This window comes from Bombina bombina, chromosome 4 (assembly GCF_027579735.1).
Source record: "Bombina bombina isolate aBomBom1 chromosome 4, aBomBom1.pri, whole genome shotgun sequence".
NCBI classification, from domain to species: Eukaryota; Metazoa; Chordata; class Amphibia; order Anura; family Bombinatoridae; genus Bombina; species Bombina bombina.
Window position 1 is genome coordinate 859,464,444 of NC_069502.1, and position 144,179 is coordinate 859,608,622.

At 40.2% G+C, this 144,179-nt stretch overlaps 1 protein-coding gene across 3 annotated transcripts; it reads right to left on the reverse strand.

The window, feature by feature from the left end:
- Positions 1–45,486: 45,486 nt before the first annotated feature.
- On the reverse strand, positions 45,487–113,414 carry LOC128657318 (gastrula zinc finger protein XlCGF7.1-like). 3 transcript variants are annotated; one of them, XM_053711617.1, is made up of 6 exons: positions 113,361–113,411; positions 93,555–93,669; positions 92,650–92,801; positions 84,191–84,295; positions 83,950–84,020; positions 45,487–46,426 (listed from the first exon to the last, which is right to left on the reverse strand). In XM_053711617.1, the coding sequence occupies exons 3-6, from the start codon at positions 92,708–92,710 to the stop codon at positions 46,325–46,327; spliced, it is 339 nt and encodes a 112-aa protein (XP_053567592.1). In that variant the 5' UTR covers positions 92,711–92,801; positions 93,555–93,669; positions 113,361–113,411; the 3' UTR covers positions 45,487–46,324. The 3 variants fall into 3 exon arrangements, with proteins under 3 accessions (XP_053567592.1, XP_053567590.1, XP_053567591.1); XM_053711615.1 differs by having other exon boundaries at positions 83,907–84,020; XM_053711616.1 differs by lacking the exon at positions 93,555–93,669 and having other exon boundaries at positions 83,907–84,020; positions 113,361–113,414.
- Between the last annotated feature and the right edge of the window lie 30,765 nt (positions 113,415–144,179).

The following is a 144,179-nucleotide window of genomic DNA, read 5'->3' on the forward strand; positions in this document are numbered from 1 at the left end:
TAGGAATTGTCTTTTAAATAGCAGCACTGCATGTTTCCAGTTCCAGTACACCACACACCTGAGTAATTATTTGCATGGGCTGCCACTTTCTAATGCCAAAGTTCTTTATTATCTTCAATAACACAATATTCTCAAATGTAAATACCAAGCAATATTGGTATGGAATAAAACATTTAATTTTACAATTAAAAATGTATGGAATAAAACATAAGTAAAATATGTGACTCCTGATAAGTGAAAAGCAATAGTGTTTATATAGCATGTGAAGCAAGTACAAATAGGGTGACTATCCCTATTGGAATACATGTGGAAACTTAATTGAATGAAAGATCCCTAGTTAAAAAGCAACTGTTAACCCCAAAGGGTTAAAGAGATTGGCTACTATCTAACCTGTTGTCACAAAGCTTCACCAATTATTTAAAAAAAAACAAAAAAAAACCACTGGATATCCCCATACATAGCTTCTAAGTTCTAAGCAACCACAAAAAAAAAAAATATTTTAAAATCTAAATGCATATCTCTCAGAGCAAACACGCTATTTATTTCACTATAACCTCAGGAGACAGCACCAAAACGCCTAACATTATCAACAAAATATTATCTCTACATAACCCATTCCCAATTGCTCCCATATTTCAAAATAATTCTTCTGTATATGAGTGTCAGTGACACAGGCGGCAGCTCTGGGGGCAGCACAGTGAGACAGGACAGAAAGAGGACCGGTTGGGAGCCGGAGTAACTCATTATAATTTCTCTGTCAACTCATGTGCAGGATGCTGTTGTGCTAATGCTGCCAGTGCCTGAGTGCAGATGAGGATATGGACAGTGGTTGGGAGCATACACACACACATATGCTGCACCAGATGAGGATATGGACAGTGGTTGGAGCATACACACACGCTGCACCAGATGAGGATATGGACAGTGGTTGGGAGCATACACACACACATATGCTGCACCAGATGAGGATATGGACAGTGGTTGGGAGCATACACACACACATATGCTGCACCAGATGAGGATATGGACAGTGGTTGGAGCATACACACACGCTGCACCAGATGAGGATATGGACAGTGGTTGGGAGCATACACACACGCTGCACCAGATGAGGATATGGACAGTGGTTGGGAGCATACACACACACATATGCTGCACCAGATGAGGATATGGACAGTGGTTGGGAGCATACACACATAAACTGCGCCAGATGAGGATATGGACAGTGGTTGGGAGCATACACACACACATATGCTGCACCAGATGAGGATATGGACAGTGGTTGGGAGCATACACACATAAACTGCGCCAGATGAGGATATGGACAGTGGTTGGGAGCATAAACACACGCTGCACCAGATGAGGATATGGACAGTGGTTGGGAGCATACACACATATGCTGCACCATATGAGGATATGGACAGTGGTTGGGAGCATACACACACACATATGCTGCACCATATGAGGATATGGACAGTGGTTGGGAGCATACACACATAAACTGCGCCAGATGAGGATATGGACAGTGGTTAGGAGCATACACACACACACACATGCTGCACCAGATGAGGATATGGACAGTGGTTGGGAGCATACACACATATGCTGCACCAAATGAGGATATGAACAGTGGTTGGGAGCATACACACATATGCTGCTAAAAAAAAACTTCAAAAAAGTCTAATTGGCAAACAGGATTTTTCAAAACTTAAACATATAGTTAGTTTGCCTAATTTGCCTGCATGAAGTTTTGAAAAATCCTGTTTGTCAATTAGACTTCTGCATCATGTTAAATTAGTGCTGGACACTGGACAGATAATTAGAATTTTTTTAAAATTAAAATATAATATATCAGGACAGGGTTCAGTGAGTCAGGAAATAAAATAAACTTGCAGCCAGCCCTGTGCAGTGTGAGTGCACTTAACACTTTTAGTTTTAAAATTAAATTAAAATGGCCGCCCAGGCCAGCCCTGCCCTGACTACGTCTACTCCTGTACATCTAATTTTATTCAACATTTTCTTAATCTATCTTAGTATAAAAACCCCACAGAAAAATGATTCTCAAGTTAGCAGCCTTGCTTTAAACAGAAAGAATTGTTGAGAATCTCAACAATTTATTCTGTTTAAAGCAAGGCTGCTTAGCCTAAGCCTGCCCAAGAAGAGCAGCACCAAATAAATAGCATAGATAATAGCCCCCACCACTGACTCCACCGCCCGCGGCCCGCCCACCCTACTGTGCCCGGCGGCACACACAACACAACTACTCCGGTCTGAGTCTCTCCGAGTCCCCACAGGCCCCAGTGTGGACCGGTCCCAACTCACTCCCACCCACTCCTCACCTGACTGAGCTCCTCCATCCACATCTGCTGCCTGCTGCACACTAGTCTGACTAATGGCAGGCAGCAGCAGATGTGCTCCGCCTCCGGTGCCGTTCCGCCTCCGGTGCCATTCCGCCTCCTCCTCAGTGACACAGCACTGAATAATTGGAGAATAGAAATTATAGGCATTAGACTCCAATCATTCTGATGCTGCTGTGTCACCTGGCATGCCCCATGTCTGTCTCGTGGCCGGGCCATAGTGCTTCCCCCCTCAAAAAATAATTATTGCGCCCAAAAAAAGGCAGCAAAAAAAAAAAGATGGCAAAAAAAAAAATACAATAAAAAAAAATTACATTTAAATTTTTTTTTTTTTTCATCCTGCTTATATTTTCCCGTCTCTAGTTCTTCTTCCAAGAGTGATCTCCAAAATCATCATGGAGCAATCGTTTGTGCTGCTGGTGGCTCCAGCATGGCCTCACAGGTTTTGGTATGCGGATCTTGTCCGGATGTCCAGTTGTCAACCTAGGCCATTTCCATTAAGGCCAGACCTTCTATCTCAAGGTCCGTTTTTCCATCAGGGTCTTAAATCATTAAATTTGAAGGTTTGGAAATTGAACGCTTAGTGCTTAGTCATAGAGGTTTTTCTGACTCTGTGATTAATACTATGTTACAAGCTCGTAAATCTGTTTCTAGAAAGATTTATTATCGAGTTTGGAAGACTCACATTTCATGGTGTTCTTCTAATAAATTCTCTTGGCATTCTTTTAGAATTCCTAGAATTTTAGTTTCTCCAGGATGGTTTGGATAAAGGTTTGTCTGTAAGTTCCTTTGAAAGGACAAATCTCTGCTCTTTCGGTTTTATTCTACAGAAAAATTGCTAAGCTTCCTGATATTCGCTGTTTTGTACAGGCTTTGGTTCGTATCAAACCTGTCATTAAATCAATCTCTCCTCCTTGGAGTCTTAATTTGGTTTTGAAGGCTTCACAGGCTCCTCCATTTGAGTCTATGCATTCTTTGGACATTAAACTACTTTCTTGGAAAGTTTTGTTTCTTTTGGCCATCTCTTCTGCTAGAAGAGTTTCTGAATTATCTGCTCTCTCTTGTGAATCTCCTTTTCTGATTTTTCATCAGGATTAGGCAGTTTTGCGGACTTAATTTAAATTCTTACCTAGGGTTGTGAATTCTAACAACATTAATAGAGAAATTGTTGTCCCTTCTTTGTGTCCTAATCCTAAGAATTCTTGAGAGAGATCTTTACATTCTTTGGATGTGATGAGAGCTCTGAAATATTATGTTGAAGCTACTAAAGTTTTCAAGAATTTGGCTTCTGCCGTTTCTTTGGCTTCATGGTTAAAGCTTTTGATTCATCAAGCTTATTTGGAGTTGGGTCAAGCCTCGTCTCAGAGAATTACAGCTCATTGTACTAGATCAGTCTCCACTTCCTGGGCTTTTAAGAATGAAGCTTCAGTTGATCAAATTTGCAAATCTGTAACTTGGTCTTCTTTGCATACATTTACTAAATTCTATCATTTTGATGTATTTGCTTCTTCGGAAGCAGTTTTCGGTAGAAAAGTTCTTCAGGCAGCTGTTTCAGTTTGATTCTTCTGCTTCTGATTTAAGTTTTTTCTTTTCATTTATGAGACTAAACTTATGTTTTGGGTTGTGGATTATTTTTTTTCAGTGGAAAATGGCTGTTTTTATTTTTATCCCTCCCTCTCTAGTGACTCTTGCGTGGAGTTCCACTTCTTGGGTATTGCTATCCCATACGTCACTAGCTCATGGACTCTTGCCAATTACATGAAAGAAAACATAATTTATGTAAGAACTTACTTGATAAATTAATTTCTTTCATATTGGCAAGAGTCCATGAGGCCCACCCTTTTTTATGGTGTTTATGATTTTTTTGTATAAAGCACAATTATTTCCAAATTCCTTTGTTGATGCTTTTTACTCCTTTCTTATCACCCCACAACTTGGCTATTCGTTAAACTGAATTGTGGGTATGGTGAGGGGTGTAATTATAGGCATTTTGAGGTTTGGGATACTGTGCCCCTCCTGGTAGGATTGTATATCCCATACGTCACTAGCTTATGGACTCTTGCCAATATGAAAGAAATGAATTTATCAGGTTCTTACATAAATTATGTTTTTTTATTAACAAATGAACTTATATTCTTTAGTAATCCAAATGTATTATGTAATATCTCTTTTGTTCTCTTTTATCCCTATATGTTTGACAGCATCTTCTAGTGAAAGGAGTTCATCCCTTTCACTCAAAAGATATAGACCAATTCTTGGGAGAAATACTCTTGGCACTCTTATGCGTCTTTGTTGATTCACATCTACTTGATTCACATCCCAGGACTTGTTGATTCACATCCCAGGACATACTTGAAAACGAGAGAAATCTCAATGTATCCTTCCTGGTAAAATATTTTATAAATAAAATACTTGTGCAGCCGGTTGCTGGTTTATTAATCTCCTCCTTCTGTTTCGAAAAAGTGAGGGACTGTGTTCCTTTCTTTCATTCCTGTATAATGGAAGGGTTAGGAGGGAGGCGGTCATTCTGCCGAGGAACAAGGAACAGTAGAAGAAATATCAGGGTGAAAAGGTGCCAGAAGAATATAAGGATGCCCCACATAAAATTATGGGTGAGGAGCTGTGGACTCTTTCCATCAGAAGAAAAGGAAATTATCAGGTAAGCATAATTTATGTTTTTCTTCTTAATGGAAAGAGTCCACAGCTGCTTTCATTACTTTTGGGAAACAATACCCATGCTATAGAGGACACTGAATGCCAAGACAGGAGGGTACAATAGGCGGCCCATACTGAGAGCACCAGGCCTGAACCTCTACCCAAATAAAAAATCCCGCTTCGTCTGAAGCTGAGAAAAAATTTCAAAGGAAAAGCCCCAGAGACACTGACTCGCAGCCAGTCCAGACCCAAACTAGAGACCGCAAAAAGGATTCGACTGAGCGAACAGTCCTCCAAGAGACACCGTCGCCCCAAAGACGGTCCCTGCCCACTCACCCCTCAAAAATTAAGGGTAAAGCAGCCAAAATCCCCAAGGGGAACAAGACAAAGGAGGACTGAGGAAACCAAAAGGCCCCTTAATACAAAAACAGCACCTCCAAGAGTGGGCCTAGCACATAGAGACCCAAATGAACCCAAAACAGGGAATGAGGCCACGCCTATACCAGGCAAAACCCGGGATAAAACCAGGCACGGAGACCAAAAGACGTCTCCCCAACATCCTGCAAGCAAGGAACACAACTAAAGAGGCAAAATCCTCCCAGCACCTGCCCTAGAATATCCAAGTATTCTACCGTGAATGAGCGTGTAACAGACCCAGGCAAAACCCCAAGTTCGAGAACACAGAGTCCCTAACAGGATGACACAGAGGAAGCTTGAAAGGAAGAAGAAAAAGTAGTCATAAAAAAAACAGACCGCACAAAACAGCCCCCGACAGAGGGCACGCTCCAGGTAACCTAAGCCACCGGACCTACTCACAGGTCCCTAAAAAGGGGAACACAAAGCCTCCAACGATGCCCCCAAGAAGGAGAGAATACCCTTACAACCCAAAGGAAGAGGAAACCGTCTCCTGTCAAAGGAGCTCACACATCCCAAAGGATACTGTGACCCATAAACCGCTCGGGCATCCTGACCTGCAGACCCAGCAAGGCCACCAATATAAGGGAACAAAAATCCCGAAAACTGGTACAGGACGAGCGGAAAGATGGCAGAGCCATCTCCCCAGAGTACAAGTACAACCCTACTCTGAAACCAGACAAGGCCATAGACCTAAGGATCTATCAAACAAGTCCCACAGTCTGACATGGAACCAACAAGGTTCCAGGTGGAACCAAGTCCACCTTCCACTTCCCGAACAGGAAAAGCCCCAAGTAAGGACTTCGTCTCCCTAAGAAGAGAATATCCCCTAAAGAAAAGGGAAGAGGCCGGAAGGGCAATAACCGTCTTCAAGGCCCGAAGCCACCGGCTAAACGGGAAGAAAAAATCTCCCACAAATGTCCTAGAGAGGACCCCCTCACAAGTAGCTCGCCCAACAGAGGCACAGCCAACCCATTCGCCTGCAGAGCAGAGAATCCACGGGTACACTTGCAAACTAACAGGGGAATGCAACCCTAAGGCGCACCAGAAACTGGAATCCAGCGCCAGCAGCTGGGTAGAAACCCACATTCTTGAGGCGCAAGCCACCCAGCTAACCCCAGATGACATGGGTGACTCTTTGGCAAGGAGTAATAAATACTCAGATAAACTGGGCCAACCCTGACCCGGCCCATTAGATGGAGCAAGGACATAGTTCCAGTTCCCACCATCGTGGAACATCCCGACCAGCCCTGAGATCCAAAACAACCCAAAACTGGGACAGAAGCGAAGCTCCAGAAAGAGAAAGACTCAGGAGAAAAACAGGTCCAAGTACCTAATAGTTCAGGTAACTATACCCAGGAACTAAACACCCCGACTGGCCAAAAAACCAGACAAAGGGTATAGAGCATATCCAGAAAATCTGGACACCGAAGAGAACTCGAAAGCCACGACAAAAAAGAAAGGAACTACCCCTAGATAAAGTCCAAATCTCCAAGGAGCAGGGCTAGAAGTCAAATGAAGGGACTTCACAAGGCCTCAGGACAACAGAAGGGATACTTCAAGTTCCCAAAACCCTACTAGCAGGGCTAGTCTCCCCATCACCTCTACAGGCAGAGGACACAGGGGAGAGAAAGGTGCTAAACCTTTCCAGCTCTGGGAAACCCTGAGCTAAGCAAGTCCCTACAGGGATCAACCAACGTCCGGAACACAGATCCCCAAAAGGAGATCTAACCACCCAGAGACAATGGAAGAAGACCCAAAGGTCTCAGAACTCAGACAGACCCTACGCGGCCCAGAGTAAGAGTCATATATATATACACTATAAACGGCTTACACGCACCTTTTAAGGTGCCAAATCTGCAACAGGTTTCACATAGAAAACCTACCACATGTTGTACAGCTATCCTACAAGCTGTTGGATCAAGCCGCAATAGGATCATCCAGAAGCCTAAAACTGAAGGCCAAACCACTCAACCAATGGTAACGGGGTGCTACGCCTGCATGCCCTTCCCCACATAGAGGAGGAAACCCTAGGTCCTGATGAAATCAGATGTCAGAGTGACGCAGCGGAACCCTCCCCTGCCTGGTCATCTATGACTGAAGACTATAAGGAATGAAACAATCCTTTCCCGCCTCGCGAACCCACAGGTCCTCTCGAATGCTTAGTTGAACATAAAAAAACAATGATAACTTGAGCACTCAGCGCTACTACCGAACCAGTGCAACAGAAACAGCGCCACGTGTCTGAACAGCCACAAAAGCGAACGAACCCGACAGGACCAGCCTATACTCAGGGTCCTAACCGGCAAGCTGCATAAATTCTCCCACATAGGGGAAAAACAGAAAACAGACATTATTAAACATAGGAATAACGTGTCCAAACAACTTCCGGAGAAGTAACAAAGAGTATCGATCCCAGATGGTTCCCAAAGGAAACAAACACAAATAAAAGACATCCCATCGGATACAAAATAAAATATAAAGCAACCCGAAGGTTAACGCCCAAAAGACACAGGCCTACCCGCAGGACCAGCCAAAACAAAAAAAAAACTGGGAAAGATCTCAAACAAATGACAAACAGGAGATAACCCCCCATGTCTAATGAGGTGCACCATTCGAATTATCAGACTGAAATTCCCCATATCTGTTAACGATAGGGTGATTCAATAACTCAAAAAGATGTCTAAGCAACACGCTAAGGCGTACAATCCTGTAACGAAAGAGCACAACACTCCAGAACAGTTACACCCACGGGGAACTGTAGAGGCCCATCCCAAGGCGCACAAGCACAATCTCAAATAAATGTCTGGACATTTGCAGATGGACCATCGCTAACATTATCTGGAATCGAAAATGTGCTGCAACCCCCCATGGAGGAACAATAAACCGGTTTACCCGCATGTGTAGAAGTATGAATTGGTAGGGAACTCGCCTCCTGGAGGACAAGGCCCCTAGAGGCGGATGGCTCAGCAGGCCCCTGATTTCCCTAGCCCGATGAACCAGGCGTTCGGAACAAAACTGGTCAACATGTGTCAACGAGGCCAATTCGGAGTCATCACCGGACACAGAATCTGAAATCAAAATAGTCTCGGTATCAGAATCCTCTGTAATAGAATCTGAAATTAGCACAATCTCAGCATCAGAATCCTCCATAACTGGATAGAGGAAATATCAATATGGACTAAAGTATTAAAACAAAAACGGCACCTGATACCCACAATGGCTGGGGCACTCACCACCTCCTATGACCAGACCCCTGCGGACTAGAATATTCCCTTCACCACACTGTCAGGAATGCGGAAATGGGGAACGGAAGGTAACCATGCCTGAACACAAGGTGAACCGTACAGTCCAAAAAAGTGCGCCCAACCAAAAGGCTGCGTCACTTCCAAAAGCCTCAAAGTTCCAACCACGAGCCCATAAACATCACACATAAGCAGTTTGAATCACATAACAAACATGATTATAAACCCCCCTCAGGAGATATTAACCCTCGATTCTAAGATACTAACGGAGACTCACTGAGTCATATAGTTAGACCCACAAGGTGTTGTAGCCTCTTTGGGAAAAAAGCATTCACATTACAGTACATTGACGATAAAGTAAAATGAAACGATCTTACCGGAATCTACGCCGTGGAAAAGGAACACAGCCTTTCAAGTGTGACGAATAGTGGCATCGCCTCAGCCATGGACTTGAGAGAAGAAAGCAGGCAGCGGAGCAAAGTTCGACAACGCCGATTGCTTGAGGGGCTGTTAATATGAGTCGGGATGGTTTCGCAGAGAGACTCTCCCTGCATCTCCGGACTCTAACTTTCATCCAAGCCCTCACTGAGAGACTGACAGGAAAACTTAAAACTCCAGTTGCATGCCGAAGAGTACTTCCCTCCATAAGAGACAAAAAAACAAAATTCTGACACTTCTCTGCCAACCTCCTGGGATGAAAGTCAAAGAATGACTGAGGGATGAGGGGAGTGGGAGGAGTATTTAAGCCTTTGGCTGGGGTGTCTTTGCCTCCTCCTGGTGGCCAGGTTCTTAATTCCCAAAAGTAATGATTACAGCTGTGGGCTCTTTCCATTTAAAAAGAAAAATACATAATTTTACAGCACAGCATATTCATCAGTGTATAGATACTCATATCACTATACAGTGCAGCACAGTCACTATGTGTGTATAGATATTACATCATTATACAGCACAGCATATTCATCAGTGTATAGATACTCATATCACTATACAGTGCAGCACATTCACTGTTTGTGTATAGCTATTACATCATTATACAGCACATTCATCAGTGTATTGATACTCATATCACTATACAATGCAGCACATTCACTATGTGTGTATAGATATTACATCATTATACAGTACAGCATATTCAGCAGTGTATAGATACTCATATCACTATACAGTGCAGCACAGTCACTATGTGTGTATAGATATTACATCATTATACAGCACAGCATATTCATCAGTGTACAGATACTCATATCACTATACAGTGCAGCACAGTCACTATGTGTGTATAGATATTACATAATTATACAGCACAGCATATTCATCAGTGTATAGATACTCATATCACTATACAGTGCAGCACAATCACTGTTTTTGTATAGATATTACACCATTATGCAGCACAGCATATTCATCAGTGTATATATCTAGCGTAACTCACAATTGCGCTCAACTTGTAATATGTGCGCAAACATTTACGCCTCACTTGTAATCTAGCCCTAAATCTTTTTTTGAAAATTAATTGTTGCAGTCCTTATAATTATAATGTCATCAATGCATCGGAAGTATGCCTGGGGTCTTACGTTGAAGGTGAATAAAAAAATATTTTCAAGGTTTGCCATGAATAGGTTAGTATACTGGGGAGTCATTATTGTTCCCATAGCTGTCCCCATCTTTTGGAGGTACATATCATCCCCAAATGTAAAATAGTTATGTGTGAGTATACATTTTTAAGTTGTGTGATACACTCGGCAGATTGGTCATTTTGATGCAAACATTCCTGGCATGCTGCTAGGCCATCTTGATGAGGGATATTTGTATATAGTGCTTCAACATCCATTGTTGCCAAGATGGTACCTTCTGGTAGTGCACCTATGTTAGCCAGCTTATTTGGCAGGTCTGTGGTGTCTTGAATGAAACTGGATGTTTTTTACCAGAGGTTTCAGAATATTTTCTACCCAGCCAGAGATGTTTTCCGTGTGTCAATTTAAGATATTATAGGTCTTCATGGGGTCCCCTGTTTATGTATTTTTAGGAGCATGTAGAATGTAGCAATATTGGTGATATGTGGTATCAGAGTCTGGATGTGTGTGAAAATATGGGGTAGTTTTTTGTTATCTGGTGTATATATTCTCTGTGGCCCTCTCTGCATCGGCCATCGATGGTGTCAATTGTTGGTGGGTCAGAGCAGCAGCAGGGGGGTGGCTGGGCGGCCCATCGATGTTTAGTTCCGGATCCTGTCCTTCACAAGTGTAAGCGAGGTGTCGGCAGCGCACGGGGGGCGGTTGGGCTTTACGTGCGTGCGCCACATTTACATTAATAACACAAAATGTATGGGAAGGATGCTGAGGGAGGGGGAATTAATGTTGGGCAAGGAATCTGGGAGGGGGAGGGAGGTAGGGTATTGATGGGGGGCAGCTACACTACAGACATTTTTTTATTTTAAATAAAAAATTTTTTTGGCAAACAGGGTACTGACAGACAGTACCCAAGATGGCGTCAAATAGGTAGAGGAGGGAGGGTTAGAGAGCTGTATATGGGGGGGGGGGGGGTCAGGTTGGGGGCTAAGGTGGAATCCAACACTGCAGAATCAATATTTAAAAAAAAAAAAAAATGCTTTCTTGAGGGGCTGTTAATATGAGTCGGGATGGTTTCGCAGAGAGACTCTCCCTGCATCTCCGGACTCTAACTTTCATCCAAGCCCTCACTGAGAGACTGACAGGAAAACTTAAAACTCCAGTTGCATGCCGAAGAGTACTTCCCTCCATAAGAGACAAAAAAACAAAATTCTGACACTTCTCTGCCAACCTCCTGGGATGAAAGTCAAAGAATGACTGAGGGATGAGGGGAGTGGGAGGAGTATTTAAGCCTTTGGCTGGGGTGTCTTTGCCTCCTCCTGGTGGCCAGGTTCTTAATTCCCAAAAGTAATGATTACAGCTGTGGGCTCTTTCCATTTAAAAAGAAAAATACATAATTTTACAGCACAGCATATTCATCAGTGTATTGATACTCATATCACTATACAGTGCAGCACATTCACTATGTGTGTATAGATATTACATCATTATACAGTACAGCATATTCAGCAGTGTATAGATACTCATATCACTATACAGTGCAGCACAGTCACTATGTGTGTATAGATATTACATCATTATACAGCACAGCATATTCATCAGTGTACAGATACTCATATCACTATACAGTGCAGCACAGTCACTATGTGTGTATAGATATTACATAATTATACAGCACAGCATATTCATCAGTGTATAGATACTCATATCACTATACAGTGCAGCACAATCACTGTTTTTGTATAGATATTACACCATTATGCAGCACAGCATATTCATCAGTGTATATATCTAGCGTAACTCACAATTGCGCTCAACTTGTAATATGTGCGCAAACATTTACGCCTCACTTGTAATCTAGCCCTAAATCTTTTTTTGAAAATTAATTGTTGCAGTCCTTATAATTATAATGTCATCAATGTATCGGAAGTATGCCTGGGGTCTTACGTTGAAGGTGAATAAAAAAATATTTTCAAGGTTTGCCATGAATAGGTTAGTATACTGGGGAGTCATTATTGTTCCCATAGCTGTCCCCATCTTTTGGAGGTACATATCATCCCCAAATGTAAAATAGTTATGTGTGAGTATACATTTTTAAGTTGTGTGATACACTCTGCAGATTGGTCATTTTGATGCAAACATTCCTGGCATGCTGCTAGGCCATCTTGATGAGGGATATTTGTATATAGTGCTTCAACATCCATTGTTGCCAAGATGGTACCTTCTGGTAGTGCACCTATGTTAGCCAGCTTATTTGGCAGGTCTGTGGTGTCTTGAATGAAACTGGATGTTTTTTACCAGAGGTTTCAGAATATTTTCTACCCAGCCAGAGATGTTTTCCGTGTGTCAATTTAAGATATTATAGGTCTTCATGGGGTCCCCTGTTTATGTATTTTTAGGAGCATGTAGAATGTAGCAATATTGGTGATATGTGGTATCAGAGTCTGGATGTGTGTGAAAATATGGGGTAGTTTTTTGTTATCTGGTGTATATATTCTCTGTGGCCCTCTGCATCGGCCATCGATGGTGTCAATTGTTGGTGGGTCAGAGCAGCAGCAGGGGGGTGGCTGGGCGGCCCATCGATGTTTAGTTCCGGATCCTGTCCTTCACAAGTGTAAGCGAGGTGTCGGCAGCGCACGGGGGGCGGTTGGGCTTTACGTGCGTGCGCCACATTTACATTAATAACACAAAATGTATGGGAAGGATGCTGAGGGAGGGGGAATTAATGTTGGGCAAGGAATCTGGGAGGGGGAGGGAGGTAGGGTATTGATGGGGGGCAGCTACACTACAGACATTTTTTTATTTTAAATAAAAAAATTTTTTGGCAAACAGGGTACTGACAGACAGTACCCAAGATGGCGTCAAATAGGTAGAGGAGGGAGGGTTAGAGAGCTGTATATGGGGGGGGGGGGGTCAGGTTGGGGGCTAAGGTGGAATCCAACACTGCAGAATCAATATTTAAAAAAAAAAAAAAAATGCTTTCTATTTTAGTACTGGCAGACATTCTGCTTACATGGTCAATGCGATTGCGCTCTTGCGATTACATTTACTTTTAACTTGTAATCTTATGGTTATTTTACGCGTACCTGAGAAGGCGCATTTTTGCCCCAAAAGCATGCGCTCAATTTGTAATCTAGCCCTATATGTTACAATCTCAATGTGTTTAATACTCCTTTCACCCCTTAGCTGCTGAACCATTTCACACTCCTGTGCTGAGCTAAATTTGAGATTTTAGGTGCTTATCACATTTAAGCACTACTGGAAATAATTTGTCTTAAATAACCCACCCAAACTATCTAGTGTTTTTTAAGTAGATCCAGACGATATCAATATTTCTCTTGTTAAGTGTGTTCAGTCCACGGGTCATCCATTACTTATGGGATATATTCTCCTTCCCAACAGGAAGTTGCAAGAGGATCACCCAAGCAGAGCTGCTATATAGCTCCTCCCCTCACATGTCATATCCAGTCATTCTCTTGCAACCCTCAACAAAGAAGGAGGTCGCGAGAGGAGCTGGAGTTTTTACTTAACTATTCTTCAATCATTCCTTTCAAAGGGCAGACCTTATTCGGGCCTGGCTTGAAGGAAATTATTGCTGACATTACGGGAGGTAAGGGCCACGCCCTTCCTCAGGACAGGGCCAAACCAAAGGCCAAACAGTCTAATTTTCGTGCCTTTCGTAACTTCAAGGCAGGAGCAGCATCAACTTCCTCCGCTCCAAAACAGGAAGGAACTACTGCTCGTTACAGACAGGGTTGGAAAGGCAACCAGTCATGGAACAAGGGCAAGCAGGCCAGAAAGCCTACTTCCGCCCCTAAGACAGCATGAAGACAGGGCCCCCTATCCGGAGACGGATTTAGTGGGGGGCAGACTTTCTCTCTTCGCCCAGGCTTGGGCAAGAGATGTGCAGGATCCCTGGACGTTGAAGATTATATCTCAGGGATACCTTCTGGATTTCAAAACCTCTCCTCCACAAGGGAGGTTCCATCTTTCGAGGTTATCAACAAACCTAGTAAAGAGAGAGGCATTTCTACAATGTGTACAAGACCTCTTAATCATGGGAGTGATCCACTCAGTTCCGCGATCGGAACAGGGACAAGGATTTTACTCAAATCTATTTGTGGTTCCCAAAAAAGAGGGAACCTTCAGACCAATCTTGGACTTAAAGATCTTAAACAAATTCCTAAGGGTACCATCGTTCAAGATGGAAACCATTCGAACCATCCTACCCATGATCCAAGAGGGTCAATATATGACCACAGTGGACTTAAAGGATGCTTACCTTCACATACCGATTCACAAAGATCATTATCGGTACCTAAGGTTTGCCTTTCTAGACAGGCATTACCAGTTTGTGGCTCTTCCCTTCGGGTTAGCCACGGCCCGAGAATTTTTACGAAGGTTCTGGGCTCACTTCTGGCGGTACTAAGACCACGAGGCATAGCGGTGGCTCCGTACCTAGACGACATTCTGATACAAGCGTCAAGTTTTCAGAATGCAAAGTCTCATACAGAGATAGTTCTTGCATTTCTGAGGTCGCATGGGTGGAAAGTGAACGTGGAAAAGAGTTCTCTGTTACCACTCACAAGGGTTCCTTTTCTAGGGACTCTTATAGATTCTGTAGAGATGAAGATTTACCTGACGGAGTCCAGGTTATCAAAGATTCTCAATGCTTGCCGTGTCCTTCATTCCATTCCAAGCCCATCAGTAGCTCAGTGCATGGAGGTAATCGGCTTAATGGTCGCGGCAATGGACATAGTGCCATTTGCGCGCCTGCATTTCAGACCGCTGCAACTATGCATGCTCAGTCAATGGAACGGGTATTACTCAGATCTGTCCCCTTTGCTAAATCTGGACCAAGAGACCAGAGATTCTCTTCTCTGGTGGTTGTCACCGGTTCATCTGTCCAAAGGAATGACCTTTCGCAGACCAGATTGGACGATTGTAACAACGGATGCCAGCCTTCTAGGCTGGGGAGCAGTCTGGAATTCCCTGAAGGCTCAGGGTTTGTGGACTCAGGAGGAGAAACTCCTTCCAATAAACATTCTAGAATTAAGAGCAATATTCAATGCTCTTCTAGCTTGGCCTCAGTTAGCAAGACTGAGGTTCATCAGATTTCAGTCGGACAATATCACGACTGTGGCTTACATCAATCATCAAGGGGGAACCAGGAGTTCCCTAGCGATGTTGGAAGTCTTGAAGATAATTCGCTGGGCAGAGTCTCACTCTTGCCACCTGTCAGCGATTTACATCCCAGGCGTAGAGAACTGGGAGGCAGATTTCCTAAGTCGCCAGACTTTTCATCCGGGAGAGTGGGAACTTCACCCGGAGGTATTTGCTCAACTGATTCGTCGTTGGGGCAAACCGGATCTGGATCTCATGGCATCTCGCCAGAACGCGAAGCTTCCTTGTTACGGATCCAGGTCCACGGACCCGGGAGTGGTGCTGGTAGATGCATTAGCAGCCCCTTGGGTTTTCAACATAGCTTATGTGTTTCCACCATTTCCGTTGCTACCTCGACTGATTGCCAGGATCAAACAGGAGAGGGCATCGGTAATTCTGATAGCGCCTGCGTGGCCACGCAGGACCTGGTATGCAGACCTAGTGGACATGTCGTCCTGTCCACCATGGTCTCTTCCTCTGAGGCAGGACCTTCTAATTCAGGGTCCTTTCAACCATCCAAACCTAATTTCTCTGAGGCTGACTGCCTGGAAATTGAACGCTTGATTCTATCTAAGCGGGGGTTTTCGGATTCGGTTATTGATACTGTAATGTCCCTTTAAGACATTCCACTTCCATCACTTACCCTCTATAAATAGCCACTTCCTGTATAGATCCTTGCTTGATTATTTTGTATTTTTCCTCCTTCGTTTTGGAAACTCAGTCTCAACTGATCAAGTCTGATTAAAAACTATATCTTAGATCTCTCTCCTCCTAAGGAGAGACAGGACGCAATACCTTCTTCAACAAGAACTTTTTCATAACTTTTAACATTTGTCTTACTTTTTCCTCAGTGTAAGGTGTTAACAGCTCTCTCAGTCTGTCTCCGGATCAATTATACCGGACTTCAATCATTCCGCCTCCTCTTCTCAGAACCCTCAGGATTCATCTACAGCTTCGGACATACTATCATCGCTGTGATAAGTCACACAACTCATACTGTACTTCACAGGTATTCACCTCAATAACGTATTCGCTGCACTCTTTCCTTCCTTACTATAGAACCGTGAGCAAGCCTGTTCACAAACAGGAAGAAGGTTTCAGATTCTTCCGCCATCACAGCGTCTCACGCTGCATCGCTCCAAGAACAGGAGAACTAAAGGTATTGCTACTTACTAACAAACTATTGCTTAATTGTTCTTACAAATCGAAAGTGTATCCATATTTGCTACTTTATCTGCAATTCCTCTGATATATAACTAAGAACTCTCTCACTGAATCTAGTTATAAAGACGCTCATTTACAGTAGCAGTCACATTTATATACTGCTTTTCTGTTGTGTATTTCCACTCAATTGTAACAGCCAAAGTCAGCTTGACTAAGTTTTCATTGATTTAGTCTGTGAGTCGCTTTTGATAAAATCGCTAGCTCTTATAAAGCCTTTAATAAGAGAAATATTATTAGGTATTAAGAGCTAGCTACAAAACCATATATATATATTCATAGTTAACAGAAACATAACATAATAATCAAGCCTTAAAAAGAAATGGATGCTCAGGCCATTAAAACAGAGTTTGAAACTCTGAATCAAAAAATTGATTACCTTGCAAGGGCACTCACAGACGTACAAGCAGAGAACACTGCACTAAAGAATATTTACAAAGAGATCATAACCCCTAGAAATTCAGATCCCCCTGAACCACACATTAACCCACCTCCAGTATTCTCAGGGAAAAGGTCGGATTTTAGAGGTTTTAAAAATGCTTGCCTCCTCCTTTTCTCTATGAAACCTCGCACCTATCACACAGAGAAGATAAAAGTGTGTACAGTCATATCCTACTTAACCGGTGAACCCAGGGCCTGGGCAAACTGATTTTTTGAAACTGAAGATGAAACCCTAGACTCACTTGATTCATTTTTTTCCTCCATGGCCTCACTATATGAGGATGCCAATACACAGATAAATGCAGAAACCAAACTTCGAGCTTTGAGACAAGGGAAACGTCCTGTAGAGGATTATGTCACGGAATATCAGATGTGGGCCACAGACACCTTGTGGAATGACATCACGTTGCGGAACCAATTCAGACTCGGCCTTAATGACAATTTGAAGGATGAGATATCCAGGGTAGAGATGCCTGACACCTTAAACGGACTCATCAAGCTGGCTACCACCTTAGATCGCAGACTGAGAGAACGCCGCACTGAGAGACTATGCACGGACGTGACTCAAAGGAGACCCATAGCAACTTACATTGACAGAAATAACCCTGTCTCTGTGCCCATGGAGATCGGTGTTATCAAGGCTCCACTCACACCTGAAGAGAAAGCTAGAAGGCGCATCTCGAATCTATGTCTTTACTGCGCTAGTAAGGATCACTCTGTAACAACATGTCCTATATTGCAACGTACAAAGAAGGGTAAGCCATCACACCTTTACTCTGTTTCCCTACAGAAAGATAATCATGCACTCACTATGGTTTTATCCTTGCAGTGGGATTCTCATCAGGTCAAGACTGAAGCCTTAATTGACTCTGGTGCTTATGGATGCTTCATAGATGCTTCTTTTGTTTCACAAAATAAAATACCTACTATCACAAAGAAAAATCCTCTCTTTCTTAAGATAATAGATGGTTCTTTTATCCAAAATGGACCATTAACCCATCATACCGTACCTTTACTGATACACACAACAGATGGACATGTAGAATATCAAAGTTTCGACATAATACCAACATCAATCCATACTGTCATCCTAGGGTTACCTTGGTTAGTAAAACATAACCCTAGTATTAATTGGGAAAATTTTAAGATTACCTTCACTTCACTATTTTGCAAAAACACTTGTTTTCCACAACAAAACATTTGCACACTACAAACAGCCATACCACCTGAATACCAGGACTTATCCGATGTCTTTGATATTAAAGAAGCTGACACATTACCACCCCATAGGACTTTCGACTGTCCCATAGATTTAATTCCAGGTTCAGTACCTCCATTTGGTAAAATATATCCATTGTCCCAACAAGAATTACAGTATCTTAGGGATTATTTAGACGACAGTCTCAGAAAGGGTTTTATAGTACCTTCTGTATCACCTGCTGCAGCAGGCATTTTCTTCGTGAAAAATAAAGATCACACACTGAGGCCCATTATTGATTATAGGGCTCTGAATGCAGTTACCATCAAGAATCGTTACCCACTTCCACTCATCCCCGAACTTTTGGAACGCCTGAATGGTGCTACTATTTTCACCAAACTCGATCTAAAGGGGGCGTATAATTTGATTAGGATTAAAGAAGGGGATGAGTGGAAGACTGCTTTCAGAACCCGATACGGGCTTTTTGAATATAGGGTCATGCCTTTTGGGCTCTGCAATGCCCCGGCAACTTTTCAGAGTTTCATAAATGAAATATTCAAAGACCTTGTTGACATCTGCGTCATAATATACTTAGACGATATTCTAATTTACTCTAGAACCACTGCAGAACACATAAAACATGTCAGATGGGTCCTTATGAGGTTGCGTGAACATAAACTGTTCGCGAAACTAGAGAAATGCTTATTCCATGTAAACAGAATTAAATTTCTTGGATATATAGTCACTCCTGATAGGATTGAAATGGACCCCGAAAAAGTATCTGCGATAAAAGATTGGCCCCAACCTAAAACAGTGAGATCTTTACAAAGGTTTCTTGGGTTCACAAATTTTTACCGCAGATTTATTCGTAATTTCTCTACCATAGTAAAACCTTTGACCAAATTAACTACAACAAAAACTAGGTACAGCTGGACCAACGAAGCTGAGACCTCTTTCCAGTTATTAAAAGAAAAATTCTTAACAGCACCCATTCTATCTATTCCAGATCACACTTGTGAATTTATATTAGAGACAGATGCTTCAGACACTGGTCTCGGGGCAATTCTCTCCCAAAGGAATCCTATAGATGGGATACAACATCCAGTTGCTTATTACTCTAGGATGTTACAACCAGCTGAGTTAAACTATACGATAGGGGATAAAGAGTTATTGGCCATTAAGACCGCCTTAGAAGTTTGGAGACATATTTTAGAAGGAACAGACAAACCTTTTATAATATACACAGATCATAAGAATCTTCAATATTTACGTCAAAGTAAAACTCTCTCCTCAAGACAGGTAAGGTGGTCCCTATTTTTAGATAGGTTTAACTTTTTGATAACCTACAGGCCAGGACATTTAAACACAAAGGCTGATGCTCTCTCACGTTTACATGAGCAGAATCAGAAGTCCGAAAACACCTTGACTCTTATACCACCTCACAAAGTCGTAGGAAAGCTTACACCACTCGAAAACGACATCATCCAGGCACTCCAGACTGACGTTATACCTAATATACCATCCTTGAGAAAGGATCACACTGGTCTTTACTACTACTATGACAAGTTATACATTCCCCAACAACTTAGAACTTACATATTACAACAGTTCCATGATACCCCACTTTCTGGTCACCAAGGTATAGTTAAAACGAAAGAAGCAATCAATAGATACTTCTGGTGGCCCAAGATAGCTGACTCCATCCAGCAATACATCGTATCCTGTACAGTATGTGCTAGAAACAAAACAGAAAGATTGAAACCTATTGGTCTCCTCACTCCTTTGCCAGTCCCGGATATTCCTTGGAGTGTTATATCTATGGACTTTATTGTCGACCTACCATATTCTCAAAACCATAACACCATCATGGTAGTAGTTGACCATCTCACACGATTGGCACATTTCGTACCTTTAACTTCTTTGCCATCTGCAACTGAGACTGCTGATGCTTTCATAAAAAACATTGTGCGTCTTCATGGTATACCTCAAATCGTCATTACGGATCGTGGATCCCAATTCACCTCTCATTTCTGGAGGGCCTTATGTTCGGCTTTACGTATAAAGTCTAGACTAACCACAGCATATCATCCCCAAGCTAATGGACTCACTGAAAGAGTTAATGGGATATTGGAGCAGTATCTACGTTGCTACACCACTCATTTACAAGACGACTGGTTCTCTTTACTTCCGTTAGCCGAATTCTCATACAATAATTCAGTCTCTGCTTCAACCAAGTTAAGTCCTTTCTTTGCCACCTACGGATACCATCCTCAAACTGTCCAGATCTCTCGAGTACATTCTAACTCTCCAGCAGCTACTTCATACCTCACTAATCTCAAGGAGTCCCTTGTTTTCCTAAAGGAACATTTGAAATCTGCTAAGCTTTCGCAAAAACATTACTATGACCTAAGACATAGGGACAGTCCGAATTATAAACTGGGCGATTTAGTATGGTTATCCACTAAATACCTCAGATTATCAGTTCCTTCTCGGAAACTGGCTAATCAGTTCATTGGACCTTTTCCGATAAAAAGGATACTCAATCCGACTTCTGTTACACTGGATCTCCCGAGAAAATACAGGATACATCCCACATTCCATGTGGCACTCTTAAAACCTTATGTCCAAGACACTTTCAGGGATCGGCCAAGAAAACCACCTCCACCTATTCAATTGAAGGACCACGTTGAATATGAGTTGGATTCTATACTCGACTCTCGGACTTTCCGTGGTCACCTTGAGTACCTAGTTCGTTGGAAGGGCTATGGTCCTGAAGAGGATTCATGGGTGCCCAAGTCGCATATCCATGCCGATCATCTGTTGGATACGTTTCATGCCAGATACCCTACTAAACCTGCATCCTCGGAGCGGATGCCTTGAAGGGGGGGATCTGTAATGTCCCTTTAAGACATTCCACTTCCATCACTTACCCTCTATAAATAGCCACTTCCTGTATAGATCCTTGCTTGATTATTTTGTATTTTTCCTCCTTCGTTTTGGAAACTCAGTCTCAACTGATCAAGTCTGATTAAAAACTATATCTTAGATCTCTCTCCTCCTAAGGAGAGACAGGACGCAATACCTTCTTCAACAAGAACTTTTTCATAACTTTTAACATTTGTCTTACTTTTTCCTCAGTGTAAGGTGTTAACAGCTCTCTCAGTCTGTCTCCGGATCAATTATACCGGACTTCAATCATTCCGCCTCCTCTTCTCAGAACCCTCAGGATTCATCTACAGCTTCGGACATACTATCATCGCTGTGATAAGTCACACAACTCATACTGTACTTCACAGGTATTCACCTCAATAACGTATTCGCTGCACTCTTTCCTTCCTTACTATAGAACCATGAGCAAGCCTGTTCACAAACAGGAAGAAGGTTTCAGATTCTTCCGCCATCACAGCGTCTCACGCTGCATCGCTCCAAGAACAGGAGAACTAAAGGTATTGCTACTTACTAACAAACTATTGCTTAATTGTTCTTACAAATCGAAAGTGTATCCATATTTGCTACTTTATCTGCAATTCCTCTGATATATAACTAAGAACTCTCTCACTGAATCTAGTTATAAAGACGCTCATTTACAGTAGCAGTCACATTTATATACTGCTTTTCTGTTGTGCATTTCCACTCAATTGTAACAGCCAAAGTCAGCTTGACTAAGTTTTCATTGATTTAGTCTGTGAGTCGCTTTTGATAAAATCGCTAGCTCTTATAAAGCCTTTAATAAGAGAAATATTATTAGGTATTAAGAGCTAGCTACAAAACCATATATATATATTCATAGTTAACAGAAACATAACAGATACATTAATACAGGCTCGGAAACCTGTGACCAGAAAAATTTACCATAAGATATGGCGTAAATATTTATATTGGTGCGAATCCAAGAGTTACTCATGGAGTAAGGTTAGGATTCCTAGGATATTGGCTTTTCTACAAGAGGGTTTAGAAAAAGGTTTATCCGCTAGTTCGCTAAAGGGACAGATTTCAGCTCTGTCTATTCTTTTACACAAACGTCTGGCAGAGAATCCAGACGTCCAGGCCTTTTGTCAGGCTTTGGCTAGAATTAAGCCTGTGTTTAAAGCTGTTGCTCCTCCGTGGAGCTTAAACTTGATTCTTAAAGTTCTTCAGGGTGTTCCGTTTGAACCCCTTCATTCCATTGATATTAAGCTTTTATCTTGGAAAGTTTTGTTTTTGATGGCTATTTCCTCGGCTCGAAGAGTCTCTGAGTTATCTGCCTTACATTGTGATTCTCCTTATCTGATCTTTCATTCAGACAAGGTAGTACTGTGTACTAAACCTGGGTTTTTAACTAAGGTTGTTTCTAACAGGAATATCAATCAAGGGATTGTTGTTCCATCATTATGTCCTAATCCTTCTTCAAAGAAGGAACGTCTTTTGCATAATCTAGACGTGGTCCGTGCTCTGAAGTTTTACTTACAGGCAACTAAAGATTTTCGACAAACTTCTTCTCTGTTTGTCGTTTACTCTGGACAGAGGAGAGGTCAAAAGGCTTCGGCTACCTCTCTCTCTTTTTGGCTTCGTAGCATAATACGTTTAGCCTATGAGACTGCTGGACAGCAGCCTCCTGAAAGAATTACAGCTCATTCCACTAGAGCTGTGGCTTCCACCAGGGCTTTTAAGAATGAGGCCTCTGTTGAACAGATTTGCAAGGCTGCAACTTGGTCTTCACTTCATACTTTTTCCAAATTTTACAAATTTGACACTTTCGCTTCTTCGGAGGCTGGTTTTGGGAGAAAGGTTCTACAGGCAGTGGTTCCTTCTGTTTAAAGTTCCTGCCTTGTCCCTCCCATCATCCGTGTACTTAGCTTTGGTATGGGAATCCCATAAGTAATGGATGACCCGTGGACTGAACACACTTAACAAGAGAAAACATAATTTATGCTTACCTGATAAATTTATTTCTCTTGTAGTGTGTTCAGTCCACGGCCCGCCCTGTCTTTTTAAGGCAGGTTCTAAATTTTAAAATTATAACTCCAGTCACCACTGCACCTTATAGTTTCTCCTTTCTCGTCTTGTTTCGGTCGAATGACTGGATATGACATGTGAGGGGAGGAGCTATATAGCAGCTCTGCTTGGGTGATCCTCTTGCAACTTCCTGTTGGGAAGGAGAATATATCCCATAAGTAATGGATGACCCGTGGACTGAACACACTACAAGAGAAATAAATTTATCAGGTAAGCATAAATTATGTTTTTATAATAATAAATCTAAAACAAAAATGTGTGAAACGTATGCATATTTTTATTACAAGTGTAGTAAACAAGGTTGTAAACAAAACCGTACAATATTTCTATAGTCCAAACTTTTCTGAATCTATAATTGTATTAGGTAACCTTTCCTACATAAACAGAAACAGAGAATAAATTCAGTGTTTTTATATAGAAATTAGCAATTGCGAATCAAAAGTAAAAAATAAATATATATATCCAATTCCAAAAAAGTTGTGACAGTATGGAAAATGCAAAAAAAACAAACAAAAATAATAATTAAAAAATTCAGTTAACCCTTTACTACATTGAAAACACTTTATTAACACATTATTTGATGTTTTACTTTGTGAATTTATTGTATTTTTGAAAATATATACTAATTTCAAATCTGATGACTGCAACACACTCCAAAAAAGTTGTGACAGTCGACTGTTTAGCAAGCGGAATTTTCGCCCATTCATCCAACAGTACGGTGACTTTGTTGCCTTATTTTGTCCTGCTGGAAAATGCAGGGACGTCTCTGGAAAAGACGACGTCTGGATGGCAGTATATGTTGCTCCAAAATGAATACATATCTTTCTGCACTAATGGTGCCCTTACAGATGTGCAAGTTACCCATGCCATGACAGATGTTGGTTTTTGGACCGGATACTGATAACAGCTTGGATGGTCCTTTTCCTCTTTGGCCTGGAGAACATGACGGCCTTTTTTTTCCAAAAACTATTTGAAATGTTGACTCGTTGGACCACAAAACAGTATTCCACCGTGCTACTGTCCATCTCAGATGAGACTGAGTCCAGAGAAGTCGGCTGCGCTTCTGGACAGTGTTGATGTATGGCTTCTGCTTTGCATAGTAAAGCCTAACTTACATCTGTGGACGCAGCAGCGAATGGTGTTGACTTTACCAAAGTATTCCTGAGCCCATGTGAGGATATCTATTACAGACTCATGACGGTTTTTGAGACACTGACATCTGAGGGATCGGAGATCACGCGCATTCAGAAGTGGTTTTCAGCTTTGTCCTTTACACACCTAGAATTGACCGGATTCCTTAAATCTTTTAATTATAAGCTGCACAGTAGAAGGTGAAATGCCCAAAATCCTACCTATTTGTCTTTGGGGAATGTTGGATTATTCGCCAACGCATCTGTTAGCAGATTGGCGAGCCTGACCCATCCTTGCTCTTGAAGGACTAGACCTTTTTTGGAGGCTCCTTATATACTATGATTACACGATTGCCTCACCTGTTTCACATCACCTACTTATTTTAACTTGTCACATCACTATTAGTCCTAAATTGCCCCTGTCCCAACTTTTTTGGAACGCGTTGCAGTCATCAGATTTGAAATTATTGTATATTTTAAAAAATACATTAAATTCACATTGTAAAACATCAAATAATGTGTTAATATTGTGTTTTCAATATAAAAATAAACACAGTGTATACAAAGGATATATAAGTGGCTTTAGTTCGTGGTAAATAATAAAAAGTCCCAAGGGCTTGATTGGAGTTAGATTCAGGTGTGGAAGAGAGAAACACAATAATGAAGACTACTTTGATTTGAACCCAGCAATCACAAAGGCATATACTCACACTTTTGAGAGCTATATCTCAGCTCTTAGATTATATACTTGTAGGTGTCAAACCCCACGACTTCAAAGAGGGAGATAAATGAATCCTCAATGTTTCCAGAGTAAAAGTATGCTTACCTGATAAATTTCTTTTTTTCTTGACACGATGAGTCCACAGATCATCTAATTACTATAGAGAATATCACTCCTGCCCAGCAGGAGGCGGCAAAGAGCACCACAGCAAAGCTGCTAAATATCACCTCCCTTCCCACTAACCCCAGTCATTCGACGAAGTAAAGGAGAGAAAGGAAGCAACAAGGTGCAGAGGTGTCTGAAGTATATAACATACCAACAACCTGTCTTAAGAACAGGGCGGGCCGTAAATAGAATTTTAATGTACGAACCACGTCTAGATTGTGCAGAAGCCGTTCCTTCTGAGAAGAAGGATTAGAACACAAGGAAGGAACAACAATCTCCCAATTAATGTTCCAGTCTGAAACTACTTTAGGGAGAAACCCTAATTTAGTACCTAAAACCACCTTATCTGAATAAAAATTAAGGTAAGCAGACTCATACTGTAATGCCGAGAGCTCTGAAACTCTACGAGCAGATGAAATAGCAACAAGAAACCAAACTTTCCAAGATAATAACTTAATATCTAAGGAATGCATCGGCTCAAACAGAGCCCCTTGAAGAACTTTAAGAACTAAATTAAGACTCCAAGGAGGAGTAACTGGTTTGAATACAGGCCTGATCCTGACCAAAACCTGACAAAACGATTGTACGTCTGGGAAGTCCGCCAGACGTCTATGTAACAAAATAGACAAGGCAGATATTTGACCCTTTAAGGAACTTGCTGATAATCCCTTCTCCAAACCTTCTTGTAGAAAGGACTGAATTCTAGGAATCCGAACTCTACTCCAAGAGTAGCCCTTGGATTCACACCAGTATAGATATTTACACCATATCTTATGGTAAATCTGTCTAGTTACAGGTTTACGAGCCTGAATCATGGTCTCAATGACCAATTCTGAAAATCCACGCTTGGATAAAATTAAAGGGACAGTCTAGTATAAATTAAACTTTCATTATTCAAATAGGACTTTTAATTTTAATCAACTTTCCAATTTACTTTTATCATCAAATTTTCTTTTTTCTCTTGGTATTCTTAGTTTAAACTAAAAAGTTTTCCTCCAGTTGGATGCTGATAGAGAGCTGCTTCCTTGTTCAGCCAGCTGGATTGCTGTTAAAACCCAGCCTGTGTCTACTGGCACAACTGAGTTCCTCCATTTATTGTGAGTACCTAGTGTTCACATACGATTGGTATACTAAAATCTCCATTGATCTGCACCATTGGCGCCTCTTTCTTGTTGCTTTTTCTTATTAGTTTAAACTAAACATAGGTAGACTCATATGCTAATTTTTAAGCCTTTGAGGGCTGCCTCTTATCACAGGCTTTTTAAATCTCTTTTCAACACAAAGAGACAGAAAGTACACGTGGGCCATATAGATAACACTGTGTTCAGGCACAGAGGGTTATTTAAGATCTAGCACAAAACAATGCTAAATTTAAGACAATAGATAATAAACAGTCACAGTCATGTGATCAGGGGGCTGGAAGGAGGTTCCTAGATACAAGATAATCACAGAGGTAAAAAGTATATTAATAGAACTGTGTTGGTTTTGCAAAACTGGGGAATGGGTAATAAAGGGATTATCTATATTTTAAAACAATAACAGTTCTATGGTAGACTGTCCCTTTAAGCGTTCAATCTCCAAGCAGTCAGCTTCAGAGAAACTAGATTTGGATGAAAGAAGGGTCCTTGACCTAGAAGTTCCTTCCTCAAAGGAAGTCTCCAAGGTGGAAGAGATGACATGTCCACCAGGTCTGCATACCAAATCCTGCGAGGCCACGCCTGTGCAATGAGGATCACCGACGCCCTCTCCTGCTTGATTCGAGCAATGACTCGAGGTAGAAGAGCAAACGGAGGAAATAGGTATGCGAGACTGAAATTCCAAGGTACTGCCAGAGCGTCTATCAGTACAGCTGAAATTCTAAGGTACCGCCAGAGTGTCTATCAGTACAGCCTGAGGGTCCCTTGACCGCGACCCATACCTCGGAAGCTTGGCATTCTGCCAAGATGCCATGAGATCCAATTCCGACTGACCCCATTTGAGAATCAGGCTGGAAAACACTTCCGGATGGAGTTCCCACTCCCCCGGGTAAAAGGTCTGCCTGCTTAGGAAGTCCACCTCCCAGATGTCCACTCCTGGAATGTGGATCGCCGACAGACAGCAATTGTGGATCTCCGCTCACTGAATGATCTTGGCTACCTCTGTCATGGCCAAGGAACTCTGAGTTCCTCCCTGACGGTTGATGTAAGCCACTGAGGTTATATTGTCCGACTGGAACCTGATGAACCAGGCCGAAGCTAACTAAGGCCAGGCCAGGAGAGAATTGAAGATTGCTCTCAATTCCAAAATGTTTATGGGTAGAACAGACTCAGACCGAGTCCATGTTCCTTGAGCCTTTAGAGAGCCCCAGACTGCTCCCCATCGCAGAAGTCTGGCATCTGTTGTCACAATCACCCAGGAAGGTCTGCGAAAGCAGGTTCCCTGGGAGAAGAAATAAAATAAAAACATATTTTAAAAATGATGAACTGCAAAAACGTAACGGTTTTATTTTTGAACTGAAAAAACATAATTGCTTTATTTTTTACTACAAAATAAAGATTCAACACACTTCAAATCGCTTCTACACCTCAGCTATAATCTTTTACTAACACCTAACTTTACCACTTCATTGCTCTAATGTAGGTAAAGAGAATAACTGGGGTTAGAGGGAAGGGAGGTGTTATTTAACAGCTTTGCTGTGGTGCTCTTTGCCGCCTCCTGCTGGGCAGGAGTGATATTCCCAATTAGATGATCCGTGGACTCATCGTGTCATTAGAAAGAAAACAATTTATTAAAAACAAAAGACTTTAAACATAATAGGTATCAGTCTTATAATAGAGCATATTTTAACCGTTCATATAATGCCACTGAATATAAACCTGTGATGCAATCATATGTATTGTCCAATAGTTTTGGACTTTATTTGAACAATACATATGATTGTATCACAGGTCTATATTCAGTGGCATCTGATCTCATATACGCTGCAAGCCGTTTGGCTCATTATATGAACGGTTAAGATATGCTCTGTTATAAGACTGATACCTATTATGTTTAAAGTCCTTTGTTTTTAATAAATTGTATTTTACTCTGGAAACATTGAGCATTCATTTATCTCCCTCTTTGAAGCCGTGGGATTTAACACCTACCAGCGCATAATCTAAGAGCTGAGATATAGCTCTCAAAAGTGTGAGTATATGCCTTTGTGATTGCTGGGTTCAGATCAAAGCAGTCTTCACTATTGTGTTTCTCTCTTCCACATGAACACCAGGGGCGCGATCCGATATATGGCGTAGTTTGCGGCGCAAGCGAGGGAACCCGCGTCGCCTGCAGTTTCAGCTCGCATCTCGAGCTATCCAATATACGGCGCCGTCAGATGCTAACGTGCCGTAAGTCGGATAAACCAGCGATGTCCAGAAATCTGCGCAAGTACAAATTTCTGGCGTCGCCAGTGACTTGCGCCACGTTAGAAACTGCCGGCGCCTACAAAACCTGAATAAAGTCTAAATCACCCGCACTGTCTAACACGCCTCCTAAACATAGCCCGACACGTCTAACCCTCTATCCGCTATCCCCCCTCACTATCCTAACAATAAAAAATGTATTAACCCCTACACCGCCGCTCCCGGAGCCCGCCGCTATCTAATAAAGTTATTAACCCCTAAACCGCCGCCAGCTATATCAAATCTATAACCCCCTAAAGTGAGCCCCTAACACCGCTGCCATCTACCTTACCTACCCCCTAAAGTGAGCCCCTACCCCGCCGCTATCTATTTTAAAATTATTAACCCCTAATCTAATCCCCCTACCCCGCCGCCATCTATATTAAATTATTTAACCCCTAAAATACTAAACTATCCCTACCACTAAACCTAAGTCTAACCCTACAAATAGCCCTGAAAAGGGCTTTTTGCGTGGCATTGCCCCAAAGTAACAGCTCTTTTGCCAGCCCTTAAAAGGGCTTTTTGCGGGGCATACCCCAAAGAATTCAGCTCTTTTGCCAGCCCTTAAAAGGGCTTTTGGCGGGGCTTTGTCACAAAGTAAACTGCTCTTTTGCCTACAATCTACATCCCCCTACACCGCGGCCACCTATAATAAATGTATTAACCCCTAATCTAATCCCCCTACACCGCCGCCACCTATATTAAACACATTAACCCCTAATCTACATCCCCCTACACCGCGGCCACCTATAATAAATGTATTAACCCCTAATCTAATCCCCCTACACCGCCGCCAGCTATATTAACTATATTAACCCTAATTATATTAGGGTTAATATAGTTATTATATTATATATATTAACCCTAATTATATTAGGGTTAATATAGTTAATATCGTTATTATATTATATATATATATATATATATATATATATATATTAAGTATAATAACCCTATCTAACTCTAACATCCTAACTAAACTCTTATTAAAATAAATCTAATATTAATATTATTCATTAAAATATTCCTATTTAAATCTAAATACTTACCTATAAAATAAACCCTAAGATAGCTACAATATAATTAATAATTACATTGTAGCTATGTTAGGGTTTATATTTATTTTACAGGTAAATTGTTAATTATTTTAACTAGGTATAATAGCTATTAAATAGTTATTAACTATTTAATAGCTACCTAGTTAAAATAATTACCCAATTACCTGTAAAAACAGAATTTATGTTTACCTGATAAATTACTTTCTCCAACGGTGTGTCCGGTCCACGGCGTCATCCTTACTTGTGGGATATTCTCCTCCCCAACAGGAAATGGCAAAGAGCCCAGCAAAGCTGGTCACATGATCCCTCCTAGGCTCCGCCTACCCCAGTCATTCGACCGACGTTAAGGAGGAATATTTGCATAGGAGAAACCATATGGTACCGTGGTGACTGTAGTTAAAGAAAATAAATTATCAGACCTGATTAAAAAAAACCAGGGCGGGCCGTGGACCGGACACACCGTTGGAGAAAGTAATTTATCAGGTAAACATAAATTCTGTTTTCTCCAACATAGGTGTGTCCGGTCCACGGCGTCATCCTTACTTGTGGGAACCAATACCAAAGCTTTAGGACACGGATGAAGGGAGGGAGCAAATCAGGTCACCTAAATGGAAGGCACCACGGCTTGCAAAACCTTTCTCCCAAAAATAGCCTCAGAAGAAGCAAAAGTATCAAACTTGTAAAATTTGGTAAAAGTGTGCAGTGAAGACCAAGTCGCTGCCCTACATATCTGATCAACAGAAGCCTCGTTCTTGAAGGCCCATGTGGAAGCCACAGCCCTAGTGGAATGAGCTGTGATTCTTTCGGGAGGCTGCCGTCCGGCAGTCTCGTAAGCCAATCTGATGATGCTTTTAATCCAAAAAGAGAGAGAGGTAGAAGTTGCTTTTTGACCTCTCCTTTTACCAGAATAAACAACAAACAAGGAAGATGTTTGTCTAAAATCCTTTGTAGCATCTAAATAGAATTTTAGAGCGCGAACAACATCCAAATTGTGCAACAAACGTTCCTTCTTTGAAACTGGTTTCGGACACAGAGAAGGTACGATAATCTCCTGGATAATGTTTTTGTTAGAAACAACTTTTGGAAGAAAACCAGGTTTAGTACGTAAAACCACCTTATCTGCATGGAACACCAGATAAGGAGGAGAACACTGCAGAGCAGATAATTCTGAAACTCTTCTAGCAGAAGAGATTGCAACTAAAAACAAAACTTTCCAAGATAATAACTTAATATCAACGGAATGTAAGGGTTCAAACGGAACCCCCTGAAGAACTGAAAGAACTAAATTGAGACTCCAAGGAGGAGTCAAAGGTTTGTAAACAGGCTTAATTCTAACCAGAGCCTGAACAAAGGCTTGAACATCTGGCACAGCTGCCAGCTTTTTGTGAAGTAACACAGACAAGGCAGAAATCTGTCCCTTCAGGGAACTTGCAGATAATCCTTTTTCCAATCCTTCTTGAAGGAAGGATAGAATCTTAGGAATCTTAACCTTGTCCCAAGGGAATCCTTTAGATTCACACCAACAGATATATTTTTTCCAAATTTTGTGGTAAATCTTTCTAGTTACAGGCTTTCTGGCCTGAACAAGAGTATCGATAACAGAATCTGAGAACCCTCGCTTCGATAAGATCAAGCGTTCAATCTCCAAGCAGTCAGCTGGAGTGAAACCAGGTTCGGATGTTCGAACGGACCCTGAACAAGAAGGTCTCGTCTCAAAGGTAGCTTCCAAGGTGGAGCCGATGACATATTCACCAGATCTGCATACCAAGTCCTGCGTGGCCACGCAGGAGCTATCAAGATCACCGACGCCCTCTCCTGATTGATCCTGGCTACCAGCCTGGGGATGAGAGGGAACGGCGGGAACACATAAGCTAGTTTGAAGGTCCAAGGTGCTACTAGTGCATCCACTAGAGCCGCCTTGGGATCCCTGGATCTGGACCCGTAGCAAGGAACTTTGAAGTTCTGACGAGAGGCCATCAGATCCATGTCTGGAATGCCCCACAGCTGAGTGACTTGGGCAAAGATTTCCGGATGGAGTTCCCACTCCCCCGGATGCAATGTCTGACGACTCAGAAAATCCGCTTCCCAATTTTCCACTCCTGGGATGTGGATAGCGGACAGGTGGCAGGAGTGAGACTCCGCCCATAGAATGATTTTGGTCACTTCTTCCATCGCTAGGGAACTCCTTGTTCCCCCCTGATGGTTGATGTACGCAACAGTTGTCATGTTGTCTGATTGAAACCGTATGAACTTGGCCCTCGCTAGCTGAGGCCAAGCCTTGAGAGCATTGAATATCGCTCTCAGTTCCAGAATATTTATCGGTAGAAGAGATTCTTCCCGAGACCAAAGACCCTGAGCTTTCAGGGATCCCCAGACCGCGCCCCAGCCCATCAGACTGGCGTCGGTCGTGACAATGACCCACTCTGGTCTGCGGAATGTCATCCCTCGTGACAGGTTGTCCAGGGACAGCCACCAACGGAGTGAGTCTCTGGTCCTCTGATTCACTTGTATCTTCGGAGACAAGTCTGTATAATCCCCATTCCACTGACTGAGCATGCACAGTTGTAATGGTCTTAGATGAATGCGCGCAAAAGGAACTATGTCCATAGCCGCTACCATCAACCCGATCACTTCCATGCACTGAGCTATGGAAGGAAGAGGAACAGAATGAAGTATCCGACAAGAGTCTAGAAGTTTTGTTTTTCTGGCCTCTGTCAGAAATATCCTCATTTCTAAGGAGTCTATTATTGTTCCCAAGAAGGGAACCCTTGTTGACGGAGATAGAGAACTCTTTTCCACGTTCACTTTCCATCCGTGAGATCTGAGAAAGGCCAGGACGATGTCCGTGTGAGCCTTTGCTTGAGGAAGGGACGACGCTTGAATCAGAATGTCGTCCAAGTAAGGTACTACAGCAATGCCCCTTGGTCTTAGCACAGCTAGAAGGGACCCTAGTACCTTTGTGAAAATCCTTGGAGCAGTGGCTAATCCGAAAGGAAGCGCCACGAACTGGTAATGCTTGTCCAGGAATGCGAACCTTAGGAACCGATGATGTTCCTTGTGGATAGGAATATGTAGATACGCATCCTTTAAATCCACCGTGGTCATGAATTGACCTTCCTGGATGGAAGGAAGAATAGTTCGAATGGTTTCCATCTTGAACGATGGAACCTTGAGAAACTTGTTTAAGATCTTGAGATCTAAGATTGGTCTGAACGTTCCCTCTTTTTTGGGAACTATGAACAGATTGGAGTAGAACCCCATCCCTTGTTCTCTTAATGGAACAGGATGAATCACTCCCATTTTTAACAGGTCTTCTACACAATGTAAGAATGCCTGTCTTTTTATGTGGTCTGAAGACAACTGAGACCTGTGGAACCTCCCCCTTGGGGGAAGTCCCTTGAATTCCAGAAGATAACCTTGGGAGACTATTTCTAGCGCCCAAGGATCCAGAACATCTCTTGCCCAAGCCTGAGCGAAGAGAGAGAGTCTGCCCCCCACCAGATCCGGTCCCGGATCGGGGGCCAACATTTCATGCAGTCTTGGTAGCAGTGGCAGGTTTCTTGGACTGCTTTCCCTTGTTCCAGCCTTGCATTGGTCTCCAAGCTGGCTTGGCTTGAGAAGTATTACCCTCTTGCTTAGAGGACGTAGCACCTCGGGCTGGTCCGTTTCTACGAAAGGGACGAAAATTAGGTTTATTTTTTGCCTTGAAAGGCCGATCCTGAGGAAGGGCGTGGCCCTTACCCCCAGTGATATCAGAGATAATCTCTTTCAAGTCAGGGCCAAACAGCGTTTTCCCCTTGAAAGGAATGTTAAGTAGCTTGTTCTTGGAAGACGCATCAGCCGACCAAGATTTCAACCAAAGCGCTCTGCGCGCCACAATAGCAAACCCAGAATTCTTAGCCGCTAACCTAGCCAATTGCAAAGTGGCGTCTAGGGTGAAAGAATTAGCCAATTTGAGAGCATTGATTCTGTCCATAATCTCCTCATAAGGAGGAGAATCACTATCGACCGCCTTTATCAGCTCATCGAACCAGAAACATGCGGCTGTAGCGACAGGGACAATGCATGCAATTGGTTGTAGAAGGTAACCCTGCTGAACAAACATCTTTTTAAGCAAACCTTCTAATTTTTTATCCATAGGATCTTTGAAAGCACAACTATCCTCTATGGGTATAGTGGTGCGTTTGTTTAAAGTGGAAACCGCTCCCTCGACCTTGGGGACTGTCTGCCATAAGTCCTTTCTGGGGTCGACCAAAGGAAACAATTTTTTAAATATGGGGGGAGGGACGAAAGGAATACCGGGCCTTTCCCATTCTTTATTAACAATGTCCGCCACCCGCTTGGGTATAGGAAAAGCTTCTGGGAGCCCCGGCACCTCTAGGAACTTGTCCATTTTACATAGCTTCTCTGGGATGACCAACTTGTCACAATCATCCAGAGTGGATAATACCTCCTTGAGCAGAATGCGGAGATGTTCCAACTTAAATTTAAATGCAATCACATCAAGTTCAGCCTGTTGAGAAATGTTCCCTGAATCAGTAATTTCTCCCTCAGACAAAACCTCCCTGGCCCCATCAGACTGGGTTAGGGGCCCTTCAGAGATATTAGTATCAGCGTTGCCATGCTCTTCAGTATCTAAAACAGAGCAGCCTCGCTTACGCTGACAAGTGTTCATTCTGGCTAAAATGTTTTTGACAGAATTATCCATTACAGCCGTTAATTGTTGCATAGTAAGGAGTATTGGCGCGCTAGATGTACTAGGGGCCTCCTGAGTGGGCAAGACTCGTGTAGACGAAGGAGGGAATGATGCAGTACCATGCTTACTCCCCTCACTTGAGGAATCATCTTGGGCATCATTGTCATTATCACATAAATCACATTTATTTAAATGAATAGGAATTCTGGCTTCCCCACATTCAGAACACAGTCTATCTGGTAGTTCAGACATGTTAAACAGGCATAAACTTGATAACAAAGTACAAAAACGTTTAAAAATAAAACCGTTACTGTCACTTTAAATTTTAAACTGAACACACTTTATTACTGCAATTGCGAAAAAACATGAAGGAATTGTACAAAATTCACCAAATTTTCACCACAGTGTCTTAAAGCCTTAAAAGTATTGCACACCAAATTTGGAAGCTTTAACCCTTAAAATAACGGAACCAGAGCCGTTTTAAACTTTAACCCCTTTACAGTCCCTGGTATCTGCTTTGCTGAGACCCAACCAAGCCCAAAGGGGAATACGATACCAAATGATGCCTTCAGAAAGTCTTTTCTAAGTATCAGAGCTCCTCACACATGCGACTGCATGCCATGCCTCTCAAAAACAAGTGCGCCACACCGGCGCGAAAATGAGGCTCTGCTTATGCTTTGGGAAAGTCCCTAAGTAATAAGGTGTCTAATACAGTGCCTGCCGATATTCTTATATCAAAATACCCAGATAAAATGATTCCTCAAGGCTAAATATGTGTTAATAATGAATCGATTTAGCCCAGAAAAGTCTACAGTCTTAATAAGCCCTTGTGAAGCCCTTATTTATGATCGTAATAAACATGGCTTACCGGATCCCATAGGGAAAATGACAGCTTCCAGCATTACATCGTCTTGTTAGAATGTGTCATACCTCAAGCAGCAAGAGACTGCATACTGTTCCCCCAACTGAAGTTAGTAGCTCTCAACAGTCCTGTGTGGAACAGCCATGGATTTTAGTTACGGTTGCTAAAATCATTTTCCTCATACAAACAGAAATCTTCATCTCTTTTCTGTTTCTGAGTAAATAGTACATACCAGCACTATTTCAAAATAACAAACTCTTGATTGAATAATAAAAACTACAGTTAAACACTAAAAAACTCTAAGCCATCTCCGTGGAGATGTTGCCTGTACAACGGCAAAGAGAATGACTGGGGTAGGCGGAGCCTAGGAGGGATCATGTGACCAGCTTTGCTGGGCTCTTTGCCATTTCCTGTTGGGGAGGAGAATATCCCACAAGTAAGGATGACGCCGTGGACCGGACACACCTATGTTGGAGAAATAAATCCTAACCTAAGTTACAAATACACCTACACTATCAATAAATTAAATAAACTACAAATATCTATCTAAAAATACAATTAAATAAACTAAACTAAATTACAAAAAAAACAAAACACTAAATTACAAAAAATAAAAAAAAAAGATTACAAGATTTTTAAGCTAATTACACCTATTCTAAGCCCCCTAATAAAATAATAAAGCCCCCCAAAATAATAAAAATTCCCTACCCTATTCTAAATTAAAAAAAGTTCAAAGCTCTTTTACCTTACCAGCCCTTAAAAGGGCCATTAGCGGGGCATGCCCCAAAGAAAACTGCTCTTTTGCCTGAAAAAAAACCCACAATACCACCCCCCAACATTACAACCCACCACCCACATACCCCTAATCTAACCCAAACCCCCCTTAAATAAACCTAACACTACCCCCCTGAAGATCTCCCTACCTTATCTTCACCACGCCGGGCCGAACTCCTCATCCGATCCGGGCGATGTCTATCCAAGCGGCAAAGAAGAGGTCTTCATCCCGGCGATGTCTTTATCCAAGCAAAGTCTTCTTCCATCCGGCAGCATCTTCCATCAAGCGGCTTCTTCAATCTTCATTCTTCGCTCCACAGACGCGGAGCATCCATCCCGGCCGACGACTGAACGACGAATGAGGTACCTTTAAATGACGTCATCCAAGATGGCGTCCGTCAAATTCCGATTGGCTGATAGGATTCTATCAGCCAATCGGAATTAAGGTAGAAAAATCTGATTGGCTGATTGAATCAGCCAATCAGATTCAAGTTCAATCCGATTGGCTGAACCAATCAGCCAATCAGATTGAGCTCGCATTTTATTGGCTGATCGGAACAGCCAATAGAACGCGAGCTCAATCTGATTGGCTGATTCAATCAGCCAATCAGATTTTTCTACCTTAATTCCGATTGGCTGATAGAATCCTATCAGCCAATCGGAATTTGACGGACGCCATCTTGGATGACGTCATTTAAAGGTACCTCATTCGTCGTTCAGTCGTCGGCCGGGATGGATGCTCCGCGTCGGTGGAGCGACGAAAGAAGATTGAAGATGCCGCTTGATGGAAGATGCTGCCGGATGGAAGAAGACTTTGCTGCCGCTTGGATAAAGACATCGCCGGGATGAAGACCTCTTCTTTGCCGCTTGGATAGACATCGCCCGGATCGGATGAGGAGTTCGGCCCGGCGTGGTGAAGATAACATAGGGAGATCTTCAGGGGGGCAGTGTTAGGTTTATTTAAGGGGGGTTGGGTTAGATTAGGGGTATGTGGGTGGTGGGTTGTAATGTTGGGGGGTGGTATTGTGTTTTTTTTTCAGGCAAAAGAGCAGTTTTCTTTGGGGCATGCCCCGCTAATGGCCCTTTTAAGGGCTGGTAAGGTAAAAGAGCTTTGAACTTTTTTTAATTTAGAATAGGGTAGGGAATTTTTTTATTTTGGGGGGCTTTATTATTTTATTAGGGGGCTTAGAATAGGTGTAATTAGCTTAAAAATCTTGTAATCTTTTTTTTATTTTTTGTAATTTAGTTTAGTTTATTTAATTGTATTTTTAGATAGATATTTGTAGTTTATTTAATTTATTGATAGTGTAGGTGTATTTGTAACTTAGGTTAGGATTTATTTTACAGGTAATTGGGTAATTATTTTAACTAGGTAGCTATTAAATAGTTAATAACTATTTAATAGCTATTATACCTAGTTAAAATAATTAACAATTTACCTGTAAAATAAGTATAAACCCTAACATAGCTACAATGTAATTATTAATTACATTGTAGCTATCTTAGAGTTTATTTTATAGGTAAGTATTTAGATTTAAATAGGAATATTTTAGTTTATAATATGAATTAGATTTATTTAATAAGAATTTAGTTAGGGGTGTAAGGGTTAGATAGAGTTAATATAGTTTATATAAATACTATAGTAACTATATTAACCCTAATATAATTAGGGTTAATATAGTTAATATATATAATGTAATAACTATATTAACTATAATATACTTAGGGTTAATATAGATAATATAGCTGGCGGCGGGGTAGGTAGATTAAATTAGGGGTTAATAATTTTAATATAGATGGCGGCGGTGTAAGGGGCTTACATTAGGGGTTAATACTATTAATATAGGTGCCGGCGGTGTAGGGAGGGCAGGTTATAGGGCAAAAGAGCTGTTTACTTTGGGGCAAAGCCCCGCAAAAGGCCCTTTTAAGGGCTGGTAATAGAGATAATTATTTTAGGGGGATTAGATTAGGGGTTAATAATATTAATATAGCTGGCGGCGGTATAGGGGGATTAGATTAGGGGTTAATATTTTTTATATAGGTGGCGGCGGTGTAAGGGGTCAGATTAGGGGATAGATAAGGTAGATGGCGGCGGTGTAAGGGGTTCACATTAGGGGATAGATCAGTTAGATGGTGGCGGTTTTAGGGGCTCACAGTAGGGGGTTAGTTTATGTAGATGGCGGTGGGGTCCGTGAGCGGCGGTTTAGGGGTTAAATACTTTATTAGGGATTGTGGCGGGGGATCGCGGTTGACAGGGAGATAGACATTGCGCATGCGTTAGGTGTTAGGTTTTATTTAGTAGATCGCGGTTGACAGTTAGATAGACATTGCGCATGCGTTAGGTGTTAGGTTTTATTTAGCAGCTAGTTTAGAGAGTTACGGGGCTCCAATACTCAGCGTAAGGCTTCTTACGGCTGCTTTTACGGCTGCTTTTTGTGGCGAAGTCCTTACGCTGTATATTGGATACCAAACTGTGCTGGTTTGGTATACCTGCCTATGGCCCAAAAAACTACGGGCGACAGCAGAAATATACGCGCGTAACTTCTAGGTTACGCCGTATATGTGATACCAAACCCGCGCAAATATTTGCGTCGCCGACTTTTGCGGGCGACGATTTTTATCGGATCGACCCCATGAATCTAACTCCAATCAAGCCTTTGAGACTTTTTATTACTTACCACAAACTAAAGACACTTATATATCCTTTGTATACACTGTGTTAATTTTTAGCTTTGCACATGTTTTAGTGTATATTATTTGAAGTTATTACCTCTTTTGTATATTTTGTTTTCAATATAGTACAGGCTGAATTTTCAAATGACTCTTTTTTAAAAAAAAAAAAAACGTGTTTGTTAAATTTCAGCAAAATGCATTTCTTTCATGTAATTAGCAAGAGTCCATGAGCTAGTGACGTATGGGATATACATTCCTACCAGGAGGGGCAAAGTTTCCCAAACCTCAAAATGCCTATAAATACACCCCTCACCACACCCACAATTCAGTTTTACAAACTTTGCCTCCGATGGAGGTGGTGAAGTAAGTTTGTGCTAGATTCTACGTTGATATGCGCTCCGCAGCAAGTTGGAGCCCGGTTTTCCTCTCAGCGTGCAGTGAATGTCAGAGGGATGTGAGGAGAGTATTGCCTATTTGAATGCAGTGATCTCCTTCTACGGGGTCTATTTCATAGGTTCTCTGTTATCGGTCGTAGAGATTCATCTCTTACCTCCCTTTTCAGAATGACGATATACTCTTATATATACCATTACCTCTACTGATTCTCGTTTCAGTACTGGTTTGGCTATCTGCTATATGTAGATGAGTGTCCTGGGGTAAGTAAGTCTTATTTTCTGTGACACTCCAAGCTATGGTTGGGCACTTTGTTTATAAAGTTCTAAATATATGTATTCAAACATTTATTTGCCTTGACTCAGAATGTTCAACTTTCCTTATTTTCAGACAGTCAGTTTCATATTTGGGATAATGCATTTTGATTTAATAATTTTTTTCTTACCTTCAAAAAATTTGACTCTTCCCTGTGGGCTGTTAGGCTCGCGGGGGCTGAAAATGCTTCATTTTATTGCGTCATTCTTGGCGCGGACTCTTTTGGCGCAAAAATTCTATTTCCGTTTCCGGCGTCATACGTGTCGCCGGAAGTTGCGTCATTTTTTTGACGTTATTTTGCGCCAAAAATGTCGGCGTTCCGGATGTGGCGTCATTTTTGGCGCCAAAAGCATTTAGGCGCCAAATAATGTGGGCGTCTTATTTGGCGCGAAAAAATATGGGCGTCACTTTTGTCTCCACATTATTTTAGTCTCATTTTTTATTGCTTCTGGTTGCTAGAAGCTTGTTCTTTGGCATTTTTTCCCATTCCTGAAACTGTCTTTTAAGGAATTTGATCAATTTTGCTTTATATATGTTGTTTTTTCTCTTACATATTGCAAGATGTCCCACGTTGCATCTGAGTCAGAAGATACTACAGGAAAATCGCTGTCAAGTGCTGAATCTACCAAAGCTAAGTGCATCTGCTGTAAACTTTTGGTAGCTATTCCTCCAGCTGTTGTTTGTATTGATTGTCATGACAAACTTGTTAAAGCAGATAATATTTCCTTTAGTAAAGTACCATTGCCTGTTGCAGTTCCTTCAACATCTAAGGTGCAGAATGTTCCTGATAATATAAGAGATTTTGTTTCAGAATCCATTAAGAAGGCTATGTCTGTTATTTCTCCTTCTAGTAAACGTAAAAAATCTTTTAAAACTTCTCTCCCTACAGATGAATTTTTAAATGAAGATCATCATTCTGATTCTGATGATTCCTCTGGTTCAGAGGATTCTGTCTCAGAGGTTGATGCTGATAAATCTTCATATTTATTTAAAATGGAATTTATTCGTTCTTTACTTAAAGAAGTACTAATTGCTTTAGAAATAGAGGATTCTGGTCCTCTTGATTTTAATTCTAAACGTTTGGATAAGGTATTTAAAGCTCCTGTGGTTTTTCCAGAGGTTTTTCCTGTTCCTAATGCTATTTCTGCAGTAATTTCCAAGCAATGGGATAAATTGGGTAATTCATTTACTCCTTCTAAACGTTTTAAGCATTTATATCCTGTGCCGTCTGACAGATTAGAATTTTGGGACAAGATCCCTAAAGTTGATGGGGCTATTTCTACCCTTGCTAAACGTACTACTATTCCTACGTCAGATGGTACTTCGTTTAAAGATCCTCTAGATAGGAAAATTGAATCCTTTCTAAGAAAAGCTTATCTGTGTTCAGGTAATCTTCTTAGACCTGCTATATCTTTGGCTGATGTTGCTGCAGCTTCAACTTTTTGGTTGGAAACTTTAGCGCAACAAGTAACACATCGTGATTCTCATGATATTATTATTCTTCTTCAGCATGCTAATAATTTTATCTGTGATGCTATTTTTGATATTATCAGAGTTGATGTCAGGTTTATGTCTCTAGCTATCTTAGCTAGAAGAGCTTTATGGCTTAAAACTTGGAATGCTGATATGGCTTCTAAATCAACTTTGCTTTCCATTTCTTTCCAGGGTAACAAATTATTTGGTTCTCAGTTGGATTCCATTATTTCAACTGTTACTGGTGGGAAAGGAACTTTTTTACCACAGGATAAAAAATCTAAAGGTAAAAACAGGGCTAATAATCGTTTTCGTTCCTTTCGTTTCAACAAAGAACAAAAGCCTGATCCTTCATCCTCAGGAGCAGTTTCGGTTTGGAAACCATCTCCAGTCTGGAATAAATCCAAGCCAGCTAGAAAGGCAAAGCCTGCTTCTAAGTCCACATGAAGGTGCGGCCCTCGTTCCAGCTCAGCTGGTAGGGGGCAGGTTACGTTTTTTCAAGGAAATTTGGATCAATTCTGTTCACAATCTTTGGATTCAGAGCATTGTTTCAGAAGGGTACAGAATTGGTTTCAAGATGAGACCTCCTGCAAAGAGATTTTTTCTTTCCCGTGTCCCAGTAAATCCAGTAAAAGCTCAAGCATTTCTGAACTGTGTTTCAGATCTAGAGTTGTCTGGAGTAATTATGCCAGTTCCAGTTCCGGAACAGGGGATGGGGTTTTATTCAAATCTCTTCATTGTACCAAAGAAGGAGAATTCCTTCAGACCAGTTCTGGATCTAAAAATATTGAATCGTTATGTAAGGATACCATCGTTCAAGATGGTAACTGTAAGGACTATATTGCCTTTTGTTCAGCAAGGGAATTATATGTCCACAATAGATTTACAGGATGCATATCTGCATATTCCGATTCATCCAGATCATTATCAGTTCCTGAGATTCTCTTTTCTGGACAAGCATTACCAGTTTGTGGCTCTGCCGTTTGGCCTAGCTCCAAGAATTTTTACAAAGGTTCTCGGTGCCCTTCTGTCTGTAATCAGAGAACAGGGTATTGTGGTATTTCCTTATTTGGACGATATCTTGGTACTTGCTCAGTCTTTACATTTAGCAGAATCTCATACGAATCGACTTGTGTTGTTTCTTCAAGATCATGGTTGGAGGATCAATTTACCAAAAAGTTCTTTGATTCCTCAGACAAGAGTAACCTTTCTGGGTTTCCAGATGGATTCAGTGTCCATGACTTAACAGACAAGAGACGTCTAAAATTGATTGCAGCTTGTCGAAACCTTCAGTCACAATCATTCCCTTCGGTAGCCTTATGCATGGAAATTCTAGGTCTTATGACTGCTGCATCGGACGCGATCCCCTTTGCTCGTTTTCACATGCGACCTCTTCAGCTCTGTATGCTGAAGCAATGGTGCAAGGATTACACGAAGATTTCTCAAATAATATCTTTAAAACCGATTGTTCGACACTCTCTAACATGGTGGACAGATCACCATCGTTTAATTCAGGGGGCTTCTTTTGTGCTTCCGACCTGGACTGTAATTTCAACAGATGCAAGTCTCTCAGGTTGGGGAGCTGTGTGGGGATCTCTGACAGCACAAGGAGTTTGGGAATCTCAGGAGGTGAGATTACCGATCAATATTTTGGAACTCCGTGCAATTTTCAGAGCTCTTCAGTTTTGGCCTCTTCTGAAGAGAGAATCGTTCATTTGTTTTCAGACGGACAATGTCACAACTGTGGCATACATCAATCATCAAGGAGGGACTCACAGTCCTCTGGCTATGAAAGAAGTATCTCGAATTTTGGTTTGGGCGGAATCCAGCTCCTGTCTAATCTCTGCGGTTCATATCCCAGGTATAGACAATTGGGAAGCGGATTATCTCAGTCGCCAAACGTTACATCCGGGCGAATGGTCTCTTCACCCAGAGGTATTTCTTCAGATTGTTCAAATGTGGGAACTTCCAGAAATAGATCTGATGGCGTCCCATCTAAACAAGAAACTTCCCAGGTATCTGTCCAGATCCCGGGATCCTCAGGCGGAGGCAGTGGATGCATTATCACTTCCTTGGAAGTATCATCCTGCCTATATCTTTCCGCCTCTAGTTCTTCTTCCAAGAGTAATATCCAAGATTCTGAAGGAATGCTCGTTTGTTCTGCTGGTAGCTCCGGCATGGCCTCACAGGTTTTGGTATGCGGATCTTGTCCGGATGGCCTCTTGCCAACCGTGGACTCTTCCGTTAAGACCAGACCTTCTGTCGCAAGGTCCTTTTTTCCATCAGGATCTCAAATCCTTAAATTTAAAGGTATGGAGATTGAACGCTTGATTCTTGGTCAAAGAGGTTTCTCTGACTCTGTGATTAATACTATGTTACAGGCTCGTAAATCTGTTTCTAGAGAAATATATTATAGAGTCTGGAAGACTTATATTTCTTGGTGTCTTTCTTATCATTTTTCTTGGCATTCTTTTAGAATACCGAGAATTTTAAAGTTTCTTCAGGATGGTTTAGATAAGGGTTTGTCCGCAAGTTCTTTGAAAGGACAAATCTCTGCTCTTTCTGTTCTTTTTCACAGAAAGATTGCTATTCTTCCTGATATTCATTGTTTTGTACAAGCTTTGGTTCGTATAAAACCTGTCATTAAGTCAATCTCTCCTCCTTGGAGTTTGAATCTGGTTCTGGGAGCTCTTCAAGCTCCTCCGTTTGAACCTATGCATTCATTGGACATTAAATTGCTTTCTTGGAAAGTTTTGTTCCTTTTGGCCATCTCTTCTGCCAGAAGAGTTTCTGAATTATCTGCTCTTTCTTGTGAGTCTCCTTTTCTGATTTTTCACCAGGATAAGGCGGTGTTGCGAACTTCTTTTGAATTTTTACCTAAAGTTGTGAATTCCAACAACATTAGTAGAGAAATTGTGGTTCCTTCATTATGTCCTAATCCTAAGAATTCTAAGGAGAAATCGTTGCATTCTTTGGATGTTGTTAGAGCTTTGAAATATTATGTTGAAGCTACGAAATCTTTCCGTAAGACTTCTAGTCTATTTGTTATCTTTTCCGGTTCTAGAAAAGGCCAGAAAGCTTCTGCCATTTCTTTGGCATCTTGGTTGAAATCTTTAATTCATCTTGCCTATGTGGAGTCGGGTAAAACTCCGCCTCAGAGAATTACAGCTCATTCTACTAGGTCAGTTTCTACTTCCTGGGCATTTAGGAATGAAGCTTCGGTTGACCAGATTTGCAAAGCAGCAACTTGGTCCTCTTTGCATACTTTTACTAAATTCTACCATTTTGATGTATTTTCTTCTTCTGAAGCAGTTTTTGGTAGAAAAGTACTTCAGGCAGCGGTTTCAGTTTGAATCTTCTGCTTATGTTTTTCGTTAAACTTTATTTTGGGTGTGGATTATTTTCAGCAGGAATTGGCTGTCTTTATTTTATCCCTCCCTCTCTAGTGACTCTTGCGTGGAAAGATCCACATCTTGGGTAGTCATTATCCCATACGTCACTAGCTCATGGACTCTTGCTAATTACATGAAAGAAAACATAATTTATGTAAGAACTTACCTGATAAATTAATTTCTTTCATATTAGCAAGAGTCCATGAGGCCCACCCTTTTTTGTGGTGGTTATGATTTTGTATAAAGCACAATTTATTCCAATTCCTTATTTTATATGCTTTCGCACTTTTTTATCACCCCACTTCTTGGCTATTCGTTAAACTGAATTGTGGGTGTGGTGAGGGGTGTATTTATAGGCATTTTGAGGTTTGGGAAACTTTGCCCCTCCTGGTAGGAATGTATATCCCATACGTCACTAGCTCATGGACTCTTGCTAATATGAAAGAAATGAATTTATCAGGTAAGTTCTTACATAAATTATGTTTTTATGCAGCCAGTGGGGCTATCCTAATCCAGACAAGGACTTTTAGAGTCCTCTTGCACTTTGGGTGTTAAAGGGATACTAAACCCACATTTAGATAGAGCATGCAATTTTAAGCCCATTTTAGGTTTATCACCTGGGTACCGCTTGCCGATTGGTGGCTAAATGTAGCCACCAATAAACAAGTGCTATCCAGGGTGCTGAACTTAAAATGGTCCGGCTCCTAAGCTTTACATCCCCTCTTTTCAAATAAAGATAGCAAGAGAACAAAGACAAATTGAAAATTGATAATAGGAGCAAATTAGAAAGTTGCTTAAAATTGAAAGCTCTGTCTGAATCATGAAAGAAAAAAAATGTGGGTTTAGTAATCTCTTTAATGTAGGGGCTCACCCTTTAACATATACACCTTGTCAATTTAAATTCCAGCTATGGAAACACTGTGAATTATTAGCTATTTAAACCTATTTTGGGAACCTGGATCTCCCAGGGATGATAAACACACTGAGCCACGCTGTAACTGCTTGAGGTACAGAGCGGGCCTCAAAAACAGTCCCAAATGTGCCCCCCCCCAGAGGACAACATGTAGTCATCATCTGCACTCTAGACACTGAGTGGATGACAACTATGTTTCGGTCTCTATGCTTCAGAGTTTAAAGGGACAGTCAGCACCAGAATTTTTGTTGCTTAAAAAGATAGATAATCCTTTTATTACCCATTCCCCAGTTTTGCATAGACAACACAGTTATAACAATACACATTTTACCTTTGTAATTACCTTGTATCTATGCCTCTGCAAACTGTCCCCTTATATAAGTTCTTTTGACAGACTTGCATTTTAGCCAATCAGTGCTTACTCCTAGGAGCTTCACGTGTGTGAGCTCAATGTTAAATATATGAAACACATGAACTAACACCCCCTAGTTTTGAAAAACTGTAAAAATTATTTCATACTAGAGGTGGCCTTCAAAGTCTAAGAAATTAGCATATGAACCCCCTAGGTTTAGCTTTCAACTAAGAATACCAAAAACAACACAAAATTGGTAATAAAATAAATTGAAAAGTTGTTTAAAATTACATGCCCTATTTAAATCATGAATTTTTTTTTTGGACTTGTCTGTCCCTTTAAGCTCAGATTTTCTTTAATATGAACTTTCTGATGATTCATGAGAGTTCCTTGCTGAGTAAAACATTTCCCACATTTAGAACACACAAAATCTTTCTCCCCTGTATGAATTTTCATATGACTATTAACAGCTGATTTAAAGGTAAAACATTTCCCACATTCAGAACATGAAAATGCTTTCTCTCCTGTATGACTTTTCTGATGACTAATGAGCTGTGATTTCAAAGTAAAACATTTCCCACATTCAGAACACAAATATTCTTTATCCCCTGTATGAATTTTCTGATGCCTAATAAGAGAAGATTTCGTAGTAAAACATTTCTCACAGTCAGGACATAAAAATGCTCTCTCTCTTGTATGAATTTTCTGATGCCTAATAAGAGACGATTTCACAGTAAAACATTTCCCACATTCAGCACATAAATTTCCCACGTGGCTTCTTTGATTTTGAAGACGGAAAGAAGCATCAGCATTGCAGTTTGTAAAGCTACCTGTTAATAAAAAAAAAAAAACACAATGGAAATGTTATTGATTAATGACATAATTATTTTTATCTTGAAAACTGTTTCTACTACAAGGGGAGGGGACTAGCTATGACCCTACACTGATCCCCAGCCCCCATGCAAAGGCTAAAGGGCAGTTTTAATGAACATTAGGAAACACGTTTAAAGATTTCCCAGGTATCTTATATTTGTAAATTACAGAAATAAATTGTATTCAATGCGGTTGTAATTTTCTTTACCTATTATTTTTCTTAACTGTATTTAGAGCTTTTAAAATTGACACAGACATTTAGGGATTCAAATCATAGCTGCAAACATAAGAATAAACTGACATTTACCTCTGGGTGAGGTCCACATGCTACAATAGATGTAGGCAGGAGAGAACAGAGTATTTCTGCTACAAGGAGATTAAGGGCCCGATGTTCAAAGGATTGTCAGATCAGGGAGAAATGCTCATGACAGTCACGCAATCCGTCCTCTGGGTGAAATAAAATAAAGTGGAGTGACCCTCATTCTTCAGTTGAGTGGTGATGTGCCTTCCATAGGAAACTATAGGGATCACTGCCTTTTCAACAATCTGATCACATAGCTAGTAAATGCAGATAGCGGAAATGTGGAGGGGGCTCTGATTAGTAAGATTTCAAATAAAAGATATGGAAACTAAGTTTTGCTGTACATTCATTAGATTTCTTACAATTGCTAATCCCACCACTAAAAGGAAGGTAGGTGATACAGTTATGTGTGAAAACTTTTGCCTAAAATGGTGGATATTGCTTAGAATATTAGGAACTACTGGTGATGGTTCACCATTAAAATACAGGTTACTCCCATAGAACACCCATAAAATACAGATGGAAAGCATATATATGCATTCAGTTATATCATATAAGACAAAAAGAAACCTTTATGATATCACCTTTCATGATGTGTCTTGTAACAGACTTTCTGTCATGAAGGAAAGTGTCTATAACTTGGTCTAAAAAACCTCTCTATGACAAAATCAGGCATTGGAAGATGAGGTTGTGACAGGCCAGTGGCATACCCCAGCCTAGAGGGGTGATCCGGTGGTCTAACTCTGGGCAGGCGGTGCCGCGGGTTCCCCTTTTTCCCCTCTGCCCTACCATCAGGGGCTGAGACTGGCATGGATACCGGGCTGCAAGAGTGATCCCTTTTTCCTTTGTATTTCACATTGTGTTGCAGTGACTGAATTTTGAAAGAGCTGATCTCTATCCCACCCTACCCCTTTCCGCCTTACTGGGCCCCAGCCAGGATCTTATGGAACTAGTCGCCGGTTGGGCGCACCAGAGATACCTGCTGAACTTAAACCTAGTTCACTCCGGAAGCCCAATGCTCCAGAACTCTGCTCTCAAAGGGGCATGGGCTGGTGTGATTACAAAGAGGGAGCTCACTATGGAACTGTGGGGTTTTTGCCACACCCCCCCCTTTATGGACTATGCCGAGGTAACTTTACCACTCTGATGCTCCGGTCCCCAGCCACGGATCATGACCCTTTTTGGACTATGACCCCTGGGAATCCGACGCTATTGAAGGGTACGTGGGAATAGCTGCAACTCCCTCAGGATCACCCAAAAATTCCGACCTACATGATGTGGGTATCTCAGTTCCCATAGCTGCTATGGAGGCGCCAGGCTGTCGGGGGGGGGGGTATTGTTCTCTAATGGGATTAGGCTCTTATCAGATGGCAATTGTGTATAAATACTGTGAGTGTTGTGTATAAATACTGTGAGTTTGAGTGAATAAAACTGTTCTTGTTTCACCTTAATACTGGTCTTGTCTGGTTATTAGGATGGGCTACTTGCAAAAATCACTTCCAGCTCTACAGCTACAGATTCTAGGGTTGGAGAAGGTCTCTTTTGGCAGAGATACCCAGTTGGGGTATCCAGAGTCCGTCACAGGGGTCTTGAGAGAGAAGGTGCTTCTGAATGGAAGACATTTTTACCAGATCTGTGTACCCAGTCCTGCAAGGCCATGCACCACTGTCTTATCCTGGATAGTTATACAAAAGGAGAAAATATGTAAATCAGATTGAATGAACAGAGAATCACTAGTGCTTCTATTATAGTCACTTGTGTATCTTGAGACCTTGCACAATACTTGGGTACTTTGTGATTCAAGGAAGAGGCCATGAGATCTAAGTCGGTACTGATGACTGATGAAGTCTTCTACCCAATTCTCCACACTCATAATGTGAATTGCTGAAATAATGCAATGATGGCGTTCTACAAAATTCAGAATGTGTGCCAACTCTTTTATTGCTAAGGCACTTTGAGTTACGCCCTGGTGACAGATGTAAGCCACTGCTGGGACATTGTCTAATTAGAAGCAAAGAAAGGATTCTTGCATTTTAGCCAATCAGTGCTTACTCCTAAATGTTAAATATATGAAACACATGAACTAACGCCCCTAGTGGTGAAAAACTGTAAAAATTATTTCATACTAGAGGTGCCCTTCAAGGTCTAAGAAATTAGCATATGAACCTCCTAGGTTTAGCTTTCAACTAAGATCCTCATAATCTCTGTTCCACTGCTTCAGCATCTTTAATTGGAGGGGCTGCAGATGAAATCTGGCAAATGGAACTACATTTGAGATATTGACCATGAGGTCTACAACTTGCATTAAGCAAGGAAAGGAAGAGGATTGAGTTGGAGTTGAGAAGAAGACTGTTGCAGTTTGAGTCTGCACTATTCTGTTAAAGAACGTCATAGTAATTAAATTGATTATAGAACCTAGGAAGGATACCCAGGTCGCGGAGTCAAGGATCTCCTTAGTAGGTTGATTTTACAACCATGACTGCAAAGAAGCTGACAAACCACTTGTGTGTTTCATTGCAAGCTGAAGAGAAGAGTGCCTGTACCAGAATATCATCCAGGTACGGAACTTCAGAGATTTCCTGAGCTCACATCACAGTCAGCAATCCTACTAGAACCTTTGTAAAGACTCTAGGTACTGCTGTCAGACTAAAACTGATAATGACTGCTCAGAAAGGCAAATCTCAAGAACCTGACATGATCCCTGTAGAAAGGGATGTGTAGATAAGCATTTTTATTGATTCCGATAAAGCATATAATTTTAAACATCTATCCATTTTACTAGTCTGCATCACTATAAGGCAATGGTTTTAAAAGAATGTTACACATTTACAAGAGCATTAGATGTCAACACTATTTCCTGCAATGTATTGTTCCATAGAGTTGCACCTATCTAGATATCTCTTCAACAAAGAAAACCAGGAAAACACAGCACATTTCATTATAGAAGTAAACTAAATACATTTATTTTAATTGTACGCTCTGTCTGAAGCACAAAAGAAAAAATGTTGGGTTTCATGTACCTTTATTGATATCCTTTATTGATATCCTCTTGTCACCCAGTGTGTGCAGCTAGCTCCCAGAAGTGTGTTGCTGCTCCATCAACAAAGGATACCAAGAGAATGAAGCAAATGTGATAATAGATGTAAACTGGAAAGTTGTTGCTTTAGTTGCTGAGCCATTTCCACACCTGCGCTAAGCTGTTTTGCAGTCTTTAGATGCTGCTCACACTTAAAGTGAATGTAAGTTTTAATGCAAAAGTGCCGGTTTTTAAAAATTCGATTAAAAACAGGGGCACTTTAATTCATCAAAATTTACATTTCACTCGTTGTGAAAAAATACTTACCTTTTAAACTTAACAGCTGCTCCAGCTTCCCCCGGTCGTCGCAAGCCATTTCTGACGTCAAAAATGATGGATGGGTCATCCTCCAATCACGGCTTCCCCGTGATTCAATGCCGTGATTGGAGGAAGCCGGATTTCTCATTTTAGACCCAGGAAGAGGCTTTGCAACGGGCGGAGGAAGTTGGAGCGGCTGTCAAGTTTAAAAGGTAAATATTTTTTTACAAAACGAGTGCCCCTGTTTTTAATCGATTTTTTAAAAACCGGGCACTATAACATCAAAATTTACATTCACTTTAAGCCGTAATGAAGGTCATTTTAGTGAAAAACCCACACATATATACCTTTTTTTCAGGATATTGATTATTTTATGTATATTTCATGACATGTGATAAACCTGCAACAAAAAGTGTAAAAATGCATTTTCTTATATAAATCTTTAATATCAAGGTTATAAAAAGTATTATAATGTTAAAAGACCTAGGAGCGCCTAACAAAGGCCGAGGAAGTAAATTCAACTGATAAAGCTAAATTCTGTTAGATAGGAAATGGGAAATAAATAAGTAGAAAATCGTTCTGTGACGTCTCAAATAACTCTATTAGCTTAACTAAGCTTAATGCAAATTTAATAAAAGACAGATTATGTTAAAATCATGGATCCATGGTACAATATATTCACAAATTACATAAAACAATATCACATAATTTATAAGATAAAATAATGTGATAAAAATGATACAATATTAGCTGAAAGTTGATATCGTTGGGAAATGGTATTCCCTGCGAACAATGTGAAATGTTAAAAAAAAACAGTGAAAAAAAGTTAAATCCCTAAAAGTCAAAACGATGCGACAGTGATCAAAAAAGTGGTCAAAAGAGTGATCAGGCAAAAGTTCAAAAAACAAAAATGAAAAAATAAGTGAATCGTGGTAAAGTTAGTGAAAAAATAATAATAATAGTTCCAATATGAAAATTCCGATATGAAAAAACTGTGTATCTGTTAATAAATCCTCCTTAAGTGTGTCCTCAAAAAAAAGGTCAATACAGGTGTTTATGTGGTAGGTGAGGGGATGTCCGGTAAACCCTGGGTTCAATCCCTTAATCCAACCTGTAAAATCTTGAAAAAGGCCCAGATAAGGGCCGAAACGCGTTGGCAGAAATTGGTGAGCACTTTTCTTAATTATTTGTTTATTTGTTAGCATTATTGCACTATTTCAGATTTCTTTTACAGGTTGGATTAAGGGATTGAACCCAGGGTTTACCGGACATCCCCTCACCTACCACATAAACACCTGTATTGACCTTTTTTTGAGGATACACTTAAGGAGGATTTATTAACAGATACACAGTTTTTTCATATCGGAATTTTCATATTGGAACTATTATTATTATTTTTTCACTAACTTTACCACAATTCACTTATTTTTTCATTTTAGTTTTTTGAACTTTTGCCTGATCACTCTTTTGACCACTTTTTTGATCACTGTCACATCGTTTTGACTTTTAGGGATTTAACTTTTTTTCACTGTTTTTTTTTTTAACATTTCACATTGTTCGCAGGGAATACCATTTCCCAACTATATCAACTTTCAGCTAATATTGTATCATTTTTATCACATTATTTTATCTTATAAATTATGTGATATTGTTTTATGTATGTATTATGGATGTATGTATTATGGATCCATGATTTTAACATAATCTGTCTTTTATTAAATTTGTATTAAATTTGCATTAACCTTAGTTAAGCTAATAGTTATTTGAGACGTCACTGAACGATTTTCTACTTATTTATTTCCCATTTTCTATCTAACAGAATTTAGCTTTATCAGTTGAATTTACTTCCTCGGCCTTTGTTAGGCGCTCCTAGGTCTTTTAACATTATAATACTTCTATCTAAGGGCTAGCTAGGTACCCTCTTTTGTACCCAGGAGCTAGTAGGAACACTGTGTGAGCGCTGTGAGATACCATATTAATAAGGTTATAAAAAGTAGCTTCTTTTCCCATGAACTCTATAGTAAAAAGTAGGGGTTATACTCATGTAAATAAGGGCCTTTCAGTATAGTTAAGTAACTTTGATCTGCACATAAAGGCTCCCAAGAGCTTCTATTAAAATAAATGCACATTTATTCACACCAGGTGATCCCTATTACCACAGCACCTGGCTATTAACACTACTGGGAGCTAACAGCTGATTGGTTGCTGCACGTGTATGCTACTTTTCATTGGCTCAACTGTTGTGTTCAGCTAGCTCCCATAAGTGCATTACTGCTCCTTCAACAAAGGACACAAACTGAAGTAAATGTGAAAGCGCCAAGGACTGTTTTCTTGTGAATTTCTTGCTACTGGCATTTTATATCTTATATGATTTTAGTAAAAGTATATATACTAGAAGTGGTGAGTGTGTGTAACATCTAAGCAGACTAAATTAAAGGGACAGTCTACACCAGAATTGTTATGGTTTTAAAAAGATAGATAATCCTTTTATCCGTTACCCAGTTTTGCATAACCAACATAGTTGTAATAACATACGTTTTACCTCTGTGATAACCTTTTATCTAAGCATCTTCTGACTGCCTCCTAATCACATGACTTTTTATTTATTATCTATTGACTTGCATTTTAGCCAATTAATGCAGTGTCATCCACAACCCACGGGCATGAGCACAATGTTATCTATATGGCCCACATGAACTAGCAGTCTCCTGTTGTGAAACGCTAATAAAAAAGAATGTGACAAGAGGCTGTCTGTAGTGGATTAGAAATAGGTAGAAATGTAGAGGTTAAAATGTAATAAAGTATATTAATATAACAATGTTTGATGTGTAAAGCTGGGAAGTGGGTAGTTAAGGCATTATCTATCTTTTTAAACAATAATAATTTTGGTGCTGACTGTCCCTTTCATAAAATAATATTTTTGTAGCTTTAGTGCGGCTATTGTCACTCTTTAGCTATTGAAGATATGTATCAATGGTTCTCTCTTAAAATTTGTATACAATGTTATTAGCGACTGCCAGCACATTGCCTAAATTCTTGTTCTAAAAGCCTGTTAAAGGGACAGTATACTGTAAAATAGTTTTTCCCTTAATGTGTTTACAATTGCTTTTTTACCAACTGCAGAGTAAAAAATGTATGAAAATTAGCTTTTTAAGGTTTATTTCTGTATATTAAAGCTCTGATTTTGTATTTTGAAGCCACAGCCTAATAAAATAGGTTGAGCTTGTAGGTATAATCAGATCTCATTATTGTATCACATTGTGTACTTATACCTGCTTCTTTATCTTATATCTGTCCTTAAAACAATCACCAATACTTTGAGAGAACAATGGAAAATCAACATTTTATTACCTTATCTCTGCTTTATCACACTGGGAGTGTAATTTCCTCTGCTGGCTGTGTTTACAAAGCTTATCTATAGCTGGTACGCGCGGCCACAAACTTTCAGAATAGGTGGGGATACCACATGCTAAATTAACAATTTCAAATGCCAATATAAGGGTAAAGGAGCTACTTGTAAACAATTTAATACACTCCAGCAGGTAAAGTGGATCATTGGGAACAAATTAAAGGGGAGAAAATTTTTGAGTAAACTGTCCCTTTAAGGACTGAAAAAAAGTTTCACTTAAATGTGAAAGTTATTCAAAATGTTATGTCCCTTTAAGAGTCAGAATCACTTAAACCTGTGCTTCATATTAACATGTGTCTGCTGTGTAACCATCTGACAAATATAACTGTTATTTACATGACACAAAATGATATAAACCTGAGCTACTCACTAACTTGTGTCTCCTGTGTAACCATCTGATAAATATAACTGTTATATACATGATACAAAATGATATAAACCTGAGCTACTCACTAACCTGTGTCTGCTGTGTAACCATCTGATAAATATAACTTATTTACATGAGACAAAATGATATAAACCCGAGCTACTCACTAACCTGTGTCTGCTGTGTAACCATCTGACAAATATAACTGTTATTTACATGACACTAAATGATATAAACCTGAGCTACTCACTAACATGTGTCTGCTGTGTAACCATCTGATAAATATAACTGTTATTTACATGATACAAAATGATATAAACCTGAGCTACTCACTAACATGTGTCTGCTGTGTAACCATCTGATAAATATAACTGTTATTTACAAGAGACAAAATGATATAAACCTGAGCTACTCACTAACCTGTGTCTGCTGTGTAACCATCTGATAAATATAACTGTTATTTACATGACACAAAATGATATAAACCTGAGTCTCAATAACCTGTGTCTGCTGTGTAACCATCTGATAAATATAACTGTTATTTACATGACACACAATTATATAAACCTGAGCTACTCACTAACCTGTGTCTGCTGTGTAACCATCTGATAAATATAACTGTTATTTACATGACACAAAATGATATAAACCTGAGCTGCTCACTAACCTGTGTCTGCTGTGTAACCATCTGATAAATATAACTGTTATTTACATGACACAAAATGATATAAACCTGAGCTGCTCACTAACCTGTGTCTGCTGTGTAACCATCTGACAAATATAACTGTTATTTACATGACACAAAATGATATAAACCTGAGCTACTCACTAACATGTGTCTGCTGTGTAACCATCTGATAAATATAACTGTTATTTACATGATACAAAATGATATAAACCTGAGCTACTCACTAACATGTGTCTGCTGTGTAACCATCTGATAAATATAACTGTTATTTACATGAGACAAAATGATATAAACCTGAGCTACTCACTAACCTGTGTCTGCTGTGTAACCATCTGATAAATATAACTGTTATTTACATGACACAAAATGATATAAACCTGAGTCTCACTAACCTGTGTCTGCTGTGTAACCATCTGATAAATATAACTTATTTACATGACACACAATTATATAAACCTGAGCTACTCACTAACCTGTGTCTGCTGTGTAACCATCTGATAAATATAACTGTTATTTACATGACACAAAATGATATAAACCTGAGCTACTCACTAACCTGTGTCTGCTGTGTAACCATCTGATAAATATAACTGTTATTTACATGACACAAAATGATATAAACCTGAGCTACTCACTAACCTGTGTCTGCTGTGTAACCATCTGATAAATATAACTTATTTACATGACACAAAATGATATAAACCTGAGCTACTCACTAACATATGTCTGCTGTGTGGTTACTCAACGATCCAGTGATGTATCTGAAACTCCAAAATAACCCAAGAGAAAGATTCCAAAGGGAACTGAAGGAGTTGCTTGGGAATGCGAAGACTTTAGGAATCTTGAATGATAAAGAGTTCAGATACCTAGATGTCAAGCACCCCATTACACCAATAATGTACCATCTACCAAAGATCCACAAGTCACTCAAAGACCCGCCAGGTAGGCCTATCATTTCTGGGATAGGTTCGCTCACAAGAAACCTCCCAGAGTACGTTGATAACCAATTGCAGAAATATGTTAGACGACTCCCTTCCCTCCTGAAGGACTCAACACAAGTTCTAAACATCTTAAATTCAACACCTTGGGAAGAAGGCTATATACTGGTTACGTGTGACGTATCAGCACTCTATACGAGTATCCCGCACGAAGAAGGGTGTGAAGCTGTTAGCTTTTTTCTGGATAACGACCCAGAGATGCCTAGGGAACAAGCAAAATTTATCGTGGACAGTATTCGACACATTTTAACTCACAATTACTTCTGTAACAATGGTAAATATTACCAACAAATCTGTGGTACAGCGATGGGGACCAGGTTCGCGCCTAGCTATGCGAACCTCTTTATGGGCAGATGGGAGATGATTTTTTGGGAGTCATGCCCAGCTTGCGCGGACCTGGTCCTGTACCACAGATATATAGATGATATTCTGTTTATCTGGAAGGGTACCTTGGAAGATCTTGAATTTACTATGGAAGTAATGAACAACAATATCCTAAATCTGAAATTCACATATGTACGGAGTATGAGAGAGGTTGTGTTTTTAGATTTGAAACTAGAAGTGAAAAATGGTGAGTGGGAAACATCAACTCACTTCAAGGAAGTCGATAGCAACAACTATGTCCATAATCTTAGCTGTCACCACGAAAAGTGGAAAAGGAACATCCCCAAGGGACAACTCTTAAGAATCCGAAAAAAACTGCTCAAATGATGAGACATGGGAAGAACAAGCACTACTTCTTAAGAATAAATTCATGGAAAGAGGCTATCAGGAAGATCAACTCGACCATAAGATAGAGGAAATTAGAGGGATCGAGAGACAAAAGCTGTTAACATACAAAGATCGTAACCAGAAGACATTAGGTAAGGATGACGTAATTAACATCCCCAAGATCACTGAGTATAGCAACAACAAGCATATAATCAAAAGAATCTTCAAGAAGCACTGGGCTTTATTAAAGGTAGATGATCTGATCGGGAACAAACTTCCCTTGAATCCAAAATTTGTCTATAGGAAAACAAACAACCTAAAGAACCGATTAGCCCCGAGCCTACAAAAGGCAAGAAGGGTTGAGACAAATAATGTGTATGGAAAAAGAATTAGAGGATTCTTCCCGTGCCCAAAATGAAAGGCTTGTAAATATGGGAACAAGAGGAGTATGTTCCAATCATATCAGACTAAGGAACGCTACCAAATCCGGGACCTGATAAGATGTCAGGACAAGGGTATCATATACCTGATTGAATGCACATGTGGTCTGCAGTATATTGGTCAGACAACAAGACCCTTAAAAGATAGAATAAGGGAGCATATACTGCTGATAAACTAAACACATATACCATCCTGTACAAGCACTTCTCGACTGTACATAAAGGAAACATCAAAGATCTGAAATACACAGGGATTCAAAAGGTCAACAAAAACTGGAGAGGTGGCAACCACGAGAAGAAACTCCTCACCACAGAATCCAAATGGATATTTCTGTTAGATTGCCTACACCCGAAGGGACTTAACAACAAGGAAGATCTTACCCATTTATTCTAGAACTAATACTCTCTGATAGTTCACTTATTTGACATGACTCATTCTACCAGACTGTTTGAGACATATAGCTATGTCACAAATCGTCGAGCTCTGTTACATGTAAAGGTTTCAGCTTAACCCTCTCGACACAATTATACAACCCTCCCTACATCTCATACCTCTCTCTATTTTTGATCATCACCAACTATTTTTTGATCCATGAACTATTTAAGACCACCCTAGAGATGCTGGTTTTTTGATCACTCATAACTGTCCATGAACTATTTAAGACCACCCTTATATATGCTGGTCACTACAATGTGCCGTTCCCCTATCATATTCTGACACCATCTAACCTTGATTTCCATTACATATCATTCCCTCCTCTGTTAAAGTTGATTAGCAGGGATTGTTTTAGGTTCAGCAGCTATTTATTAAGCGATTAGACTTTGTTTGAAGTCTCCTAATGTAGGGTATTAGACACTCCTCTACAGGATCATGCTAATGCTATTTGATCCATCATCTTTAGGCATTATAGATATAACCTAAATATATATCTAATATTTCACTTTGTCACTTTTAACAACTATAATCTTGTCAACAACCATTACATATAACAAGACTGTACGGTCACTACATGGATTTCAGCATTTTTTGCTAGTTTGAATATGGAAAGCTGGCATTATAATCTTACCTGCTCTTTATTATATATCCCTTTGTTGGAGGTTAACTCCAAGTAACCCATTAAGTAGTGACTATATGTTAACTGAGTTCCCTTTTGGCGGTTTTGTTTTGTCTTTGTTCTTTCATGATCATGCCTCTGTTAAAGAAGTTATGTGAATATTGTTTGTGTTATAGCCAGGAAGAGTGTGAACATTGGTCCTAAGTGATTTATGTATAAACCTACAAGAAGGAGTAGTGGCTCCTCTAATGATTTGTATATGTAGCAGTATGTGTATTTAGTGTTTAATTTCAGATTTAGCAGTGAATATCCATCGGAGTCTTTTATATGAAATATGCTATATCCCCAGCTCTACCTTATGATAATGTAGAACCGGAAGTGTGGATATACTCTTATAAGCAAGACTCCATTAAGTTTGCCATTGTAAATTATGAATCTCCCAAACAAAACCGGAAGTGAGGATATCCCTCCAGAAATTAGAGCCTCCAGATATTAAGCTATTATAGAAGAATGTCATACATTTTTGACACATAATTTTTTATTACCTGTAGCCATACCATTAATATATGCAACTAAGACCACTGGATTTCCCCATATTTTCATGTTTAGGAAACTTCTTGTATCGCGGAAACCGGAAGTGACGTCATACATCCATTTCCGGTTTCGCAATATTAATAGATTCAGGCAATGGATTTGGCAAGTCACAATCTCACCTACTTGGGAAGAATGTTATACAATTTTTGGGGCTTACACTTGTTTTATATAGCTACACCACTGGATTCCCCCATATCTCAATATTTATAAAGCTCACGGATCGCCGAAACCGGAAGTGAAGTCAGACATCCACTTCCGGTTTCGCGATATTAGTAAACGGTCAGCAATACGAATATATTCCTACATAGGACATAATCAATCATAACCCACCAACCTAGTAAGTTTGATTACTAAAAAGAGACATTGGTCCCTCACATAAGAACATATGTATATCTCACTCCCATAGGAACCGGAACTAGTATCCAGCCGAAACCGGAAGTGAAACCTATGACCTAGATACAAGAGATCACATTATGGTCAAATAAAGCAAAATATACATACTATTGTGAATATGAATATCTAAATGCCACCATTCATTCTGACCATTAATATTAAGATAAGTTTGTAGTCTATAACTTTTATAGGTATATATGAAAATGTTTTTATTCAAATTGTACCCATGATGCATCTGAAACAGGAAGTGGGTGGCCCAAAGAGTAATTTTGGTGCCCAAAAATATTAGAGCTATATAAGGCCACTTACTGCCACCACCTTTATTATCTTGAAAAAGGCCTTTGCATAGGCCGAAACGCGTCGACATTGGTAAGCATATTTTTAATAGGGTTATATCTTTTTTGTACATCTACACTATGTTTTGTTTATTTATTTTTTTCCAGGATTTTTAACCATTTGGATTTTTTCTTAATTAGCCTTTGGATATTTTGGACTCTACTGTTTCATTCTACTAAGGAGACGGATCACCATAGGACCACACTGGAGGATCTTTTTTCATACCTTTTTTCAAACCTGTTTTCATATATTTTCATTATTTCACTTTTTTATATGTTGTGCACATCAGGATAAAATATATATATATATATATTTTTTGTTTCACCGCTTTTATCCAATTTTATGGTTCACCATTTTTTTCAACGTTGTTTTTCTTCACTTTTGGATTACTTATTGTGTCACTTTATAACTTTGAGAGACTTTTATACTTTGACATTTTTCACCCAGTCTGATTCACATATTTTTTGGATTAACTCCCCAATATGGATCCTAAATTGGTATATCCACTCCACATTTGACTCTTCTCTTTCTTCTTCTTTGTCTTTGTTGATGTTTTATTGATTATTTGATTTATTGTTGACGCTTTTAATTCAGTGATTTTGATGATGTTTTTTGATCATTTGATTTATTGTTGACGCTTTTAATTCAGTGATTTTATGTATAGCGCATAGGATTTTACACTTGTATTTCATGTTATCATTTGCTCTTGTAATAAACTACATTTATTATATTTATACTACCTCAGAAGTCTCTACTATTGATCACATCACCTCTTGCCTCTATAGGCGCTGTATACACCCCCCTCATTTAACTATTTTTCTTCTAGACCAGATAGGAGGTCTCTGTATACCAGCTTGAGGTCAACCTTTGGCGCTCAATTTAAATACATGTTCTAATGTTTGATGTGTAAAGCTGGGAAGTGGGTAGTTAGGGCATTATCTATCTTTTTAAACAATAATAATTTTGGTGCTGACTGTCCCTTTCATAAAATAATATTTTTGTAGCTTTAGTGCGGCTATTGTCACTCTTTAGCTATTGAAGATATGTATCAATGGTTCTCTCTTAAAATTTGTATACAATGTGATTAGCGACTGCCAGCACATTGCCTAAATTCTTGTTCTAAAAGCCTGTTAAGGATTGAAAAACAGAATTTATGTTTACCTGATAAATTACTTTCTCCAACGGTGTGTCCGGTCCACGGCGTCATCCTTACTTGTGGGATATTCTCTTCCCCAACAGGAAATGGCAAAGAGCCCAGCAAAGCTGGTCACATGATCCCTCCTAGGCTCCGCCTACCCCAGTCATTCGACCGACGTTAAGGAGGAATATTTGCATAGGAGAAACCATATGGTACCGTGGTGACTGTAGTTAAAGAAAATAAATTATCAGACCTGATTAAAAAAACCAGGGCGGGCCGTGGACCGGACACACCGTTGGAGAAAGTAATTTATCAGGTAAACATAAATTCTGTTTTCTCCAACATAGGTGTGTCCGGTCCACGGCGTCATCCTTACTTGTGGGAACCAATACCAAAGCTTTAGGACACGGATGAAGGGAGGGAGCAAATCAGGTCACCTAAATGGAAGGCACCACGGCTTGCAAAACCTTTCTCCCAAAAATAGCCTCAGAAGAAGCAAAAGTATCAAACTTGTAAAATTTGGTAAAAGTGTGCAGTGAAGACCAAGTCGCTGCCCTACATATCTGATCAACAGAAGCCTCGTTCTTGAAGGCCCATGTGGAAGCCACAGCCCTCGTGGAATGAGCTGTGATTCTTTCGGGAGGCTGCCGTCCGGCAGTCTCGTAAGCCAATCTGATGATGCTCTTAATCCAAAAAGAGAGAGGGGTAGAAGTTGCTTTTTGACCTCTCCTTTTACCGGAATAAACCACAAACAAGGAAGATGTTTGTCTAAAATCCTTTGTAGCATCTAAATAGAATTTTAGAGCGCGAACAACATCCAAATTGTGCAACAAACGTTCCTTCTTTGAAACTGGTTTCGGACACAGAGAAGGTACGATAATCTCCTGGTTAATGTTTTTGTTAGAAACAACTTTCGGAAGAAAACCAGGTTTAGTACGCAAAACCACCTTATCTGCATGGAACACCAGATAAGGAGGAGAACACTGCAGAGCAGATAATTCTGAAACTCTTCTAGCAGAAGAAATTGCAACCAAAAACAAAACTTTCCAAGATAATAATTTAATATCAACGGAATGCAAGGGTTCAAACGGAACCCCCTGAAGAACTGAAAGAACTAAATTGAGACTCCAAGGAGGAGTCAAAGGTTTGTAAACAGGCTTGATTCTAACCAGAGCCTGAACAAAGGCTTGAACATCTGGCACAGTTGCCAGTTTTTTGTGAAGTAACACCGACAAGGCGGAAATCTGTCCCTTCAGGGAACTTGCAGATAATCCTTTTTCCAATCCTTCTTGAAGGAAGGATAGAATCCTAGGAATCTTAACCTTGTCCCAAGGAAATCCCTTAGATTCACACCAACAGATATATTTTTTCCAAATCTTGTGGTAAATCTTTCGAGTTACAGGCTTTCTGGCCTGAACAAGAGTATCGATAACAGAATCTGAGAATCCTCGCTTCGATAAAATCAAGCGTTCAATCTCCAAGCAGTCAGCTGGAGTGAAACCAGATTCGGATGTTCGAACGGACCCTGAACAAGAAGGTCTCGTCTCAAAGGTAGCTTCCAAGGTGGAGCCGATGACATATTCACCAGATCTGCATACCAAGTCCTGCGTGGCCACGCAGGAGCTATCAAGATCACCGACGCCCTCTCCTGATTGATCCTGGCTACCAGCCTGGGGATGAGAGGAAACGGCGGGAACACATAAGCTAGTCTGAAGGTCCAAGGTGCTACTAGTGCATCCACTAGAGTCGCCTTGGGATCCCTGGATCTGGACCCGTAGCAGGGAACTTTGAAGTTCTGACGAGAGGCCATTAGATCCATGTCTGGAATGCCCCACAGCTGAGTGACTTGGGCAAAGATTTCCGGATGGAGTTCCCACTCCCCCGGATGCAATGTCTGACGACTCAGAAAATCCGCTTCCCAATTTTCCACTCCTGGGATGTGGATAGCAGACAGGTGGCAGGAGTGAGACTCCGCCCATAGAATAATCTTGGTCACTTCTTCCATCGCTAGGGAACTCCTTGTTCCCCCCTGATGGTTGATGTACGCAACAGTCGTCATGTTGTCTGATTGAAATCGTATGAACTTGGTCCTCGCTAGCTGAGGCCAAGCCTTGAGAGCATTGAATATCGCTCTCAGTTCCAGAATATTTATCGGTAGAAGAGATTCTTCCCGAGACCAAAGACCCTGAGCTTTCAGGGATCCCCAGACCGCGCCCCAGCCCATCAGACTGGCGTCGGTCGTGACAATGACCCACTCTGGTCTGCGGAATGTCCACTCTGGTCTGCGGAATGTCATCCCTTGTGACAGGTTGTCCAGGGACAGCCACCAACGGAGTGAGTCTCTGGTCCTCTGATTTACTTGTATCTTCGGAGACAAGTCTGTATAGTCCCCATTCCACTGACTGAGCATGCACAGTTGTAATGGTCTTAGATGAATGCGCGCAAAAGGAACTATGTCCATTGCCGCTACCATCAACCCGATCACTTCCATGCACTGAGCTACGGAAGGAAGAGGAACGGAATGAAGTATCCGACAAGAGTCCAGAAGTTTTGTTTTTCTGGCCTCTGTTAGAAAAATCCTCATTTCTGAGGAGTCTATAATTGTTCCCAAGAAGGGAACCCTTGTTGACGGGGATAGAGAACTCTTTTCCACTTTCACTTTCCAGCCGTGAGATCTGAGAAAGGCCAGGACGATGTCCGTGTGAGCCTTTGCTTGAGGGAGGGACGACGCTTGAATCAGAATGTCGTCCAGGTAAGGTACTACTGCAATGCCCCTTGGTCTTAGCACCGCTAGAAGGGACCCTAGTACCTTTGTGAAAATCCTTGGAGCAGTGGCTAATCCGAAAGGAAGCGCCACAAACTGGTAATGTTTGTCCAGGAATGCAAACCTTAGGAACCGATGATGTTCCTTGTGGATAGGAATATGTAGATACGCATCCTTTAAATCCACCGTGGTCATGAATTGACCTTCCTGGATGGAAGGAAGGATAGTTCGAATGGTTTCCATCTTGAACGATGGAACCTTGAGAAATTTGTTTAAGATCTTGAGATCTAAGATTGGTCTGAACGTTCCCTCTTTTTTGGGAACTATGAACAGATTGGAGTAGAACCCCATCCCTTGTTCTCTTAATGGAACAGGATGAATCACTCCCATTTTTAACAGGTCTTCTACACAATGTAAGAACGCCTGTCTTTTTATGTGGTCTGAAGACAACTGAGACCTGTGGAACCTCCCCCTTGGGGGAAGTCCCTTGAATTCCAGAAGATAACCCTGGGAGACTATTTCTAGCGCCCAAGGATCCAGAACATCTCTTGCCCAAGCCTGAGCGAAGAGAGAGAGTCTGCCCCCCACCAGATCCGGTCCCGGATCGGGGGCCAATATTTCATGCTGTCTTGGTAGCAGGGGCAGGTTTCTTGGCCTGCTTTCCCTTGTTCCAGCCTTGCATTGGTCTCCAAGCTGGCTTGGCTTGAGAAGTATTACCCTCTGGCTTAGAGGACGTAGCACTTTGGGCTGGTCCGTTTTTACGAAAGGGACGAAAATTAGGTCTATTTTTTGCCTTGAAAGGCCGATCCTGAGGAAGGGCGTGGCCCTTACCCCCAGTGATATCAGAGATAATCTCTTTCAAGTCAGGGCCAAACAGCGTTTTCCCCTTGAAAGGAATGTTTAGTAGCTTGTTCTTGGAAGACGCATCAGCCGACCAAGATTTCAACCAAAGCGCTCTGCGCGCCACAATAGCAAACCCAGAATTCTTAGCCGCTAACCTAGCCAATTGCAAAGTGGCGTCTAGAGTGAAAGAATTAGCCAATTTGAGAGCATTGATTCTGTCCATAATCTCCTCATAAGGAGGAGAATCACTATCGAGCGCCTTTATCAGTTCATCAAACCAGAAAAATGCGGCTGTAGTGACAGGGACAATGCATGAAATGGGTTGTAGAAGGTAACCCTGCTGAACAAACATCTTTTTAAGCAAACCTTCTAATTTTTTATCCATAGGATCTTTGAAAGCACAACTATCCTCTATGGGTATAGTGGTGCGTTTGTTTAAAGTAGAAACCGCTCCCTCGACCTTGGGGACTGACTGCCATAAGTCCTTTCTGGGGTCGACCATAGGAAACAATTTTTTAAATATGGGGGGAGGGACGAAAGGAATACCGGGCCTTTCCCATTCTTTATTAACAATGTCCGCCACCCGCTTGGGTATAGGAAAAGCTTCTGGGAGCCCCGGCACCTCTAGGAACTTGTCCATTTTACATAGTTTCTCTGGGATGACCAACTTTTCACAATCATCCAGAGTGGATAATACCTCCTTAAGCAAAATGCGGAGATGTTCCAACTTAAATTTAAATGTAATCACATCAGGTTCAGCCTGATGAGAAATGTTCCCTGAATCAGTAATTTCTCCCTCAGACAAAACCTCCCTGGCCCCCTCAGATTGGGTTAGGGGCCCTTCAGAGATATTAATATCAGCGTCGTCATGCTCTTCAGTATCTAAAACAGAGCAGCCACGCTTACGCTGACAAGGGTTCATTTTGGCTAAAATGTTTTTGACAGAATTATCCATTACAGCCGTTAATTGTTGCATAGTAAGGAGTATTGGCGCGCTAGATGTACTAGGGGCCTCCTGAGTGGGCAAGACTCGTGTAGACGAAGGAGGGAATGATGCAGTACCATGCTTACTCCCCTCACTTGAGGAATCATCTTGGGCATCATTGTCATTGTCACATAAATCACATTTATTTAAATGAATAGGAATTCTGGCTTCCCCACATTCAGAACACAGTCTATCTGGTAGTTCAGACATGTTAAACAGGCATAAACTTGATAACAAAGTACAAAAAACGTTTTAAAATAAAACCGTTACTGTCACTTTAAATTTTAAACTGAACACACTTTATTACTGCAATTGCGAAAAAACATGAAGGAATTGTTCAAAATTCACCAAATTTTCACCACAGTGTCTTAAAGCCTTAAAAGTATTGCACACCAAATTTGGAAGCTTTAACCCTTAAAATAACGGAACCGGAGCCGTTTTTAACTTTAACCCCTTTACAGTCCCTGGTATCTGCTTTGCTGAGACCCAACCAAGCCCAAAGGGGAATACGATACCAAATGACGCCTTCAGAAAGTCTTTTCTAAGTATCAGAGCTCCTCTCACATGCGACTGCATGCCATGCCTCTCAAAAACAAGTGCGCAACACCGGCGCGAAAATGAGACTCTGCCTATGCTTTGGGAAAGCCCCTAAAGAATAAGGTGTCTAAAACAGTGCCTGCCGATATTATTATATCAAAAAACCCAAATAAAATGATTCCTCAAGGCTAAATATGTGTTAATAATGAATCGATTTAGCCCAGAAAAAGTCTACAGTCTTAATAAGCCCATGTGAAGCCCTTATTTACAATCGTAATAAACATGGCTTACCGGATCCCATAGGGAAAATGACAGCTTCCAGCATTACATCGTCTTGTTAGAATGTGTCATACCTCAAGCAGCAAGAGACTGCACACTGTTCCCCCAACTGAAGTTAAGTGCTCTCAACAGTCCTGTGTGGAACAGCCATGGATTTTAGTTACGGTTGCTAAAATCATTTTCCTCATACAAACAGAAATCTTCATCTCTTTTCTGTTTCTGAGTAAATAGTACATACCAGCACTATTTCAAAATAACAAACTCTTGATTGAATAATAAAAAACTACAGTTAAACACTAAAAAACTCTAAGCCATCTCCGTGGAGATGTTGCCTGTACAACGGCAAAGAGAATGACTGGGGTAGGCGGAGCCTAGGAGGGATCATGTGACCAGCTTTGCTGGGCTCTTTGCCATTTCCTGTTGGGGAAGAGAATATCCCACAAGTAAGGATGACGCCGTGGACCGGACACACCTATGTTGGAGAAAAAGGTTTCACTTAAATGTGAAAGTTATTCAAAATGTTATGTCCCTTTAAAAGTCAGAATCACTTAAACCTGTGCTTCATATTAACATGTGTCTGCTGTGTAACCATCTGATAAATATAACTGTTATTTACATGAGACAAAATGATATAAACCTGAGCTACTCACTAACATGTGTCTGCTGTGTAACCATCTGATAAATATAACTGTTATTTACATGACACAAAATGATATAAATCTGAGCTATTCACTAACCTGTGTCTGCTGTGTAACCATCTGAAAAATATAACTGTTATTTACATGAAAAATGATTTAAACCTGAGCTACTCACTAACCTGTGTCTGCTGTGTAACCATCTGATAAATATAACTGTTATTTACATGAGACAAAATGATATAAACCTGAGTCTCACTAACCTGTGTCTGCTGTGTAACCATCTGAAAAATATAACTGTTATTTACATGACAGAAAATGATATAAACCTGAGCTACTCACTACCCTGTGTCTGCTGTGTAACCATCTGATAAATATAACTGTTATTTACATGAGACAAAATGATATATACCTGAGCTACTCACTAACCTGTGTCTGCTGTGTAACCATCTGATAAATATAAATGTTATTTACATGAAACAAAATTATATAAACCTGAGTCTCACTAAATTGTCTGCTGTGTAACCATCTGATAAATATAACTGTTATTTACGAGACAAAATGATATAAACCTGAGCTACTCACTAACATGTGTCTGCTGTGTAAATATCTGATAAATATAACTGTTATTTACATGACACAAAATGATATAAACCTGAGCTACTCACTAACGTGTGTCTGCTGTGTAACCATCTGATAAATATAACTGTTATTTACATGAGACAAAATGATATAAACCTGAGTCTCACTAACCTGTGTCTGCTGTGTAACCATCTGATAAATATAACTGTTATTTACATGAGACAAAATGATATAAACCTGAGTTACTCACTCACCTGTGTCTGCTGTGTAACCATCTGATAAATATAACTGTTATTTACATGAGACAAAATTATATAAACCTGAGCTACTCACTAACCTGTGTCTGCTTTGTAACCATCTGATAAATATAACTGTTATTTACATGAGACAAAATTATATAAACCTGAGCTACTCACTAACCTGTGTCTGCTGTGTAACCATCTGATAAATACAACTGTTATTTACATGGCACAAAATGATATAAACCTGAGCTACTCACTAACATGTGTCTGCTGTGTAACCATCTGATAAATATAACTTATTTACATGACACAAAATGATATAAACCTGAGATGCTCACTAACATGTGTCTGCTGTGTAACCATCTGATAAATATAACTGTTATTTACATGACACAAAATGATATAAACCTGAGCTACTCACTAACCTGTGTCTGCTGTGTAACCATCTGATAAATATAACTGTTATTTACATGAGACAAAATGATACAATCCTGAGCTACTCACTAACCTGTGTCTGCTGTGTAACCATCTGATAAATAACAGAATTTATGCTTACGTGATAAATTACTTTCTCTTACGGGTGTATCCAGTCCACGGATTCATCCTTACTTGTGGGATATTCTCATTCCCTACAGGAAGTGGCAAAGAGAGTACACAGCAAAGCTGTCCATATAGCTCCCCCTCACGATCCGCCCCCCCAGTCATTCGACCGACATTTAGGAGAAAAAGGAGAAACCATAGGGTGCAGTGGTGACTGTAGTTTAAACAAAAATTTTAACCTGGCTTAATTACCAGGGTGGGCCGTCAACTGGATACACCGTAAGAGAAAGTAATTTATCAGGTAAGCATAAATTCTGTTTTCTCTTACAAGGTGTATCCAGTCCACGGATTCATCCTTACTTGTGGGATACCAATACCAAAGCTTTAGGACACGGATGAAGGGAGGGAACAAGACAGGTAACCTAAACGGAAGGCACCACTGCTTGCAAAACCTTTCTCCCAAAAATAGCCTCCGAAGAAGCAAAAGTATCGAATTTGTAAAATTTGGCAAAAGTATGCAGTGAAGGCCAAGTCGCTGCCTTACAAATCTGTTCAACAGAAGCCTCATTCTTGAAAGCCCATGTGGAAGCCACAGCTCTGGTGGAATGAGCTGTAATTCGTTCAGGAGGCTGCTGTCCAGCAGTCTCATAAGCCAATCGGATGATGCTTTTCAGCCAGAAGGAAAGAGAGGTAGCAATTGCTTTCTGACCTCTCCTCTTACCAGAATAGACAACAAACAAGGATGATGTTTGTCTGAAATCTTTAGTTGCTTGTAAATAGAATTTTAAAGCACGAACCACATCAAGATTGTGCAATAGTCGTTCCTTCCTTGAGGATGGATTAGGACACAGAGAAGGAACAATTATTTCCTGGTTAATATTCTTATTAGAAACCACTTTAGGAAGAAAACCAGGTTTGGTACGCAAAACTACCTTATCTGCATGGAACACCAGATAGGGTGAATTACACTGCAAAGCAGATAATTCTGAAACTCTCTGAGCAGAAGATATAGCTACCAAAAACAAAACTTTCCAAGATAATAACTTAATATCTATGGAATGTAAAGGTTCAAACGGAACCCCTTGAAGAACTGAAAGAACTAAATTTAGACTCCATGGAGGAGCCACAGGTTTATAGACAGGCTTGATTCTGACTAAAGCCTGTGCAAACGCTTGAACGTCTGGTACATCTGCCAGACGCTTATGTAACAAGATAGACAGAGCAGATATCTATCCCTTTAAGGTACTAGCTGATAACCCTTTCTCCAATCCTTCTTGGAGAAAAGATAATATCCTTGGAATCCTAATCTTACTCCACGAGTAACCCTTGGATTCACACCAACAAAGATATTTCCGCCATATCTTATGGTAAATTTTCCTGGTGACAGGTTTTCTAGCTTGGATCAGAGTATCTATGACTGATTCAGAGAACCCACGCTTGGATAGAATTAAGCGTTCAATCTCCAAGCAGTCAGCTGCAGAGAAACTAGATTTGGATGCAAGAATGGACCCTGTATTAGAAGATCCTGCCTCATTGGCAGTGTCCATGGTGGGACAGATGACATGTCCACTAGGTCTGCATATCAAGTCCTGCGTGGCCACGCAGGCGCTATCAGAATTACCGAGGCCTTCTCCTGTTTGATTCAGGCTATCAGCCGAGGGATAAGGGGAAAAGGTGGAAAGACATAGGCCAGATTGAAGGACCAAGGCGCTACTAGAGCATCTATCAAAGCCGCCTTGGGGTCCCTGGACCTAGATCCGTAAAGAGGAAGTTTGGTGTTCTGACGGGACGCCATCAGATCCAACTCTGGAATGCCCCAAAGCTGAGTCAGCTGAGCAAATACCTCCGGGTGAAGTTCCCACTCCCCCGGGTGAAAAGTCTGACGACTTAGGAAATCCGCTTCCCAGTTGTCTACTCCTGGGATGTGAATCGCCGATAGGTGGCAAGAGTGATCCTCCGCCCACCTGATTATCTTGGTTACTTCCTTCATCGCTAAGGAACTCTTTGTTCCTCCCTGATGATTGATGTATGCTACAGTCGTGATGTTGTCCGACTGAAACCTGATGAACTTGGCCGCCGCTAGCTGAGGCCAAGCCTGGAGCGTATTGAATATCGCTCTCAGCTCCAAAATGTTTATCGGGAGAAGAGACTCTTCCCGAGACCATAGGCCCTGAGCTTTCAGGGAGCCCCAGACCGCGCCCCAGCCTAACAGACTGGCGTTGGTCGTTACAATGATCCACTCCGGTCTGCGGAAGCACATTCCCTGAGACAGGTGATCCTGAGACAACCACCAGAGAAGAGAATCTCTGGTTTCCTGATCCAATTGGATTTGAGGAGACAAATCTGCATAATCCCCATTCCACTGTTTGAGCATGCACAATTGCAGTGGTCTGAGATGAATGCGAGCAAATGGGACTACGTCCATTGCTGCTACCATTAATCCGATAACCTCCATACACTGAGCTACAGATGGCCGAGGAATTGAATGAAGAGCTCGGCAAGTACTTATAAGCTTTAACTTTCTGACCAATATCCGTATGAGCCTTGGCCCTGGGAAAAGACGACGCCTGAATCAAGATGTCGTCCAGATAGGGTGCTACTGCAATGCCCCGCGGTCTTAGAACCGCTAGAAGGGACCCTAGCACTTTTGTGAAAATTCTTGGAGCGGTGGCCAACCCGAAGGGAAGGGCCACGAACTGGTAATGCTTGTCCAGAAAAGCGAACCTTAGGAACTGATGGTGATCTTTGTGGATAGGAATATGAAGGTACACATCCTTTAGATCCACGGTAGTCATATATTGACCTTCCTGGATCATCGGTAATATTGTCAGAATGGTCTCCATCTTGAAGGATGGAACTCTGAGGAATTTGTTTAGAATTTTTAGATCCAGGATTGGTCTGAAAGTTCCTTCCTTTTTGGGAACCACAAACAGGTTTGAGTAAAAACCCAGTCCTTGTTCTGTAATTGGAACTGGACATATCACTCCCATCTTGATTAGATCTTCTACACAGCGTAAGAACGCCTCTTTCTTTGTCTGGTCTGAAGACAGACGAGAAATGTGGAACCTTCCCCTTGGAGGAAGGTCCTTGAATTCTAGAAGATATCCCTGAGCAACTATCTCTAATGCCCAGGGATCGGGAACATCTCTTGCCCAAGCCTGAGCAAAGAGAGAGAGTCTGCCCCCTACCAGATCCGGTCCCGGATCGGGGGCTACCCCTTCATGCTGTCTTAGTAGCAGCTGCAGGCTTCTTGGCCTGTTTACCCTTGTTCCAGCCCTGCAAAGGCTTCCAGGTTGCCTTGGGCTGTGAAGTGTTACCCTCCTGCTTTGCAGTTGCAGAGGTTGAAGCAGGACCGCTCCTGAAGTTACGAAAGGAACGAAAATTAGCCTTATTTTTAGCCTTAAAAGGCCTATCTTGCGGGAGGGCATGGCCCTTTCCCCCAGTGATATCCGAAATAATCTCTTTCAACTCGGGCCCGAAAAGGGTCTTTCCTTTGAAAGGGATATTCAGTAACTTAGTTTTAGACGACACATCGGCCGACCATGATTTCAGCCAGAGCGCTCTGCGCGCCATGATGGCAAAACCAGAATTTTTCGCCACTAACTTGGCTAATTGCAAAGCGGCATCTGTAATAAAAGAATTAGCCAGCTTTAGAGCCTTAATTCTATCCATAATTTCGTCATATGAGGTCTCTGTCTGGAGCGACTCCTCCAGCGCCTCAAACCAGAAAGCCGCTACAGTAGTCACAGGAATAATGCAGGAATAGGCTGGAGAAGGAAACCTTGTTGAACAAATATTTTCTTTAGTAAACCTTCCAATTTTTTATCCATAGGATCTTTGAAAGCACAACTGTCCTCAATTGGTATGGGTGTGCGCTTGGCAAGTGTTGAAATTGCCCCCTCTACCTTAGGGATCGTCTGCCATGCGTCCCGCCTGGGATCAGTTATAGGGAACATTTTCTTAAAGATAGGGGGGGGAACAAAGGGTACACCTGGTCTCTCCCACTCCCTATCCACAATGTCCGCCACCCTCTTCGGGATCGGAAACGCATCAGTGTATACAGGGACTTCTAGGAATCTGTCCATTTTACACAATTTCTCTGGGACCACCATGGGGTCGCAATCATCCAGCGTAGCTAATACCTCCTTAATCTGATTCTGCCCGCTGAGAAATCTTTCCTGTATCTGAAATTTCTCCCTCGGACAGCACATCCCTCACCGTCATTTCAGAGTGTTGTGAGGGTACAACAGATAAACCTTCCAAAGCTTCTGATTGCTCATACTCTGTTCTTAAAACCGAGCTATCACGCTTTTTAGGAAAAACTGGCAGTTTGGATAAAAATGCCGTAAGGGAATTATCCATGACTGCTGCTAATTGTTGTAATGTAATAGGGACCATTGCGCTAGAGGTACTAGGCATAGCTTGTGCGGGCGTGACTGGTGTCGACACATGGGGAGAGGAAGGTGGACTATCCTCATTACCTTCTGTTAAAGAGTTATCTTGGGCTACATTTTTAAGTGAAACAACATTATCTTTAAAATGCATAGATACATTAGCACACTTTAAACACAAATGTAAAGGGGGTTCCACCATGGCTACTAAACACATAGAGCAACGTCTATCTGAAGGCTCAGACATGTTAAACAGACTTAGACAGCAGTAAAAAACTGAAAAATACAATTTGAGAAAAAACGGTACTGTGCCTTTAAATAATAAAAGCGCACACTTTTTTACTAAATGTTCAAAAATGATCCAATCTTTCTGAAACCCCTTAATGCCCGAACCGGAGCAACCTAAAGCCGACAACCGGTTAGCAAACTACAGCACCATGCCACAGCAATCTGCTGTGGCCCTACCTTGCCCCTGGGGATTAGTTGATGAAAAATAAGCCTCTATGAAGTCCTCAAGAAGTTTTAGGACCCTCCACGTGAAGCTGCATGAAGCTGTCTGCAAAATAAAGAGCGCAACTGAGGCACGAAAATTAGGCCCCCCCCTCTCCACTCCGGAGTTGTGGGGCCTTCAAAACCCTAAATAGGTGTCCAAATTACTGCCATGTGGAATAAAAAACCCAAATAACACTCCAAAAGTGATAAAAACATGTACAGTGATTATATTTTATTAACAAATAATCGATTGCCCTTTAACAGTGTCCACCAGTCATTTAGCCCTGTTAAATAAGCCTTCCTTCTATACTGAGTCTCAGAATATGGCTTACCTTCCCCACATGGGGATTCTTGTCAGTCTTCTAGCATTACTGAGTCTTGACTAGAAAAAGATGACTGAACATACCTTGTAGCAGTTAAGCCTGCAAACTGTTCCCCCCAACTGAAGTTTTCTTGGTACTCCTCAGTGCTGCGTGGGAACAGCAGTGGATTTTAGTTACAACATGCTAAAATCATTTTCCTCTCAGAATTCTTCATCACTTTCTGCTAGAGAGTAAATAGTACAAACCGGCACTATTTCAAAATAACAAACTTTTGATTGAAGATATAAAAAAACTACAAATCTAACACCACATTCACTTTACCCTCCCGTGGAGATGCTACTTGTTAGAGCGGCAAAGAGAATGACTGGGGGGGCGGAGCCTGAGGGGGAGCTATATGGACAGCTTTGCTGTGTGCTCTCTTTGCCACTTCCTGTAGGGAATGAGAATATCCCACAAGTAAGGATAAATCCGTGGACTGGATACACCTTGTAAGAGAAATAACTGTTATTTACATGAGACAAAATTATATAAACCTGAGCTACTCACTAACCTGTGTCTGCTGTGTAACCATCTGATAAATATAACTGTTATTTACATGAGACAAAATTATATAAACCTGAGTCTCACTAACCTCTGTCTGCTGTGTAACCATCTGATAAATATAACTGTTATTTACATGAAAAATTATATAAACCTGAGCTACTCACTAACCTGTGTCTGCTGTGTAACCATCTGATAAATATAAATGTTATTTACATGAAACAAAATTATATAAACCTGAGTCTCACTAAATTGTCTGCTGTGTAACCATCTGATAAATATAACTGTTATTTACGAGACAAAATGATATAAACCTGAGCTACTCACTAACGTGTGTCTGCTGTGTAACCATCTGATAAATATAACTGTTATTTACATGAGACAAAATGATATAAACCTGAGCTACTCACTAACCTGTGTCTGCTGTGTAACCGTCTGATAAATATAACTGTTATTTACATGAGACAAAATGATATAAACCTGAGCTACTCACTAACATGTGTCTGCTGTGTAACCATCTGATAAATATAACTGTTATTTACATGAGACAAAATGATATAAACCAGAGCTGCTCACTAACCTCTGTCTGCTGTCTAACCATCTGATAAATAAAACTGTTATTTACATGACACAAAATGATATAATCCTGAGCTACTCACTAACCTGTGTCTGCTGTGTAACCATCTGATAAATATAACTGTTATTTACATGAGACAAAATGATATAAACCTGAGCTTAACCATCTGATAAATATAACTTATTTACTTCAATCAAAATAAAATAAGCCTGAGCTACTCACTAACCTGTAGTCTTGATAAAGGCACGTCATAGGTCAAAACGCGTTGACTGACCCCCTACTTTTGACATACCAGCCCAAGTCGATACGGTGAGAACACTTCCTTTATTAGCTCTGCTATTGCTGCAGTTTTTGGTGCACCTGTGTCTCTCTTTTTTCTTCTAGGTATCTATGTCCCTTAATATCTGATCCTGCAGAATGGACCAGCCCTTGTCCTCTGCCCCTTGGGAAATATCGGAACTTTTTCACTTTGGAACATTTCTTTCAATAGCTTATCGGACAATTCACTGTTTAAAATTTCATAGGACAATTCATTGTTTGTGTGTTTTAGCTGTTTATCTTCTACACACATTTTTGCTGCAGCTATCAATCATGTTTTTATATACCTTGGCTAATGATATTAGACATTAGACATGTTTTTATAATCAATGTTTTTTACCACTGCTGTTTTTAAATTTGTCTAAAACAGAATTTATGTTTACCTGATAAATTACTTTCTCCAACGGTGTGTCCGGTCCACGGCGTCATCCTTACTTGTGGGATATTCTCTTCCCCAACAGGAAATGGCAAAGAGCCCAGCAAAGCTGGTCACATGATCCCTCCTAGGCTCCGCCTACCCCAGTCATTCGACCGACGTTAAGGAGGAATATTTGCATAGGAGAAACCATATGGTACCGTGGTGACTGTAGTTAAAGAAAATAAATTATCAGACCTGATTAAAAAAACCAGGGCGGGCCGTGGACCGGACACACCGTTGGAGAAAGTAATTTATCAGGTAAACATAAATTCTGTTTTCTCCAACATAGGTGTGTCCGGTCCACGGCGTCATCCTTACTTGTGGGAACCAATACCAAAGCTTTAGGACACGGATGAAGGGAGGGAGCAAATCAGGTCACCTAAATGGAAGGCACCACGGCTTGCAAAACCTTTCTCCCAAAAATAGCCTCAGAAGAAGCAAAAGTATCAAACTTGTAAAATTTGGTAAAAGTGTGCAGTGAAGACCAAGTCGCTGCCCTACATATCTGATCAACAGAAGCCTCGTTCTTGAAGGCCCATGTGGAAGCCACAGCCCTAGTGGAATGAGCTGTGATTCTTTCGGGAGGCTGCCGTCCGGCAGTCTCGTAAGCCAATCTGATGATGCTTTTAATCCAAAAAGAGAGAGAGGTAGAAGTTGCTTTTTGACCTCTCCTTTTACCGGAATAAACAACAAACAAGGAAGATGTTTGTCTAAAATCCTTTGTAGCATCTAAATAGAATTTTAGAGCGCGAACAACATCCAAATTGTGCAACAAACGTTCCTTCTTTGAAACTGGTTTCGGACACAGAGAAGGTACGATAATCTCCTGGTTAATGTTTTTGTTAGAAACAACTTTTGGAAGAAAACCAGGTTTAGTACGTAAAACCACCTTATCTGCATGGAACACCAGATAAGGAGGAGAACACTGCAGAGCAGATAATTCTGAAACTCTTCTAGCAGAAGAAATTGCAACTAAAAACAAAACTTTCCAAGATAATAACTTAATATCAACGGAATGCAAGGGTTCAAACGGAACCCCCTGAAGAACTGAAAGAACTAAATTGAGACTCCAAGGAGGAGTCAAAGGTTTGTAAACAGGCTTAATTCTAACCAGAGCCTGAACAAAGGCTTGAACATCTGGCACAGCGGCCAGCTTTTTGTGAAGTAACACAGACAAGGCAGAAATCTGTCCCTTCAGGGAACTTGCAGATAATCCTTTTTCCAATCCTTCTTGAAGGAAGGATAGAATCCTAGGAATCTTAACCTTGTCCCAAGGGAATCCTTTAGATTCACACCAACAGATATATTTTTTCCAAATTTTGTGGTAAATCTTTCTAGTTACAGGCTTTCTGGCCTGAACAAGAGTATCGATAACAGAATCTGAGAATCCTCGCTTCGATAAGATCAAGCGTTCAATCTCCAAGCAGTCAGCTGGAGTGAAACCAGATTCGGATGTTCGAACGGACCCTGAACAAGAAGGTCTCGTCTCAAAGGTAGCTTCCAAGGAGGAGCCGATGACATATTCACCAGATCTGCGTACCAAGTCCTGCGTGGCCACGCAGGAGCTATCAAGATCACCGACGCCCTCTCCTGATTGATCCTGGCTACCAGCCTGGGGATGAGAGGAAACGGCGGGAACACATAAGCTAGTTTGAAGGTCCAAGGTGCTACTAGTGCATCCACTAGAGCCGCCTTGGGATCCCTGGATCTGGACCCGTAGCAAGGAACTTTGAAGTTCTGACGAGAGGCCATCAGATCCATGTCTGGAATGCCCCACAGCTGAGTGACTTGGGCAAAGATTTCCGGATGGAGTTCCCACTCCCCCGGATGCAATGTCTGACGACTCCTGGGATGTGGATAGCAGACAGGTGGCAGGAGTGAGACTCCGCCCATAGAATGATTTTGGTCACTTCTTCCATCGCCAGGGAACTCCTTGTTCCCCCCTGATGGTTGATGTACGCAACAGTTGTCATGTTGTCTGATTGAAACCGTATGAACTTGGCCCTCGCTAGCTGAGGCCAAGCCTTGAGAGCATTGAATATCGCTCTCAGTTCCAGAATATTTATCGGTAGAAGAGATTCTTCCCGAGACCAAAGACCCTGAGCTTTCAGGGATCCCCAGACCGCGCCCCAGCCCATCAGACTGGCGTCGGTCGTGACAATGACCCACTCTGGTCTGCGGAATGTCATCCCTCGTGACAGGTTGTCCAGGGACAGCCACCAACGGAGTGAGTCTCTGGTCCTCTGATTTACTTGTATCTTCGGAGACAAGTCTGTATAGTCCCCATTCCACTGACTGAGCATGCACAGTTGTAATGGTCTTAGATGAATGCGTGCAAAAGGAACTATGTCCATTGCCGCTACCATCAACCCGATCACTTCCATGCACTGAGCTATGGAAGGAAGAGGAACGGAATGGAGTATCCTACAAGAGTCTAGAAGTTTTGTTTTTCTGGCCTCTGTCAGAAAAATCCTCATTTCTAAGGAGTCTATTATTGTTCCCAAGAAGGGAACCCTTGTTGACGGAGATAGAGAACTCTTTTCCACGTTCACTTTCCATCCGTGAGATCTGAGAAAGGCCAGGACAATGTCCGTGTGAGCCTTTGCTTGAGGAAGGGACGACGCTTGAATCAGAATGTCGTCCAAGTAAGGTACTACAGCAATGCCCCTTGGTCTTAGCACAGCTAGAAGGGACCCTAGTACCTTTGTGAAAATCCTTGGAGCAGTGGCTAATCCGAAAGGAAGCGCCACGAACTGGTAATGTTTGTCCAGGAATGCGAACCTCAGGAACCGATGATGTTCCTTGTGGATAGGAATATGTAGATACGCATCCTTTAAATCCACCGTGGTCATGAATTGACCTTCCTGGATGGAAGGAAGAATAGTTCGAATGGTTTCCATCTTGAACGATGGAACCTTGAGAAACTTGTTTAAGATCTTGAGATCTAAGATTGGTCTGAACGTTCCCACTTTTTTGGGAACTATAAACAGATTGGAGTAGAACCCCATCCCTTGTTCTCTTAATGGAACGAGATGAATCACTCCCATTTTTAACAGGTCTTCTACACAATGTAAGAATGCCTGTCTTTTTATGTGGTCTGAAGACAACTGAGACCTGTGGAACCTCCCCCTTGGGGGAAGTCCCTTGAATTCCAGAAGATAACCTTGGGAGACTATTTCTAGCGCCCAAGGATCCAGAACATCTCTTGCCCAAGCCTGAGCGAAGAGAGAGAGTCTGCCCCCCACCAGATCCGGTCCCGGATCGGGGGCCAACATTTCATGCTGTCTTGGTAGCAGTGGCAGGTTTCTTGGCCTGCTTTCCCTTGTTCCAGCCTTGCATTGGTCTCCAAGCTGGCTTGGCTTGAGAAGTATTACCCTCTTGCTTAGAGGACGGAGCACTTTGGGCTGGTCCGTTTCTACGAAAGGGACGAAAATTAGGTTTATTTTTTGCCTTGAAAGGTCGATCCTGAGGAAGGGCGTGGCCCTTACCCCCAGTGATATCCGAGATAATCTCTTTCAAGTCAGGGCCAAACAGCGTTTTCCCCTTGAAAGGAATGTTAAGTAGCTTGTTCTTGGAAGACGCATCAGCCGACCAAGATTTCAACCAAAGCGCTCTGCGCGCCACAATAGCAAACCCAGAATTCTTAGCCGCTAACCTAGCCAATTGCAAGTGGCGTCTAGGGTGAAAGAATTAGCCAATTTGAGAGCATTGATTCTGTCCATAATCTCCTCATAAGGAGGAGAATCACTGTCGACCGCCTTTATCAGCTCATCGAACCAGAAACATGCGGCTGTAGCGACAGGGACAATGCATGAAATTGGTTGTAGAAGGTAACCCTGCTGAACAAACATCTTTTTAAGCAAACCTTCTAATTTTTTATCCATAGGATCTTTGAAAGCACAACTATCCTCTATGGGTATAGTGGTGCGTTTGTTTAAAGTGGAAACCGCTCCCTCGACCTTGGGGACTGTCTGCCATAAGTCCTTTCTGGGGTCGACCATAGGAAACAATTTTTTAAATATGGGGGGAGGGACGAAAGGAATACCGGGCCTTTCCCATTCTTTATTAACAATGTCCGCCACCCGCTTGGGTATAGGAAAAGCTTCTGGGAGCCCCGGCACCTCTAGGAACTTGTCCATTTTACATAGTTTCTCTGGGATGACCAACTTGTCACAATCATCCAGAGTGGATAATACCTCCTTAAGCAGAATGCGGAGATGTTCCAACTTAAATTTAAATGCAATCACATCAGGTTCAGCTTGTTGAGAAATGTTCCCTGAATCAGTAATTTCTCCCTCAGACAAAACCTCCCTGGCCCCATCAGACTGAGTTAGGGGCCCTTCAGAAATATTAATATCAGCGTCGTCATGCTCTTCAGTATCTAAAACAGAGCAGTCGCGCTTACGCTGATAAGTGTTCATTTTGGCTAAAATGTTTTTGACAGAATTATCCATTACAGCCGTTAATTGTTGCATAGTAAGGAGTATTGGCGCGCTAGATGTACTAGGGGCCTCCTGAGTGGGCAAGACTCGTGTAGACGAAGGAGGGAATGATGCAGTACCATGCTTACTCCCCTCACTTGAGGAATCATCTTGGGCATCATTGTCATTGTCACATAAATCACATTTATTTAAATGAATAGGAATTCTGGCTTCCCCACATTCAGAACACAGTCTATCTGGTAGTTCAGACATGTTAAACAGGCATAAACTTGATAACAAGTACAAAAAACGTTTTAAAATAAAACCGTTACTGTCACTTTAAATTTTAAACTGAACACACTTTATTACTGCAAATGCGAAAAAACATGAAGGAATTGTTCAAAATTCACCAAATTTTCACCACAGTGTCTTAAAGCCTTAAAAGTATTGCACACCAAATTTGGAAGCTTTAACCCTTAAAATAACGGAACCGGAGCCGTTTTGAACTTTAACCCCTTTACAGTCCCTGGTATCTGCTTTGCTGAGACCCAACCAAGCCCCAAGGGGAATACGATACCAAATGACGCCTTCAGAAAGTCTTTTCTAAGTATCAGAGATCCTCTCACATGCGACTGCATGCCATGCCTCTCAAAAACAAGTGCGCAACACCGGCGCGAAAATGAGGCTCTGCCTATGCTTTGGGAAAGCCCCTAAAGAATAAGGTGTCTAAAACAGTGCCTGCCGATATTATTATATCAAAATACCCAGATAAAATGATTCCTCAAGGCTAAATATGTGTTAATAATCAATCGATTTAGCCCAAAAAAAGTCTACAGTCTTAATAAGCCCTTTTTGAAGCCCTTATTTACAATCGTAATAAACATGGCTTACCGGATCCCAGAGGGAAAATGACAGCTTCCAGCATTACATCGTCTTGTTAGAATGTGTCATACCTCAAGCAGCAAGAGACTGCTCACTGTTCCCCCAACTGAAGTTAATTGCTCTAAACCAGGGGTGTCCAAACTTTTTTGGAAGAGTGCCAGATTTCATGAAGTGAACATGTGCGAGGGCCGACCACTTTGCCTGACATTCTTTGAACAGACGTCATCAGACGGCTGATGACGTCTGTAATGTTATATAACACTTAAATATAAATCTGAATGTAGATTAGTATAACCTCACAGTTCTTATTTTAAACTCAAAGTGAATTAAATACTGGAACACAATATGTGTTTGTTACACCCTTTATAAGTTAACACTATAAGGAAGTATTAACATCATCCATTAGGTGTTTTTTATATGAAGTGTCCCAGTAGTTAAAGACAGTTCTTATTCACTTCACAAGGTTACGATAATGGCAGTAATTATAGTGCAGCAAAAGTTATTTAAGAGGTTACCTTGTAGGAATCACTGTTCGACAGGATTTAACAAAAAAAAAATCTCGGTAGAGATCAGCAAGATGGTGGAGGAGTACTCCTGTGGCTCAGTACGGCTGAGCTTCCTGTGGCGTGTGACGTCAGAGGACGGATAACGGACGATTGTCGTGCACTGAGACAGAAATAACAGCTGAAAGATTGTCTGATGACGTCTACTCACTGAGCGGCGCTCTGGGACTTAACTGAGCGGCGGTCGGGGACTCACTGGGGGGCCGTATAATGTATATTTGTAAAATTATCTGTGGGGCCATATCAGTCCGGTACTCGTGCCGCAATTGGCCCGCGGGCCGGACTTTGGACATGCCTGCTCTAAACAGTCCTGTGTGGAACAGCCATGGATTTTAGTGACGGTTGCTAAAATCATTTTCCTCATACAAACAGAAATCTTCATCTCTTTTCTGTTTCTGAGTAAATAGTACATACCAGCACTATTTCAAAATAACAAACTCTTGATTGAATAATAAAAACTACAGTTAAACACTAAAAAACTCTAAGCCATCTCCGTGGAGATGTTGCCTGTACAACGGCAAAGAGAATGACTGGGGTAGGCGGAGCCTAGGAGGGATCATGTGACCAGCTTTGCTGGGCTCTTTGCCATTTCCTGTTGGGGAAGAGAATATCCCACAAGTAAGGATGACGCCGTGGACCGGACACACCTATGTTGGAGAAATATATATCATATAATCCGTATATTCTGGCATCCTGCGAGAAGCCAAAATACAATAAACTACTATTTATTCATCTGAATTTGGTATTAGATACATGTGGAAATAACTTTACAGCACTTTATCACATAGGATGTTTTTTCAGCAGTCTCCAAATCACACTCTGTAGCTTTATTAGTATTCACACTCAGTAACTCTTCCGATTGTCGCGCAATACTCTTTGTAGCCTTTTTCAGTGTTCTGTTATCATACTTTGTCAGATAACTTTGTAGCATTCTGACATACAATTAATTTTTTTTCGCTACATTAATACATAGCGAAACTCCTCAGCACATCCATAGCACTATAATACATTTGGTTAATTTCCCTGTAGCAGGCATATTTCTTCTTGTAGCTACGACACACATCCTGCAAACTACAGTGAAATTTCACGGAATATCATTTCCTTTGTAATTTATTTCTGACTCTTAGAGGTATTTTTATAAAAACACCCCTCTCACTTTCATTCCAGAGGTACCACACTTACGTATCTTTATAACGCACTTAAGCCCCCCTCCCCTGAGGGTGGCGCTCCTTTTATGCAATTATATACCACTAATCACTAACCTGTGTCTGCTGTGTAACCATCTGATCAATATAACTGTTATTTACATGAGACGAAATGATATAAACCTGAGCTACTCACTAACCTGTGTCTGCTGTGTAACCATCTGAAAATATAACTGTTATTTACATGACACAAAATTATATAAACCTGAGACACTCACTAACCTGTGTCTGCTGTGTAACCATCTGATAAATATAACTGTTATTTCCATGAGACAAAATGATATAAACCTGAGCTACTCACTAACCTGGGCCTGCTGTATAACCATCTGATAAATATAACTGTTATTTAGATGAGACAAAATGATATAAACCTGAGCTACTCACTAACCTGTGTCTGCTGTGTAACCATCTGATAAATATAACTTATTTACATGAGACAAAATGATATAAACCTAAGCTGCTCACTAACCTGTGTCTGCAGTGTAACCATCTGATAAATATAACTGTTATTTACATGACACAAAATGATATAAACCTGAGCTACTCACTAACCTGTGTCTGCTGTGTAACCATCTGATAAATATAACTTATTTACATGAGACAAAATGATATAAACCTAAGCTGCTCACTAACCTGTGTCTGCAGTGTAACCATCTGATAAATATAACTGTTATTTACATGACACAAAATGATATAAACCTGAGCTACTCACTAACCTGCGTCTGCTGTGTAACCACCTGATAAATATAACTTATTTACATGACACAAAATGATATAAACCTGAGCTACTCACTAACCTGTGTCTGCTGTGTAACCATCTGATAAATATAACTGTTATTTACATGACACAAAATGATATAAACCTGAGCTACTCACTAACCTGTGTCTGCTGTGTAACCATCTGATAAATATAACTGTTATTTACATGAGACACAAAATGATATAAACCTGAGCTACTCACTAACATGTGTCTGCTGTGTAACCATCTGATAAACATAACTTATTTACATGAGACAAAATGATATAAACCTGAGCTACTCACTAACATGTGTCTGCTGTGTAACCATCTGATAAATATAACTGTTATTTACATGACACAAAATGATATAAACCTGAGCTGCTCACTAACCTGTGTCTGCTGTGTAACCATCTGATAAATATAACTGTTATTTACATGACACAAAATGATATAAACCTGAGCTACTCACTAACCTGTGTCTGCTGTGTAACCATCTGATAAATATAACTGTTATTTACATGAGACAAAATGATATAAACCTGAGCTACTCACTAACATGTGTCTGCTGTGTAACCATCTGATAAATATAACTGTTATTTACATGAGACAAAATGATATAAACCTGAGTCTCACTAACCTGTGTCTGCTGTGTAACCATCTGATAAATATAACTGTTATTTAGATGAGACAAAATGATATAAACCTGAGCTACTCACTAATCTGTGTCTGCTGTGTAACCATCTGATAAATATAACTGTTATTTACATGAGACAAAATGATATAAACCTGAGTCTCACTAACCTGTGTCTGCTGTGTAACCATCTGATAAATATAACTGTTATTTACATGAGACAAAATGATATAAACCTGAGTTACTCACTAACCTGTGTCTGCTGTGTAATCATCTGATAAATATAACTGTTATTTACATGACACAAAATGATATAATCCTGAGCTACTCACTAACCTGTGTCTGCTGTGTAACCATCTGATAAACATAACTTATTTACATGAGACAAAATGATATAAACCTGAGCTACTCACTAACCTGTGTATGCTGTGTAACCATCTGATAAATATAACTTATTTACATGACACAAAATGATATAAACCTGAGCTACTCACTAACATGTGTCTGCTGTGTAACCATCTGATAAACATAACTGTTATTTACATGACACAAAATGATATAAACCTGAGCTACTCACTAACCTGTGTCTGCTGTGTAACCATCTGATAAATATAACTGTTATTTACATGAGACAAAATGATATAAACCTGAGCTACTCACTAACCTGTGTCTGCTGTGTAACCATCTGATAAATATAACTGTTATTTACATGACACAAAATGTCACCATCACAGAATCTCCACTTTACTTAATATGCACTAATCACCTGTAGTCGAATTTATAGGAATTTCATCCTCCTCAGAATTCACCTGATCACATACATTCAGTTCTTCTTCATGCTCAACCGCTGAGCCATCTGAAGACGTCACATCAGTACGGCCTGTACAGTGAGAATACACGCATATGTGTAAGTTGCTTGTACCCTGCATGCCTCAGACACAACATATGCGCACACTTGCCAGGATCCTACATGCACCAGGCACAATATACATGCCTGTACCCTGTGTACTTCAAACACAATGAATTTGCACAACATACGTGCACACTCACCTGAGCTAATACTGTCACTGGTTTCTTCATCTGTTGGTCCCAGCTGACGCTTCATACACAGATCTTCTTTTATCTCAGCTTTCCCTATATCAGCATTATCTGCGTCTGTACAAATAAAGCAGATTCATTTTACATTTGTATAATCTAGTTTTTAAAACGTTGCCATAAAACTGTTTGGGCTAGATTATAAGTATACAATATTAAGTTATTGTGCCCGCGTTAACTTGCACTTGTATTGAAAGAAAATGCAACCGCTCATTCGCAAACTAATTTTGCACTTGGCAGATTATCACAACCGAAGACCTGGCGTAAAGGGTTAGGGCTAAAAAATAAATAAATGTTGCACTTAACACAACATAAGTACATTAAAAATAGCAGTTACACACATATATACACTATCTGATAAAAATTCATATAAATATAAGACAAGGTGTTTGACTGGGAAGGTGTATATATATATATATATATACATATACACACACACATATACATATACATATACACACATACACACACACAGTGGGGCAAAAAGTATTTAGTCAGCCACCAATTGTGCAAGTTCTCCCACTTAAGAAGATGAGAGAGGCCTGTAATTTTCATCATAGGTATACCTCAACTATGAGAGACAAAATGTGGAAACAAATCCAATCACATTGTCTGATTTGGAAAGAATTTATTTGCAAATTATGGTGGAAAATAAGTATTTGGTCAATATCAAAAGTTCATCTCAATACTTTGTTATATATCCGTTGTTGGCAATGACAGAGGTCAAACGTTTTCTGTAAGTCTTCACAAGGTTGTCACACACTGTTGCTGGTATGTTGGCCCATTCCTGCATGCAGATCTCCGCTAGAGCAGTGATGTTTTGGGGCTGTCGCTGGGCAACATGGACTTTCAACTCCCTCCAAAGGTTTTCTATGGGGTTGAGATCTGGAGACTGGTTAGGCCACTCCAGGACCTTGAAATGCTTCTTACAAAGCCACTCCTTCGTTGCCCGGGCGGTGTGTTTGGGATCATTGTCATGCTGAAAGACCCAGCCACGTTTCATCTTCAATGCCCTTGCTGATGGAAGGAGGTTTGCACTCAAAATCTCACGATACATGGCCCCATTCATTCTTTCATGTACACGGATCAGTCGTCCTGTTCCCTTTGCAGAGAAACAGCCCCAAAGCATTATGTTGCCACCCCCATGCTTCACAGTAGGTATGGTGTTCTTTGGTTGCAACTCAGCATTCTCTCTCCTCCAAACACGACGAGTTGTGTTTCTACCAAACAGTTCTACTTTGGTTTCATCTGACCATATGACATTCTCCCAATCCGCTTCTGGATCATCCAAATGCTCTCTAGCATACTTCAGACGGGCCCGGACATGTACTGGCTTAAGCAGGGGGACACGTCTGGCACTGCAGGATCTGAGTCCCTGGCAGCGTAGTGTGTTACTGATGGTAGCCTTTGTTACGTTGGTCCCAGCTCTCTGCAGGTCATTCACTAGGTCCCCCCGTGTGGTTCTTGGATGTTTGCTCACCGTTCTTGTGATCATTTTGACCCCACGGGGTGAGTTCTTGCGTGGAGCCCCAGATCGAGGGAGATTATCAGTGGTCTTGTATATCTTCCATTTTCTAATTATTGCTCCCACAGTTGATTTCTTCACACCAAGCTGCTTGCCTATTGCAGATTCAGTCTTCCCAGCCTGGTGCAGGTCTACAATTTTGTTTCTGGTGTCCTTCGACAGCTCTTTGGTCTTCACCATAGTGGAGTTTGGAGTGTGACTGTTTGAGGTTGTGCACAGGTGTCTTTTATACTGATAAATTCAAACAGGTGCCATTAAAACAGGTAATGAGTGGAGGACAGAGGAGCCTCTTAAAGAAGAAGATACAGGTCTGTGAGAGCCAGAAATCTTGCTTGTTTGTAGGTGACCAAATACTTATTTTCCACCATAATATGCAAATAAATTCTTTCCAAATCAGACAATGTGATTGTCTGGATTTGTTTCCACATTTTGTCTCTCATAGTTGAGGTATACCTATGATGAAAATTACAGGCCTCTCTCATCTTCTTAAGTGGGAGAACTTGCACAATTGGTGGCTGACTAAATACTTTTTGCCCCACTATATATATATATATATATATATATATATATATATATATATATATATATATATATATATATATACTTTCAAGCTGTTTTCACTCAAATACCTGAAAGCATGAAAACATTTTTACCCAATTTTAATGTTTAACAATCGCCTAGATTACAAGTTTTGCGCTAAACAGAGTGCAAAACTAATGCCAAAAAGTTGCGTTATTTCACTCTCCATAGCGCTGCCATTACGAGTTACTAAAAAGCCTCCTTTTGCTTTGTGATATGGTGGCGTTAAGCTCCATACCGCGCAAAATCCAAGGGCTGATTTGACGTGCTCGTGCACGCATTCTCCCATAGACATCAATGGGGAGAGAGTGTTAGAAAAAAAACTTAACACCTGAAATGCGGAATGAAAAATTTCTGTAACACAACTCCATTGATGTCTATGGGGAAAAGAAAGTTACATTTAAACTTAACAACCTAACATAAACCCCAAGTCTAAACACCCCTAATCCGCTGCCCCCGACATCTAAATAAAGTTATTAACCCCTAATCCGCTGCTCCCGACATCGCCAACACTAAAAGCTATTAACCCCTAATCCGCCGCTCCACGACATCGGCGTTAGAAAATAAAATGATTAACCCTTAATCTGCCGCTCCCCAACATCACCGCCACTAAATAAAATGATTAACCCCTAAACTAGGGTTGCACCGATACCGATACTAGTATCGGTACCAATACCAAGTATTTGCATTAGTACTTGTACTCGTGCAAATGCACCAATACTTAAACCGATACCTCCACTTCCTACCCATATGCTATCTTGTGGAGTCTTTTCAAACTGCATATTCCCATTTCATTTTAAGCTGGAATGGAGACTAAACTAAAAATCGTTTACTACTGTTCTGCCAATACAAATTGCTGTTATTTGTATTATTGTAGGAGAGATTACTTTACCTCATTCAGACAAACCCCTGGAGTACTGGGCAGTTAATAAACAGATTTCCAGCTCTGGCTAAAATGCCCCAAAAATATCTTTCTGCCCCATGCAGTAGTGTGCAAAGGGAAAGACTGTTCAACTTAGAGTCAAACCTCCTTACTTAATTGCTAGATTGCCTGTTATACTGCTAGTATTTATCTTGCACAATTATGTTCAAAACATATTGTACTCTGAGAAACATCCATAGCCAGGGCTGGACTGGGAATAAAAAGCAGCCCTGGAAAAATATGAAGACCAGCCCTATTTTCCGTTGAGTCGATAGAATGCACATGTCCTATTTTTCTCAAAGGGGTTTACTGGGACACTCCTTCCCCAATATTTTTTCAGAATTAAATTATATTACTTTGTATTAAATACAAATGTCCGATTGATGTCATATAACAGCCCTACAACCCAATTGCATCACCCCTTTAAATTGTAGATTTCCAGCCCCAGCTGCTGCAGCCCACCAGGAAATCTACCGGTATCCTCCTAGGCCAATCCGGCCTTGTCCTTAGCTTATAATTGCAGGACGAGTACTTATAGTTAAAATTAAGTTAATTCCAATGAACACTTATCCTGCAATTATAGGACTAGATTTAGATTACATTTGATTGGTAAGCTTTACCTATGCTCTGTTCACATTTCCAACTCCATAGCCTTAAATGGAGTTGGACATGTAATGAGAGCATTGGTAAAGCTTACCAGTCAAATGTAATCTAGCCCATAGTGTTGTTCCCCATGACTAAATAATTAGTCTGCTTGGTAAACTGTCACATGACATTAAAAAAAAAGTATTGGTAATTGGTATCGGCGAGTATTTGAAAACAAGTATCTGTACTGGGTGTTAAAAAAATGGTATCGGTGCAACCCTACCCTAAACCTACGGCCTCCAATATCACCACTACTAAACATATTAACCCCTAAACCTCCGGCCCCCACAAAATAAACCTATTAACCCCTAAATCGCCAGTCCCCCCACATCGCAAAACACTAGATTAAACTATTAACCCCTAAACCTAACACCCCCCCTAACTTTAATAAAATTACAATATAACTATCTTAAAACAAATAAAAACTTACCTGTGAAATAAAAAAACATCCCTAATTTAAACTATAAATTAACCTAACATAACTATTCTAATAAAATAAAAATAAAAAACTACCAATTAAAAAATCTAAAGTTAAAAAAACCTAACACTATGAAAAAAAATAAAAAAATATAAAATTACAAAAATAATAAACACTAAATTACAAAAAATAAAAACACTAAGCTTACAAAAAAATTCAGTATAAGGCGGTGACCATATGAAGAGGACACTCCGCGCAGGATGTCTTCCAGGATAGCTCTGCTCCACCGGGATGAAGATAGAAGACATCCCTGAGGTGTCGCTGCATGGGTAAAGACTTCTCGCCGCCTGTATCAAGATGGATGTCCAGACCTCAGGAACCGTGAGTAAATTTCATAGGGTTAGTGTTAGTTTTTTGTTTTTAAATTTGGGTGTTTTTTGTTTTTTTTAATTAGGGATGGGCACTTGTAAAAGAGCTGAATGCCCTTTTAAGGACAATGCTCATACAAATGCCCCTTTAGGGGCAATGGGTAGGTTAGGATTTTTTTTGGGGGGGGGGGGAAGGGTTCGTTAGGTGGCGAGTTTTACTGTTGGGGGAGGTTGTATTTTTTTTTACAGGTAAAAGAGCTGTTTAACTTAGGGCAATGCCCTACAAAAAGCCCTTTTAAGGGCTATTGGTAGTTTACTGTAGGTTAGTGGGTGTTTTTTATTTTTTATTAGATTAGGTGTAATTGTTTTTATTTTTGATAATTTAGTTTATTATTTTTTGTAAGCTTAGTGTTTTTTATTTTTCGTAATTTAGTGTTTATTATTTTTTGTAATTTTAGGATTTTTATTTTTTTCGTAGTGTTAGTTTTTTTTTAAAATTTGTAATTTAGATTTTTAATTAGTAGTATTTTTTAGTTTAATGTTATGTTTGTTTTTATTTCACAGGTAAGTTAATTTATTTGAATATAGTTATATTGTAATTTTAATTTAAATTTAGGGGGTGTTAGGTTTAATTTAGTGTTTTGCGAAGTGGGGGGGGGGCTGTGGTCTAGGGGTTAATAGGTTTAGTTTAGTAGTTATGATGTGGGGGGCTGAAGGTTTAGGGGTTAATACTTTATTATAGTGTTGGTGATGTGGGGGGGCAGCGTTTTAGGGGTTAATAGGTTTAATTTGGCGATGTCAGGGAGCGCCAGATTAGGGTTGATAAATTTAAAAATAGTATTGGCGATGTGGGTCGATGGCAGATTAGGGGTTAATAACTTTATTTAATAATCGCAATGTGTGTGGGTGGGCGGAAATTAGGGGTTAATAGATGTAATATAGTATTTTCGATGCGGAATGGTGGTGGTTAAGGGGTTAATATGTAGTTTATGGGTGTTAGTGTACTTTGTAACAGTTTAGTTATGTTTTGCAAAATCCATTACTGCTGCTCTCAGATGGCGGTATGGATCGTGTCGGTATAGAGCAGAACACAAGCATTTTAGCCGGAACGCAAACCTGTAATACTAGTGCTATAAAAATCTGACACTCAAACGTCATTTCTTTGAGTGTGGAATGGACGTTGTGTTACAGGCTAACATTTTTGCGGTATAGCTATACTGACACGACTCGTAATATGCGTTCCTGGCCATTCCAGCGTAATGGACAATTTTTAAGCATTAAAAGCCGTACCGCACCATAACGCAAATCTCATAATCTAGGTGATTGGGTTTTAGTGTGTATTTAATGTATTTTACATTCCAATGTTCTTCACATAGGGGAAAAGGTTTTATTTATTTTTAAATAGATATTCTATATATATATCTGCATATGCCTATATATATATATATATATATATATATATATATATATATATATATATATATATATAAATAAATATATATATAAAAACATTTTCTTATATGTGAACATATAACATATATAACATTGGAATGTAAAATATTCATGACTCATGTTGGGTTGAGCGCACTTGGTTAAAAGTGGTCTGGTTGCGCACAAACTTTTGACTTGCTACTTGAAATACACAGAGATGGAGGGTGAATAATTATTAGCTATAGTATAATCCCGCACAGATGTGAAGGGGTGTAGTTAACTAGAAAGTTTTACTTAGATGACTAAGTCCAAAAGAGCTGTGCTAAAGAAAGCAACCTGTGCACACAACATGTGTGCACATTCACCTGTAACCTGTGTGCCTCAGACACAAGTGTGCACACTTATCTGTAACCTGTATGCCTAAGACACAACATGTGTGCACACTCACCTGTAACCCGTGTGCCTCAGACACAACATGTGTGCACATTCACCTGTAACCTGTGTGCCTCAGACACAACATGTGTGCACTCACATGTAACCTGCGTGCCTCAGACACATGTGTGCACATTCACCTGTAACCCGTGTGTCTCAGACACATGTGTGCACACTCACCTGTAACCCGCGTGCCTCAGACACAACATGTACAACATGTGTGCACAATCACCTGTGTGCGACAGACACAAGTGTGCACACTCACCTGTAACCTGTGCGCCTCAGACACAACATGTGTGCATATTCACCTGTAACCTGCATGCCTCAGACACGTGTGCACACTCACCTGTAACCTGTATGCCTCAGACACATGTGTGCACACTCACCTGTAACCTGCATGCCTCAAATACATATGTGCACACTCACCTGTAACCTGCATGCCTCAGACACATGTATGCACACTCACCTGTAACCGGTGTGCCTCAGACACAACATGTGTGGACATTCACCTGTGACCTGTGTGCCAGACACAACATGTGTGGACATTCACCTGTAACCTGCATGCCTCAGACACCTGTGTGCACACTCATCTGTAACCTGTATACCTCAGACACAACATGTGTACACACTCACCTGTAACCTGCATACCTCAGAAATAACATGTGTGCACACTCATCTGTAACCTGTATGCCTCAGACACGTGTGCACACTCACCTGTAACCTGCGTGCCTCAGACACAACATGTGTCTAAAAAAAGTTGCACTGAACACAACATAAATATATTAAAATAAACAGTTAGACTCATAAATACACTATCTAATAAAAATAACTCATACAAATTTTAAACATTTTTTTTTAGAAGGGTTCAAATCTATATGGTATATGACAAATATATATATATATATATATATATATATATATATATATATATATATATATATATATATATATATAGATAGATAGATAGATAGATAGATAGAGAGAGAGAGAAGTATATATTTAAAAATAAATAGAACATTTTCTTCTGTGTGAAGGACATTGGAATATAAAATATTCATAACTCATGTCAGGTTGAGGGCACTTGGTTAAATGCGGTCGGATTAGTACTCGAGCAATAAGTGTTAGGGTTTTATTCTAAATTCAGCTCCATTTAAGTCTATGGGGAGACAAAGTTAACGTAGTCACAGTATCTGAAGTCCTGAAGTTTGTTGTGTGTCGGTTTTGCTGGTGCGCAAACCATTTACTTTTAACTCGTAATACGTGCTCTATCATGCGCACTTTCAGCGGTATTAGCACTCAAGCATTAAATACCCATCCACTTGTAATCTAGCCCTAGGGTTCCAAATAAACCGGTAGCTTTGAATAGTGTCGTCATTTTGTATGTATGTAACTCCTTGATCCACCTTAACTAACAAGAGGGAGGATCCTTACTGAATCCCCCTGATTGTTAAATGTGTGTTATTAAACAGTGTGTATTATGCTAATACCTCTCTGATGAAGGACCCAGTGTGTAACAGTCTATACCAGTTATATATTAACGGTTTCTGAGCAAAGGGAAAGCTTTATGCCTATTTTTCTCTTGTATCCTTGTGGTTTGGGATATCCACAATACAGGGCTAAGGAGACTATACTAATAGATGTGTCAGTGTGCAGTTAACCCTGGAGGCTGAATAGCTAATAACACTATTGGAAAATTGGTCAATACAACTGTCCTTTAAGGAGGAGGAAGTGCTCATATTTTTTTTTATCATTACATCAGACGCCATGCAAGCGCCTGGTGCTGATCTCAGCACTAAGAGAAGCAGTGATTAGTGGGTACAATGTGTGCACTGTGCACAGAGATTAACTACTAATTAGCCCCCATTTAAGCACAGACTGACACTGATTGTGAGCACCTGGTGCTGACCACATTGTTAACAAGGGTAAAGGTTTTTAAATCCTGCTGAGTAGAAACTTCTGTACAGCACCAGCTCACTTCTGACTGTTATATCCCTTTAAGGTGATTAGATCACTGAGGTTTCTGGTCGGTTACTGTAAATTATTATCCCATTGTGATGACAAAACCAGATGATATGTATGTGACGTCCTGCTTACCTCCATGTGCATCAGGAAGCTCTGAGGTTTGGTTCTTGACAGACATTGCCTTGTTCAGCATAACTCAATTGGTCAGATATTCTTATTCTGTTTCTCCTTTACTGACAAACACAGTGATCTGTATTGTATGTGATCTTCATAGTAACAGGAGCCTAAACAGAGAGAGAGAGTAGAGAGATATAGCAAGATATCTCACATACAGTTCATTGTTATAGGGGGAAATGCTGCAAATTATGTGTGACCAACACCCCTCCTATAGTACCTCATGTAGAGATATACAGTATACCATAGAGAGATGTTCCATATGTATTTAACACAAACACACGCCAGCACCTTATATGTAAACATTTAGCACAATGCAGAAGTTTCCTCTACCTCACACACAGCACCCTCCCCAATACCGTATTTACAGATATATAATATTATAGAGCGGTTCCCTCTGCCTCACACACAGAGCCCCTCTTAAAGGACCTCATGTAGCGATATAGACAGTACCCCAGAGGCAGAACTTTTTTTCATTTTCTGCGATGAGATTTTTTTTTAGTGAAAATGTTTCTGCAGTGTCTTTAAGAAGCTGGTGTTGCTGTGTTTGTTGCCCTTACTCGGTGTGAATGAGGACAGGTTCATGTACAGCCTGTGTATACACCATATACATACATACACCATATACACCCACACCATATACATACATACACCATATACACCCACACACCATAGACACACAAACCATATCCACACACACACACCATATACACACACAGCACATAAACACACAAACACAACATACAACCTATACACACACAACATAAACACACACACTTTTTAAATAATAATAATAATAAAAAATCTAAGTATTTTGGTTGGCTCCTACACTCCTAGAATACATTTGTTAAGCCCTGACTTACCTTTTCTGCAATGTGCTGTTACTCTGTACCACACTGGAGATCAGGAAGTGAGAGGAAATTGAAAAGAGAGGAACGTAGCAAATATTTCCATTGAGATAGAAAAGAACAGTGACACCTGCAGGCAGAAATTAAAAGTGAAGGCAAAAAAATGTTTTAACTGCTGTTCTTTCTGCAGAGACCCTTCAGTTTCTGCGATAAGAACGCAGATCGCACAGTGTTCTGCCTTGGGGTACAGTACTATAGAGAGATTTCATGTGTCTTTAGCATTTACAGTACCTCCCAAAAGAGGGACCCCCGGCCACTGAGTAAAAGTGTAATATGTGGTGGGCAGGGATGGGGTCTGGGGAGTGAGCTTAAAGGGACAATCTACAATAGAATTGTTATTGTTTAAAATGATAGATAATCCCTTTATTACCCATTCCCCAGTTTTGCATAACCAACACTGTTATATTAATATACTTTTTACCTCTGTGATTACCTTGTATCTAGGCATCTTCTGACAGCCCCCTGATCACATGACTGTATCTATTGACTTGCATTTAATATTGTATTGTGTTATCTCTTAAATAACTCCCTATGCTTGAACACAGTGTTATCGATATGGCCCACATGAACTAAAAGTCTCTTGTTGTGAAAAGCAATTAAAAAAGCATGTGATAAAGAGGCAGCCTTCAAGGGCTTAGAAATTAGCATATGAACCTACCTAGGTTTAGTTTCAACTAAGAATACCAAGAAAACAAAGCAACTTTGATGATAAAAGTAAATTGGAAAGTTGATTAAAATTACAAGTCCTATCTGACTAATGAATGTTTAATTTTGACTAGACTGTCCCTTTAACAAGTGGCAGAACCTAACACACATGAAGTTTTTTTTTTTAAAGTATAAGCAATCTGATAACTGACTTTTGTTACTAGGGGGATGCTTTTTAGTTGCCTAGGTAACCACACCAAGCCTCCTCCCCCAGTCTGCAACCGGTAATGTGTGCAGACTTTGCTTGAAGCAAACGTTTTAACTGACAGCAGAATGAATATTCCTAACAAATTAAAGCTGCTACTTTTTTTTTGTGTACAGTGTTTTTCTTAAGTTTGTACATTGTACTCCTGGGGCGCGATCCGATATAGATCGTAGTTTGCGGCGCTAAAGTGCCGTAAGTCTCACAAACCAGCGATGTCCAGAAATCTGCGTAAGTACAAATTTCTGGAGTCGCCAGTGACTTACGGCACTTTAGAAACTGCTGGCGCCTACAAAACCTGACTAAGTTATAAAATCACCCGTACTGTTTAACACGCCTCCCAAACATAGCCCGACACGTCTAACCCTCTATCCGCTATCCCCCCTCACTCTCCTAATAATAAAAAATGTATTAACCCCTAAACCGCCGCTCCCGGACCCCGCCGCCACCTAATAAAGTTATTAACCCCTAAACCGCCGCTCCAGGACCCCGCCGCCAGCTATATTAAATCTATAACCCCCTAATGTGAGCCCCTACCCCGCCGCCATCTACCTTACCTACCCCCTAAAGTGAGCCCCTTACACTGCCGCCATCTACCTTACCTACCCCCTAAAGTGAGCCCCTACCCCGCCGCCATCTACCTTACCTACCCCCTAAAGTGAGCCCCTAACCCGCCGCCATCTACCTTACCTACCCCCTAAAGTGAGCTCCTACCCCGCCGCCATCTATTTTAAAAATATTAACCCCTAATTTAATCCCCCTACACCGCCGCCACCTATATTAAACACATAAACCCCTAATCTAATCCCCCTACACCGCCGCCACCTATATTAAACACATTAACCCCTAATCTAATCCCCCTACACCGCCGCCACCTATATTAAACACATTAACCCCTAATCTAATCGCCCTACACCACCGCCAGCTATATTAACTATATTAACCCTAATTATATTAGGGTTAATATAGTTAATATCGTTATTATATTATATATATTAACTATATTAACCCTAATTATATTAGGGTTAATATAGTTAATATCGTTATTATATTATATATATATTAAGTATAATAACCCTATCTAACTCTAACATCCCTAACTAAATTCTTATTAAAATAAATCTAATTAATATTAATATTATTAATTAAAATATTCCTATTTAAATCTAAATACCTATAAAATAAACCCTAAGATAGCTACAATGTAATTAATAATTACATTGTAGCTATTTTAGGGTTTATATTTATTTTACAGGTAACTTGGTATTTATTTTAGCTACCTAGTTAAAATAATTACCAATTTACCTGTAAAATAAATCCTAACCTAAGTTACAAATACACCTACACTATCAATAAATTAAATTAACTACAAATATCTAAACTAAAATACAATTAAATAAACTAAACTAAATTACAAAAAAAACAAACACTAAATTTCAAAAAATAAAAAAAGATTACAAGATTTTTAAGCTAATTACACCTATTCTAAGCCCCCTAATAAAATAATAAAGCCCCCCAAAATAAAAAAAAAATCCCTACCCTATTCTAAATTAAAAAAGTTAACAGCTATTTTGCCTTACCAGCCCTTAAAAGGGCCTTTTGCGGGGCATGCCCCAAAGAAAACAGCTCTTTTGCCTGTAAAAATACCCACAATACCACCCCCCAACATTACAACCCACCACCCACATACCCCTATTCTAAACCCACCCAAACCCCCCTTAAAAAAACCTAACACTACCCCCCTGAAGATCTCACTACCTTATATTCACCCAGCCGGGCAGAACTCTTCATCCGATCCGGGCGATGTCTTCAATCAAGCGGCAAAGAAGTCTTCTTCCATCCGGCGATGTCTTCAAGCAAAGCGGCATCTTCAATCTTCTTTCTTCGCTCCTCCGCCGTGGAGCATCCATCCGGCACGACGACTGAACGAGGAATGAGGTACTTTTAAATGACGTCATCCAAGATGGCGTCCGTCGAATTCCGATTGGCTGATAGGATTCTATCAGCCAATCGGAATTAAGGTAGAAAAATCTGATTGGCTGATTGAATCAGCCAATCAGATTCAAGTTCAATCCGATTGGCTGAACCAATCAGCCAATCGGATTGAACTTGAATCTGATTGGCTGATTCAATCAGATTTTTCTACCTTAATTCCGATTGGCTGATAGAATCCTATCAGCCAATAGGAATTCGACGGACGCCATCTTGGATGACGTCATTTAAAGGTACCTCATTCCTCGTTCAGTCATCGTGCCAGATGGATGCTCCGCTGCAGAGGAGCGAAGAAAGAAGATTGAAGATGCCGCTTTGCTTGAAGACATCGCCGGATGGAAGAAGACTTCTTTGCCACTTGATTGAAGACATCACCCGGATGGAAGAAGACTTCTCTGCCGCTTGATTGAAGACATCGCCCGGATCGGATGAAGACTAGAGTTCTGCCCGGCTGGGTGAATACAAGGTAGGGAGATCTTCAGGGGGGTAGAGTTAGGTTTTTTTAAGGGGGGTTTGGGTGGGTTTAGAAGAGGGGTATGTGGGTGGTGGGTTGTAATGTTGGGGGGTGGTATTGTGTTTTTTTTTACAGGCAAAAGAGCTGTTTTCTTTGGGGCATGCCCCCCAAAAGGCCCTTTTAAGGGCTGGTAAGGCAAAAGAGCTGTTAACTTTTTTAATTTAGAATAGGGTAGGGAATTTTTTTTATTTTGGGGGGCTTTATTATTTTATTAGGGGGCTTAGAATAGGTGTAATTAGCTTAAAATTCTTGTAATCTTTTTTTATTTTTTGTAATTTAGTGTTTTGTTTTTTTGTAATTTAGTTTAGTTTATTTAATTGTATTTTAGTTTAGATATTTGTAGTTCATTTAATTTATTGATAGTGTAGGTGTATTTGTAACTTAGGTTAGGATTTATTTTACAGGTAAATTGGTAATTATTTTAACTAGGTAGCTATTAAATAGTTAACTATTTAATAGCTATTGTACCTACTTAAAATAAATACCAAAAGAACCAATAAATGAAAAGTTCATATAAGGATATGTGTTTTCTTGTGAAGACTTCTGCAGCTCTTATGCCTTTTGTTTGTCCTTGAAGATTCTCAAAGGAAAGGAGAAAGAAATAGCAACATAGTGTAATTCTGTGATGGTTATCAACAATGTATCAAGCTTGTAGCCAAATGCCTACTCACATGTACTTGAGCTTACGACCAAGCTCAGGGGAATGCGCACACCCACTTTATACTGGTGGGTAAACAGTACTCTCACGAAAATACAGTATAAAAGATTTATTTAAAATGCCATAAAAAGCGTCACAAATGCGATACAAAACAGCTTATGCAGAGGTTAATAGAGCCTTATATCTTGATATTGCTCACAAAAGTCAACTCCTACTACAGGATGTCAGCGGATACAGGCAGCAGAAACTTAACCGCTGCACTGATCAACCTAACCCCAATCGGAGTGGCTCCTCCTACAAGTGTGTCCGCAAGTGTATAGACGTATAGATGGGCGTCTATACACTTGCGGACACACTTGTAGGAGGAGCCACTCCGATCACAGAATTACACTATGTTGCTATTTCTTTCTCCTTTCCTTTGAGAATCTTCAAGGACAAACAAAAGGCATAAGAGCTGCAGAAGTCTTCACAAGAATACACATATCCTTATATGAACTTTTCATTTATTGGTTCTTTTAGAATCATCACATTTATTTTCACATATTTTTTGATTGTGATGTTTGGTATATATTTTTTATATAAAATAAATACCAAGTTACCTGTAAAATAAATATAAACCCTAAAATAGCTACAATGTAATTATTAATTACATTGTAGCTATCTTAGGGTTTATTTTATAGGTAAGTATTTAGATTTAAATAGGAATATTTTAATTAATATTAATATTAATTAGATTTATTTTAATAAGAATTTAGTTAGGGATGTTAGAGTTAGATAGGGTTATTATACTTAATATATATATATAATATAATAACGATATTAAGTATAGTAACCCTAATATAATTAGGGTTAATATAGTTAATATATATAATATAATAACGATATTAACTATATTAACCCTAATATAATTAGGGTTAATATAGTTAATATAGCTGGCGGCGGTGTAGGGGGATTAGATTAAGGGTTAATGTGTTTAATATAGGTGGCGGCGGTGTAGGGGGATTAAATTAGGGGTTAATATTTTTAAAATAGATGGCGGCGGGGTAGGAGCTCACTTTAGGGGGTAGGTAAGGTAGATGGCGGCGGGGTAGGGGCTCACTTTAGGGGGTAGGTAAGGTAGATGGCGGCTGGGTAGGGGCTCACTTTAGGGGGTAGGTAAGGTAGATGGCGGCGGGGTAGGGGCTCACTTAAGGGGGTAGGTAAGGTAGATGGCGGCGGGGTAGGGGCTCACTTTAGGGGGTAGGTAAGGTAGATGGCGGCGGGGTAGGGGCTCACTTTAGGGGGTAGGTAATGTAGATTGCGGTGGTGTAAGGGGCTCACATTAGGGGGTATGTAATGTAGCTGGCAACGGTGTAGGGGGATCACATTAGGGGGTTATACTTTTAATGTAGGTGGCGGCGGGGTCCGGGAGCGGCGGTTTAGGGGTTAAATACTTTATTAGGGATTGCGGCGGGGGATCACGGTTGACAGGTAGATAGACATTGCGCATGCGTTAGGTGTTAGGTTTTATTTAGCAGGTAGTTGAGGGAGTTACGGGGCTCCAATAGACAGCGTAAGGCTTACTACAGCTGCATTTTTTGGCGAGGTGAAAATGGAGTAACATTTATCCATTTTCACCATGTAAGTCCTTACGCTGTATATTGGATACCAAACTGCACGGGTTTGGTATACCTGCCTATGGCCCAAAAAACTACGGGCGAAGGCAGAAATATACGAGCGTAACTTCTAGGTTACGCCGTATATAGGATACCAAACCTGCGCAAAATTCGGCGTCGCCGGCTTTTGCGGGCGACGCTGCATATCGGATCGGGCCCCTGAGGTTTAGTAGGTATTAAGTGCTCTGTGTGAAAAAAAAAAAAAGGCATTTGAACCAGTATATAAATCCCACAAAAACTTTAGCCCTGTAAATAACTGTATACAAATATTTTACTTATGCTGCCGAACGTGATTCAACTGAGCAGACACATTGCCCTGGCTGCTGCGGTGGCACCCTCTGTCCCCCCCCCCCCCCCACCACCAGCTACACACAGTGATCTTTTTTCTACTTTTAGCTGTAGCAACGGTTTTATATCAGCCTGCCCCTTGTCCCCTCACCCTCCTGCCTGGGTAGTAAGACCGCCTCTCTAACATGCAGGATTAAAAGCAATGCCTGCTTTATGTGACATAATAATGGAGACTGGGTGCGGTCACTCCTCACACTGCAGGGATAGGGATAAGAGTATGTTGCAAAAACCCATAGTACAACTGTAAAGCAATGGGATTAAAAGGGAGATAAATCTCTAGGGATGCTGATGATCTGAGTCTGAACTTCTTTCCGATCTTACCCGTGGCCAGAGTAATCCTGACCGCCGTCCTCAGAGACCCACAGCACGCTGCCACACTCCACTAGTAAGTAGAAACAGTTAAGCTCCTGAGGTGACAAGTCAGAACTTCCAAGTTAGTCCTCGAGACAACACCGTGGCATGGTCGCTGCCTTCTTATGCCTGAGCTTAAAGACGAATCAACACGGCACATGCATTCACATGCGCCAAAAAGCACTGTCTGTGTATTGGTAGCATGTGGTCACATGATGACCATGTATGGGCCCAATAGAATTTTTTTATTTTTTTTAAATGCATGGGGCAATGCGGGACAGGCGTCAATCTTTCCAGGACAGACCCCTAAAATCAGGACTGTCCCGTGAAAATTGGGACAGTGATAACTAGGTATGGGCGAATGTGTTTAAATTTAAATTCGAATGTTAGAACAAATGTTATTGTAGAAGTGTATCGAATATTATTTGCAGTTTTCGAATGTCACTTTCGAATTTGAATGTCACTTTCGAATTCGAATGTCACATTCAAATTTAAATATGACATTCAAATTCGAATGTCACATTTAAAATCGAAAATTACATTTATAAAACTCAGTTGTAGACTAGAAATACTATTTCGAATTTGAATGTGACATTCCAATTTGAATCAAGAAAATAGAGAGACGCACTCACTGAGACAGAACAATAGCTAGAAAAACTTCTGTGCCTGTCCACAAGGCCAGTGCCACTCAGGTTGCAGTCTCTTTTTGCACGCTATGCCTTTTCATAGAGAAAAAAATATCCTGTAAAAAATCAGTCTGATCCTGCCCAATGACAGTCCAGCACCGAAATACCAGGCAATTCTTCTCTGAACAAGACAAACAACAAACCCCAGACGTACGTTTCGGCCTCTCTTGACCCTCGTCAGTGAGGTGCAGTTGCATATCTCTAGGGCATGTGTGCAAGGAGTCCACGTCTGGTTTCCCCCTTTTACTCATACGGAGACCTAAGAGCATTTACATAAAATCAAGAAAATAGAGAGACGCACTCACTGAGACAGAACAATAGCTAGAAAAACTTCTGTGCCTGGTATTTCGGTGCTGGACTGTCATTGGGCAGGATCAGACTGATATGCTACAGGATATTTTTTCTCTGTGAAAAGGCATAGTGTGCAAAAAGAGACTGCACCCTGAGTGGCACTGGCCTTGTGGACAAGCACAGAAGTTTTTCTAGCTATTGTTCTGTCTCAGTGAGTGTGTCTCTCTATTCTTGATTTTATGTAAATTGCTCTTAGGTCTCCCTAAGAGTAAAAGGGGAAACCAGTTGTGGACTCCTTGCACACATGACTTAGAGATATGCAACTGCACCTCACTGACGAGGCCCAAGAGAGGCTGAAACGTAGGTCTGGGGCTTGTTGTTTGTCTTGTTCAGAGAAGAATTGTCTGGTATTTCGGTGCTGGACTGTCATTGGGCAGGATCAGACTGATATGCTACAGGATATTTTTTCTCTGTGAAAAGGCATAGTGTACAAAAATGTAGGAAGAGGTTTTGAACCTTTATTTTTTTATACTTGAATTGTCTGCCTAAGTGTTTTGTTTCGTATCTTTAATTTTTGCTTGAAATAACGCAATTTTGAAAGTTATGCCTAAACACTTAAGGAGCAGTGCATAAGCATATGAAATACTCAATTAACAAGAATAGACTATACAGGCTAAATAAACCTGATAGTCTTAAAGAAATGCTTATGTTGCACTGTGAACAATGGATTGTAGTAATTAATTCGGTAGATTACTGGAACTTGTGGTTGAGAAAGAATTTGTATAATCAAATTAAAATATAACCTTTATTAGTTTTATTTATAAAAAAGACAGCATAAATTGTGTGTGTATGCTACCCTGGAGAGAGTTAAAAGCACACTCTCTGTTGATTATATGATACTTAGCTTGTATGATATCACTGATATAGAGTACTTGGTAACCCAGTTTTAAGACCGAGTTTATATTATAGGTGTATCTGTATATTTATCTATCTAAGGACTGTGTGGCCTAATATCTGGCCAGTCCTAGATATTTTCCCAAGTGGGTATTTATATATGGTATACCTATTATACTTAAACTTAATGGTTTTTTTAGATAAATAGGCTTTAAGGCACTGTGAACATCGATGTCCAGTTATATAACCAGTATACAGTGAGCTAATACCAATGTATACACTTGCAATAAAATTTCTGTGGAGACTGGGAGGTCAGGAGGATTACCTATATGGCAGTCTCTATATTGTATCACCACCACTTGATTATTGCGTTAACTTAGCAACTCTGACTGATATTAATTAAGTTCAGTATGATTGTGCACATAATATTGCATCAAGGGATAAGCTCGGTTATGCAGGTGCAGCGGTTAACCATTTTTTTAAACGCTATGGTACATAGTAATAGCAGCTGCTTAGGCCTGTGAAAAACAGACTTGTGTTTTCTGTCACTCAGTTTTGGCTACAGTCGTATTACAGCGTTGCTAAATTACAGCTTTTAATAGTATGACACTATGTGTCTAAATTTTTATTAACTTAGTGATGACCCCTGTCAGTTGTATTCCTTCTATGGTAGTGTACGATATTGTATAGACAAAATTATCTTTAGAACTTAATCCCCCAGATATTGTATTACCCACTCGATATCGTATTATGTTATGCAAGTGCAGCGGTTACCCATTTTTATATACTGGGATAAATAGTAGCTGCAGCTTAAGCCTGTGAAAAGCCACTGGTTACCAAGTACTAATTAAGAAAAGTTTTTTTTAAGCTAAGATATTTTTTCTAATTATTACAACAAGAGAGGCAGTTAAAAAATAACGAGGACCCCTGACGCAGCGTTTCACTAACGCATCCTCAGAGGGGTTACCCGGGCCGGCACACTTCCGGAAGTATATAGTATTCTAATGTCCCGCCTCAGATGTCTGATTGGTCAGGGATTCCTGTTCCTATTAGTGGAGCTTGTGTCAATCATAGAGTTAGTTCTGTCACGGAGGTAGCTATGGAGATGATGTGTAACCAACTTGGTTACCGGATAACAAAAACAGTGTATTATTTTGGAAAGTGAATACAACAGTGTTTAACGCTGCCTTGTTCACTTCGTCTTGAATTACATTTATCTTTATTTAGGTCTATGTTCTTATAGTTTGTCATAGGGAAAAAGCGGAACTGTTTGTTAGGATGTTTCACCATTAATATATGTGTTTCTAGATAGTTATCAAGATTTGGAATGTTCATAGTACTTTTGTTAAGTACTGCTTTGATATACAGGTGAGAGGTAAAAAATAAAAATAAAAATAAAACTTAAGAACAAAAAACGTGTTAGAACTGTGAATAATGCTAAGTGTAAATTTAAAATAAAATAAAAATGAGTTAAAAATAAAACGTCTAAGGACTTAAAGTTAATTTAGTGAAACAAATATAAGATCCAGCTTATGTGGGGATTCATTGTTTACATAATAAACAGTTGGCTAGAAATAAAGCCAACTATAGAGAAGTGTAGTGATAACTAAGTGTTATAGTGTGATATTCTGAGTTTTTAAATTTAACTTAGAAAAAATTAGTTACTTAAAAGTCACCTTACGATGCTCCACAGTAGAGGGATGTGTTACTACCAATTTATTGAGTGAAACCATTGAAGTGATTGGGTGTGAGTAGAGGTTACAATCTTGATTATAATTATTATATCACATTGATTATGAAGAATCATACATATTCAAGGTATGATATGTTGAAAATGTTATCTCTCAGATATTGTATTGTTGTTTGATCCCTATATTAATTTTTTATTTTTTATATTTTGTTATTCCAGATAGACATGATAGTTGTTGTTATCATTAAGTCCATGAGGTTTGACACTATTCAATAGATGTATCCATCTGCACTCCATTTTAAGTAGTATTTGCTCTAGGTTACCTCCTCTAATGCCTAGAGTCGCTTTTTGTAATACTGAAAATTTAAGCAAGGAATCATTGCTATCATGTTTGTGATAAAAGTGCCTGGCTACACTTGTTATTTGTTTGTTTTTCTCCATGTCCTTATAAGCGTTTTTAATATTCCTGCTATGTTCCAATATCCTTGTCCTCACCTGTCGTGTCGTCATTCCGACATAGAACAGCTTACATGGACACTGAAGGACATATATAACACCTGTTGTGGTGCAGGAGAAGTGGTCAGCTAGTATATGCTTATTATCATATTTGTCTACAATGTCCTTGATTTTCAGTACCTTGGAACATGTACTGCATGTCCCACATGGGAACATGCCTTTTGATTGACTTGCTCTTTTGGGCATGTGGATATAGTGACTTTTAACCAGTGTGTCTTTTAGGTTTTTAGGTCTTTTATATCCTATTGAAACTTTGTCCCCGATCTGTGTTGCTAGTAGGGGATCATTCTTTAAGATATGCCAATGATCATTTATTATCGTTGTTATCTGTTTTATTTGGGGGTTGTAAGTCGTAATCAGTCTTGGTTTATTGTCCTGTTTTTTTCTGACGTGGTTGTAAAAGCCTTTGTCTGTTTTGCTGTAATGCCTCAGTTTTAGCTTTTTTTATGGACCTTTTACTGTAGCCTCTTTCTTGTAGCCTGTTAGATAATTTAGAGGCTTCTTGCCTGAATGTACTCAAATCAGAACAATTCCTCCTCAGCCTTGTGAATTCCCCTTTAGGGATGGCCTTGAGAGTACAGGGGGCATGGGCACTGGTATGGTACAGTAGGGTATTGGTTGCTGTTTGTTTTCTGTATATGTTTGTGCTCACCCTTCCTTCTTGGTCTACTTGTATTTGTAGATCTAAGAAGTTAACTGATTGTTGACTATACTCATATGTGAGTTTGATGTTCAATATATTGTTGTTCAAGACTTCCATGAACTCACATAGTATTGGTTCGGGGCCTTCCCAGATGAAGAGTATATCATCTATATACCGAATCCAACAAGGAATGTACTGCACAAATCTATCATTGTCTCCAGTGAATACCGTTAAGTTCTCCCACCAACCTAAGAACAAATTTGCGTACGTGGGTGCGCAGGCAGTACCCATTGCGGTACCCTGTGTTTGTAAATAGAAACGATCTTTAAATGTAAAATAGTTATGATGAAGTACAAAATGTAATAGGTCTTTGATGAATTGATTATGATCTTGATTATCATTCACATTTGTACTCAAATAGTAAGAAATTGCCTGTTCACCCAGATGGTGTTTTATGTTGGTATACAATGATTCAAACAATTCTTATCACAGAAACACCCTACCACAGCTACATTCTACATGATTCCCAAGATACACAAGGACATCCAGAAACCTCCAGGCCGGCCTATAGTGTCAGGCAACGGAAGTCTAACTGAAAAACCGAGTCAATACATAGACCAACGACTCAGAGAATATCTATACACACTACCATCGTATGTTAAGGACACTATGGAGGTGCTTCAAAAACTGGATAACATGACACTATCCCCTAACTCGTTTATTATAACGGCAGATGTGGAATCATTGTATACCAACATAAAACACCATCTGGGTGAACAGGCAATTTCTTACTATTTGAGTACAAATGTGAATGATAATCAAGATCATAATCAATTCATCAAAGACCTATTACATTTTGTACTTCATCATAACTATTTTACATTTAAAGATCGTTTCTATTTACAAACACAGGGTACCGCAATGGGTACTGCCTGCGCACCCACGTACGCAAATTTGTTCTTAGGTTGGTGGGAGAACTTAACGGTATTCACTGGAGACAATGATAGATTTGTGCAGTACATTCCTTGTTGGATTCGGTATATAGATGATATACTCTTCATCTGGGAAGGCCCCGAACCAATACTATGTGAGTTCATGGAAGTCTTGAACAACAATATATTGAACATCAAACTCACATATGAGTATAGTCAACAATCAGTTAACTTCTTAGATCTACAAATACAAGTAGACCAAGAAGGAAGGGTGAGCACAAACATATACAGAAAACAAACAGCAACCAATACCCTACTGTACCATACCAGTGCCCATGCCCCCTGTACTCTCAAGGCCATCCCTAAAGGGGAATTCACAAGGCTGAGGAGGAATTGTTCTGATTTGAGTACATTCAGGCAAGAAGCCTCTAAATTATCTAACAGGCTACAAGAAAGAGGCTACAGTAAAAGGTCCATAAAAAAAGCTAAAACTGAGGCATTACAGCAAAACAGACAAAGGCTTTTACAACCACGTCAGAAAAAACAGGACAATAAACCAAGACTGATTACGACTTACAACCCCCAAATAAAACAGATAACAACGATAATAAATGATCATTGGCATATCTTAAAGAATGATCCCCTACTAGCAACACAGATCGGGGACAAAGTTTCAATAGGATATAAAAGACCTAAAAACCTAAAAGACACACTGGTTAAAAGTCACTATATCCACATGCCCAAAAGAGCAAGTCAATCAAAAGGCATGTTCCCATGTGGGACATGCAGTACATGTTCCAAGGTACTGAAAATCAAGGACATTGTAGACAAATATGATAATAAGCATATACTAGCTGACCACTTCTCCTGCACCACAACAGGTGTTATATATGTCCTTCAGTGTCCATGTAAGCTGTTCTATGTCGGAATGACAACACGACAGGTGAGGACAAGGATATTGGAACATAGCAGGAATATTAAAAACGCTTATAAGGACATGGAGAAAAACAAACAAATAACAAGTGTAGCCAGGCACTTTTATCACAAACATGATAGCAATGATTCCTTGCTTAAATTTTCAGTATTACAAAAAGCGACTCTAGGCATTAGAGGAGGTAACCTAGAGCAAATACTACTTAAAATGGAGTGCAGATGGATACATCTATTGAATAGTGTCAAACCTCATGGACTTAATGATAACAACAACTATCATGTCTATCTGGAATAACAAAATATAAAAAATAAAAAATTAATATAGGGATCAAACAACAATACAATATCTGAGAGATAACATTTTCAACATATCATACCTTGAATATGTATGATTCTTCATAATCAATGTGATATAATAATTATAATTAAGATTGTAACCTCTACTCACACCCAATCACTTCAATGGTTTCACTCAATAAATTGGTAGTAACACATCCCTCTACTGTGGAGCATCGTAAGGTGACTTTTAAGTAACTAATTTTTTCTAAGTTAAATTTAAAAACTCAGAATATCACACTATAACACTTAGTTATCACTACACTTCTCTATAGTTGGCTTTATTTCTAGCCAACTGTTTATTATGTAAACAATGAATCCCCACATAAGCTGGATCTTATATTTGTTTCACTAAATTAACTTTAAGTCCTTAGACGTTTTATTTTTAACTCATTTTTATTTTTATTTTATTTTAAATTTACACTTAGCATTATTCACAGTTCTAACACGTTTTTTGTTCTTAAGTTTTATTTTTATTTTTATTTTTTACCTCTCACCTGTATATCAAAGCAGTACTTAACAAAAGTACTATGAACATTCCAAATCTTGATAACTATCTAGAAACACATATATTAATGGTGAAACATCCTAACAAACAGTTCCGCTTTTTCCCTATGACAAACTATAAGAACATAGACCTAAATAAAGATAAATGTAATTCAAGACGAAGTGAACAAGGCAGCGTTAAACACTGTTGTATTCACTTTCCAAAATAATACACTGTTTTTGTTATCCGGTAACCAAGTTGGTTACACATCATCTCCATAGCTACCTCCGTGACAGAACTAACTCTATGATTGACACAAGCTCCACTAATAGGAACAGGAATCCCTGACCAATCAGACATCTGAGGCGGGACATTAGAATACTATATACTTCCGGAAGTGTGCCGGCCCGGGTAACCCCTCTGAGGATGCGTTAGTGAAACGCTGCGTCAGGGGTCCTCGTTATTTTTTAACTGCCTCTCTTGTTGTAATAATTAGAAAAAATATCTTAGCTTAAAAAAAACTTTTCTTAATTAGTACTTGGTAACCAGTGGCTTTTCACAGGCTTAAGCTGCAGCTACTATTTATCCCAGTATATAAAAATGGGTAACCGCTGCACTTGCATAACATAATACGATATCGAGTGGGTAATACAATATCTGGGGGATTAAGTTCTAAAGATAATTTTGTCTATACAATATCGTACACTACCATAGAAGGAATACAACTGACAGGGGTCATCACTAAGTTAATAAAAATTTAGACACATAGTGTCATACTATTAAAAGCTGTAATTTAGCAACGCTGTAATACGACTGTAGCCAAAACTGAGTGACAGAAAACACAAGTCTGTTTTTCACAGGCCTAAGCAGCTGCTATTACTATGTACCATAGCGTTTAAAAAAATGGTTAACCGCTGCACCTGCATAACCGAGCTTATCCCTTGATGCAATATTATGTGCACAATCATACTGAACTTAATTAATATCAGTCAGAGTTGCTAAGTTAACGCAATAATCAAGTGGTGGTGATACAATATAGAGACTGCCATATAGGTAATCCTCCTGACCTCCCAGTCTCCACAGAAATTTTATTGCAAGTGTATACATTGGTATTAGCTCACTGTATACTGGTTATATAACTGGACATCGATGTTCACAGTGCCTTAAAGCCTATTTATCTAAAAAAACCATTAAGTTTAAGTATAATAGGTATACCATATATAAATACCCACTTGGGAAAATATCTAGGACTGGCCAGATATTAGGCCACACAGTCCTTAGATAGATAAATATACAGATACACCTATAATATAAACTCGGTCTTAAAACTGGGTTACCAAGTACTCTATATCAGTGATATCATACAAGCTAAGTATCATATAATCAACAGAGAGTGTGCTTTTAACTCTCTCCAGGGTAGCATACACACACAATTTATGCTGTCTTTTTTATAAATAAAACTAATAAAGGTTATATTTTAATTTGATGATACAAATTCTTTCTCAACCACAAGTTCCAGTAATCTACCGAATTAATTACTACAATCCATTGTTCACAGTGCAACATAAGCATTTCTTTAAGACTATCAGGTTTATTTAGCCTGTATAGTCTATTCTTGTTAATAGTGTACAAAAAGACTGCACCCTGAGTGGCACTGGCCTTGTGGACAAGCACAGAGGTTTTTCTAGCTATTGTTCTGTCTCAGTGAGTGCGTCTCTCTATTTTCTTGATTCCAATTCGAATGTCACATTCAAATATTACATTTATAAAACACAGTTGTAGACTAGAAATAGTATTTCGAATTAGAATGTGACATTCAAATTCGAATGTCACATTCGAATATTACATTTCGAAATTGAAAGTGATATAAAATACATAGCTAAACATTCTATTATTCGAATAAATATTTTCGAATATTATTGAAAATTTTTAACAAGAAAATAGAATGTTAGAATGTTATATAAACATTCGAACTTCAATTCGACAGACGAACAAATGCATCAAAATTTGTTTTAAATTTTGAATTTTTAGAAACATTCGCCCATCCCTAATGATAACACAAACACCCACCAGCATCTTATATGTTAACATTTAACACAATGCAGAGGTTCCCTCTACCTCACACAAAGCACCCTCCCCTGTACCTTTATATACTGAATCAGATATATAATATTATATAGAGGTTCCCTCTACCTCACACACAGCAACCTCCCCAGGACCGTATATATACAGATATATATTATTATAGAGATTTCCTCTGCCTCACACACAGAGCACCTCCTATAGCACTGCATGTAGAGATATACAGTACTATAGAGAGGTTCCTTATGTCTTAAACACACACAGCCAGCACCTTACATGTAAACATTTAAACAAACTGCAGATGTTCCCTCGGCCTCACACACACACTCCCTTTCCAGTTCCTTATATACTGATATATAATTTAATATAGAGGTCCCTATGCCTCTCACACTAATCCCTTGCGGGTATGTTACATATAGATATATAATATTATAGAGAGGTTCCCTCTGCATTGCACACAGGGGCAGACTCGGTCGGGGGCAGGGGGGCAATTGGCCCCCTGGCCTCTCTCTGTGCACTTTAAAACGGCCGCACCGGCACCTGTCAGACACCGCCTTGTATAAGGACAGCGCGGCCATGAACAGGGGGACATACTTACATACAGCGGCCGTGAGACTGAGCATCCACTTAATTTACTCAGTTACTCACGGTCGCTGTATACAGGAAAGACAGGTGCTGGCTTTAAATAATTGATCCGGCCAGGGGTGGGAGGAACTAACAGGGTCCTCACATGACCGGCGTGAATTCCCACTCCCTACCCCTCATCACTTCCTCCCACACAGTGACGCGAGAGGGAAGCAGTGAGCTGAGCAAGGCTGGACTGGGCTGGGCTGGTCAGTCGTATGTGATTTCTGTTGCTTTTCTGTATATATTTGTTAGAATTATTTGGCATCTAAGTACCCTAAACTTTATTTCAGAACCCGTGAACAAGACAATATTTAATATTTTGTGCAATTTACATTGGGTTTTGAGATGGCACACAGTGGATAGAGCTATGGAAACTATCAGTTGACATGGTCAGCACTCAATATACCTCATTATATTTAAATTAAAGTGAAGGTAAACTTAATCACTCTTCTATGAAAAAATCGATATAGTATTAAAATTGAATAGGATGTTCATTCATGATTTTTTCTATTTTTCTATAGTACCTTTGTTTTCTTGGTTAATTTGCTCCGATTTTGCTTGGCAAAAAACAACCCGTCTTTTTTTTTTTTTATAAACAACGATCACGTTTTTTATACAGCCAATTGATTTTCTGGCCGTTAGGCGGCCGTCAATTGACGTCACAAGCTGATGCTTGATTGTGCGCATGCGCGAGTATTATATGTCCTCCTTGAAAGCGAGCGCGTCCTCGTTTTGCGTATGTGCATTAGGCGTTTCAATTGTTTGCTTTTGTGAGCGATCATTTGTGTGCGCATGCGCAGTAAGCAGAGAATAGATGTGCACGAGTGTAGTTCTGACGTATAGAGCGGGTGGGACCGCTCTATACGTCTATGTATTGAAAACACGGAACTGCTGGATGGGAGGGGATTACGATCGTAAGGAACAGTAAAATAACGGTTAGTAAATATGGTCAAATAAAAGTTTTTTTAAAAAAGAAACCTAGCGACTACCTTGTAAGTTAGAAAATGAAAATAAAGAGCTATTTGTATTAGAATAACTTTACCTTCACTTTAAATCTCAGTCCTTAGGATTCACCAAACAAAATTTAATGGGCTATTAAATAAAGTAGAACCTCTATCAATATTTACCTTTTCCTGGTTGCTAAATGTAAATGTACTCATCAGCTGGGGATACTGCAGCTGAAGCAAATAATGTGAATAGACATGAAATAAAACACAGTAAGACCATGGGCTTTGGCCCATTAATAGGCCTTTCTGAAGCCATAATTCAAATGAACTAACACTATTAACAAAGCAATGAGATATTTGAATAATGCACCAGCTAATCCATGTTGATTTGTTAGGCCTCTTACACACTTCATCCAAAAACTCAACCAATAGATCTATAAATGTATTTCACTGTCTTAAATGACACATTTGAATGAGCTTTTCTGTTATGCAGGACCAAACAAGTACATTTTCACATCATGTGACTTGGTTTAAGCCAATCACATATTTATATACTGTCTCCACGACATCGGGTTTTGATCATTAAAAGGGATATGAAACCCAAAAAGTTGTCTTTTGTGATTTAGACAGAGCATACAATATTTACAAAGGTTTCCAATTTACTTCTATTATCAATTTGTTTTGTTCCCATGGTATTCTTTGCTAAATAAATACAGAGGTGTCTGGAAAACTACATAGCTGGAAATACTGCTGTGGTTCTGTGCTCTTGCAAATTGATAACATTTTTGCAAAAACTGCTGCCATATAGTGCTCCAGACATGTGAATGCTCATGAGCTCTTACATCTCTACTTTTCAACATGATACCAACAGAACAAAGAACATTTTATAATAGAAGTTGTTTAAAAGTGCATGCCCCATCTGAATAATCAAAAAAAAATGTTGGGTTTAATGTAGGGTGACCATATTGCCGCTTTAAAAAGAGACACGTATGAAAAATACATATGTCAGGGTTCTTATACAAAACATTTCTTTAAACAGCCCTGAAATATGTATTTTTCATAAGTGTCCCTTTTTAAAGCGGCAATATGGTCAGCCCATTTTAATGTCCCTTTCAATTTTTGCTGCTAAGCATTTTTTCACACCCCTGTGGTTTAAGCTATTTTTTGCTTGTTAAATTTAAACAATATTAGCATAAAAGAAGAGTGTAAAAAGGTTAGAGATATGGTGCACTAACACTGATAGAGCACAAGCCATAGTGCTCCCATACTGCGGGCCAGCCAGCCCTCCCCTGATTGCACACAGCACCCTGTCCAGTACTGTATATACAGATATATGATATTATAGAGAGGTTCCCTCTGCATTACACACACTGCCCCCTCCCCAGCACCATATATACAGATATATAATATTATAGAGATTTCCTCTGCCTTGCATCACACACACACACACACAGCCCCCTCCCCAGCACTGTATATACAGATATATAATATTATAGAGATGTTACCTCTGCATCATACACAGCCCCCTCCTTAGTTCCTTATATACAGATATATATAATATTATAGAAAGGTTCCTCTGTCTCTCACACACAGCCCCATCCCCAGTTCCTTATATACAGATATATAATATTATATAAATGTTCCCTCTGCCTCTCTCACATGGCTCCCTCCCCAGATTCTTATATACAGATATGTCATAGAGATGTCCCTCTGCTTCACACACACAGCCCCCTCCCCAGTTCCTTATATGCAGATATATAATATTATATAAATATTCCCTCTGCCTCTCTCACATGGCTTTCTCCCCAGATTCTTATATACAGATATGTCATAGAGATGTCCCTCTGCTTCACACACACAGCCCCCTCCCCAGTTCCTTATATGCAGATATATAATATTATATAAATATTCCCTCTGCCTCTCTCACATGGCTCCCTCCCCAGATCCTTATATACAGATATGTCATAGAGATGTCCCTCTGCTTCACACACACAGCCCACTCCCCAATTATTTATATACAGTTATATAAGATGACAGGGAAGTTCCCTCTGCCTCACAGAGCCCTCTCGCCATATCCTTATATAGATGTCCTCTCCATCTCACACACATCGCCCCTGCTTCAGTACATGTATCAATATATATTATAGAGGCTCCCTCTGTATTACACACACTCATCCCCTCTCAAGTTTTCCTCTGACACACACCAGTTTCTGCAGCTTCATAAAACAACACACGTTACGTATTCTTTAATACAGTATATACAGGTATTTACCAGAAAAGGGGCTTAGTAGTCCATGTTTACCGCTGGGACGGTAGCAGCTAGTTCCCATCCAGCTAAAGAACCGGTGATGTCATAAATCACATGATTGCTGTGGGCAAAAATAAAGAGGCCTGTAGGAAATCTATGCTAGTCGTTTAGCTTATTAGGAACTAGCGGTTACGTTTTTATTTAGGTTATTTAACGCGTGTGTTAATATCATTATACTGCAGTGTATAAAGAGGATCATCATTCTCTACAGTATATATGTTTGTAATTTACTGGAGAGCTGGCTGTCTGTGTGCACGAGGCTGCAGAAGGAGCCTCTATTTAATATTATATTATACGATATAGCTATGTATACAGTAAGGCAGAGGGAACTAGGTTATATTGGTGTGTGCAAGAGGCAGTGGACACTTTTTTAAAAAAATAATAATAATTTACATCTGTATATAAGGTACTGGGGAGGGGGCTTTTTGTATGTGAGGAAGGGGGAACGCTTTATATTGGTGTGTGCAAGAGGCAGAGGGAACCTTTTTATAATAATACAAGGCGAAATCAAAACCCCAAGCTAATTTTGCTAAAAATGTAAAATGACAGAAAAAAAAATAAAGCTATCCAAAATAAAAATTTGAAACATAAACTAATACCCCTCTAAAAATAAAAAATCCCACGCAAAATAAAAACACCCCCTAATCTAATACCAAACTACCAATAGCCCTTAAAAGGGCCTTTTGTAGGGCATTGCCCTAAAGTTGTTTTGCGTAAAAAATTACCCACGAAACAGTAAAAAACCCCACCCAACCAATCCCCCCAAAATAAAAAAACCTAACACTAAAAAAATCTAAACTACCCATTGCCCCTAAAGGGGCATTTGTATGGGAATTGCCCTTAAAAGGGCTTTCAGCTTTTTTACTGCCCTTAAAAGGGCAATCAGCTCTTTTACAGCCCATTAAAGGGATAGTAAACCCATTTTCCCCCATTTTTTAAAGAAAACTTCATATTTAGCTGTTAAAGTGACCTAGTAATACCTTTTGAGACATTTTTTTTAAAGTTATGTAAATATTGCATTAGAAAATGTATATTCTGCCAAACCCTTCTTTTCATTAATTATGCAGCCGAATGAACAAGTTCTACCTAGGTAGAACTAATATGGTGTCACGCATGCGCATTTACACAAACATTTTGCCATGCATGGGTATATCAGACTTGTCCAGGTGTTTCAACTGCTGCGTCATTAACACCTCACCAGATGCCGACTAAAAGTTGAGTGATTGGAGATTAATAATGCATTGTGCATGCGAGTGCCCACACATTAGAATGCACTTTCATTTAAATATTGTAATTAGGTGATTAGTGCTGCAGCGCCATAGGAGAAAGAAAGGTAAAGCATTATCCAGCCTACATTTATGGGCGGTCGTTATGGCCGTTTACAAGGTAAACTAAAACATAATTTTATTGAACATTAAAGCTTCATTTTAAGGTAAGACTTAAAAGGTTTTAATCTTTGAAACCTTAACTAAGTGGTTATGTATTTTTTATAACGCTGCAAAAGTAATGATTTCTAACCCTTTAAATCCCTAATCTTAAAAATAAAAAAATCGTAAAACTAAGCCCCAAATAGGTACTCACCGTTCCTGAAGTCCGGCAGAGAAGGCGTGGAGTGGAGCGGTCTTCCCCAATGCGCAGATCTGGAGCGGCAGTCCTCAGCGGCGATCCTCAGCGGCATGGAGGCTCCTCTTCATCCAATCTCCGACGTACACTAAAAATTGAATGCAAGGTATCGCAATCAATTTGGGGTACCTTGCATTCCTATTGGCTGACATTTTTAAATCAGCCAATAGGATTAGAATTACTGAAATCCTATTTGCTGTTCAAAATTTCAGCCAATAGGAATGCAAGGTACCCCAATAAATATGGGGTACGTTGCATTCAATCTTTAGTGTGTGACGGACGATCGCATGAAGAGGAGCCTCCAGTCCACTAAGGACCACCGCCGCTGAGGATCCATGCATCGGGGAAGCCGCCTTTGCTCCGGATGAAGATAGAAGATGATGGAGCCGCCTCGAAGAAGATCTCCGCCGGACTTCAGGAACGGTGAGTACCTATTTGGGGCTTAGTTTTAGGATTTTTTTTTATTTTAAGATTAGGGATTTAATGGGCTGTAAAAGAGCTGAATGCCCTTTTAAGGACAGTAAAAGAGCTGACTGCCCTTTTAAGGGCAATGCTCATACAAATGCCCCTTTAGGGGCAATGGGTAGTTTATGTTTTTTTAGTGTTATTTTTTTATTTTGGGGGGTTTGGTGGGTGTTTTTTTTTTACTGTTAACTTATGCATTTCTATTAAGAGTATTTTTTAAACGTAAAAGAGCTGTTTAACTTAGGGCAATGCCCTACAAAAGGCCCTTTTAAGGGCTATTGGTAGCTTAGTTTAGATTAGGGGGTGTTTTTAATGTTAGACTTTTTTATTTTTTGTAATGTTACATTATTTTTTTGTAATTTAATGTTAGGATTTTTTATTTTAAATGTAATTTAGTAGTAAGTGGGGTTAATTTAGGGGGGTTAGGTTAGGGGGCTTAGTAATTAAATTAGCTATTTGCGTTGTGGGGGTTTGGCGGTTTAGGGGTTAATAGTATAATTAGTTGGCGTTGTAGGGTTTGGTGGTTTAGGGGTTAATATTGTAATTTAGATTAGGTAGTTTCTGTTGTGGGAGTTTAGCGATTTAAGGGTTCGTTTTTTTTGTTAATACTTTGTGCGAGCGGTTTTATTTTTATTTTACTTCGTGCGGGCGGTTCGTTTTTTTATCTTAATACTTTGTGCGGGCGTTTTTAAAAAAAAATAAATTATTTTTTGCGGGCAGTTACATGCTTTTCAGTTATTTCATGCTGGCGGTTGCGTTTTTTTTTTTTAAGGCTTCGTTTGCCTACGTTGCATCCAGGTGGATTCTTTTGGCTACGCGCGCAGCCATCATTCTTTTGGCTGCTTCGCGCAGCCAATATTCCTTTGAGGATGCGTGCGCAACTGGCGACACCGACGGGGGCATTACAAACACGATTAAAGTATAGATATATCTGTATATAAGGTACTGGGGAGGGGGCTCTGTGTATGAGGCAGAGAGAACACTTTATATTGGTGTGTGCAAGAGACAAAGGGCACCTTTTTATAATATATATATATATATATATATATTGTTACGGTTACCCTTAGTCTCGCTGAGAGATGGACCGCTTAGTAGCCTGGATCCCTATTGCTAAAGAGGGGAGAAGCTGCTTTCCATAGTATTCTATATGAGTCTCGCAAATATAGAATAATCTCCCTTAGCTGCAGTACAGCTAGGATACCCTTCTGCCCACAAAAACGAGTCAACGCTGCGATTGAGGGTCAAACAAGAACTCAGGACTGGGATGCCCAGCCTGCTTTTTATTAAGGTTACATGCACACAGGGCACTCCCAGGGGGAGAGGGGGGGAAGCACAAAATCCCCCATCACACATTTAGATAGAGAGCACTGTCCTTTGACAGGCCACAATAGGATTACAGTACTTAAGATAACAAGTTTACAAGTTCATCTTATCAATTAGCAGTCTGGCTCCAGAGGTGATTAGACAATGGGATTTGTTATCACTAAACTTAGAGCTGAGGCCAGCAAACGTGTAATTAGACAATAGTTTCTAAAAGCTGAAAAAAAAGAGTTAACTCTTTATGAAATGATACTTGTTACGGTTTTCTTTGAGCCCTTCTTAGGCGCTGGCTTGCTGGTTCAGGCATTGCTGCTGGGAAATAAGCTCTTCACAACAAAATAACTAATGCTTCTGTAACAGTGCTCCCTTTCTGTGGAACACTCTGGCAGACACGGTCTGACCCCTTTTCGGGGCAGACTAAGGCTGTCCAGACCGCTGGTTATGCGGGGCTGAGGTCGGTTTGTCTGGACAACCCGTCGGCGTTGCCATTCTGTTTCCCAGGTCTGTAAGTAATGGTGAAATTGAAGGGTTGCAACGATAAGCTCCAACGTAATAGCCTGCCGTTATCTCCAGAGACCCGGTTCAGCCACACCAACGGGTTATGGTCGGTGACCAGAGTGAACTCCTGACGATATAAATAGGGAGTCAATTTCTTTAATGCCCACACCAAAGCCAAACACTCCTTTTCGACCGCTGCATAGCTGACTTCGCGGGGCAGGAGCTTCCGGCTGATGTAGGCAACTGGATGCTCCCCTCCATCTTCGCCTACTTGGCTGAGGACGGCTCCCAGCCCGAACATGGAAGCATCTGTATGGACGATAAAACGTTTGTTAAGGGCTGGGGCCGCCAAGACAGGAGCGTTAATTAGAGCATTTTTGAGAGCCTGGAAAGCTGTTTCACAGTGGGGAGACCACAGGACCTGTCGAGGTAAGTTCTTCTTGGTCAAGTCAGTCAGGGGTTTGGCAAGTGTGCTGTAGTCTGGTACGAACCGTCTATAGTACCCTGCCGTGCCCAGGAAGGCTAGGACCTGAGTCTTAGTGATGGGGGTGGGCCAATTGGCGACAGCTTCTATTTTGGCCGGCTCTGGTCGCTGCTTTCCACACCCCACCCGGTGACCCAGGTACTGTACCTCGGCCATCCCAAAGTGGCATTTTTCTGGCTTCAGAGTCAGGCCAGCAGCCCGGATCTGATCCAGAACCATTCCCACATGAGCTAAGTGGTCCTCCCAGGACTCACTGTGGATCGCTATGTCGTCCAGGTAGGCGCAAGCAAAACTCTGGAAGCCATCCAGGAGCCTATCCACCAAGCGCTGGAATGTAGCTGGGGCATTCTTCATCCCAAACGGCATTACCCTAAACTGATATAAGCCGAATGGGGTGACGAATGCCGACTTGGGGATAGCCTCCGGGGCCAGGGGAATCTGCCAGTAACCTTTGCAGAGGTCAATAGTGGTCAGGTAATTTCCCCTGGCTATACGATCGAGTAGCTCGTCTACCCTGGGCATAGGGTAAGCGTCCATCACGGTATTTTCATTGAGCCTCCGATAGTCTACGCAGAACCGGGTGGTCCCATCTTTCTTGGGCACCAAGACAACTGGGGAGGCCCAGGGACTATCGGAGGGCTCAATTACCCTGAGCTGGAGCATCTCATCGATCTCCTTCTTCATTCCTGTCCTAACTGCTTCGGGGATTCGGTACGGAGCCTGGCGCAAGGGAGCTTGTCCCGGAGTATCTACCTGGTGGGTGGTTAAAGTAGTGTACCCTGGCTTCGGGGAGAAGGTGAGGTGTTTGGACTGGAGGAGTTGGTTGAGCTGCTCCCTTTCAGTGGGGCTAAGTCGGTCCCCTATCTGAACCTGCGCCACTATACCTGTGGGGAGGCTCTTTTCTAATAGGTCTGGAATGGGTAAACTGTCGGGGTCTTCCTGAGGGGAACAACATACGGCCGTCACGTTCTCTGGTCGCTCAAAATATTCCTTGAGCATGTTTACATGGAATGTCTTTCTAAGATTGTTGTCGTGGCAGCTAGCTATCACATAAGTGGTGTCTCCCCTTTTCTCTACGATCTGGTAGGGACCCTGCCAGGACGCCTGCAATTTGTCTGTCTTCACCGGCTTAAGTACTAACACCTTTTGTCCTATGGTGAAGATACTCTTTCGGGCCCCCCGATCGTACCATACTTTCTGTCTTCTCTGGGCCAACTGGAGATTAGCCCGCACGGATTTGGCTAATTGCTCCATTCGGTCCCTGAGTTCCAGCACGTATGGCACAATGGGGACACCGTCAGCCTCCATCTCTCCCTCCCAGTGCTCCCGGATCAGGTTTAGGGGTCCCCGTACCTTTCTTCCGTAGAGCAACTCGAAGGGAGAGAACCCTGTCGTTTCCTGGGGCACCTCCCGATAAGCAAATAGGAGGTGCGGCAGGAAGCGTTCCCAGTCTCGGTATTCCTGAGTGAACGTCTTGAGCATTTGCTTGAGGGTCCCATTGAACCTCTCACACAGCCCGTTCGTCTGGGGGTGGTATGGGGAGCTCAGGAGGGACTTAATTTTGCAAACCTGCCAGAGTTGTTGGGTCAATTCAGCCGTAAATTGGGTGCCTCGGTCGGATAGGATTTCTTTTGGAAATCCTACCCGGGAGAACACCTGTACTAGTGCATTCGCTACCGTATCCGCTTGTATGTTGGATAGGGCGACAGCCTCTGGGTACCTGGTAGCGTAGTCCACTACGGTAAGAATGTATCGCTTACCGGAGGGACTAGGGGTAGCCAGTGGTCCCACTAGGTCAATAGCAACCCGGCTGAAGGGTTCCTCTACAATGGGCATATTTACTAGCTGGGCTTTAGGGTGATCGCCTCGCCTTCCTACTCGTTGACACACATCGCAGGTGTTACAGTAAGTTCTAACGTCAGCGTGCACCCCTGGCCAAAAGAACGTGTGAGTAATGCGGTGTAGGGTACGGGTAACGGCTAGGTGGCCTGCTAAGGGGATGTCGTGGCCTATTTTGAGGATTTCTTGACGGTATTTGTGGGGCACTACCAGCTGTCGCCTACGCTGTCCCCTTTTCTCTGTCCAGCGGTATAGTTTCCCTTTTTCCCATAAGAATGTTTCGTTATCTGCCCCGCCCCCTCCGGTCTCTGCTCGTTCCCGGTACTTTTGTAAGGTCGGGTCAGTCTTAGACTCTGCCTCGAAAGCATCTGGGGTGTCCCAGGGTATGGGGCCTAACCTGTCAGGCAAGGTCGGGGTAGGTCTTACCTGTGTCTCCCGCACTGGTGAGAGCTCTCGCTCCGTCCGGGCTTGGGCCCGTGTAGTCACTGGGTCCGCCTCGTTGTTGCATACTGGAGCATAGGCAGAAGTCATGGGGCCCAAATCGTTGCCCAGTAGTACTTCGGCAGGTAAATTATCCATTAGGCCCACGTTCACAGCCCCCTTTCCCGCTCCCCAATCAAGATGCACTTTAGCTGTTGGAATTTTGTACACATCCCCCCCCGCCACTCTAACGGCCACAGTCTGTCCGGATCGCTTGTGCTCTGGCACCAAATGACTCTGTACCAGCGTGATAGTAGCCCCTGTGTCTCGCAATCCCTCTGTAGATCGCCCCTCGAGCCATACCCTCTGCTGATGGTGCTGGCGGTTATCTGAGGCAGCATATACAGGGTCTGCCTCGTGAAGCGGCCCCACATATCCCTCCATAGGGGCCTCTTGGTTAACACAGAGGGCCCGGGCCGGACGATAGGACCCAGAGGGGTAATTGTAATTCCTGGGTGTCTGGTGCGTATTAAGGGGGCAGCTAGCCATGAAATGCCCTGGTTGCTTGCATCGGTGGCAAGTCGGTCTGGGACGCTCAGAGCTGTTATTGGGTGGTCCTGAGTGTCGGACGGGCCCTGTGGGCACCGGGGCTCGGAATTCAGCACGAGGGGGTGCACGGTAAACCTCTCTGGGTTCGACCCGTGCTGGAGCTCGGTAGTTCATGGGTTCGTGAAGACGGGAGTCATAATGTTCATCGGCCAATTTGGCTGCTTCTTCTAAGGTAGAAGGCCGCCTGTCTCGCAGCCATTCCTTCCCTTGCTGTTCCATGCCATTATAAAAATGTTCTAAGAGAAACAATTGTAAAATTTCCTCCCCAGTCACCGCTTTACTTCCGCTCAGCCAGTGATTTGCCGCTCTCCGCATTCGGTGCGCCCATTCCATATGGGTATCGTTAGGCTTCTTTTCCGTGCCCCGAAACTGTCGGCGATACGTGTCCGGAGTTACAGCGTACCGTCGCAACAGTGTCTCCTTAACTAGCTCATACTGTGTCACTTCCTCAGCACCCAGAGTACGAAAGGCTTCCAGGGCTCGCCCGGATAGTTTCCCAGACAATATCGTGGGCCACTCTCTGTTGGGAATCTGGTGCAGGGCACATTGCCTTTCGAAGTCCGCCAAATATTCATCAATCCCTGTCTCGCTCTCTAGGAAGGGTCGAAATGCCGCATAGGGTATCTTGGGCCTCCCAGCATTTTCGACAGGGATGATTACCTGCGGGGCTTCAGCATTGCGGTGTGCGTTCGCTAGGTTGAGTTCGTGGGCTCGAGTCTCTCGTATATCCTCGTCCGCCTCCGCCATCAACTGCTGTACCAATTCCATGGAGGGGTTCGGCCCGTATAATGAGAGCCTTTCCCGAACAATCCTGGTTTTTTCGTCACTAATCGTGGTCGGTGTTTCCGCCATTGTGAAGCTCTGATCCAGTTCGGTCAATTCTGCGATCAGCTCTCTCCTCGGCCGGTTGCTGGCGTACCCCCCTCTGCTTTCAAGTAAATCCTTTAGGGTTGTACGCTTCAATTTTTCGTAAGCGCTCTCCATCCGTTCTGTACCTCTCCTAGGAAATCCAGGAAAATCCCGCCGCTGCCGCCAAATGTTACGGTTACCCTTAGTCTCGCTGAGAGATGGACCGCTTAGTAGCCTGGATCCCTATTGCTAAAGAGGGGAGAAGCTGCTTTCCATAGTATTCTATATGAGTCTCGCAAATATAGAATAATCTCCCTTAGCTGCAGTACAGCTAGGATACCCTTCTGCCCACAAAAACGAGTCAACGCTGCGATTGAGGGTCAAACAAGAACTCAGGACTGGGATGCCCAGCCTGCTTTTTATTAAGGTTACATGCACACAGGGCACTCCCAGGGGGAGAGGGGGGGAAGCACAAAATCCCCCATCACACATTTAGATAGAGAGCACTGTCCTTTGACAGGCCACAATAGGATTACAGTACTTAAGATAACAAGTTTACAAGTTCATCTTATCAATTAGCAGTCTGGCTCCAGAGGTGATTAGACAATGGGATTTGTTATCACTAAACTTAGAGCTGAGGCCAGCAAACGTGTAATTAGACAATAGTTTCTAAAAGCTGAAAAAAAAGAGTTAACTCTTTATGAAATGATACTTGTTACGGTTTTCTTGGAGCCCTTCTTAGGCGCTGGCTTGCTGGTTCAGGCATTGCTGCTGGGAAATAAGCTCTTCACAACAAAATAACTAATGCTTCTGTAACATATATATATATATATATATATATATATATATATATATATATGTATATGAGGTACTGGGGAGGGGGATATTTGTATGTGAGGCAGAGGGAACTCTTTATATTTATGTGTGCAAGAGGCAGAGGGCACCTTTGTATAATATTATATATCTGTAAGGTTCTGTGCAGTGGGGCTATGTCTATGTGAAGCAGAGGGAACTCTCTACATTAGTGTGTGCAAGAGGCAGAGGGCATTTTTTTATAATATATACCTGTATATAAGGTATTGAGGAGAGGACTGTGTGTGCATGGGTCAGAGCACCTTTTTATAATAATATATTTCTGTATATCCAAACCCCCCAACTGTCCCGATTTTTTCTGGACAGTCCCGATTTTCGGGGTCTGTCCCACTGTCCCAGAGAGAGTGCTGTAAAGATTCAACTTTTCTAGCCACCAATTTCTTTAAAGACCTTTATTCTTTAGACAGGGTCCATAGGTACAAACAATACCAACAACAACGTTTCAAACCTGCAGTAGGCTCTTAGTCATATCCTCTTTTATACCTGTGTACATCACAGGGAGAGTGCTGTCTGTCCTGTATTTGTCCCCTGCCCACTGTGCCGCAGCACTGTTGATTTAAAAAAAAAAAAATTCCTATTGGGTCCTCCGAATACAACGTGATGTTGGTCAACCAGTGAGAAGTCTGCACCCAATACCTGCAGTGTACGAGTGAGACTGCAGTCACGTCACCTCCAGTCAGATGTTTTTGGCGCATGTGATTGCATGTAAACTCCAGTACGGTACTGCTTGATGTGTGGGCGGCAGCACTGAATGCGTCTCAACTATGTTTCTAAGACTGACTCTGTTATACCTCCCAAGGTACAGTAGGTGACTGCGCGTGGGGTAAGTGTTTTGTCTAGTTCTTGTGATATATGAGTAAATGTGGGTGTCCTTATAAATGCATTGATGCAAATGTGTGGTGATTATGTGTATACTGTATATTTCACTGTCCCTACCTGCTTTTTATTTCTGTCACCCCAGAATTTTTTAGTCTCCTATGTAAATAAGCAGAGATAGAATTTAATATGGCTGTTGGAGAACTTCTATATATGAAAGACAAAATGTGTTTATGTTTGTGCAGGGACCAGGGTACTTAAAGGGCCACTAAACCCAAAATCTTTCTTTCATGATTCAGATAGAGAATAGAAATTTAAACAACATTACAATTTACTTCTATTATTTATTTTGCTTCATTTTTTAGATATCCTTAGTTGAAGAAAAAGCAATGCACATGGTGAGCCAATCACACGAGGCTTCTATGTGCAGCAACCAATCAGCAGCTACTGAGCATCTCTAGATATGCGTTTAGCAAAGAATATCAATAGAATAAAACAAATTAGATAATAGAAGTAAATTAGAAAGATGTTTAAAATTGCATTCTCTTTCTAAATCATGAAAGAAAAAATGTGGGTCTCATGTCCCTTTAAATTTGTACTGGTGAATCTAAGGATGAATGTGTTTGAGAACGGCTTTAGTTATATAACTATATTTACTAAATCCGCTATTTACTTGCTTCCCCTGTTTTTTTTAACATCAGACATAATACTTGAAAGCAGGTGTTGCTCTACCTGGGACACAGGGTTCTGCTTGCCACCTGGGGCAAAAGCTGCCAGTCCTTTTCTGAATGTGTTAGTGTTATATTATTGCACTGTTCATATAACCCCGGCAAAGGAGTTAAATTCACCTCCAGGTCAGTAATGCTCTACTGAGAGCGAGCTAGATACAAGAGGCATTTGTGTGTAGACACCAATCAGCAGCTAGCTCCCAGCAGTGGATTTCTGCTCCTGAGCATACCTAGGTATCATTTACAAAGGAAAACAATTTAGGATATATTTTGGCCTTATAGTAAATTGGATTAGGTTTCATGATTCTGTTAAGCCCCTCCCCATCCCACCCATCCTATATCACACTTTTGCCGGGGGGGGAGGTGAGGGTTTGTCCCTGTCTGAATTTTGAAATGTTGGGAGGTTTGTATAAGGTACTGGGGAGGAGACTGTGTGCAAGAGGCAGAAGGAACATATCTATACTATTACCTTGCTGTGTATATGATACTTTTACTTATGCATTTCTGTATATGACTGTTCCCCTGTAAGTAAACCACCCTCTCACACACAGCCCTTCCTCATTCTCTGAAATCCCTCTCCTTCCCTCAAACATAGCTTCAGGCTCCCCACTCAACCCCCCTCTCCCCTCACTTTGGCTGGGGTTAAACCAAAATGGTAATTATATCCCACTGTTGCAGGTCGCAGTGTTAGAAAATATCACTGACCATGAACAAGATGAGAAAGAAGATGCCTGAGCGGATCCTGAATCACATCCTGGAGATTCTCTACCTGCTGACAGGAGAGGTGAGAAAGCATCATAACACCATGGTAACCTCCTGCAGTGAATATGTATATTAGTTGCTTAGCAACAAGAGGTGTCAGATGCTCAGAGGTAAACATAGAGCCGGTGTTTAAAGTGCCATAATACATGTTGAGATCTGTGCATATCCTAAAAGGGCTAATTAAGTAAAAATAGCTTGCGTTAAAAAAATGTTTAAAAATTGCTGGCAAGTATTTTAAAATAATTTTCAAAAATAATCAAAATTACTTACATAGCTATGCTATCTGGAGTAGTCTGATCCACACCACTGCCCCCCCCTTATCAGTGTTTAGAATCAGAAACACAGGCATTGTATTTCACAGCAGCTAATTTGCTTCTAGGCATGCTCCAGCAGCAGATAATGAATGCATTACTGCATTCTACCAATTTAAAGGTGGATATAGATAGAGCCATAGAAGGAAATGTGTTGGGGTAGTGAGAGCTGTATAATTCGGAAACTTAAAAGAAAGTGTTAATGGCGAGGAACTGCAGGATAAGTTTGCAGGTTAAGTAATTAAAGTACATATTATTATATTTTGTCTCTATCCCAACTTGTTTTATGTCCCTTTATGGTGTTTGTGCAAATATAAAAGTGTAGAGTTGTTCTGGGAATATTCTGTCGTAGAAATTCACCTGAAGAGTCAGTTATTTCCCAGCAGCCTTTTGTTGTTTGTTCCATCATCCCCATACACAGACCAGCAATAGGCAGCTTTTTAGGTTGCCTTCAGCATTTATAAAACATTTATTCTTTGTGCAGACCTTCTGCAATGCTGCATTTAAAGGGCCATTTTAGTGGAAAAAAACGACATACTCTTATTTGTTAGATCATGTCATTTTAACATTAATGACTCTGTAAGTCTGTGTTTAACCCCCCCCCCACACAAATGGGTTAAACACATAGGCCTAGATTTGGAGTTTGGCGGTAGCCGTGAAAACTAGCGTTAGAGGCTCCTAACGCTGGTTTTAGGCTACCTCCGGTATTTGGAGTCAGTCAAAAAAGGGTCTAACGCTCACTTTTCAGCCGCGACTATTCCATACCGCAGATCCCCTTACGTCAATTGCGTATCCTATCTTTTCAATGGGATATTTCTAACTCCGGTATTTAGAGTCGTGTCTGAAGTGAGCGTTAGAATTCTAACGACAAAACTCCAGCCGCAGAAAAAAGTCAGTAGTTAAGAGCTTTTTGGGCTAACGCCGGTTCATAAAGCTCTTAACTACTGTACTCTAAAGTACACTAACACCCATAAACTACCTATGTACCCCTAAACCGAGGTCCCCCCACATCGCCGCCACTCGATTAAATTTTTTTAACCCCTAATCTGCCGACCGCCACCTACGTTATACTTATCTACCCCTAATCTGCTGCCCCTAACACCGCCGACCCCTGTATTATATTTATTAACCCCTAACCTGCCCCCCACAACGTCGCCGCCAGCTACCTACAATAATTAACCCCTAATCTGCCGACCGCAAAGCGCCGCCACCTACATTATAGCTATGTACCCCTAATCTGCTGCCCCTAACACCGCCGTCCCCTATATTATATTTATTAACCCCTAATCTGCCGCCCTCAACGTCGCCTCCACCTGCCTACACTTATTAACCCCTAATCTGCCGAGCGGACCGCACTGCTATTATTATAAAGTTATTAACCCCTAATCCGCCTCACTAACCCTATAATAAATAGTATTAACCCCTAATCTGCCCTCCCTAACATCGCCGACACCTAACTTCAATTATTAACCCCTAATCTGCCGACCGGAGCTCACCGCTATTCTAATAAATGTATTAACCCCTAGAGCTAAGTCTAACCCTAACACTAACACCCCCCTAAATTAAATATAATTTTAATCTAACGAAATTAATTAACTCTTATTAAATAAATTATTCCTATTTAAAGCTAAATACTTACCTGTAAAATAAATCCTAATATAGCTACAATATAAATTATAATTACATTGTAGCTATTTTAGGATTAATATTTATTTTACAGGCAACTTTGTAATTATTTTAACCAGGTACAATAGCTATTAAATAGTTAAGAACTATTTAATAGTTACCTAGTTAAAATAATTACAAATTTACCTGTAAAATAAATCCTAACCTAAGTTACAATTAAACCTAACACTACACTATCATTAAATTAATTAAATACAATATCTACAATTACCTACAATTAAACCTAACACTACACTATCAATAAATAAATTAAATACAATTCCTACAAATAACTACAATGAAATAAACTAACTAAAGTACAAAAAATAAAAAAGAACTAAGTTACAAAAAATAAAAAAATATTTACAAACATAAGAAAAATATTACAACAATTTTAAACTAATTACACCTACTCTAAGCCCCCTAATAAAATAACAAAGCCCCCCAAAATAACAAAATGCCCTACCCTATTCTAAATTACTAAAGTTCAAAGCTCTTTTACCTTACCAGCCCTGATCAGGGCCCTTTGCGGGGCATGCCCCAAGAAGTTCAGCTCTTTTGCCTGTAAAAAAAAACATACAATACCCCCCCCCCCCAACATTACAACCCACCACCCACATACCCCTAATCTAACCCAAACCCCCCTTAAATAAACCTAACACTAAGCCCCTGAAGATCTTCCTACCTTATCTTCACCATACCAGGTTCACCGATCCGTCCTGAAGAGCTCCTCCGATGTCCTGATCCAAGCCCAAGCGGGGGGCTGAAGAGGTCCATGATCCGGCTGAAGTCTTCATCCAAGCGGGAGCTGAAGAGGTCCATGATCCGGATGAAGTCTTCATCCAAGCGGGAGCTGAAGAGGTCCATGATCCGGATGAAGTCTTCTATCAATGGCATCTTCAATCTTCTTTCTTCGGGAGCCATCATCTTCCATCCGACGCGGAACGTCCTCTTCTCCCGACGCCTACTAGCCGAATGACGGTTCCTTTAAGGGACGTTGTTAGGGGCAGCAGATTAGGGGTACATAAGGATAATGTAAGTAGCGGCGGTTTACGGAGCGGCAGATTAGGGGTTAAAAATAATATGCAGGGGTCAGCGATAGCGGGGGCGGCAGATTAGGGGTTAATAAGTGTAAGGTTAGGGGTGTTTAGACTCGGGGTACATGTTAGGGTGTTAGGTGCAGACGTAGGAAGTGTTTCCCCATAGCAAACAATGGGGCTACGTTAGGAGCTGAACGCGGCTTTTTTGCAGGTGTTAGGTTTTTTTTCAGCTCAAACAGCCCCATTGTTTTCTATGGGGGAATCGTGCACGAGCACGTTTTTGAGGCTGGCCGCGTCCGTAAGCAACTCTGGTATCGAGAGTTGCAGTTGCGTTAAAAATGCTCTACGCTCCTTTTTTGGAGCCTAACGCTGACATTATATGGACTCTCAATACCAGAGTTATTTTAAAGGTGCGGCCAGAAAAAAGCCGGCGTTAGCTACGCGGGTCGTTACCGACAAAACTCTAAATCTAGCCGATAGTTAATTCAGGAGCTGGAGAGAAATGTTGGTCTCGAGCAGAAACTGTCACTGACCCCATCATCAGCAGCATTATGCAGCTGGGTTGTGGGACTACCGCTGCTGATTGGGTCAACACCATAAATAAACATATTTAAACATTTTGTGTACACAAACCTTTTATAATGCAGCACTTAATTGTTGATATATACAGTAAAGTTATAAAATGTATTGTATGTACAGACCGTTTGCAATGCTTTGCTTAAATGCTGATATGTACTGGGCACATTTACATTTTTATTCTGTGTGTTCAGACCTTCTGTAATGCATCACTTTTTATATTGTTATATATATACTGTGCATATATAACATTTATTCTGTGTGCAGACCTTTGCAATGCATCACTTAATGTCTTATATATGTACTGTGCATGTATAGCATTTATTCTGTGTGCAGACCTTTGCAATGCATCAATTAATGTCTTATATATGTACTGTGTATATATAACATTTATTGTGTGTACAGACCTTTTGTAATGCATCACTTATTGTCTTATATATGTAGTGTGTATATATAACATTTATTGTGTGTGCATACCTTTTTTAACACATCAATTAATGTCTTATATATGTACTGTGTATATATAACATGTATTGTGTGTGCAGACCTTTTGTAATTCATCACTTAATGTCTTATATATGTACTGTGCATATATAACATGTATTGTGTGTGCAGACCTTTTGTAATGCATAACTTAATGTCTTATATATGTACTGTGCATATATAACATTTATTGTGTGCGTAGACCTTTTGTAATGCATCACTTAATGTCTTGTATATGTACTGTGCATATATAACATTTATTGTGTGTGCAGACTTTTACAATGCATCACTTAATGTCTTATATATGAACTATGCATATATAACATTTATTCTGTGTGCAGACCTTTTGTAATGCATCACTTAATGTCTTATATATGTACTGTGCATGTATAACATTTATTTTGTGTGCAGACCTTTGCAATGCATCACTTAAAGGGACAGTCAACTCCAGAATTTGTGTTGTTTAAAAATATAGATAATTCCTTTATTATCCATTCCCCAGTTTTGCATAACCAACACAGTTATAATAATACATGTTTTACCTTTGTAATTACCTTGTATCTAAGCCTCTGCAAACTGCCCCCTTATTTCAGTTCTTTTGACAGACTTGCATTTTAGCCAATCAGTGCTCACTCCTAGGTAACTTCATGTGCGTGAGCTCAATGTTATCTATATGAAACACATTAACTAATGCCCTCTAGTGGTGAAAAACTGTCAAAATGCATTCAGACTAGAGGCAGCCTTCAAGGTCTAAGAAATTAGCATATGAAGCTCCTAGGTTTAGCTTTCAAATAAGAATACCAAGAGAACAAAGCAAAATTGGTGATAAAAGTAAAATGGAAAGTTGTTTAAAATGACACGCCCTATCTGAATCATGAACTTTTTTTTTAACTTGACTGTCCCTTTAATGTCTTATATATGTACTGTGCATATATAACATTTATAGTGTGTGTTCAGAACATTTACAATGCATCACTTAATCTATACTATAATTGTGTTTGTAACGCGTCCGTCGGTGTCGCCAGTTGCGCACGCATCCTCAAAGGAATGTTGGCTGCGAGAGCAGCCAAAAGAATCCACCTGGATGCAGCCAAGCTGCATCCTGGTGGATTCCGAAAATGCTTTCACCACCCTTCCATTTTCGGAATCTACATAGATGCAGCATAGGCACGCAACACGCAACCGCCCACACAAAATAACTAAAAATCACGTAACCGCCCGCAAGAAATAAAAATAAAAACACGTAACCGCACGAAGTATAAAAAAAAAAAATAATCGCACAAAGTATTAACAAACACCTAACGCATCGCAAAACAATAAAGTAATTAACCCCTAATCCGCATATAACATAATTAAAATATTAACCCCTTAACCGTCAACCACCCACATCGCAATAAACCTAATTAACCATTAACCCCTAAACCGCCAAACACCCGCATCGCAATCAACTTAATTAACCACTAAACCCCTAAATCCCCACAACGCAAATAACTAATTTAATTACTAAGCCTCCTAACACCCCCTAAATTAACCCCAATTACTACTAAATTACAATTAAAATTAAAAACTAACATTAAATTACAAAAAAAAGTCTAACATTACAGAAAAAAATAAACAAAATTATCAAAAAATAAATAAAAATTATTCCTAATCCATATGAAAATAAAAACACCCCCTAATCTAAATTACCAATAGTCCTTAAAGGGACATTAAACCCAAATTTTTTCTTTCATGACTCAGATGTAGAATACCATTTTAAACAACTTTCTAATTTACTTCTATTATCTATTTTGCTTCATTCTCTTGATATTCTTTCCTGAAAAGCATATCTAGATAGGCTCAGTAGCTTCTGATTGGTGGCTGCACTAAGATGCCTCATGTGATTGGCTCACCTATGTGTATTGCTATTTCTTTAACAAAAGATATCTAAAGAATGAAGCAAATTAGATAATAGAAGTAAATAGGAATGTTGTTTAAAATTGTATTTTCTATCTGAATCATGAAAGAAAATGTTGTAGTTTAATGTCCCTTTAAAAGGGCCTTTTGTAGGGCATTGGCCTAATTTAAACAGCTCTATTACCTCTAAAAAATACTAAGTCCCCCCTAACAGTAAAACACCCCCACCCACCAAATCCCCCCAAATAAAAAAAACTAACACTAAAAAAAAAAACTAAGCTACCCATTGCCCCTAAAGGGGCATTTGTATGGGCATTGCCCTTAAAAGGGCATTCAGCTCTTTTACTGCCCTTAAAATGTCAATCAGCTCTTTTTCAAGCCCAAAAAAACCCTAATAAAAAAAAAACCCCACAAAAAATTAAAATAAAAAAGCCTAAACCTAAGCTACATATAGGTACTCACTGTTCCTGAAGTCCGGCAGCAAAGGTCTTCTTGCAGGTGGCTCCATCATCATCTATCTTCATCCGGAGAGAAGGTGGGGCGGAGCAGAGGTGCAGAGCTATCTTCCCGATGCCTGGATCCTCAGTGGCGGTCCTCGGTGTCGGTGTCGGTCGTCAGCGGCATGGAGGCGCCTCTTCATGCGATTGTCCGTTGCACACTGAAGAATGAATGCAAGGTACCCCATATTTATTGGGGTACCATGCATTCTTATTGGCTGAAATTTTAAAATCAGCCAATAGGATGAGCGCTACTGAATCTTATTGGCTGATTTGAACAGCCAATAGGATTTCAGTATCTCTAATCCTACTGGCTGATTTCAAAATTTCAGCCAATAGGAATAAAAGGTACCCCAAATTGATTGCGGTACCTTGCATTTATTAAGTGTACGACAGACATCAGATAAAGAGGAGCCTCCATGCCGCCGAAGACTGCCGCCGCCGCAGAGTACCGCCGCAGTTGAGGACCGCTGCTAAGGATCCACGCATCGGGGAAAATAGCTCTGCACCTCTGCTCCGCACCTCCATTAAGGACCGCTCCGCACCTTCGCTCTGCGCCACCTTTGCTCCGGATAAAGATAGAAGATGATGGAGCCACCTGGAAGAAGACCTTCTCCGCACGACTTCTTGAACGGTGAGTGCCTATTTGGGGCTTAGTGTTAGTTTTTTTTTTTTTTTAAGATTAGGGATTTAATGGGCAGTAAAATATTTAAGGGTAATGCCCATACAAATGCACCTTTAGGGGCAATGGGTAGTTTAGTTTTTTTTAGTGTTAGTTTTTTTATTTTGGGGGGTCTGGTGGATTGGGGTTTTTTACTGTTAGGGGGTAATTGATCATTTGTTTAGGTAAAATATCTGTTTAACTTAGGGCAATGCACTACATAAGACTTTTAAGGGCTATTGGTAGTTTAGTATTAGATTAGGGGGTGTTTTTATTTTGGGGGGGATTTTTTTATTTTTATAGGGGTATTAGTTTAGGTTTGCATTTTTTATTTTGGATAGCTTTGTTTATTTTTTTCTGTAATTTTACATTTTTTATTTTTTCTAATTTTAGCTTTGGGGGTTGCAGTTCTTTTTTTAAATGAACTGCCCTCTTGGCAGGCTTATCGCCTGTGCTTACATAAAATTTATTGTGTGTGCAGACCTTTACAATGCATCACTTAATGTTATATGTGTACTGTGCATATATAACATTTATTGTGTGTGCAGACCTTTTGTAATGCATCACTTATTGTCTTATATATGTACTGTGCATGTATAGCATTTATTCTGTGTGCAGACCTTTGCAATGCATCACTGACACCTAGATTACGAGTTTTGCGCTAAACAGGGTGCGAAACTAATGCCAAAAAAGTTGCGTTTTTTCACTCCATAGCGCTGCCATTATAAGTTACTGAAAATCCTCCTTGTGTGTGCGCGATACGGTGCGTTAAGATTCATACCGCACAAAATCCAAAGATTTCTATAATTCTAAAAATGTCTAAAATTGTATTAAGCAATCTGCATTCTGCTAATGCTAACAGCTATTATTAGAGACCATAATTTAAAAGTTTATGTTTGAATATCTCACATCATGTGAGATATTCTAACATTTAAATTATAATCTCTAATCATAGCTGTTAGCATTAGCAGAATGCAGATTGCTTAATACAATTATAGAAATCAGGCTCAGCCTGGCCACCACCATTATATGGATATCAAGGTTCATGCTGCTGCTGTGAGTGCTTAGATGTGAGATATTGAGATATTCTAACATTAAATTATGGTCTCGAAATCTAATAATAGCAGTTAGCATTAGCAGATTAATACAATTATAAATATAAGTAAAGTAAATCAGCCACCATTCATGGATATCAAAGGTTCATGCTGTGATGTCATGGATGTGAGATATTCTACATCACAGTATGAACCTTGATATCCATAGTGTTTTTTTTTTTTTAGATTAGGGTATTTTATAGGGGCTAAAAAAGATCGCATGAAGAGGAGCCTCTATGCCATTGAGGACCGCCGCCGCGGAAGATTGCCGCTGAGGATCACTGCTGAGGACCTCCGCTGAGAACCACCGCTGATGAGCCGTGCATCGGGAAAGCCAGCTCTGCACCTCCGTTCCAAGCCGCCTTCGCTCCAGATGAAGATAGAGGATGATGGAGCCATCTGGAAGAAAACCTTGTCCGCCGGACTTCAGGAATGGTGAGTACCTATTTGGGGCTTAATTTTAGGATTTTTATTTTTAGGAATTTAATGGGCTGTAAAAGAGTTGATTGCCCTTTTAAGGGCAGTAAAAGAGCGGAATTCCGCTCTTTTACTGCCCTTAAAAGGGCAATCAACTCTTTTACAGCCCATTAAATTCCTAAAAATAAAAATCCTAAAACTAAGCCCCAAATAGGTACTCACCATTCCTGAAGTCCGGCGGCAATGCCCATACAAATGCCCTTTTAGGGGCAATGGGTAGCTTAGTTTTTTTTGTGTTAGTTTTTTTATTTTGGGTTTTAACTGTTAGGGGGGGACTTACTATTTTTTAAATGTAAAAGAGCTGTTTAACCTAGGGCAATGCCCTACAAAAGGCCCTTTTAAGGGCTATTGGTAGTTTAGTTTAGGGGGTGCTTTTATTTTGGGGGTCTTTTTATTTTTCATAGGGATTAGATTTAATTTTTTTTATTTTTGATAATTTTGTTTATTTTTTTCTTTAATTTTAGAGTTTATTATTTTTTGTAACTTTAAATTATTTTTTTTCTAATTTAATGTTAGGTTTTATTATTTTAATTGTAATTAAGTATTGGGGATAATTTAGGGGGTGTTAGTTTAGGGGGCTTAGTAATTAAATTAGTTATTTGCATTGTAGGGGGTTTGGTGGTTTAGGGGTTAATAGGTTAATTAGGTTTATTGCCATGTAGGGGTTTGGTGGTTCAGGGGTTAATAGGTTAATTAGGTTTATTGCGATGTGGGGGATTGGCGGTTTAGCGGTTAATATTTAAATTTTGTTATTTGCGGATTAAGGGGTTAATTACTTTATTATTTTGTGATGTGGAGGTTTGCGGTTTAGGTGTTTGTTAATACTTCGTGCGGGAGGTTAGGTTTTTTTTTGTTATACTTCGTGCGGGCTGTTAGTTTTTTTTTGTTATTTAGTGCGGGCGGTTGCGTGTATTTTATTTATTTCTTGCGAGCGGTTACGTGTTTTTTCGTTATTTCATGCGGGCGGTTGCGTTTTTTTTTTTTTTTAAGGCTTCGGGTTTGCCTACACTGCATCCAGGTGGATTCTTTTGGCTGCGCGTGCAGCCAACATTCTTTTGGCTGCCTCGCGCAGCCAACATTCCTTTGAGGATGCGTGCGCAACTGGCAACACAGACAGACGCGTTACAAACGCGATTATAGTATAGGTTAGGATTTTTTTATTTTGGGGTGTTTTTTTTTTTTTTTTAACAAGGTATTAGAATAGGAATTATTTTTATTATTTTGGATAATTTCGTTTGTTATTTTTTGTAATGGTAGTTTTTAAAATTTTTGTAATTTTAGGTTTTATTATTTTTAGTAATGTTAGTTTTTTTTTTAGTTTAAGCTTTATTTTTATTTCACAGGAAAGTTTGTATTTATTTTTAAATAGGTAGTTAGTTAATAATTGTAACTTTAATTTAGGTGTGTTTTAATTATGTTAAAATTAGGGGGTATAGGGGTTAATATAGTTTAATTTAGGTAGTAGTGTTGGCGATGTGGGGGGCGGTTTAGGGGTTAATAGCTTTATTTAGTGTTGGCGATGTGGGGGGGGGCTGTGGTTTATAGGTTAATAGGTTTAATTAGTGTCGGCGATGTGGGGGGACTGTTTAGGGGTTTATTGGTTTATTTAATGTTATGAGGATTATGCCATAAATAGTATAACTATAACCACTAGATGTCCCCACTAATATTGTGTTCAAATACACTTTTTTTCTTTGTTTATTATCAAGCATTGTATTATCCGTTTTTTTTTCTATCCCCATATATTTAAGATGATGTAAATCACTTCTGAGAAACCTTTTAATATCAATTCGATATAGAGAATAAAGGTCACGGCTCCATTTATCAATGATGACCGTCAGTTATATCAACTAACATCCCATTGGTTATCATACAAGGCGCCCGTATGTAAACATAGTCAGCATGTGATTTGCGATCACACAGTGGTATGAGGCGATCAAAAGCCGTTTTTGCAAGTACTAAATTGGCCAAGCCTGCTACCCTTGACTAAAGATTACCAGTGTCGGGGGGGCGGAGCCAGCACTGAAACTGAGCGGTCGCAAGCTTGTGTAGCTCCGGCTATTTATTATTTATAAATACATAATTGACCGCTCAGCCCAGCCCAAGCTATTGAAAACTGTGTGGCCAAAGATTTAAGTGTTTCAGTTGGGCAGTTTTGAGCCTGGAAAACATTCGCAAGTAGCGAGTTTTGAGCCTGGAAAGCACTTGCCAGCAGCAAGTTTCCATATAATGGTGGCAATGAATCTAGCTGAACGAAATAGACCCGCGATGGAACCCTTGAGCCTTGCCTTTTTGGAAGAACTACATAGCCTAATACGTGATCACTTCTTAAGGCTAGAGAGGACTGCAACGCTGGTGTGGGAAAATGCTGCAGATACTGATATACCTCAAGGCCTGCAGCACACTTTACCGATGGTACCAACTGCTCCAGGCCTGAAGCCTAAAGAGAGACCGATTGATTGGGCCTTGACTGCATCAGCTCAATCCCAGCCTGAACATGTTGTGGCTGCAGACGCATTGAGGGGATCTACTTTTAACTCGGTCCTGCAACGTCTGGCGACTACGGCACACATGTCTGTATCTGACAGGCAACAGGGGCACAGAGGAGACAACATGGAGCCCACCACGAGCTTTAATGTACCGGAGCACCTAAACGTGACGAGTTTCAGTATACAGACGGAGACTGTCTTGAAATCTTTATACCTGGAGGATAAGACAGAGGTAGGTGAGGTGCACATTATGCCGATTTCTAGCAGTCGCAATCCGGTCATGCGGGGCGCCACTCTGGTGACCGAGAGTGAGACAAATGCCACTGTACAGGCAACACTTTCTGGAGACTCTTCTACACAGCCTAATATTGTGTTTGTGAGGACATTGATCCCCTGCAAGCTCGATGAGGGCAATGATAGTGGAGTGAGCCACCAGTATTTAGACTACTCAGAGTTCCCGCGATCTACAGGGCTCATGAACTATCCTACCGATCTTAGTGGGACATCCTGGCTCTACAGTTATGGCAGGCCCTGTAGTCTGCTGAACATATGTTCTGCTTTCCAGAGGGGCACAAATACCATCTTCCAAGCCACCATCAAATCGGGAGTAGGATGACTTATTCTTCTAAAGGTCCATGATATATTAAGTATACAAGATACTGTTACCGTTGTTACAGCTACAAGACTTTACTTATTTATCTCCAAGAACTGCACCCTTGATTTAACGGTCACTTTATGATAGTCAATAGACTTGAAAACAATGCAGTTGTTTTGAATATTGAAATTTGTCCACAATTGGGCTAAAAGATATTTGCTTATGTATGTCTATTTGCTGATTATTAATATAGCTTAGTCTTTTCTTTATTTTTTGCATTATTGAGCCAGCTCCTATTATACCTAAGCTACCAAGCCCTGGCTAAGTATGAGCTCACATAGGCTGAGCCCCACGCTACAGAGTTATGTTACAATAATGCCTATTTATTATATATGTATTACAACTAGTTAATGTTTGCACTGATATTTTAGCAGCAGTAGAGTTATAGACCTCTAGTTTTTCATGTACATACGTATATAGACTCTCTATTCATGACAATGGCTTTTACTGCACCAGTTAGCGACTAAATGGTACATATCAGCATAGGACAGTTTGTGAGCCTATATATAAACACCCTGTTAATGATCTTAGATGTCATAAGCAGCTTTTATAGGCAGGTATTGGGTCTTTTATATTTTGGCTGCATGTGTTAACCTGAAGTAATTTAAAATGTGCTGCAACTGGTGTGTATGTGTACTCTAGATTGTCTCTATTCCTAATGCTAAGAGAGAACTATGGACATATATTTAAGCCTTTACATTACCCTGTTTCTGTTTTGCTTAACATTGTTCTTACTAATAATTGTACTACTTGGGGGTCGGGCTGCCTGCGGCCGGGGCAGCAAGTCCCCCCTTTGGCATGATGTCTGTGGAGTGCGAGTTCTTATCTGTTATTGTGACTTTTGAGATAGGCTGCTGCGTATACATATAGTAGACATCCATCAGTATTCATTTGCTATATAATTATTGGGTATTGCGCTTAGCAGGTTTATTAGAGCTGAGTAGTAATTTTGCTTATTGTATATTATATCTGTCTTCATCTTGTTTTATATGTACTGCCTAGTTTGAGATTGAGGCTCACTACCTTTACAGTTTAGGGTCATAGCAGGCTGGACCTGCATTCACTTTGCAACATAAGGTTTTGCCTAACGTTACACTAGGCATTAGTCACCTCACACAGTTTGTCCGCCCTAAGAGCATTCACCCTAGAATCCTCAAGCGGCATGTCACACTGTAGCTAAATATATCCCTAGCTCACTCCTATTATTATTTTTATGGCTTCTGAGGCTAATTATTAGATTTCCAGCATACTTTAGCTATTACCCCTCCTAACATAATATACCTCCCCTGTCAGGAGGTTTACAGGTTAAATCTCACTGTTATTTCGTGCTGTGAGTGGGTTGGCTCCAATGTGCCAGACAAACCATAGATCTTATATGTATGAATATACGCTGGAGCTGTTAAACCATAGCTTTATAAACCACCCCCCCCCCACATTAATAATGTATCACCTAGTTTAGGTGAACTGAATACGCGGTTTATCTTGTCTATACCGCACCCTAAATCCTTTTAACTACTGCAACACACTATATTGGTAACCTTTGCTCATTTTTTCAAGTTTCATCAGACTATTTGAAATTCCATATATTTAGAATTCAAGGTTTTAAGTATCCTATTCTAAACATTACATTAAAAGGTAAAAGAGGTTCTTCATGTAAGGCCCATGAGCGGCCCCCTCATATTAATGCTTACCCACCTTGTACTATACTTAATGCACCTGTATGGCCCATGAGTGGCCATTCCAATTTTATCGTGGGTATACTGTTTGAGCAGCATTTTACCACCTGTCTTGAGAAAGTAATTGGTCACTGACCCATGTAGTGTTTCGTTTGATGTGTTTTTATCTTATATTTGTAGTGACAATTGCCTCATTGTTTGTTTTGAAAAGAACCTCAATAAAAAAGAAAATTAAAAAAAAAGAAATAAAAAGAAAGATTTAAGGAAAAAAAAAAAAAAAAAAAGATTACCAGTGTCACTTTTACGTTAGTATACTCACTAAAGTAGATACACTAATGGGCGTATACCTAAAATCTATAAACTATGACCGCAAAAGAAATCTAAAATACACTTATTGTTATTTGACAATTTACACACATCTTTTGATATATTGGGATAATTTTACTACTCTGGTATATTAATAAAGTCACACATTTTTTAATTTATGTTTTTATAGTATGTAACACACTACTCCTGAGGGGTCATGTGACCTAGAGGGTGTGTGTGATTTTAGCAGCCATTTTATTGGTTGCATATGTGTATATAAAGTAGCAAGTTTTATATGTTTGTTTCAGCCTGATGAAACAGTTTAGATACTGACAAACGCATTGCTGTGCATCGTGTTTAATAAACACTTGTTTTTATGCAACTTGCTACTCTTTTATTACTTTGGGTGACCTATTCCCACCACCGGATGGTTTGGAGCAGAGAGGTGGCACCTAAGGGTATCGAATACACCAACCTACTGCGAGGGAAGAGTTACCTTAAAGTCCTGTACTAAGAGGAGAGTTTTACCGGATAACTTTGAGGATCCAGTCTGCCTAGTTTGCACTATGTTACCGTGCTTTACCAAATGTGAGTGTATATAATCAAGCACATTATATAAGATATACTCTGCAGAATCAAGCTATGTGGCGCCTTCTCCACTTTTCTTCTAGAATAACTTGGGAGCTGCCTATCTGTGTAATCCACACACAAATTATATTGGACTATTTATGTATGGTGTAATTCACAGTTAAGCACAGTTTGAATACTGTTTCATACAGACCGAGATAGTGTATATAAGTGTTTAATCTGACATCTATTATACAAACACTATCATATCTGTAGGTCTATATATACACATAATTACAGTGATAGCGCCCCTATTTACACCTGAGATGTTTGGGAACTGCGGTTTAGAAGTTAATAGATTAAGTTAGTTTCAGCGATGTTTGGGAACTGCGGTTTAGAGGTTAATAGGTTTAGTTAGTGTCGGCGATGTCAGGGAACGGCAGTTTAGGGATTAATAGCATTATTTAGTGTTTTAGTTAGTGTTGGCTATGTTTGGGAACAGCGGTTTAGAGGTTATTAGGTTTACTTAGTGTCGGCAATGTTTGGGAAATGCAGTTTAGAGGTAATAGGTTTAGTTAGTGTCAGCAATGTCGGGAAACGGCGGTTTAGGGGTTAATAGCTTTATTTAGTATTTTAGTTAGTGTTGGCGATGTTTGGCAACTGCGGTTTATAGGTCAACAGGTTTAGTTAGTGTTGGCATGTCGGGGAACGGCGGTTTAGGGTTTAATAGCTTTATTTAGTGTTTTAGTTAGTTTCAGCGATGTTTGGGAACTGCGGTTTAGAGGTTAATAGGTTTAGTTAGTGTCTGCAATGTCAGGGAACGGCAGTTTAAAGATTAATAGCTTTATTTAGTGTTTTAGTTAGTGTTGGCTATGTTTGGGAACAGCGGTTTAGAGGTTATTAGGTTTACTTAGTGTCGGCGATGTTTGGGAACTGCAGTTTAGAGGTAATAGGTTTAGTTAGTGTCAGCGATGTTTGGGAACTGCAGTTTAGAGGTTAATAGGTTTAGTTAGTGTTGGCGATGTCAGGGAGCAGCAGTTTCAGGGTTAATAGCTTTATTTAGTGTTTTAGTTAGTGTCGGCAATGTTTGGGAACTTCGGTTTAGAGGTTAATAGGTTTAGTTAGTGTCGGGGATGTTTGGGAACTGCAGTTTAGAGGTTAATAGGTTTATTTAGTGTCGTCGATGTCGGGGAACAGCGGTTTAGGGGTTAATAATTTTATTTAGGGATGCACCAAAATTTCGGCTGCAGAAACGTTTTGGTTATTTCGGTTTTTGGTTTTAGTGCCTGTTATTTTCGGTAAAATTATTGTGTAGCGTATTTCAAATGTGATGCTAGCCTAGAGCTGATGTTTGAGTTCATTATTTGACTTACTGTTTTGCATACAATAATAGTTTTCTAGGACTATACTTTATTTAGATAATTGGTAAAAAAAACAAATTGTTAAATCTGATTCTGTTACACAGAACTAAATAAAACAATATTAAATATTAATATACTGTATTATTCTTTAAGTAGGGATGCACTGAATTTTCGGTTGCAGAAACATTTTGGCCGAAAATGGCATTATACTTTTTTTTGGGTTTTATTTGCCTGTTTTTTCTTTTGGTAAAATTATTCTGTATCATATTATTGTTTTAAGATAATTTTTGTCCAATTTTAATGTGTTACTTTCAATAAAAGTGTGGTTATTTTATTGGCTTGTAGTTTTTTTAATTAGATTTATTCATTAAATTGTCTAATTATGCCAAAAAATAATAATAATAATAATAATTTTTAGAAAAAAAAAGGCATTTTCTGTTTCGGCCAAGTGCATCTTTGATTTTCGGTTTTTGTTTCGGTCCAGAATTTCCATTTCGGTGCATCACTAGTTTTATTTAGTGTTTTAGTTATGTCAAGGTATTTGAAATATTATTAAATAATATATAGAGGTATATTTGTCTTTATTTAATAAATCTGTGGATGTGAACATGGTCTGTAGGACAAAGGATTAGATCTCCCCCACTCCAATTGCACAGGAGACATTCTTGGCTGAAAGGAGAACAAAGGATTATCTCTGGGAGATCTCACACACTCAATATGTTAAATTATGCAATTGTATAATTTAGCAAGGAACTAAAATATAACACAGTTTCAGGATACAGACAAATATATGGAGACGAAATGTCTGGGTTACCCTTTTGGAGCTGATCAGGGTCGTGGAGAGGCAACTTTTATGCACATGGGTGTTAATTATCAAATACACATCTGCACTGCTGGCTAAACAGGAAATATGCTGTTTTAAAGACTTTTACAACTCCTCATGGATTGACCCCATGTGGAGCAATAAAGGCCTTGGGAAACACAGACAAATGCTAAGGTGTGACTCTGGAAGTTCACGTAAGCAGACAGCAAATAAACATTTATTTTTTTTCTCTCTCTGTTTAAATGCATGCCCCAGAATGTATTAAATATAGAAATTTAGGAAATTGTCTAATTCTATATTATTATTACATGGGTATTTGCTAAGCTTGGGAGGTAACTGTTTTAGTCAGTCAAAAATGTGTAATAACCTCTGTTTTGCTTATATTTTTCAGACAGATAAATTCAGATATACATAGAAATGATATATATGTTTTGAAAACACAAAAGATCTTACTTAGCCTCTGTGTTTTTAAGAATATAAATAAATACTTATGGACCATACACATATTAATGATTGGATCATCTCTAATAATTATTTCTATTTTTATTGCAGACAACCATTGGTCATGAGCATCAATCTTAGAAAGAGACGGAATGCCGCATGAAATGAATTAAGTCATATCATATAAACATACAAATAAATGTTTATAAAGTTTCACATACATCTTTTAAAATATAGTGAGATGAAAATATGGAAGTTACTTTGATGTGATATGACTATGAGATATATATTTGATGTGATATAACTATGAAATATAAGTTATTTTAATATAATGTTAGATATGTGATGTTTCATATCAAAATGATCAGAAAATTCATTAAGATATAACTTATCTAAAACAAATATTATGAATAGTTGTCGCAGTAAATTATGATAAAATTAATAACCATTTCATAGAAATACTGACTTAAGTTGTTTCAAATGTTGCTGTGTCTGTTTGTGCTGCCACCTGGTGTTATGTTGCGAGAACTACAGACAGAAGGTTCTCTCTGGCTGTTAAAAATGAAATTTCCAAGGGCCAATCCGATTTAGACTTCCCAGATAACCAATGGGAAGGTCAGCTCCCGCAGGGCCACCCACAATTTACCAGTGATGGGAAAACCAAATAAAAAGTGAATGCAATGAAGAGAAAGGGACAGATTTTCTGCTGAAGATAAAACTTGTAACTGGTTCCTGCTGGGCGCGAGATACCACTTTACTTGAGCAAAGCTAATCTACCCTTCTCATTGATTGCGATATACACTTATTGGTGATCTGAGGTAAAATAATTCCTACCAAGAAATATTGGATATCGACTGCTTTTTACTTTGGTAACGTATTCAAGGTTTTGTAAGATAAGTTATATGCATAGTCAATTTGTATTTAATAGATTTAAAGAAACAGTGGCCTAGATTTAGAGTTCGGCGGTAGCCGTCAAAACCAGCGTTAGAGGCTCCTAACGCTGGTTTTGGCCGCCCGCTGGTATTTGGAGTCAGTGATTAAAGGGTCTAACGCTCACTTTGCAGCCGCGACTTTTCCATACCGCAGATCCCCCTACGCCATTTGCGTAGCCTATCTTTTCAATGGGATCTTTCTAACGCCGGTATTTAGAGTCGTTTCTGCAGTGAGCGTTAGAGCTCTAACGACAAGATTCCAGCCGCCTGAAAATAGCAGGAGTTAAGAGCTTTCTGGCTAACGCCGGTTTATAAAGCTCTTAACTACTGTACCCTAAAGTACACTAACACCCATAAACTACCTATGTACCCCTAAACCGAGGTCCCCCCACACCGCCGCCACTCGATTAAAATTTTTAACCCCTAATCTGCCGACCGCCACCTACGTTATACTTATGTACCCCTAATCTGCTGCCCCTAACCCCGCCGACCCCTATATTACATTTATTAACCCCTAATCTGCCCCCCACAACATCGCCGCCAGCTACTTAAAATAATTAACCCCTAATCTTCCGACCGCAAAGCGCCGCCACCTACGTTATCCCTATGTACCCCTAATCTGCTACCCCTAACACCGCCGACCCCTATATTATATTTATTATCCCCTAATCTGCCCCCCTCAACGTCGCCGACACCTGCCTACACTTATTAACCCCTAATCTGCCGAGCGGACCGCACCGCTACTATAATAAAGTTATTAACCCCTAACCCGCCTCACTAACCCTATCATAAATAGTATTAACCCCTAATCTGCCCTCCCTAACATCGCCGACACCTACCTTCAATTATTAACCCCTAATCTTCCGATCGGAGCTCACCGCTATTCTAATAAATGTATTAACCCCTAAAGCTAAGTCTAACCCTAACACTAACACCCCCCTAACTTAAATATAATTTACATCTAACGAAATAAATTAACTCTTATTAAATAAATTAATCCTATTTAAAGCTAAATACTTACCTGTAAAATAAACCCTAATATAGCTACAATATAAATTATAATTATATTTTAGCTATTTTAGGATTAATATTTATTTTACAGGCAACTTGGTATTTATTTTAACTAGGTACAATAGCTATTAAATAGTTAAGAACTATTTAATAGTTACCTAGTTAAAATAATTACAAAATTACCTGTAAAATAAATCCTAACCTAAGATATAATTAAACCTAACACTACCCTATCAATAAAATAATTAAATAAACTACCTACAATTACCTACAATTAACCTAACACTACACTATCAATAAATAAATTAAATACAATTGCTACAAATAAATACAATTAAATAAACTAGCTAAAGTACAAAAAATAAAAAAGAACTAAGTTACAGAAAATAAAAAATATTTACAAACATAAGAAAAATATTACAACAATTTTAAACTAATTACACCTACTCTAAGCCCCCTAATAAAATAACAAAGCCCCCCAAAATAAAAAATTCCCTACCCTATTCTAAATTTAAAAAGTTACAAGCTCTTTTACC

Bases quoted from the DNA above. Each gene is read 5' to 3' on its own strand.
- LOC128657318 (XM_053711616.1), bottom strand. From the start codon at position 92,710: ATGCTGAACAAGGCAATGTCTGTCAAGAACCAAACCTCAGAGCTTCCT. The intron at 84,021-84,190 runs GTGAGTGTGCAC...CTCACTGTACAG, and splicing joins CAGTGACAGTATTAGCTCAG to GCCGTACTGATGTGACGTCT. The intron at 46,427-83,906 runs GTGATTAGTGCA...TTTTATTAACAG, and splicing joins TCCTATAAATTCGACTACAG to GTAGCTTTACAAACTGCAAT.